The following is a 128,254-nucleotide window of genomic DNA, read 5'->3' as shown; positions in this document are numbered from 1 at the left end:
TATTCTATAGATTGGGGATGTAGCTCAGCAGTAGCTTGGCAAGCATGTTTGTGGGCCTCAGATCAATCCCCAGTACTAAAAAATTTTTTGTTAACCATATATAGATATTTTTTCTTTTGGCAGTACTGAATTTGGTAATTGTTGTGTTGCATTTGTTAAGCAACATTTGCCCCCTACTCCCACCCTTTTTTACTTTAGTGTTTTATAGGAATGATCTCAAATTTTGCATGCAGCCAAACGCAGACCACAATCCTCTTGCCTCTGCTTCCCAAATAGCTGGGGTTACAGGTGTGTTCCACCGTATTTAGCTGGTTCTAGTGAGAGGGTCTCACTTTTTTTTTTTTTCCCAGCCTCACTTAATTTTTACCTGGCTTCAAGCTGTGATTCTCCTGTGTCCACTTCCCAAACAGGATGGAGGAAGGGAGAACAAATATATATATACATCTAAAAATATCACCCTTGGCTTATGTTTTACATGAATTAAGTCCTTATGGGGATTATTTTTAAGTATGTTCTGTCAGAGGAGATTAGTAATTATTTTAATATGTGTCTATATTATGCTGTTATTTATTTATTCTTTGTTTGGTTTTGGGTTTTTTTGCCAGGGGCTTGAACTCAGGGCCTGAGCACTGTCCCTGGCTTCTTTTTGCTCAAGGCTAGCACTCTACCACTTGAGCCACAGCGCCACTTCCGCCTTTTTCTATGTATGTGGTGCTGAGGAATCAAACCCAGGGCTTCATGTACACAAGACAAGCACTTTACCACTAGGCCATATTCCCAGCCCCTCATTTTTTTTAAATTAAATTTTATTGACAAGGGGATGTACAGAGGGGGTATAGTTACATAACAAGGTAGTGAGTACATTTCTTGTCTTATTTGTTACACCCTCCCTCATTTTTCTTTCCCTTCTGTATTTATATTATGCTTTTAAAAGTGAGTTTTAAGACATGGTTATGCTATACCAAAATCATGAGTTTAAGCTTTTTATTTACTAGCTCTGTAACATCTTACATAGCTTTTATTTACTTAACATTGAGTATACCTCATTTTTTAAGAAGAAAATGTAAGCCAGGGGCTCATGTGTACAATCCTCATGTGTACAATTTAGGAGGCAATGGCACCCAGGCCCTAAGTTCAAGTCCTGAGACCAGCAAAAAAAATTAAAAAAAATTTAAGTTAAAAGAGAGGACTGCTGAGTGCCAGCAGCTCATACTGTACTGTAATCCCTGCTACTCTGGAGACTGAGATCTGAGGATCATGGTTCTAAGGCAGCCCAGGCAGCAAAGTCTATGAGACTCTTATCTCCATTTAACCCGCAGAAAGCCAGAAGTGGTATGGATCAAGTGTTAGAGCGATGCTCTTGGGCAAAATAAAAGCTCAGTGACAGTATCTTGACCCTGAGTTCAAGCCCCAGGACTGGCACCAAAAAAATTTTAAAGGAAAAGAATGAAAGAAAGAGAAAGCACTTATTCTGTAGCTAAACTATTGTACTTCAGTATTACAACCTATAAAATTTTTTAAATTAGGGTCTGAGTTTGTGGCTTAAGTAGTAGAGTATCTGCTTAGCAGGTGTAAGGCCCAGAATTCAAACCTCAGGACCACCAAAAATAATAACAACATAAAAGTAGTCATGCAACAGTATTTAACTAAATGATAATCCAATAATTCTTTTTTGCAAACCTTTTAGAAGTTGAATTTCTATTCTGAAACTTACCTTTATATCTCTTTAGCCTTTATCAAGGAGGATATTAGGTTTCTGGCATTTTTGGAAGCTAAACCTTGCCAGTTTCGGTGTTACTGAAAGTTTTCCCAAATTAATTATTTCCACATAATGAAAGAGACAAAAAACTGTTGAGGAGAGCTGGATGCTGGTGGCTCATGCCTGTAATCCTGCCTACTTAGGAGGGTGAGATCTTGGTATCTCAGTTCAAAGCCACATCAAAATCCATAAGACTCTTTATTTCAAATGAACCAGCAAAAAGCTGGAAGTGGAGCTGTGGCTCAAATGGTAAAGTACCAGCCTTCAGTGAAAAAGCTAAGGGACCAGGCCTATGTCCTGAGTTCAAATCCCATTACTAGCACAAAAAAAAATACTGAACAAATTCCATTTTATTTACTTGATGAAGATGATCTAAATAGTAGGGACAGGAAATGGAGCAAGTATAATACATAATGTTCTTTTAAAATAGTATTAGACAAGTTTTCACTGAAAATGGAAGGCAATGCCTATGAATCATGATAAGTGATAATCTAGAAATAGCTGGGTGCTAGTAGCTCATACCTGTAATCCAAGCTACTTAAGAGGCCAAGATCTGAGGATTGTGGTTCAAAGCCAGCCTGGGCAGAAAAGTTCCCGTGAGACTCTTATCTCCAATTAACCTCTCAGAAGCCAGAAGTGGAGCTGTGGCTCAAAGTGGTAGAGTGCTAGCCTTGAGCAGAGCTCAGGGACAGCACTCAGGCCCTGAGTTCAAGCCCCACAACTGCAAAAAATAATAATAACAACAATAATCTACAAATATAAGAAATATATGTATGTTAAGTCCCGTGGCTCACACAAGCCATTAAGGGGACTGAGATGAAGAGGCTCTAAGAGGATCACTGTGAGGACAGAAGAGTTCATGAAACTCTGTCTCCAAATCTGGCTCAAGTGATAAGAGTGCCATCCAAGAAAGCAAACCAAGCAAAATTGACGCCTTGAGTTCAAACTTCATACCACGAAAATAAGTAAAAATATAAAGCTCCATTAAAATTTGTTTATACAGACAAATTCATTTTTATTGTTATTTTTGGTGATACTAAGATTTGAACTCAAGGCCTCATGCTTAGTAGGTTGGAGTTGTATGACTTGAGCTATGCCCCCAGCTTGTATAGAAAAATCCTTGATGTTGAAACTTAGATCCTTGGTGATAAGTATCATTTTTTATAGTAATTAAGATAAAAATGGACCATTTAAAGTTTTCATTATGTAATTGGTGTCCTTGTGTGTTTTACACTAAATGTGTCTATGACCTTTTATCATAATTTGTTTTTAAAATCTTAAGAGTGATATTACTATAAATGACTATTCTCTGCTAAACTGTGTTTGTATAGTGGTCTTTTGAAAACTACTAAGGCTACACAATCCCAAGCCTGTATTTAGTAATCCCATATTGTGACTGTTACTTTCTGGACTTGGAAGAATCACTGTACTTCCATATGTGTTTGTGCCACATTTAATTGCTCAGTGGATATTGTCCCAGTGCAAGTGACATCCAATGTCACCAATTCTTCTGTGCCAAATAAAGTTATTTAATGTCAGAATAGATCAAAGCATAAACTGATAAATACTTTAAAAGAAACTTGTATAATATAAAGAACTCAACGGAGCAATCTTTAATTTTAAATTTCAAAATAATGCATAGCAAATAGAGGAGACTGAAATCAATAATACTCTGTATAGTTGATCTTTTCCACCAAATGTATGATGAACTGCTTTATGAATTTAGAAAGTTTGTATCCTCTAATTGAAATGGAAACAGTGGTGTTCATGTATTTTATCAAGACAAATAAAATGTGACTTAAAACAAAATTTTTATTAGTTCCATTTATAGATTGTTATTTTACGGCAATGTCTGCTAAATGTTGTCTTCCTAGTGTTACAGTAGGAGTCTGTTGGATAATAGTTTGGAAGTGTGATGCAAGAAAGCATCAGTGATGAGCCAGGTACTGGTGGCTCACATCTGTAACCCTAGCTACTCAGGAGGCTGAGATCTGCGGGTTACAATTCAGAGCCAGTCCAGGCAGGAATGTCTGTGAGATTATCTCCAATTAACCACCAGAAACCCTGAAGTGGCTATGTGGCTAAAAGTAGTAGACCACTAGCACTGAGCAAAAAAAAGCTCAGGGATAGCACCCAGGCCCCAAGTTGAAGCCCCACAACTAACCAAAAAAAAAAGCATCAGTTGACAATTCTTAGCAACAGAAGAGTGATGTCCTAGTAAATGTTTTCTAACTAACTTCTCTGGAAAGAAAAGGGATGCTATTTCCCAGAAGTTTTTTGCTTTGTTCTTTTTTTTTAACCTGTTTATATTCTACTGCATCTCCTGCCTCTAGCAATGTAATCTATTACAATGATCCTTAACCAGGGTGTATCAGCCAGAAGTCTCCAGGAAAAAAAAGAATCAGCATTAGGAGGCTGAGATCAGAGGATTGCAGTTTGAAGCCAGCTTGAGCAGTAAAGTCAATGAGACTCTTAACTCCAGTTAACCACCCCAAAACCAGACGTGGCTGGGTCCTAGTGCCTCACTCCTTGAGTCCTAACTCAGAGGAGACAGATTTGAGGACTGAAGTTGAAAGCCAGCCCCGGCAGGAAAGTTTGTGAAAATCTTCTCACCAACAAACTATAAAAAAGCCAGAAGTGGAACTGTGTAGCTAAAGTGGTAGAGTGCTAGCCTGGAGCACAAAAGCTCAGCGACAGTGCTCAGGCCCTGAGTTCAAGCCCCAGGACCAGTACACACAAACAAAAACAGAAAAGGAAGTGTGACTCAATGGTATAGTGACAGCATTTTTCTATTAAGTCAAGTATAAGAGCTTGAGGCCCTGAGTTCAAGCTGCAGTACCACACAAATAAAGGAAAAGAGCCGGGCTAGGAATGTGGCCTAGTGGCAAGAGAGCTATCCTCGTATACATGAAGCCCTGGGTTCAATTCCCCAGTACCACATATATGCAAAACGGCCAGAAGTGGTGCTATGGCTCAAGTGGCAGAGTGCTAGCCTTGAGCAAAAAGAAGCCAGGGACAGTGCTCAGGCCCTGAGTCCAAGGCCCAGGACTGGCAAAAAAAAAAAAAGAAAGAAAGAAAGAAAAAAAAAGAGCCAGGCACCAGCAGCTCACCCAAGATCTGAGGATCATGGTTCAGCCGGGGCAGGAATGTCTATGAGACTCTTACCTCAAGTTAATCACCAAAAAGCCAGAAGTGGGGCTGTGGCTCAAGCAGTAGAGTGTTAACCATAAGCAAAAAATCTCAGGACAGTGTCCAGCGCCCTGAGTTCAAATGACCAGGGTGTACACACACACACACACACACACACACACACACACACACACACACACCATTATTTAAGGCTATCTGCTCACTTCAATGAGATTGGAGTGAGCTGGTTGTGGTTGTTATACTTGGATGAAGCACAGGGAGGTTGCTACTGGTACCTAGTGGGTAGAGGTCAAAGGTACTGTTTAAATATCTCACAATGCAGAGCACAGTCCAACAATGAAGAATTGTCCAACCCCAAGTACCAGTCATGGCAAGTGTCCAACTCTATCTGAAAGCATAAATACATTCTGGGGTAGTTACCAGTAATTAAAGAACAAATAATTTGGGGATTTTTAATGCTAGGATGGAATATGTGATACTTTCTTTCCAAATTAAATGCTATTTTATCCTGAAGTTTTAGCACAGATTAGAGTAAGAGAATGAGTAGGGGGCTGGGAATGTGACTTAGTGGTAGAGTGCTTGCCTAGCATGCGCATAAATCCCTGGGTTCAATTCCGCAGTACCACAAAAACAGAAAAAGTCGGAAGAGCACTGTGGCTTAAGTGGTAGAGTGCAAAAAGAAGCCAGGGACAGTGCTCAGACCCTGGGTTCAAGCCCCAGGACTGGCAACAACAACAACAACAAAAATCCAGTGAATGAGAAGGGAGAGATGAGGGAAGGGGATGTGTTTCCTGCTCCACTTTTGGCTTCCCCCCACACACTTAATTGGAGATAAGACTCCTCTATACTTTTCTTCTTGAACTGGTTTCTGTTGTAGAGAGTACAGCTAACTCCATCTTGATTAGGGAAACATGGTAGGAAATGTTGGGGGGAGTAGATTAGGTCAACCTGACCCCAAAATTCTGCTTCTGTAAATGGCTTGCTTAACTTGTTTGTTGCTTGCTCTACCCCCTGCATCAACCACGTACGTCTGTGCTACGCTTTTACCTTTATAAACCCCAATTTGAGGACTGCTCCAGATCACGGTGGCAGCTTGGCAGCTCCCGAGTCTGTGCTGCGTCCCTGGCCAGTCAGTTCACTTTTTGCTTCCCCAATAAATCCATCTTTTTGCTTGAGACTGTCTCTGAGTGGTGGACTCTTAGAGGGACAGGGACTCCCCTCCCTCAAACCCCATAACATTGGTTCCCTGACCAGGAAGAGTCCTTAACCACCTTCTTTTTTGGGGGGGGAAGACGCTGGGGTGAAGAAAAGAAACCTAAGCTTGGTCGACCAATTTGTTTTTGTCTCTGTTTCTGTATCGGAAAAGTGCACTGTTTGTAGGCCTGAGACAGAAGCTGGACGCAGGAGCGATCTAAGGCTGGGGTGGTCAAGGGACGTCTTAACCCCCTTCTGAAGGTCCTCATAGTGGAGGATGTGTGTTGATCTTGTTCCGTGTTCTGTGTATGGTTGTGTCTGTTCTCCATTCTGTTTTTGCTTGCTACTCTTTTTCTGACTCATTGACCCCCCTGGGCCCATATCCAGCAATTCCTAGGTGTTCTCTTCACTACTGAAGAGAAAGGCCGGATTCTCCGGGCAGTCAAAAAGCTGCTCCCGGGACACAACGACAGGCCACCAGAAGACGCCCTTGAGCCAGACTCTTCTGTGGGGGTCTCGGAGCCACTGGGTAAGAAGAACAGGAGTTTGAGCCCCGTGAGAGGCCAGAAAAGGAAAGAGGAAGTAGCAGAAAAGGTACGTGGAAGTAACCAAAGTGCCAGGAGAATATCCACAAGCCTTTTCACTTGTTTGTGGACAAAAAGGCTGGAGTAGGAAAAAGCACACCCCCTGGAAATTTTCAGGGCCCTGTGGTCTTTCCAGCGCTCTGACAGCCGGTTTGTCAATGCCGGACGTGCCATCCAAAAAAAAAAAATCTTTTTTGGAGTCACTTAGAAATCTGCAAGTAAGTCTGTCTCTGTCCTGTTTTGTATTATGTTTTTCTGAATTCTGTGTTTGCCTTAGTCTTGGGTCTCTTGTGTTCAGTCTTGTCTCTATAGGGGAAATCAGAGCCAGCTTTGTGCTGTGTTCTCTTCTGCAAGGAAGCAGTTGGGAGTGTGCAGGCAGCTGAGGACATTATACTAACTAGCTAAAGTTAACAAATTGAAATTGTGAAGTGCTCCTGGCTAAAATTGGCCTAAGATAGTCAGGCCATTTGGTGGGCTAAGAGATCAGCATCAGGTAACCACCCTTCTTCCAACTGAAGGTACTTAAAGGGTCAATTGATATGTAAAATGCTCTGGTAAATTGGGCTAAAGACTAGAGTCAAGAGCTCAGGAAAGATGGCACCGATAGAATAGGGAGGCACCCCGACTCGCTCCAACGGCATAGTGAGCTGGGAACTCCAACACCCAACACCCCATCAAGAACCCAGCAAAACCAGCAGCCAGAAGCAGTGGAGAAACACAGGAAAACAAAAAGGAGCAAAAAAGAAGAACCGAAAACCTACACGGAGCCGGAGATTCACCGGGGCACCCTCCCGCCACCAGCCGACCCTGGCCCAAACAGGGTCAGGCTGGGAAAGGGGAACCCGGAGATCGGCAGACAGGTTGCCAGGAGCGCAGAATTCATATAGCGGGAGACCCCACGGACACAAGGCAGGGTGCGGACCAAGACACACCGGCAGTGACGAGAAGTCCGGGTCCACACCGGGTTCGGACAAGGGAACTCAGCACGGCAGAAACCGGGAACCAGGGAAGCCACCACGACACTTAGCCAACCCCTGGAGGGCCAACGGCTGCGCGGGACACACACACAAAGCAGCAAAAGTGAGTGCCCTCCCTCCCCCTCCCCCACCCCTGAGGGAACAAAGAACCCCCAAATCAGGCGGGGAAGCTCCCATCAGGCGCTGGGAAGTCAGTTTAGCAGGGGAAGGGCCCAGTAGCACCAACACCCCACAGGTTCCTGAACTGGCAGAACTGGCCCCGCCCCCTTCCCAACAGGGGCCGGGAGACAGCCAGTTGTGCAAACCCCACCCGAGGCGCCTGGACCTCGCAGGCTCTTACAACTAAAATCACAGGCGCTGGTGGGCAATACCAGCCCAGCAGGCTCACCTGAGCCTGATCACATCCCCTAACTCACAGCAGAGGTGAGGTCTGAAGGTGCCAAGCCACACCCGGACAGTCGATCCCACTGGACCCCACACATACCGCCCCCCCCCCAACGGACTCGTGGGAGGGTGCAAGCACAACCCAACAACCCAGGACTTGCTCTGGGAGGCATATCCCGCCGAAGTGCCTGTTGCAGTGGACGCACAGCGCACAGGAGGGTGGGGCCCCCCGGCGACAGCGCCCGCTCTGGTAGGCGTACCCTGCACTGGTGGGCGGGGCCACAGTGGCAGCACCTGCTGCCGTAGACAAGTCTACACAGGAGGGAGGGAGGAGCTACAAACCAAACCTGAGAAGCCATCCAGATCTCCAGATGCGCAAATCACAAAGAAACATAACTCAGTTCATCAAAGGGCAAGCCAACTCACCAGCTCCAAAAAGCAGCACGACTGAAGAGGAGATGGAGACTAAAAAAGCAAATGAGGCCATGTTAACAGGAATGATCGAAAGCGTCAGAAATGAAATCAGAAAACAATTCCAGGAATTTAGAGCGGAAATCTGGAAGGACACCCAGGAAGCCAAGAAAGAAATGGAAGCAAAACTGGATACAATGCAAGCCTGCTTTAAAGAAATGGAAGCAAAAATGGATACAATGCAAGCTGCCTTTAAAGAAAATCTCCACATCCTGAGAATTGAAATGCATGAAAAAATAGATTTAAAATACAACTCTTTAAAGGAAGAAATCTCCACGATCAGAGCTGATATGACAACCATAAATAGCTCTCTGACATCCATAAACTCCGCAATTGAAACCATAACACAAAGAGTAGACCATATAGAATCCAGAATCTCTCGCCTGGACGATGAAGCAGCTGACAACAACCAGAAAATGACCACACTCCAAGAAAAGGTGAAGCTTCAGGGAAGACTAATCCAGGAACTAATGGACAAAGACAAGAGATATAATCTGCGCATAATTGGAATAGAAGAAGGAGCCGAATACCAGAGCAGAGGGCTTAATCATGTTCTCAATAAAGTTATTGCAGAAAACTTCCCCAATCTCACAGGGGACCCCATCCAGGTAACCGAAGCCTATAGGACACCTGGCAGGCCAGACCCCAGGAAAACCACCCCAAGGCACATAATATTCAAGACTACAGACCTCAAGATTAAAGAGCAAATTCTGAATTCAGCCAAAGCGAAGAAGGAAACTTTTTTCAATGGGAAGAGGATTCGAATAACATCCGACTTATCCACACAAACTTACCAAGCTCAAAGCGAGTGGAAGAACACCATCCAAGTACTCCAGAATAACAATTTACAACCTCGGATCAAATATCCAGCGAAATTGGAGTTCACATTCGAAGGGAGAACCAGATCTTTCCACACCAAAGAGGAGCTAAAGGAGTATGTGAATAAAAAACCAGCCCTACAGCGAATATTAAGAGGGGAACCCCAGCCAACAGAGATCGTAAAAGACACACAGACAGAATCAGAAAGAAACTTCAATAGCCAAAGTCCAGCAGAAATACAAGCTCACTAAAGACAAGAAGAAAAAAAAGAAGAAAAAACAGCCCACCAAGAAAATGGAAGGAGAAAAAACACCCTTATCCTTGATCTCTTTAAATATAAATGGTTTAAACTCCCCGATAAAGAGGAGCAGACTGGCAGAATGGATTCGCAAACAAAAAGTTGACATCTGCTGTCTACAAGAGACCCACCTTACAGCAAGGGACAAAAACAGGCTTCGAGTGAAAGGATGGAGCAAGATCTACCAAGCAAATGCATCCACCAAAACGGCAGGTGTAGCCATTCTGATCTCAGACAAGCTGGACTTCTCTTTAAAGTCCACTCAAAAAGACAAAGAAGGACACTACATATTAATACAAGGAAAAATCCAGAATCAAGAAATCACGGTGATAAATGTATACTCACCAAACAAAAGAGGCCCGACATATGTCAAGCAAATTCTCAAAGAATTACAGAGCAAGATAGACACAAACACAATCATAGTGGGTGACTTTAATACTCCTCTCTCTCCAAGAGACAGATCCAACACCCAGAAGATTAGTAAGGGAGCTGAGGACCTAAATAACACCATTTCCCAAATGGATCTAACAGACCTATATAGAACCTTTCACCCTACAGAGACCCAATACACCTTCCTTTCAGCAGCCCATGGATCATATTCCAAAATAGACCACGTCATAGCCCACACAAAGAACCTCAGAAAATACAAAAGTATTGACATCATCCCATGTATTATATCTGATCACAGTGGATTAAAGGTAACCCTCAACAACAAAGGATACCACAGAGCCTATACACACTCTTGGAGGCTAAACCCCACGCTGCTATCCAACACTTGGGCCACAGATCAAATTAAAGATGAAATCAACGAATTCATAAGCCACAATGACAAAGAAAACACATCACAAAGAAACCTATGGGACACAGCTAAGGCAGTGCTGAGGGGCAAGATCATTGCACTCAGCACCCACATTAAAAGAATGGAAGCAGAGCAGGTGAATACCCTCACGATGAAACTAAAACAACTGGAGAAACAAGAAATGACAGAATCTAAAACGACTAGGAGGGGAGAGATCACAAAGATTAAAGAAGAGATAAATCTGATTGAAAATAGAAAGACCATTCAACAAATAAATAAGACTAAAAGCTGGTTCTTTGAGAAAATAAACAAAATTGACAGACCCCTTGCAAGACTTACAAAAAAAAGAAGAGAAGAGACTCATATTCGTAAAATCAGGGACTCCACAGGAAAAATTACAACAAGTACACACGATATTCAAACAATCATAAGGAGCTATTTCCAAAACCTCTACTCAGCAAAAAACAATAATTTTACAGAAATGGATCAATTCTTAGAGAAGTACAAACTGCCCAAACTGAACCAAGAAGAAATAAATCAACTAAATAAACCAATAACTTACGGTGAGATACAGGGGCTAATCAAGAACCTCCCTACTAAGAAAAGCCCAGGCCCAGATGGATTCACCAACGAATTCTACAAAACCTTTAGTGAGGAGCTAATTCCAATACTCCTCAAACTCTTCCGCGAAATAGAAACGGAGGGAGAAATCCCAAACTCATTCTACGAAGCTAATATCATACTCATTCCCAAACCAGGCAAAGATCCAACAAAAAAAGAGAACTACAGACCAATATCACTAATGAACACAGATGCAAAGCTCCTCAATAAAATATTAGCTAATAGGATCCAGAAACTGATCAAGAATATCATACATCATGACCAAGTAGGCTTCATCCCTCAGTCACAAGGATGGTTCAACATCCGTAAATCAATCAACGTAATTCACCACATAAACAGAACTAAAATCAAGAATCACATTGTTATCTCAGTCGATGCCCAAAAAGCCTTTGACAAAATACAACATCCATACATATTAAAAGCTTTGGAGAGAACAGGAATAGATGGAACATTCCTCAAAACAATAAAAGCCATATACAACAGACCAACTGCTAATATCATATTAAATGGAGAGAAACTTAAATCATTCCCTCTAAACTCAGGAACAAGACAAGGATGCCCACTCTCCCCACTTCTGTTCAACATAGTGCTGGAATCCCTAGCCATAGCAATAAGGCAAGAGGAGGACATCAAAGGGATCCACATCGGCAAGGAAGAAATCAAGTTATCCCTATTTGCAGACGACATGATCTTATATCTGAAGGACCCAAAAAACTCAGTACCCAAACTCCTACACCTAATAAACCAATTTGGCAAAGTAGCAGGATACAAAATCAACCCACAAAAGTCAGCAGCTTTTCTGTACACCAGCAATAGACAAACCGAAAAGGAAATTATGGAAACAATTCCATTTACAGTAGCCAAAAAAAGAATAAAGTACCTAGGGATCAACTTAACCAAGGACGTGACGGAACTATTCAATGACAACTACAAAAATTTAATAAGGGAAATCAAAGAAGACACAAGGAGATGGAAAGACCTCCCATGCTCATGGGTAGGCAGAATCAATATAGTGAAAATGGCCATATTGCCCAAACTGTTATACAAATTCAATGCAATGCCTATCAAAATCCCAGCCACATTCTTCACTGAAATAGAGAAACCAATCCATAAATTCATATGGAACAGCAAAAAACCTAGAATAGCCAAAGCAATTCTAGGCAAAAAAAGCAGTGCAGGAGGTATCACAATACCTGACTTCAAGCTCTACTACAAGGCCATAATAACAAAAACAGCATGGTATTGGTATAAAAACAGATCGGAAGACCAATGGATTAGAACTGAAGACCCAGAAATAAAACCGCACTCTTACAGCCAACTGATATTCGACAAAGGAGCTAAAGACATACAATGGAATAAACATAGCCTCTTCAACTACTGGTGCTGGGAGAACTGGGCAGCCATATGCAGAAAACTCAAAGTAGACCCAAGCCTATCACCATGCACCAAGATCAACTCAAAATGGATCAAGGACCTCAACATCAGACCTGTATCCTTGAAACTACTGAAGGACAGAGTAGGAAAGACACTAGAACTTATAGGCACAGGAAGGAACTTCCTGAATAGAGTCCCAGGGGCACAACAAATAGGGGAAAGACTCGACAAATGGGACTACTACAAATTAAAAAGTTTCTGCACAGCTAAGGACATAGCCACCAAACTAGAAAGACAGCCAACGATATGGGAAAGGATATTTACCAGCACAGCAACAGACAAAGGCCTGATATCTGTCATCTACAGAGAACTCAAAAAACTAAGCCCCTCCAAGCCCAATAAACCTATTAGGAAATGGGCAAAAGAGCTAAAGAGAGACTTCACAAGAGAAGATATAAAAATGGCAAAGAAACATATGAGGAAATGCTCAACATCCCTGCTAGTAAAGGAAATGCAAATAAAAACAACCCTGAGATACCACCTCACCCCAGTTAGAATGGCCTATACTCTGAACTCAGGAAACAACAAATGCTGGAGGGGCTGTGGGGAAAGAGGAACCCTCCTCCATTGTTGGTGGGAGTGCAAACTAGTACAACCACTTTGGAGAACAGTATGGAGGTTCCTCAAAAAGCTCAGCATAGACCTACCCTATGACCCAGCCATACCACTCCTAGGCATCTATCCTGAACAATAGGTCCCAGGATACCATAAAGACATCTGCACATCTATGTTTGTTGATGCACAATTCACAATAGCCAAAATATGGAAACAACCCAGATGCCCCTCCACAGACGAATGGATCCAAAAAATATGGTACTTATACACAATGGAATACTACATAGCGATTAGGAATGGTGAAATACTGTTATTCGCAGGGAAATGGTCAAAACTCGAACAAATAATGTTGAGTGAGACAAGCCTAGAACACAGAAAACAAAGGGGCATGATCTCCCTGATATATGACTGTTAACAAAGGGAGACGGAGAGACAGTAGAGACCAAGTCTGTGAATACTGTATATGTTCTTGATACATTGTATATTGCATATATGTCAACCTGACCTAGACAAGGGATAGAAAAACAGGTCGTAAGATATCATAAGAAATGTACACACTGCCCTACTATGTAACTGCACCCTCTGCACAACACCTTGTAAAAAATTTTATGTCCAATTAATAAAAAAAAAGAAAAAAAAAAGAAAAAACTTTGACATAATTCAACATAAAAAAAAAAATACTAGAGTCAAGTACTGTGGGTGGGCAGAGTTAGCTCCAGGGAACCCCCATCCAGCTATCTTCAGCAGAAAAGTATTTGGTGTGCTAAAACAAGCAAGCCCTGGAAAATGAGGCTGGAGAATGCTAATGTTATTTATTAAAAAGCTTTATCTTAAATCTTGATTGCCTGCAAGTGTAAGATGGCAAATACATCTCTTGCCACTGAAAATGTATGGCCCAATGTTCATTTTTGTGCTCTTTAAGATCGTATTGAATGAGTGTGAACAAGTTCAAGATTAAAACTGTTAGCATGAAGTAAAAATGGGTGTTTTAAGTTTACACTCCAGAAAGGTCATCAAGTTTGGGCGTTACCAAAGTCTAAAAGGATATTGCATTGTTTTAAAGAGAAACAACAGTTAAAAAGATTTCTCTAATTTGTGGTTGAAAAATGTGGTATCTCAGTGCATTAGGATGTTTGCACTGTCATCGAGCTATCTGGTTTAGCAAAAGGCATTGGGAACTTCCACTGTTAAAATTTGGGACTAAAGGTTAGAAATTGGATATTACTGTTTATCACTGTTAAAGAACCGCTTGGGTTTCTCATTCAGAGATCAATAGGAAAACAGGAAAAAGCTGGGGCAGGCCTGTGAGCCTATCCTCAGGAGTGAGGGGTCATCTGGCAAAGGTGCAGTTTGGCCAATCCATGTGGTGGGATAGGCCCTAGTGGGGAGTCCACGCATGCTATGACAGGCCAAAGGGGGAGTCCATTCATGGTGGAAGAGGGTAAGCTGGCACCAAGGCAATTCATTAAGCTCTAAGGAGTATATACCCATTCTGTAGGACAGGCCAATGGAGGCCTTTCTTCATCCTGCCTCTTTTGTTCTCAGATGAACATTGGAACCCTGATGGTAAAAATGGAATGATTTGATTGGTATTTCTAAAACTGCCCCTTAGGATAGATTAAAATTGGAAAAATCTTAAGAAGGTTAAAAAGGTTTATTTGTATGATGTAACTTCTGTGCTATTTTGCAATTTGGATGTATTGAAAAAACAAAGATGCTAAGTCTGGATTCTTGTGTTTGTAATTCTGGTGCTTGTAATTCTTGCATTAAGGAAAAAAGTTCAAAGGTCTTCTAAGCAGAAACTCTGAAGAAGGAAAAAAATGGCTCTTCTAAAACAAGCAGCCTGAATGAAGCAAAGCCCACAGAGGACAGACGATTCCTACAAGTTTGTCAGACATAACTTTGACCCTTAATAAGTTCCAGGTAAGAGTGTGCTTAAAAACTACTGTGTGGACCACCTTGTTGCTTTTAATTGTAAGACTCATTGATCTGAAATCTGCAGTTCGAAGCAACCCCGGGCAGAGAAAGGTCCCTGTGAGAGTCTTCATCTCTAATCAGTCAGCAGAGTGCTGGGAACAGAGTTGACTTGTGTGGAGCTCATAGTGGCAGAGTGCTAGCCTTGAGCTGGAGAGCTGAGAGGACAGCACTCAGGCCCTGAGTTCAAGTCCAGCGACCATAAAAATGGAAAAGTCACTCCTGGGACAAAAGTGGTGGAGCATCCAGAGTCAGTAAGCCACTGCTGGGATGGCAGACATGGTGTCAGATCTTAGTCATGTGTGTTTGGCCCTTCAAAAGTTAATCAGAGTGAGGAGGTCCTTAGAAGAATAGTTTGTAAGCATGCCTTTCTAATGCCCATGTCTGTCTACTTTGTAACTGGGCAGGAACTTGTCATCTGTGATAGAGGGTATTAAAGCTAAGTTTGTAAAATGTGAGTATAGTTTAAAATACCAATCCCTGCATTTGCTCAAAGCCCTAACAGAGTAAATTTTGAGCTGACACGTCTGTTCAGGAAAGGAAGCTTGATCATGTCTTTATTGAGATCTAAGGCTTGCAAAAGTAATTTAGGCATGGTTAGGCCATTGGAGATCTGTTTCCCCAGCTAGTCAGGAAAATGCTTCTGCAAACCAGAGTGCTAAAAGACTATAAAAGACTACAATGTTGTAGCCCAAGAAGAGGTCTGTGCAGTTGTTAAAAGTTAACTGTTTTATATAATTTCCAGTCTGGAGTAAAGCTCCTAATGGACATCTGATACTGGCAGCCCCTTGGTAAAGTAGGCTAAGTAAAGTTATAGGTTCCTGGGAAGGTAGGGTCCACGTCCTTGAGGCAGCCTGAAGAAATTACAGAAGATGGATGATCTTCGCCCATCAGCTCCCCTTTAAGATCAAGGTGCCAGAGTCATTTTTGGAAGATGAGGCAGGATAAATTAGAAGCATGGAAAACAGTGGTAACAAATGTACAAGAGTGGAGACTTGCACTTGTGAGAGATGGTTCTTTAACCAGTCTATGCAGAAAGTTGTAGGCAACCCAGCAGAAGGTATGACATTCTATGGGAGCCACTGGGAGCCACTGCCCCTGCCCACCCTGGTTGGATTGAGATCCAGGACAGCCTGACAGTCATCTGGAAGAATCTACATCTTCATCCTTAGCACCTCTACTGTGGTAAAAGCAGATGGGACTCCATCACACACAGCTGATTCCTGCTGGAAGGCTGCTTTGGGTCAGCTAAAACTAAGATTTGGAGGGGACATTCTTTCTGTGATAACCTTCCCAGGCCTCTGACTTGCTCTATTTTTTTTTTTTTTTTTTTTTTGCCAGTTTTGGGGCTTGGACTCAGGGCCTGAGCACTGTCCCTGGCTTCTTCCCGCTCAAGGCTAGCACTCTGCCACCTGAGCCACAGCGCCACCTCTGGCTGCTTTCTATATATGTGGTGCTGAGGAATCGAACCCAGGGCTTCATGTATATGAGGCAAGCACTCTTGCCACTAGGCCATATGGGAGGGCTGGGAATATGGCCTAGTGGCAAGAGTGCTTGCCTCGTATACATGAAGCCCTGGGTTCAATTCCCGAGCACCACATATATAGAAAATGGCCAGAAGTGGCGCTGTGGCTCAAGTGGCAGAGTGCTAGCCTTGAGCAAAAAGAAGCCAGGGACAGTGCTCTGGCTCTGAGTTCAAGCCCCAGGACTGGCAAAAAACAAAAACAAAAAAACCTGATGGTGGCTGGGGATATGGCCTAGTGACAAGAGTGCTCATCTCATATACATAAGGTCCTGGGTTCAATTCCCCAGCACCACATATACAGAAAATGGCCAGAAGTGGCGCTGTGGCTCAAGTGGCAGAGTGCTAGCCTTGAGCAAAGAGAAGCCAGGGACAGTGCTCAGGCCCTGAGTCCAAAGCCCAGGACTGGCCAAAAAAAAAAAACAAAAAAAAAATCTGATGGTGCTACACATCCAGTACACACCCATCAATGTTAATGAAATGAATCAAGGGATTGACTAGGCTGAAAGAAAAGGGGGGGGATGTGGGGCTGGGAATATGGCCTAGTGGCAAGAGCGCTTGCCTCCTACACATGAAGCTCTCGGTTCGATTTCCCAGCACCACATATATGGAAAACGGCCAGAAGGGGCGCTGTGGCTCAGGTGGCAGAGTGCTAGCCTTGAGCGGGAAGAAGCCAGGGAAGGTGCTCAGGCCCTGAGTCCAAGGCCCAGGACTGGCCAAAAAAAAAAGGGGGGGGGGATGTGACTCCATCATGACTAGGAAAACATGGTAGGAAATGTTGGAGAGTAGGTCAACCTGACCCCAAAATTCTGCTTCTGTAAATGGCTTGTTTGTTGCTTGCTCTACCCGCTACATCAACCTCCTACATCTGTGCTAGGCTTTTACCTTTATAAGCCCCAATTTGAGGACTGCTTGGGGTCACAGTGGCAGCTCCCAAGTCTGTGCTGCGGTCCTGGCCAGTCAGTTCACTTTTTGCTTCCCCAATAAACCCATCTTTTTACTTGAGACTGTCTGAGTGGTGGACTCTTGGAGGGATGGGGACTCCCCTCCCTCAAACCCCGTAACAGTTTCAAACCTTGAAACTCGGATTTCAGCAGCTTTTTTTTTTCTTTTTCCAGTTTACCTTCTATTTCTAATTCCTGAGTCTGGTGCCTCTAATATTTGTTAAAAAATATAATTTATCATTTCCCTGCTAAACAACTTTAGTCCCCTTTAATCTTGAAGGGGTTCAGAGGGTTGATGGTTCATTTTCTGTAGCTGTTTCTGAGCTGAAACTGAGTGCTGGGCCTAACTAGCACAATTTTCAGGGAAATTTGGTTGACAGGAAATTCAGTTCACAGGCTGCTATGATTAGCCTCAGAAAACACCAAGTTATTCTTTTATTTGTGACACTGGCTCTGGCCCTGGTTTATCAATCTTCTGTTACCACATGAGGGAAAAGGGGCTTCCTCGGCTTCCCCATTTCCATCCCCAATCATAAGAACGTGAATCTACATGTGAAAAGCATTTCAAGATATTTCACAAAGGATCTCAAAGCTGAGTGTTAGTGATTGTGCCTATAATCCTAGCTACTCTGAGATCTGAGGATCACAGTTCAAAGCCAGCCCAGACAGGAAAGTCCATGAGACTTTTTTTTGCCAGTCCTGAGGCTTGAACTCAGGGCCTGAACACTGTCCCTGAGCTTTTTGCTCAAGGCTAGCACTCTACCACTTGAGCCACAGCGCCACTTCAGGCTTTTTCTATATGTGGTGTTAAGGAATCAAACCCAGGGCTTCCTATATAGGAGGCAAGCACTCTACCACTAAGCCATATTCCCAGACTCTCCATGAGACTTTTATTGGTTGGTTGTGGGGCTTGAACTCAAGCCTTGGGTGCTGTCCCTGAGCTCTTTTGCTTAAGGCTAGTGTTCTATCACTTTGAGCTGCAGCTCCACATCTGGCTTTCTGGTGGTTAATTGGAGGTAAGAGTCTCACAGAGGGAGGGGAGAATGTGGCTTGGTAGAAGAGTGCTTGCTTAGCCTGCATGAAGCCCTGGGTTCGATTCCTCAGTACCACATACACAGAAAAAGCCAGAAGTGGCACTGTGGCTCAAGAGGTAGAGTGCCAGCCTTGAGCAAAAAGATGCCAGGGACAGTGCTCAGGCCCTGAGTTCAAGTCCCAGGACTGGCAAAAAAACAAGAGTTTCAGACTTTCCTGCCCAGACTGGCTTTGAACTGAGTTCCTCAGATCTCAGCTTCCTGAGTAGCTAGGATTACAGACAAGAGCAACCAGCGCCCGGCTCTCCATGAGACTATCTCCAATTATTTATCTCCAAAAAGCCAGAAGTGGAGCTATGGCTCATGTGGTAGAGTGCTAGCATTGACAAAAGAAAAACCAAGTTCAGGATCAGTGCCTAAGCCCTGAGTTCAAGCCCTAGAACCAGCACACATGCACACGCACACACACACACACACACACACACACACAATTTTAAAATGTGATGGCTTAAAATCCTTTTTTAAGGGCTGAGAATATGGCCCAGTGGTAGAGTGCTTGCCTCATATACATGAAGCCCTGGGTTCAATTCGTCAGCACCACATATAGAAAAAGCAAGAAGTGGTACTGTGGTTCAAGTGGTAGAGTGCTAGCCTTGAGCAAAAAAAAAAAGCCCAGGGACAGTGCTCAGGCCCTGAGTTCAAGGCCCAGGACTGGCAAAAAAAAAAAAATCTTTTAAAGAGTACTAGAGTTTGAATTCAGGGCCTTGTGCTTGCTAAGATGACACTTTACCACTTGATCTATACCGCCAGCTCTGCTTTTTGCTGGTTATTTTGGAAATGGAGCCTAGCTAACTTTTCTGTTCAGGCTAGCCTGGAACCTCCATTCTCCAAATCTTCGCCTTCTTAGGATCTAGGATTCCATGTGTATGCCCCACTGGTGCCTAGCTAATATAAGATCATGGAGTTATAATTTGTGGATATTTTAATCTGGCCAAAAGGTGGCACCAACGTACCTTTTAAGGATGTACATTATACTTAAATTTAGTGTTACTCTAACAATTTTCAGATCTTGCCTCTGATTTACATGTAAACATTGAATAACTTTTGAAAATATCATATTTGTTATATTTTTAGTATTGAGGAACATTTCTGGGTTTTTTGTTTTTTGTTTTTTTTTTTTTTTTTTGCCAGTTCTGGGCCTTGGACTCAAGGCCTGAGCACTGTCCCTGGCTTCTTTTTGTTCAAGGCTAGCACTCTGCCACTTGAACCACAGCGCCACTTCTGGCCATTTTCTGCATATGTGGTGCTGGGGAATTGAACCCAGGGCCTCATGTATGCCAGTAGGCCAGTAGGCCATATTCCCAGCCCAAGGATTCTTTTTCATTGTACTGCCCTGGGCTCTTCAGGGAATAGAAGGGCTCAGCCAAGTGCTAGTAGCTCATGCCTGTAATCCTAGCTACTCAGATCTGTCTGTGAGACATTTGCTTATTTATATACTTACCAGTCCTGAAGCTTGAATTTAGGACCTGGGCACGGGCCCTGAGATTTGTTGGCTAGTGCTTCTACCACTTGAGCCACAGCACCACCGCTGACATTTTCTGAGTAGTAGGAGATAAGTAGTAGGAGATAAGAGTCTCATGGACTTTCCTGCCAGGGCTGGCTTCGAACCACTACCCTCAGATTTCAGCCTGAGTAGCTAGGATTACAGGCGTGAACTACTGTCGCCCGGCTATTTTGTTTATTTTGTTTTAAAAAGGTAATGTACAGAGGGGTTGCAGCTACTTAAGTCAGGTAATGTATACATTTCCTTTTGGCTAGTGTCACCGCATGGTGGTTGATCTCCAATTAACCACCTAAAAACTATAAGTGGAGCTGTGGCTCAAAGTGGTAGAGTGCTAGTCTTGAGCAAAAAAGCTCAGGGACAGCACCTAGGTCCTGAGTTCAAGCCCCACAACTGACAAAAGAGAGGGAGGGGAGAGGCTTACAGGAAGGCTTGCAAGGTGGCCCTCCCCTGCTGTAGACACTGGTATGATTACTTGGTTTGGAGAAGGTCTAAGTCATATCTATGTTGAATAGGTTTGAAGAGTGAGGAAATTTAGCCCTGCGACATATTCTGCAGTAGAAGTCAAATATTCTGGCCTAGCGTTATATGGGGAGGGGTGGGAGGGGCTGAAACTGCTTTGTAGGAAGGGAGGGGAAATCTAAAGGATTGGTGGGGGTTCTTAACACAGTAAGGACTCACCTCTTAACTTTTTGAAGGAGGAAACAGAACTTGCCAAGGCAAGGGGAAACATTTTAAAATGTAGATGAAAGATTTCGGGGGGCTGGGAATATGGCCTAGTGGCAGAGTGCTTGCTTCGTGTGCATGAAGCTCTGGGTTGGATTCCTCAGCACTACATATATAGAAAAAGCCAGAAGTGGCACTATGGCTCAAGTGGTAGAGTGCTAGTCTTGAGCAAAAATAAGCCAGGAAGCCAGGGACAGTGCTCAGGCCCTGAGTTCAGGACCCAGGCCACACACACACAAAAAAAAAGGTTCCAGGTGTGTGAGCCTCAAAATATTTGTACAGTTCTCACTTCCCAACACTGCTCTTGTCTCACGAATGTGTAGAACCTAAGGCTCTGAGCTCCTGGGTTCCACTTCCCTCTTCTCATGACTCATTTGGAAAGTGCAGGAGGAAAGACATACAGAGGGGAGACTATATTCTGCATCTCTGCAAGTCTCTTAAGCTCTGATAGTGACATTCAGCAGCCATGCAGGTGATACCAGGCCAGGGGCCACAACTCTTGGATGAATGATGCTGGAGTCGCTCCTTGCAGTTTGCACAATTGTGTATGGCAGCCCTGCCCTTGCTTAAACACAAAGGTTAACTCTTTACTTTTACCATTTTGTGTGTGTGTGCACCCACACGCAGGTGTGCAGGTCAGCCCTGGGGCTTGAACTCAGGGGCATGTGCACTGACTGTCCCTGAAATTCTTTTGCTCAAGGATTACTTCTGGCTTTTTTTTTGGGGGGGGGGGAGGCTTTTGATTGGAGATTATGTTACTCAGGAGGCTGAGCTTTGAGGATTTCAAAGCTAGCCCATTTCAAAGCCAACCTGGGCAGGAAAGTCCATCAGACTCTTATCTCCAATTAACCACCAGAAAACTAGAAGTGGTGCTGTGGCCTGAGCAAAAGGAGCTCAAGGGGCTGGGAATGTGGCTTAGTGGTAGAGTGTTTGCCTAGCATGCATGAGGCCCTGGGTTCGATTCCTCAGCACCACATACATACACAGAAAAAGTCCAAAGTGGGCACTGTGGCTCAAGTGGTAGAGTGGTAGCCTTGAGCAAAATGAAGCCAGGGACAGTGCTCAGACCCTGAGTCCAAGCCCCAGGACTAGAAAAAAAAAAGGAGCTCAATGGGGCTGGGGATATGGCCTAGTGGCAAGAGTGCTTGCCTCGTATACATGAGGCCCTGGGTTTGATTCCTCAGTACCACATATACAGAAAATGGCCAGAAGTGGCGCTGTGACTCAAGTGGTAGAGTGCTAGCCTTGAGCAAAAAAGAAGCCAGGGACAGTGCTCAGGCCCTGAGTTCACGGCCTAGGACTGGCCAAAAAAAAAAAAAAAAGAGCTCAAGGACAGTGCGCAGGATCTGAGTTCAAGCCCTCAAACAGAAAAAAAAGAAAAAAGAAAAAAAAAAACCTCACACTTTCCTGCCCCGCGGGATTCAAACCTCAAGCCTCAGATCTCAGCCTCCTGAGTAGCTGATAGTAAGAAAACATACACAGATGACATATAACTCAGTAATATATAAATCACTAATTTTAAGTCTTAAACTTAACATTTAAATTTTAAATTATTGAATTTTGAACTATATGCTTAAAATTTAAAGTTCAGGGTGTCAAAATCTGTGAAATTATGCCCTAAAAAATGGTGGATTTTAGGGCATAATTTAGAATACCAATGCAACATGGTAGATTATAAACGGGAATTATGCTTCAATGAATACCACCCTGAAAAGTGCAAAACAGTCTTAGAGTTAAATTTATTAAAACAGTTCATCCCTCAAGAAAATTACATCAGCCAGATGCCGAGGGTACCCAAACCCAGAAAATTAACCAGTGAATTCTAAGTGCATTCACCCTGCATTCCAGGGAGATCATTGCTATGTGCAACACATTTGGATAACAAAGTGAAATGGACTTTTTCCCCCTGGTTTATGTAGAAGCCAGCTGTTTTGGCCTTCTGCACAGGCCAGCCTTCCAGCATTGCATCAGGAGGATGGGGATAGTCTAGTTCGGAATGACCTGTGTTAAGAGATGTGTCCTTTGAATTGAAAACCTCGAGACAGACAGCAGTTCCACCTGGAAACACTGTCCTGAAATTTCGATATGCCTGCAGCTGTGTTGGGACAAACATGACCAATGTGGCCCAGAGATCCAACAGTGGCCATATTGACTAGACCAGTGGCTGTACTGACCAGACCTTCATGACATATGAAAGTACATTTGAAGTTAAGCACTGGTGGCTCACACTTGTAATCCTAACTACTCAGGAGGCTAAGCTCTGAAGATCATGGTTCAAAGCCAGCTAGGGCAGAAAAGTCTAGGTGAGACTCTTACCTCCAATTTACCACCAGAAAACCAGAAGTGGTGCTATTTTTTTTTGGTTGTGGGGCTTGAACTCGGGGCCTGAGTGCTTGTCCCTGAGCTTTGTTGCTCCAGGCTAGAGCTCTACTACTTTGAGCCATAGCACCACTTCCAGTTTTTCTGATGGTTCATTGGAGATAAGTGTCTCATGGGCTTTCCTTCCCAGGCTGGCTTCAAACCATGATCCTTGAAGCTCAGCTTCCTGAGTAGCTAGGATTACAGGCATGAGCCACCAGTGCCTGGCTACAGTGAAACTTTTGGTAAAGGTAAGTTGTATTACCAGTGTGATCTTATTTGAAAATTAACATAATTTACCACACTCCTTCCAAAAGACACAGATAAATAAACATGAGCTAATATAGCATTTATTCTGTATTAAGAATCAGTACATAAGTTAATTTAGCTTGAAAATGTTTCCTCTACAGAGCATTGTTTAATATTAGCATCTAATCCACAGTAATATAATACTGGTTTTAATGCTAAATACAAAATGGGATGCTTACCTTCATAATCACGCATCCACTTAACATTTTGACAAAGAACTACTATGAATATGTAACATTTGCAGGCCCTTTTCTGCCTCTAGTCACAAATCAGAATGCATACACTATGTAGAAGCCGAATGCTTTCAAAATGGTGTGGTGTTCAGATTCTCACCCGCCCAAACCTAGAAAAAAACTAATTGCTCTCTTATTACCCTCCACTGAGGCTTGTGGTTCTGCACCTGTCCCAGCTTCTGTGGTCAACAACCACCCCCTGGAAGGAGAATGCAGAGGGTGGGACCCATTAGCATGTTTGGCAGGTTGAAACAAACTGAATTAAATCAGGGAACCCAAATGTCATGTAAATTCATTCTAACAAAGTAATTTTTTGTAACTAAATAAAGATCATTACACCCCCCCCCCAAAAAAAAGAAAAGACTTTCCAGCCAGACAATGGTGGCTCACACCTGTAATCCTAGCTACTCAGGAGGCTGAGATCTGAGGACTTAGGTTTGTAGCCAGCCTGGGTAGGAAAGTCCATGAGATTCTTATCTCCAATAAACTACTCAGAAAAAGCCAGAAATGGCACTGTGGCTCAACTGCTAGAGCTCTAGCCTTGAGCACAAAGAGGCTCAGTGCCCAGACCCTGAGTTCAAGCCCTAGGACCAGGAAAAAAAAGACCATAAAATTTACTATGGATTGAAATTTGAACAATAAGAAACTTTATGTCATATAATAAAAACATCCTAAGAATTTGAACCTAAAGAACTCTAAAACTAGCTGGGCACCAGTGGCTCACACCTGCAATCCTAACTAGACAGGAGACTTAGATTTAAGGATCACAGTTTAAAGCCAGCCCAAGCATACAAATCAGAGAGACTCTTATCTACAATTAACCAGCACAATGCCAGAAGTGGGGCTGTGGCTCAAGTAGTAGAGCACCAGCCTTGAGCTAAAAAGTTAAGCAAGAGCCTGAAGCCCTGAAGCCCTATTGGCACACGCGCGCGCGCACACACACACACACACACACACACACACACACAGCCCTCTAAAACTTAAAATGACAATATTTTTTAAAATACAGAAATGTCAGGCAGAGTAGTCAGACCCTGGCATATTTAATATGAGATGAAATTAGAAAGGAGATTTTTAATTATTTCAATAAAGCTGATATTAAAAGCATGTTTTCAAACAACATGATTCTAAAGTCTAACAATTATTTTTAAAATTCTGCTTGTTAACCCCTAAAAAAATCTTAACTATTAAAAAATAAGGCAACTTGAAGTTAGAAATTTATGGATGCATTACTTCTGGACTACATGCAGAAGCGGGATTTGATTGGCATCCTGCCCCAATCCCTATCTCTAACATTCTATAGCAAGAAGCCTACTCAATATATTGGTGAAGTAATCTCTCAGAAGTAAATGGAGAGGTTCTAAGGTCCCACTAAATAGTAGACCAATTAAGATCATCACAGTCTTCATGCTGTCAAACACATTACCTTCAAAGAAAATTATTCAGACAGCTTTTCTGAAGAATTCATTTGTGCCACATGCTTATTATTCTTTGAGGTGGAGGAGTTGGTAGGGCACATAATTTGTTTCAAAGTTCTATTGTTTTTCTGCTACCTTTACTTAAATGTTACCAGGAGGTACTATTTTTATATCCTATAAAGTGCTTTGAAAAAATGTTAAGTGAATAGTGCTACATAAAACCAAAGAGAATGTGCATTTTTCTCTGTGTTGTAAAGAAGCAAAGGAAATGTTTTTGACTCTTAAAAGGGGAAAGATAATATGCTGAGAAAAATCAACTAAGGTTTTAAGTCTACCAGCTTGTAAAACAGCTCAAAGAGAAAACAAATAGTAGCTAATAAATATTCATTAAAAGCAGTGTTTATATCATAACAGTTAAACTTAATATCGAATTTAAGCCTTTTAAGTCATCATTTTGATGTCAACTGTATGGAAGCTGAATCAGAAACTATTCACATAATGTTTTGTATATAATGTCAAATTGCTTAAAATAAATAAATGCTACTGTGATAAAAATACTTTATGAAGGATTTCTAAAACATCATATATTCTGGTTTATTTCTATAACAAGGAAACGATTTTTTTTGGCCAGTCCTAGGCGGTGAACTCAGGGCCTGAGCACTGTCCCTGGCTTCTTTTTGCTCAAGGCTAGCACTCTGCCACTACAGCCACAGCGCCACTTCTGGCCATTTTCTGTATATGTGGTGCTAAGGAATCGAACCCAGGGCCTCATGTATACGAGGCAAGCACTCTTGCCACTAGGCCATATTCCCAGCAAACAATTTTAATTATCTTAAAATCCACTATAACAGGATTTGGCCATGTAGCAGATATATAAGATTAAGACTAATTAATCTTTGTATTCTGTTTTCAAACTAAAATCCTACTTATTTAATTCACCAGAGAAGACTGAGGAGCAATCACTTAACAATGAATGCTAGCTGAATACACATCTTATTACTATGAAAACAATCATTATGCATTCTAACCAAAAATGTATTTATAAACCACAGTGGATGGGGAAAACCAACCTAGTACTACTTACATAAAATGTTACTTTAACCAGAAAATTCACTGCACATATTTACCTTGTATCTGGTTTTTAAAATCCCAAATAAATATTCCCAAACCTTCCAAAATACTTTCAGAACTGTTAAGTACTGTTCTTTTTGCTCATTCATAAGAGATTACTAAAAATTTACAAAGATATATATGTATATATATACATATATATACATATATATATATATATCCTTGGAGCCATTCTTGTAATAAATGGGTACAGAATTATTCAAAATACTTAAAATGCACCAACCTTTATCAGTTTTTTTTTTTTCTGATCCTGGGGCTTGAACTCAGAGCCAGTGAAACACAGCTCCAATTCTGGATTCTTAGTGGTTAATTGGAGATAAAAGTCTCAAGGACTTTACTGCTGGACTGGCTTCCAATTGCAACCTTAAGATCTCAGCTTCTTGAGTAGCTAGGATTATAGGCATGAGCCACCCACACCTGGTTTAATCAAGTCTTTTTAGACTGTTCATTTTAAAATATAATGTTTGCGATAGCTTTCCTTGTTTATAAGCACCATGTAAAGTGAATCAAAAGAGGGTTTCGTTCTTTGTTCATTTTGGTCAGATCTTGGGGCTTGAACTCAGGGTCTGGTGCTATCCCTGAGCACTCTACCACTTTGGGCCACAGTTCCACTTCCTGTGATTAATTGGAGATGAGAGTCTCATGGACTTTCCTGCCTGTGCTGGCTTTAAGACTTTTTTTCAAGGATGATCAAACAGTGTTTTGGTTTCTTTTTTAATGTCTCAAAGTTATACAATTAAAAGCAATTTGGGGCTCGGAATATGGCCTAGTGGCAAGAGTGCTTGCCTCAAATACATGAAGCCCTAGGTTTGATTCCTCAGCACCACATATATAGAAAAAGCCAGAAGTGGTGCTGTGGCTCAAGTGGTAGAGTGCTAGTTTTGAGCAAAAAGAAGCCAGGGACAGTGCTCAGGCCCTGAGTCCAGGCCCTAGGACTGGCAAAAAAAAAAAGTAAAATAAAAGCAATAGATTTTGGGGGTCATGTGTGTCAAAAGACTCTTTTTAAAAAAATCTTACAAAATTAAAGGGACCCCATTGTAAGCATGGGGATAGGAAAGCCTGGAAAAATACTTTTGCACTTCAGCAGAGAATCTTGCTTATAACATCCATTATTTGGTTCAATGCCTAAGTCAGATTCATTTCTTTTGTCAGAAATCATAATATACATATTTACAGAAAAAAGAAACCATAGGAAAAATTAGCACATATTTCCTATATGCAACCCATAAATAATGCAAGAACTCAGCCAGATCATTTTAAACCATCCAGTGTACATTTTTTCCTCAGAAATGAAGCTCTTACTGTACCATTCATACTTCTTCTATTTTCATGATTCCATTTGTTTCAAGTAATAACACTGTCACTCACTAGGGGACTATGCAACATGAACCCCAAACTGTGAAGTAGGGAGGTGTGCTGTAATAGCATGACCACTGAAGTAGTGAAATACAGCAATCATTGATGTCATTAGCTGCTTCCCTTTAAATAGCTGAATAAAAATGCAAATGAGCCCTTCTCATTTTGGGGTATTAGGCAGATTAAAAACTGTGATGAGAGGGGCTGGGAATGTGGCTTAGTGGTAGAGTGCTCTTGCTTGTCATGCATGAAGCCCTGGGTTCGATTCCTCAGTACTACATAAACTGAAAATGCTGGAAATGGTACTGTGGCTTCATTGCCAAGGCCCTGAGTTCAAGCCCCAGGACAAGAAAGAAGAGAGGAGAGAGGGAGAGAGAGAACAAAATTATGATGAGAAAATTAATTTTCAATAGCCATGTAATTTTTTTGTTTCTCACACACAATAAGTAAAGGCTGTCATTTAAAATAATATAATGGGGCTGGGGATATGGCCTAGTGGCAAGAGTGCTTGCCTTGTATACATGAGGCCCTGGGTTCGATTCCCCAGCACCACATATACAGAAAACGGCCAGAAGTGGCGCTGTGTCTCAAGAGGTAGAGTGCTAGCCTTGAGCAAGAAGAAGCCAGGGAACAGTGCTCAGGCCCTGAGTCCAAGGCCCAGGACTGGCCAAAAAAAAATAAAAATAAAAATAAATAAATAAATAATATAATGCATTAAGTTTTCTCTTTTTCTTTTGTTGCCAGTTCTGGGAATCAAGCTCAGAGCCTGGGTGCTGTACCTGAGCTTTTGTGCTCATGCTGGTGCTCTACCACTTGAGCCACAGATCTATTTCTGGTTTTCTGGTGGTTAACTAGAGCTAAGCATCTCAGAGACTTTCTTCCCTGGGCTGGCTTTGAACCGTGATTCTTAGATCTCAGCCTCCTGAGTATCTAGGATTACAGGCATGAGCCATCAACACCCGGCAATTTGTTTTTAACTTGAGCAGGTAAGCTCACACAAAAGCAGGTCTACACAAGTCTACTGGGCAAAGGGAGGCTGAGGAAGGAAAATACACCTTATTTCCACACTTTTGTACTTGGCAACTATTTGCCTGTTTGAAGGAACTTAGGAACGGCTTTTGTAAGTGACTTGAGCAAGAAAAGAAAACCACTCTTGTATGTCCACTATGCCTCTTCTGCATTCTGTTAAAATGAGAGAAATAGAATATCTTTTTTTTTTTTGAGCTTAGGAGTTTAGCAACTATAAATCATTCACAAAAAGAGCTCACCTTATTCACCACTTTACACGACATAAAAATGCACTGTTAAAAAGAAAAGCTTTTGAAAACTGGGTGCAATGTTAACCTATCCAGAGTTGAGTTATCCAAAGGAAACCAGACTGGTGAAATCAGGGAACAGTAAAGAGCATACAGCATATGAAAGTGCTCAATAAATACATCCTTCCTCAAAACACTCCAATCTCCATATGCTATTTTAGCAACTCCCTATGTGTCACTTTGCACGGCAATCTGTACTGACTTCCTCCAATCCAGAAGTGAATGTATTTCAGGGTCAAGAGTGGTTTATAAACTTTATTCTTCAGCACTTCTGGAGTTGCACTTTTAAGTTCCATGGGTGATAAGCCTTTCATTCCTTACTGAATAAGAAGTGGCACAAATGTGTAAAATGATTTGCTTTTTAAGCTTTTTTTCCTTTTTCTTTTTTACCACTCAGGACATGGAAAATTAAGTCACTGAAGAAGAGTGTTTATTTTATTATCTTCAGAGATCATTTCATTAACCAGCTGTTCAATAGACAACTGGATAGCATTCTTGACGAGCGAAGAGGCCGTTTCTATTAAGAGTATTTCATACTGTTCTGAAGTTCTAACCTCAAAATCACTATCATTATCAAAAACACCTACTTGCTCATTTTCCACTGAAATTAAGAATTGCTTAGGGACATTTTTAGATTTTTTAACGTCAAATTCACTGATTTCAGTGTCAGTGATGATAATAGCAATTGGCTCCATTCTTTTGCTTTCTTCTGATTTGGGTTTTTCAGCACCGATATCATTTTCTTTCAAATCCAATTTCTGGCTCATTTCAGTATCTTTTGGCTTATTCTCCTCCACTATAATCTCTCTACTTTCACTGTCTTTCCAGTTTGTTCCACTTTCTTGGATAGTGTCACTGGATTCTTCCACAATTTGTTGATCTGGAATTACAGGTGGGGGAGGAGCAACAGAAACCACTGGGTGCTGACCATCTGCTCCTGAACTTTCCAGTGGGCTTTCTTTCTGGGATTCAATGCTTTGTTTTTCCTCAGTCACTTCAACTTCCTTTTCAAGGATTACAGTCTCAGCTTGAACAGCTGAATGCCTATTATCTAATCCAAGTTCCACAGAAATCACATTCTCTTCAGGCATTACACTGCTGTTCTCATTGACTTCACAGACTGCCTCATGTGTCTGCAAGACTCCTTCATTCAGTTCTTGAGTTGACTTAGCTTTGATGCCCTGATCCTCTGATTGGGTCTGAGTTTGTATCTCTAAACCTTCAGCCTCTCCCTGGATTTTGATGTTGCAGTCTGAATCTTCTATAATTTTGGAATGATTATTCCTTTGTGCACCTCTGGAGAATCGTAGGCAGGGTATCCGAAGCCTGGATTTTGCCTTTTTCTTTGAAAGAGCAGCATCCTCAGGCTTTATTTCAGGTTGTACTTCAGCCTCAAATGACTTTTGCTGCTTTGAAGAATCTGACCTTTTCCTGCCTGTTACAAGACGCTTGATTGAGGCCCAGGCCCCGACTCTGGGGCGCTGTGGCTCAGAGGAACTTCCTGTTTCTGGGGGATGCTTCCTTGCTGCAGGGGCAGACTCAGAGCTGGCTTTGGCCTTCTGTGCCTTGGTTGTTTTGCCTGTTTTCTTTCTTCTCTTGAAGCAAAGCATGGAGGCTTTTTCCTCCTGTCTCTCATCTTGAGGACAAACTTGTGCTGATATCTTCTCATCCTTATTTTCTACTTGGATTTCAGAGACGGCAGTCTCCATTTTGGTACTACACTCTTTCATTTTCTAGCAAACTCTACTCTTCCTTCAGCAGCCTTTTATGACACAAAGGTGGGCCCTAGGTACAGTTTCTTCCAGGCAAATTCATTCCTTTCATCTACTCCACACGGTTGTTCTAAGTGGTTTCTCCAGTATACAAATGCCTGTGTTTCTATTGCTTATAATTTCTCTTTAACTTCTTCATAAAAGCTCATTACCAGATATATTCTTCCTTTATTTAAAGATCAACCTGATGAGAGAGAAGAAAATGAGATTTCACTTCACCATGAGCCAATTATTGTTAACACAGACTATTTCAATTAAACGTATAAGATTCTACCAAACATGCTTTTCGTGTGAAAATACCTGAAATGACTGAGAATCCAAATTAGGGTTAACTTTTCTTCTAGAAAAAAAAAAGATTTAATCTACTTCATTCTATCATGTTTGTCAAATCGTCATTTTGTACTTCTTGGCAAATCTGACATCAGTTCATGTGTGTGCGTGTACGCACACATACTGCGCTTGCTGGTCCTGGGGCTTGACCTCAGGGCCTGGTACTGTCCTTGAGCTTTTGTGCTCAAGACTAGTGTTTTACTACTTGAACCACAGCTCCACTTCTGGCTTTTTGCTAGTTATTTGGAGATAAGAGTCCTACAGACTTTCTTGCTCTTGCTGGGCTTTGAACCACAATCCTCAGATCAGCCTCCTGAGTAGAATTATAAGCATGAACCTCTGGTGCCCAGGTTGTGCTCTTTATGGATTTCTTATGACTGAAAGTTGCAACTGTAACAAGCAACAACAACACAAAAAAGGACATGCTGTGACTGGGAATATGGCCTAGTGGTAAAGTGCTCGACTCGCACATATGAAGCCCTGGGTTTGATTCCTCAGTACCACATGTAAAAAAGCCGGAAGTGGCGCTGGGGCTCAAGTGGTAGAGTGCTAGCCTTGAGCAAAAAGAAGCCAGGGACAGTGCTCAGGCCCTGAGTGCAAGCCCAAGACTTGCAACAAACAAACAAAAAAGACATGCTGGTAGGTGACTTCATGTAATTTTTTATTACCCGTAGTAAATGATTTTATTAAAGCAAGCTCCTAAGTACTTCAGAGTTTATTCAAGTCCAGCCAAATGATAAAATTGAGCCCCCCTCTCCCACCAAGGGGCAGCTAGCTTGGGGAAAGTGGTATGGCCAGATAAGGTCATAGCCAGAGTTAGAAGTAGAGATTTTGACACTCTAGTGTTCATTTCATTGGACCATAAGGTTCCTGTTCTAAAAATGTATGTTCCATCAAAGAAGTGCTACTTTTTGTACATACTCTTAGGAAAATTTAATGTTACTGCCATTTTCCACTCTTAAATTGCTTGCATAGCTTTGACATTTTCACTTAAGTATCTGCTATTCATCCTTTTCCATCATAAACTAGACACAGTTGGAGGTAAGAGTTAATGATGATGGTAATAGCTGACATTTATTGAGCAATTCTTGTGTATTAGGCAGTGCGGAGTACTTTTTCCATAGGTCTCTAACCTGCACCACAGTGCTGCAGAGTGAGTAGGTGGGGTATTGCCATCTGCAGATGGAGCAGCTTGCCTGCAGTTTCAAAGATAGTAGGTAACAGGGCTCATATTAAACACAAGACTGCTTGCTTCTGAATTCTTTGAAAATGTGAAACTGCAAGAGATCTGTTCATCAAAACAAGGTTTAAAGTTGATAAATGGTCATTTAATTAGCCATAATGTAAAAGCCGTCGACTTATCATTGAATCAAATTAGACTGAGCTCGAGGTATTATAAAACTAGTGTTTGCATTTCACCACTTAGGAGGTTGAACAAGGAGAATAGGAAGCTCAAGGCCAGCCTGTAGGAAATAGTGAAATCATCTCAAAACAAACAAAAGCACCCCTCCCCTCGGCGTGCCCCGGCACGCGCACGTACACACACACACACACACGAGACACCAAAGAAGAGAAGTATGGGTGATCGTCTAACAAAAATTCTATGAATTTAGCTAATATGAATCTTAACTTAGGCAAAGGACCTTCTTTTTACATAAACCTTTGAAGCTTCATTTGGGTAGCCCTTAATTCCATGTGCTGTAGAAGAAACCAGAACCCTGAAAAACCATTTTTACGGGCTTAGGATGGGCATTGCATACTCCATGCCTCTAACAGAAAGATAAGTCATTCCAGCACAACAATAGAAAATATGAACAGTTGCACGAGGCTCTGAGTTCAAGCCCCAATACTGGCACGCGCGCGTGCACACACACACGTCTCTCTACACACATACTTCAGTTAAACACTAGAATCTCAGTTGATTAGAACTTTTTTCCTCTGAATTCCTGCAATTCTCCAGGGCTGAGCATTTTTGTTTTTGTTTTTAAATTAAGCAGAGGGTGTATTGCTAGTACAAATATTAAAATTAGACTACATTTCGAAATGGATAATTTGAAAATAGCTTGAATTACCCTGCTACTTGATTGCGAAGCTCAAGTGAAGGTAATATCGCTCTGTAGAAATTAATAACCGCACCGCAGCCTCGCTGGCCTGGGGGTGGCGGGGACGGCGCCTGTGGACGACGGCAAACTTTGCAGAACGATCGATGGGCCGCGAAGGATGCGCCTTCCACCGAGGGCTGCCGGTGGAGCAGCCCCGCCAGCCGCCCGTCTCCCGCCCACAACACAGCGGCCGCCCCGGACCCTGCGAGCCGCCCCGGAGGAAGCCGGGGCTCTGCTGCCCCAGGAGGAAGGAGCCGCTCCCGGCTCGGCGCCCCTACGGCAGGCTGATGTCGGGGGCGGGGAACCGATCCCCACTTCTCAGCTATCAGCTTTAAAATGATCAGAGCCACAAAGAGTCCCCCAAATCACCGTTCCCCGCCAAGGCTGCGGGCAAGCCGGGCTTGCGGAGGAGCTGAGACGCCCGGCCGACTCCGCGGCTCGAGGTGCGGGGGGGACACATGAGCGGCCACCGGGGGCCCCGGACCGCCAGCCCAGCCTCCCACGCCGACGCCCCGGCGGTCAGCGGACCCGCACACTGCCCGCGAGCCTCTTCGCTTACCGAGAGCGCGGGGTCCCGGGTCAGCCCCGCTGCCAAGGTCGGGGTGCACCCCGGCGTCGGTGGGGAGCCGCAGTGGTGCGGGAGCGAGCGGCGCTGCGCGGCGGCACCGGCACCGCGGCCGGCGGCGCCCCCTCCCCAGCAGCGCGGAGACGACGCGCGGCGGCGCCCGCGCGCGGAGCAGGGGGCAGGGCCGGGGCGGGGGCGGCGCGGGGCGGGGCGGGGATCTTGGGACCCACGCGCTAGCGCTTTGCCCCGCCGCGTGGGCGCAATCTCCACGCTCCGGGTGCGGGGCGCGAACCCCCGGTACGGGCCCACATCAGGGCAAAGACGCAGGAACCACGGAGTCACCCCGCCGGGCGATGGGGAGGAAACGAGCCGCGAAGTGGCAAAAAGCCGGTGTTACAGTGCAGGTGCTCTCTTTATAACCTCCGCCCCCAAGAGTTAATGGCAGGGCAGATATCACATCATTAAGAGCAGAATTCAGAGCAGCAGCGGAGGCTGAGATCTAGCTTAGAGGACTGGGGCTCAGAGCTAGCCCGGCAGAAACGCCTAGGATATTCCATCATCTCCAGTTAACCAGCAAAATGCTGGACTTGGAGGGATGGCTTTACTACTTGAGCCACACCCCCAGTTCAGGTGCGCAAGAAAGCAGACTAGAGCTGGCAGTCTTGAGTTCAACCACCAGTACAGTAAAAACCCTTACAAACAGGTGTGCTCTGTATGGTACCTTTGTAATAGCAATTGAAAATAATTTTTTAAAAGTAATATCTTAGGGGCTGGGAGTGTGGCCTAGTGGTAGAATGTTTGCCTCTCATACGCGAAGCCCTAGGTTCGAGTCCTCAGCACCAAATATATAGAAAAAAAGCTAGAAGTGGTGCTGTGGCTCAAGTGGTAGAGTGCTAGCCTTGAGCAAAAAGAAGCCAGGCACAGTACTCAGGCCCTGAGTTCAAGCCCCAGGACTGGCAAAAAAATAAATAAATAAAAGTGTATCCTAGTCAGGCACCAGCTCATGCCTGTAATCCTAGCTACTCAGGAGGCTGAGGCCTAAGGGCTGCAGTTCAAAGCCAGCCTGAGCAAGAAAGTCCATGAAACTCAAATCTCCAATTAAGCTCCAGAAAACCAGAAGTGGAGCTGTGGCTCAAGTGGTAAAAGTACTAGCCTTGAGCAAAAGAAGTTCAGGGCCCTGTGTTCAACTGGCACTCACACAAAAAAGAACTTCAGGACAACCAAGATGCCCGGAGTCATACTCAAACTCCAAGGTTCTTCCAGTCTAGCAAATCTGGGAACTTGTAGTTTTAGGAGAAGAAAAAAAAAAAAAAAAAGATGAGGTATTTAGACAGAGAGGGCAGAATAGCTGTATTTTTTGGAAAACACTGGAAAGCTGTCTATAGCTCCATCTGTAATCCTAGCTACTCAGGAGGCTGAGATCTGAGGATGGTGGCTCAAAGACAAGCCTGGGCAGGAAACCCCATGAAACTGTCATCTCAAACACTCAGAAGGGGCTGGGAATAGGCCTAGTGGTAATATGCTCGCCTCATATACTTCATATGAAGCCCTGGGTTCGAATCCTTAGCACCACATATATAGAAAAAGCCAGAAGTGGCACTGTGGCTCAAGTGGTAGAGTGCTAGCCTTGAACAAAAAGAAACCAGGGACAGTGCTCAGGCCCTGAGTTCAAGCCCCAGGACTGGCAAAAAACCCAAAAGAAAAGGCCAGAAGTGGAGCTGTGGCTCAAGTGGTAGAGCACAGGCTTTGAGCAGAAGCAATCCAGACCCTGAGTTCAAGCCCTAGGACTGGCAAAAAAAAAAAAAAAAAAAAAAGGCTGAGAACTGGGTATGATGGCTATAACCCTAGGCAGGAGGATTTCTAATTGGAGAACAACCTGGGCTACATAGCGAAGTACAAAAAAAAAAAAAAAAAAAATCTGGATGGTACTTTGAGGTCAGAGGCAGATATATCTTGTATCTGAAGAGTAAATTAAGAGAACTTCTTTGAGTTCTATTACAAGTAATTAGTCCCTGACCTTTATCACAGTCAAGCACACAGTCACTGCAGTATACTATAAATAAATGCTGCATGGTGGTTTCATGATGGCAGACTGATGCAGATGTTCATAAAATATATCTAGCATCTCATGAATGAAAGAAACCTGTCACCTTTGGTGCACAGTGACAGTTAAGCCTGGAAACAATTCCCCATTTCCTCGCTTACTAGTCCCTTAGCAACTTTGTGTTGCCTGTCAGCAAAAAGTGGCCTATAAATGTCTCGCCAACCTGATGGGAAGTGATTCTACTTGCAGCTTAGCTTGTTAACATCACCAGATACCGCATCCAATAAAGTAGCTTACATATTTATCTGAACAGCACTCAATTGATCATACCATTTCTCCCAGTCTGGTCCCTATCCACCTATAATTCAAGCCTGTAGCTACTCAAAATGTTACAAATTCTCGCCTTGCAAAGACCCCTTTCCCTGGTCCTCCATGGATGGGCCTGGCTCCAGTTCCTTGGTGGCTTGGTCTGTGGGTACCATGAGGGTCACAAGAAGCTGACCCAGATCCAAGTCATTCTGCTGCAATCTGCTGTAGCATTGGGTGCTGCCATCTTTGCTGAAGTAAGGGTGTATAGACATCAGTGCACAGCGACAGCCTCTGAGGTGCAGATAAGCATTGGAACAATGTTTACCAGTATCATTACTAACATGGGGAAGGAAGGCCTTAACAGACCAAAGAAGGCTAAGAATGGGGACGGGGGCTGGGGATATAGCCTAGTGGCAAGAGTGCCTGCCTCGGATACACGAGGCCCTAGGTTCGATTCCCCAGCACCACATAGACAGAAAACGGCCAGAAGCGGCGCTGTGGCTCAAGTGGCAGAGTGCTAGCCTTGAGCGGGAAGAAGCCAGGGACAGTGCTCAGGCCCTGAGTCCAAGGCCCAGGACTGGCCAAAAAAAAAAAAAAAAAGAATGGGGACGGGGAGCCACAGCACACTGGCTGAACCAGGGTCTTCCAGCCCCAAGGTAAAGGTACCGGACCATCTCTGGACACCCACTAACCTGCACCCCAAGTACTAATGCTTCCGTAGGTCCTGAAGATGTTTCCACTTGACCTGTGACACCTCTTCATTAGCAAGATCAAAGATCAAGGATCAGTTGCACAAAATCCCTGTCAAGTGGGCAAGTCAGGAGTATCCCTGTCCTCTTTATCTCTTCCCTCTGCCTCTAGCACCTTTGTTACCCAATACTTGTGGAGGGATGCAAAATGGACACAGCTTTCCTTCCGCCTCTTGCAGCCTGGCAGGAGGAAGTGCTATGAGGGGCAGCAAGAAGCAGAGGCGTTAGAATGAAATGACCATATAAGATTATCTGGCAGTGCAACCGTATGTCTGCCTTTTGGTAAAATGAGGATATAAACCTAATAGAAAGATTTGTTCTGATATAATTCACCACGCACATTGCTATCCCAAGACTTGTTCCTGTTTTGAAGCTGGAGGTCACCTTCATAGCAACCCATTGCCCACTGCTCAGACTTTTTATCTAATAGATGCTTTTGCACAAGTTGCAAAGGTACATGTGAATTTTATTTTCTACTAGCGGCTATTCATTGCCACATTATTTATTTTTTTTGTGTGCTGGGGAATCAAACCCAGAGCCTTACATTCTAGCCAAACATTCTACCACTAGACTGCAGCTTCAGCCCCACTGCTACTGTGTGTGTGAATGTGCCAACCACCAGGGCCTGGCTCTGCAGTATTATTTATTTATTTGCTAGTCCTGGGGCTTGGGACTCAGGGCCTGAGCACTGTCCCTGGCTTCTTTCTGCTCAAGGCTAGCTCTCTACCATTTAGGCCACAGTCCTATTTCTGGCTTTTTCTGTTTATGTGGTACTGAGGAACCGAACCCAGGGCTTCATGCGTGCTAGGTAAGCACTCTACCACTAAGCCACATTCCCAGTCCCTGCAACATTTTTATTTTTATTATTTTTTGTTTGTTTGTTTTTTGGCCAGTCCTGGGCCTTGGACTCAGGGCCTGAGCACTGTCCCTGGCTTCTTCCCGCTCAAGGCTAGCACTCTGCCACTTGAGCCACAGCGCCGCTTCTGGCCGTTTTCTGTATATGTGGTGCTGGGGAATCGAACCTAAGGCCTCGTGTATCTGAGGCAGGCACTCTTGCCACTAGGCTATATCCCCAGCCCTTATTTTTATTTTTAATAGCAAAATTTACTAAACAATCCAACTCACAGTACCAAAAATTAAAATAATTAAAATATGAATTATAAGAATCCATAGTAGAGAACAGAGGACAGTTGACATACTATATGGCCATAAGAAACAAGATGGAGGGCTGGGGATATAGCCTAGTGGCAAGAATGCCTGCCTCGGATACACGAGGCCCTAGGTTCGATTCCCCAGCACCACATATACAGAAAACGGCCAGAAGCGGCGCTGTGGCTCAAGTGGCAGAGTGCTAGCCTTGAGCGGGAAGAAGCCAGGGACAGTGCTCAGGCCCAGAGTCCAAGCCCCAGGACTGGCCAAAAAAAAAAAAAAAAAAAAAAAAAAAAAAAAAAGAAACAAGATGGACTCAAACAGCTAATGGAGTAAGAGGTACTGCTCAGTGGAAAAGCAAGTTTCACTTTTACTTACAGAAAACTACAGCTGGGCCCTGGTGACTCAAGCCTGTAATCCTAGTTACTCAGGAGGCTGAGATCTGAGGATCACAATTTGAAGTTGGCCCAGGAAAAGTCCACGTATGAGATTCTTATCTCCAATTAACCAGCAAAAAGCCAGAAGTAAAGCTGTGGCCAAGTGGCAGAGCGCCAGTCTTAAGTGAGAAATATCTGGGAGTATATGAGGTCCTGAGCTCAAACCCCAGTATCAACACATGAACAGTATTTTGAGGAAGAAAGCAGGGATTGACAATATAGAAATATATAAAGCAAGGGGCATACCTTCCCTTCCCCTGCCCTCTTCTGAATTATGTGTCCCCACAGAGCTGCCCAAGCATGCCCTCAGTTTCTCTTTGGAACACACAGAGGTAATGTACATTCTGTAAACTGTTAGCACTGTCCAACAAATGGGTTCATACAAGATGGCAGCATACTGCAGCAGTCTATGGATACTGTGATTTATATTTCAACACTAGGATAGCAAAATTATTCCTTTTATTTGGTAGACTACAATCAAGACATGTGCATTATTTCTGTTAATTTATACATGATGATGAAAATTAAGGCAGTAATACAAAGGCTTCTGAGGACACCGCCCCCCAGCCCCCCGAAGATTTATTTTAGAAGATTTCCAGGGCAGGGGCTGACTTTTCTCAACGTCTCCAAACTTCCTTCCTCACAGCAGGCCTGAACAGACACTGGCCAAACTTGCAAAATAGCTTCTTAAAGAAAGGATGACCTGGAAAGAAAGGCAAAGAAGTAAATGTGGATACTATTTAAGACCACAGCAAGCCACAAGGCAGGATGTATATCCATATCACCTATGTCCTTTCAGAGTTAGTATCCCCAGCACCAAGCTCAGAGTCTCTCCCTACCCTACATACTCACCATAGCCAAAATGACTATTTTGATTTCATCTGGGCTTTACTTTTTCAGCCAGTGCAACAGCTTTCACTTTGTTATATATTGCCTTTTTTTTCTTCTTTTTTGGTGTTGGTACCGAGTTTTTTGTTTTTGTCAGTCATGGGGCTTGAACTCAGGGCCTGGTTTCTGTCCCTGATCTGTTTTTGCTCAAGGCTAGCACTCAACCACTTTTAGCCACAGCTCCACTTCAAGTTTTCAGGTAGTTAATTGGAGATAAAAGTCTCATGGACTTTTCTGCCCAGGCTGGCTTCGAACCGTGATCCTCAGATCTCAGCCTCATGAACAGCTAGGACTACAGGTGTGAGCCACAAGTGCCCAGCTTTGGTACTGGATTTTAAACTCAGGGCCTTTCCCTCTCACTCAGCCTTTTCACTAAAAGCTGCTGCTCCACCTACCCCTGGAGCACAGGTCCACTTCCAGCTTTTTGCTGGTTCACTAGAGATAAGAGTCTAGTGAACTTTCTTGTCTAAGCTGGCTTCAAACTACAATCCTGAGATCCCAGCCTCCTGAGTAGCTAGGATTACAGTCAAGAGCCACCAGTGCCTGGCCTGTACTGTCCTTTGATACTCCTGTCTCTTTTCACTCATTCTAATTTTTCTCAGTCCTCCTTTCTCTTCTTCGCTGGACTTTGATAACAAATGTGCATGGTCGTCAGTGGTCTTCTTTATTGTTTGAATCAGGATTCAGTTTCTCAAAATTGATGTTTTCATCTTTTCTTGGCTTAATTCCATATTTTGCTAGCTAACTTCCTAGAAGTAGGGGCAGCAAACCTTTACACATTTGGTAACACCTAAACTGATCTGCCCCGTGTCCGGCTCGAGTGTTACCACTCCTCTTACAAATATGGAGGACACTCCAACACCGTCCAAAGGCTTCTCATTACTGATAAGACAGGTATTCAATTCACTTCTCATTTTTTCATAGGCCAAACATTTTTTCTCTGGGCAGTGGTAGCTCATGCCTGTAATCCTAGCTACATAGGAAACTGAGATCTGAGGATCCTGGTTCAAAGCTAGTCCAGGCAGAGACTCTTAGCTCTAAACAGCAAACAGCCAAACGACAAGGAGAGTGCAAGACCTGAGTTCAAGCCCCAGTACCAGTGCCAAAAAAGATATTTTTTTCCCTTTAGAAAAGATGTAAAGGATTTTCATTTCTGATGTTACCAAATTTCAATGGCAAGTATCTAGAGATGGTTCATTCATTGTGATGATTACATTGCCTTTTCACCTGGAACTCCTGCTTCACTTCTGTTTTCAGCTTTCTGAGTCATTTACACAACTCTTACCTTCTGTGTGCATGTATGTTGCTGGGGGTTAAACCCATAGCTTCACGTATACTAAACCCTTGCTGTACCATTGAGCTTTAGCACCAGCCCAGCTCCTGATTTCTGTTCAGATTATACAGACGTTAGATTGTTCTTGCCTGTCATGTGCCATCAATTGAGGCCCTGAGGCTCCTGGGGTTCCAGTAGAGGGAGCCTCACCTCCCGCAGGCCCTTCACCAGAGCTCTGCAGTGCTCTCCGAGTACTGTCCCAGGAGCACTACCCACTTGGGACGAGCCCTGCTCTTCTTCCCAAGACTCATCTACATGGAAGTATTTAAGCCAATGGTTATTGCCAATTTCCAGGACTAGCCCAAAACTCAGAAGGAAATGCTTTGAAGGTGTTAGAATTTCAATTTTTGTAGACTTACTTTAAGCCATGTATGTATAAATAAGCAATGTAAGGGGAAAAAAAATCTTAGCAATTAATAACTTACCTGTTTAGAACAGCCCATTCACCTGTTGAGTCTCAGGGTCCAAGTCAATATCATAAAAACAGGGCCGAGTAGGAAGACCAGGCATTGTGCTCATCTAGGATATAAAAGTCTTCCTTAAAATTGAACTTAAAAAGTGATTTTTTTCTTCTTTGTGTCTTGTGCCTAAGGCACAATGATAGAATATCATATTATAGTTATCCACAAAGTGGGTGGGTTTTTTTTCCCTACATATTCAAAACCCAGCCACTGATCCTGTTACCAACTCAACAGAAACCCTTTCATCCTTCTGCAAACCAAAGGCGAAGCCTCATCATTATCTTCTGTGTAGACAGCTCTAAGCAGACATTTCCATGTCCAGTCGTGCAGTGGCAGGTGCCAAGGAGGCTGAGGAGCCGGCCACCCACTTCCTCAGCGTGTGTCTCACAAGACAAGAGGAACAGCGCTGGTGTCTCTTTTCAAATTTTCTTTCAATGAGACTGTTGATACGCTTATGGGATTTTTGCCTCAGAATCATGGTATTACAAATTTGTATCCTTTAATTGGGGCCAACAAGATATCCCTGTATGTAATCTGATGGGTTTTATAATCACTAGTCTTAATTGGTCTGCTAGGGCCTTCTAAAACTAAACTTAATGCTTACGGCCTATACTTGTATTCTTTGTTTTGTTTTCCCTGTCCTGGTTTCTTTTTTAGGATGTGGTTGTCAAATGTCTGCTTAGATGCAAATTCATATGGCTGGTAAGAGTGAGAACTTGGTGCATATTTTTTTGTCTGTTACAGTGTCATACACATACATTCCAGATTAGACCCGGACAGGAAGCTCAACTTCTAAAACTGAACTATAAAAATATTTTTTTAAAAAATGAGTCATCTTCTGTAATACAGAACATTTTTTCCCCCCAGTCTTGGGGCTTGAATTCAGGGCCTGGGCACTGTCCCTGAGCTTCTTTTTGCTCATGGCTAGCACTCTACCACTTGAGCCACAGTGCTACTTCCACGTTTTTCTGTTTATGTGGAATCTGAAGAATTGAACACAGGGCTTCGTGCATGCTAGGCAAGCACTCTACCGCTAAGCCACATTCTCATCCTCCCCACCTTGCCTTTTTTTAGGTAGGTCATGGGGCTTGAAATCAGGTGGTGGGCACTGTCCTTGAGTTCTTTTGCTCAAGGCGAGCGCTCTACCACTTTAAGCCACTACTAGTTTACTGATGGTTAATTGGAGAAATGAGTCTCATGGCCTTTTTTTGCCTGTTCTGGCTTTGAACCATGATTCTCAGACCTCTTGAGTAGCTAAGATTACAGGTGTGAGCCACTAGTGCCCGGCTTACAGAACATTGATACTTGAGAAAAACCTAATTTTGACATCTGAGAACCATTCAATATTCTCTAAAACATGCAGCAGGGATCTATCTCTTCACTCTAGAAGAAATAGATGTGAGGTGTGGAGACAAGCAGGGACAAGAATTGGTGTTCAGATCTAGGAGAAAAACCTAACAGATGACATAAAGACAAAGTCATGTGCCCACCAGTGCAGACAAAGTATATGCATAATGGCAAAGACTTTTTAAATATCCCCAAACTAGGGCTGGGAATATGACCTAGTGGTAGAGTGCTTGCCTCACATACATGAAGCCCTGGTTTCGATTCCTCAGCACCACATACAGAAAAAGCCAGAAGTGGCGCTGTGGCTCAAGTGGTAGAGTGCTAGCCTTGAGCAAAAAGAAGCCAGGGACAGTGCTCAGGCCCTGAGTTCAAGCCCCAGGACTGGCAAAAAAAAAAAATCACCAAACTAGGATTCTCAGTATCTTTGCTCTTTCCCTAAGAAGATCCCACTCTTACAACCAATCTGAGTCATTTCCCCTTAATATTTTCTTTTCTTTTTCCTTTTTTGCCAGTCCTGGGACTTGAACTCAGGGCCTGGGCACTGTCCCTGAGCTTCTTTTGCTCAAGGCTAGCACTCTACCACTTGATCCCAGGGCAATTTCAGGTTTTTTCTGTCCATGTGGTGCTGAGGAATCAAACCCAGGGCTTCAGGCATGTTGGGCAAGCACTCTACCACTAAGCCACCTTCCCAGCCCATTCCCTAATATTTTCAATCCATAGACAGCTGAAGCAGTGAATACAATCCCCTGGGATTTGAAGGACTGACTACTGGCACCAACCCAGCCTATCAATAGGTCTATCTTTCTATCCTGATTGAATCAGGCCCAACGTCCCTGAGAAATGCAATCTTTTATTCAGTGGAAGTAGTCACAGCATCACATTTGAATTGATATTAGTATAGTCCATGGTAAGAGGATTAATCAATCATAATAGGTCTGACAGCAACTTTCTCCTCAGCAATGAACTCTGCTAACTTGGCATTTGCTTAACAGCTTTAGCAATTCATTTCCGATGAGAAGTGCCGATGAGCAAGCTCTGCTCCTGCCGCCCTCACTTACCGTTCCTACTAAAGGGTACAGGAAACCCGCCCCGACACTGGCACGGATGTCCCGAATGGGCAGGATGAAGCCGGTAGGCACACCTTTTTGCTCTGGGTCGTGGGACAAGGACAAGTGTGTTTTGGCCATGCAGATGGGTAGATTCCCAAAGCCCTGGGGAGAAAAGGGAACAGGGGCAGGACACATGAAAACCCGATGATACAATAAAGAACATCTGTACATGGTGATTATGAAATTCCTTCATTTATCTGGAACAGCTGACTCTTTATAGTCTACCTCCACCTCAATATCCTCTAGCTTAGTTATTACAGAATAAAAGCAAAAATCTCTGTTTTGTGAGGCACTAAGTGCTCCCAAATATATTCCACAAGTGAGTATTTAATTTCCAGCTACATCATCAACAAAAACAAGAAGTTATGGGATGCATAATAATAAAACCAGAGAGGTCTCAATATTTAGTAGGATGCTTCCTATTTCCTTATGGATTTTCTGCATAATTCATTTACTACACACTTACTCCCAGCCCAGTATTTTGAAAGAAAGAAGGTTGCCACCCAGAGAAATAAAATGGGAGCTGGGCACTTGTGGGAAACCGTAAATATAGAGCCATAAGGTCTGCCTTAGAAAATTGGACGGCCATTCACTGTCCCTCGGAATGTTGAGGGAGGCCCTGTCAAGACCTACTGTGCTTAGTATTATAATGGCCAGTATCCACCTTTCTCCCCAACATCACAGGACCTTGGGGTGGTGGGTGGCCTATGCAAATGAGTTGTTTTCTTGTTTACATCCTAGAATTGTTCCCCCCCAACTGACACCCTTACCTCTTTGAAGTAGTCTCTTTGATGTAGCACCTTCCTGCATGTGCTTTCTTATTTGATAATAAATAAAAGCCCTGTCCATGGGACCCTCAGGCTTCTGTTGCTGAAGAGAGGCAGCAGGTCCCCTGGTGCCGGAAAACCAATTCCACAGTCCGGTCTCCATCACTGCTTTGCTCCCGGCCCCAGTGGGACAAGGTGCTTGTGATGGTTTGCAACAGGCGCTGGTGGCTCATGCCTGTAATCTTAGCTACTCAGGAGGATGAGTTCTGAGGAGCAAGGTTCACAGCCAGCCAGGGCAGAAAAGTCCCCATAAGATTCTTATCTCCAATTAACCACTCAAAAACCAGAAGTGGCATGGTGGCTCCAAGTGGTAGAGCCATTAGCCTTGGGCAAAAGAGCTCAGGGATAGTGCCCAGGCCCTGAGTTCAAGCCCCACAACCACAAAAAGATAAAGAAAGGGAATGGTGGGGCTCACAGGGCTGGGAGGACCCAGAGATTCTGACAGAATGACCTGCTTTGTGAAGGGATGAAAGAATAAGCACATCCAACATTTACCTGCTTTGTGTAGACGTCAGCCTTGTGCTGAGCTTCAGGGAGCAACTCAATGTCATCTGCCCCATAGATCTTCTGTGCAATGATCCTGATTTTATCCTCAACTGGGAGCTAGTGCAGCAGGAAAGAGAGGAAGACTGTGACTGGACATGTGGGAGGGGCTTAACTCAGACATGGCCACTTTCTAGGTCAGTGTCTCCAAAAGATGCTTTTCATAAGATATAGACATGTAAATAATATGAAGTTTATTGGGTTTCAAATACTTTAATGGCAAGAAATATTTTTAAATCTCAAATTTGGTAAGTAGAAAATGTAGAGAGGTAACATTATTATTTATATATTGAGATACACCTAGGTATCTATTTATATATAAAGTTAACATGCACAGATACATATATTATCTATCTATTGAGAGATGGACACACACAACACATATTTAAACACTGTACTAAAATTAGTCAATACAGCTGGCTGTATTCCCTAGCAACTAAAGCTAAAAGAGGTTGTGCTTTGGAAAGGAACAATAATCTGTGTATAAATAAAGTTCTTAAATAGTGATAATTTATGAGGGGCTTGGTATAATGGACATGTTTAAAGAGAGCACTTGATGGTTTAAAAAAGATGTAACAGATTACTTTCACATGCATCTTATAATTGGAGTTTATTAAATACCAAGTAACACAAGCACTTTGGGTGACAGTGATTTAAAACCAGCAGAAATTGACTCAAACAAAGAGTAGTGGTTTCTCTCTCAGGACAGAGAAAAGCTTCAAACAGACATGGGCTAGTGTCCTTGTTTCCCTACTTCTGCTGGCCTCAAGGTCTGGGGTTCCTGACTTAGACACTGTGGACAGGTTTTGGCTAAGGTGCCTACAAATGGTTTGCTCAAGGCATTTTCCAGAAAGATGATTGTTTGAACAGATTTTCAAGCCCATGTATAGAACCAAAGTCAAGCAGTAGAATGTCAATGTCAACAGCAGGTGTTAACTCTCGGCAAGGGACAAAAGTAAAAGTGTTAAAACTTGAGCAATAGGGGGCTGGGGATATAGCCTAGTGGCAAGAGTGCCTGCCTCGGATACACGAGGCCCTAGGTTCGATTCCCCAGCACCACATATACAGAAAACGGCCAGAAGCGGCGCTGTGGCTCAAGTGGCAGAGTGCTAGCCTTGAGCGGGAAGAAGCCAGGGACAGTGCTCAGGCCCTGAGTCCAAGGCCCAGGACTGGCAAAAAAAAAAAAAAAAAAAAACTTGAGCAATAAAAGCCAAGTAAAAACTAGCCTAGAACATACAAGCAGAATTAACTGTAATTTATACCCCATGTTTCTAACAAAGGTTCTAGGAAATTGTTACAGACTATTTAATGCCTAATCATGTCCTAGAATACATAGGACAGAACTGAAAATGAAATACAACCCTACAATAACCAACTTTCTCTGGGCTAACTTATTGTACTGGGGCCAGATGAAATCTACTTGGTAATGGAAACAAGATGAAGCCTGCCAAGGTGCTTTCGGCTTACATGTGAAAGTTGCTGAGCCCCAGGCATCACTGTACCCAGAAGTGAATTGGAGAACACATTTCTTTCCCCTAACAATGAGAAATGACATAGCCCTTTGCCAATTTTCTACAGTACAGTAGTGTCGCAGGTGAAAGTGTACACTGAATTAATGGTTCTGCATGGAACTCTTTCTTCTTCTAGCAAAAAGACTTGGGTGAGCCAAGTTCCCCAAATGCTCTTGTGTGGCATCCATTCTCTGAGAAGGCAGCAACCTGCAGCTTCTAGGCCAGGTATCTGAAGCTGAGGTCCAGCCTGTGATCGTGCAATCTACCTAAGTGGGATAAGGCCACAAGACAGAAGCTGTTGAACACAGGGTCTACACAGAGGGAGGAGCACAGAAAGCTCATTGTGCATTTTTTGTTTTGCTTTGTTTGCCTATGGAAAGTAACCCACCTGAAGGTCATAGAGGAGTTGGAAGTTGCTGGGCGCCTGTGCCGCTCTCTGGACAGCCTGAGCCAGGGCGACGGCCCCCTTACCCCCCTCAGCCCAGTGAGTGCACGTGACTGCATCAAATGCCCCATGCTCTCTGGCGAGGCGGCCGATGAGGCCCAGCTCTGCCTCAGTATCAGTCCTGTGAAAGTAGTATTTCAAGTTAGTGAATGGAGGATGGCTGGAGAGGACACAGGTCTTCTTTTTTTTTTTAATATATTTTTTTTATTATTAATTGAACATAAATTTTTTTTACAAGGTGTTGTGCAAAGAGGGTGAAGTTACATAGGACACAGGTCTTCTTGATGTCACTAAAACACATATGGATTGCCTAGTGATAAATGCGCACTAATCCATACTGTCTGGTTTGAATCTCACCTCCACAATGAACTAGCTTGGGTGTCTTTTGACTGCACATGGATATTTCACTGGGATATTATGAAGTTTAAATGGCAAATACATGTAAAGTACTTGAACATTCCCAGCATACCACTGGAAACCAATAAATACTAACTTTGAAAAATTCTGCTTCCAGTCCCATTATAGTACAACCCCTAACAGAAGAAAGCCAAACAACCCACGCTAGTTCTTGCATGAACAACTTGCTCAACACATTCAACTATGTCAAGACAACATCCCACCAGGAACTCGGCAGGCTATGATGTCCTGTTAGCAGAAAAGGCCTCCACATGACCACGAAGAGCACTGAACTTGAAGCCTAGGTATTATCCACTTCACCCAGTGGAGAAGAGGCCCACAGGTACAGAATCAGACTTCTGGACCTTTGGTGGGTAAAGTGGCGAGCTTGTTGTGATAAACCTGTCAAAGGCTAGACCACAAGCTATAAAAGAGCTCTGTAGAACACAGCAAAGGCTGCACAATTATCTACAGAGATGTCTTATGTCCATTTTTCACAGCCTCCCTTTTCTGTTACTGGGTACTTACTTGAATGCATTTGTGGCCACTACTACAGGAACTCCAAACATTCTGGCATTTTCGATTTGTTTCCTCAAATTACTGAAGCCTTTTTCAACCAGCTCCAGATTCTGTAAAACAACCATGAAAGCTCTGTAGGGTTAGGGAACACAGACTTGAAAACAACCATAGTTTCTCTTAAAAGGCAACCTCTGTCCGTGAGCCAGTAGACATTTGCTGTCTACTTAAGGAGGCAGGCAAGCCAAGAAAGTAAGAAAAGGAACACAATGCATTTCTCACGTGGAGGGAGGGGACCCTGCGGAGGGCCAGGTCCCCCAGCCTGAGTGGACACCTGCTGCATCCCCACCAGCTTAAAGCACCATGGCTGGTGTGTTTGACATCATTATACCACACCTTTGCTTCTTTCCTGTGTGGAAGAGATTAGATTCCCTACCTAAATTATACTCACACCTGTGTGTTTATAGATTTTGATGTACTCATCACGTACAATGACACAAGTGGACTCTTCAGTACAGCATAAACCATTCCTTCAGTAGAAAGCAGAGTCTAGACCACAGGGTCTGACCATAAAGAGGTATTTTTACCCAGCTGTCCATAAGCACTGCTGAGAACATAAAGAAATCCAGCGGTGCTTTCAAAGGCTTTGATGAACTCAACCAGGAGCCTATTCTAGGGCTAACAGCAGACAAAAGATACCTTAAAAACCAAATAATCAGCCAGTGGCTCATGCCTATACTCCTACCTACTCAGGAGACTAAGATCTGAGGATCTAAGTTTGAAGCCAACCTGGGCAGATAAATCCCAGAGACTCTTGTTTCTGACTAACCAGCAAAAAGCTGGAAAGTATGGCTAAAGTGGTAAAAAGGCCAACAAAGTTCCTACTCCAATACTGGCTGGCATACATACACACTCACAGACACAGACACACCAAATCACATATTGCTCTGTAAGGCAATTGGGATCTCAGAAAAATTAAAAACAGAAAAGGAAAAAAAAAAAAGACTAAATTATCAAACTGGAGATAATGGAGCACATTTTTAGGAGACTAAGATTGAGACAGGAGGATCAAGACTTTGAGGCTCTTCTGGGCTCAAGAGCTGCTTGAACTACACAGTAAGACTGTATCTCAAAAATAAACAAAAACAATGGAAAAACAAAGAACCAATATCAGTGTTGCCTAGAATCCCAACTTCTTGGGAGGCTGAGGCAGGACAATCACTTCCTATCTCTCTTCCCCACCCTCACCCCCCAACCAAATGGCATAAAAGCTACAGGAAGTTGCTAAGAAACCATACCTTTGAATATGCTAACTACAGCACTGCTTGAAGCACCCAGAAACTGCAAACACTAAACTCCTTGAATAGGAGACTAGGCCAAGGAAGAATGATGTACACACTCAATAAATGTTCACTATGCAGATGTAATGAGAAGGGACATCTATCTGTGTTAACATGGAGCCTGTCCAAGATGAATGAAAGCAGCAAACTGGAGAGCTTAATTCTACTTTTAGACAAACAAACAAAATGTGTATAGTTGAAAAAAAATTTAAGTTGGAAAATATACAGCAAACTGTTAGAGGAATTCCAAGCACATGTGCTATACTCTTGTAGTGTTTTTTTTTTTTTTAAACAAAGGGTATGTCATTACTATAATTAAAAATACATCAAGAAGGTTGGGGAGGGGTACTCAGAGGAAGAGCATTTGCCTAGCATGCTGGAGACCCTGGGTTTGATTCTCAGCACTGAAAAAAACAAAATCCCCTAAATCAAGTACTGAAAAAATGCAGGCCGGGCATTGGATACATTTCTTGTACTGTTTGTTGCCTTGTATCCAATGCCCAACGTATGATACTGTAACCTCTCTGTACGTCAGTTTGATAATAAAAATTTGAGAAAAAAAAAATGCAGGCCGGGAACTGGTGGCTCATGCCTGTAATCTCAGCTACTCAAGAGGCTGAGATCTGAGGATTGTACTCCAAAACCTGGGTGGGAATGTATGTATGTAAGACTCTTACCTCTAAATAATCACCGAAAGAAAGAAAAGGGGGGGGGGGGTGGTGGCAATGGGAATGTGGCTTAGTGGTAGAGTGCTTGCCTAGCATGCACAAAGCCCTTTGTTCAATTCCTCAGTACCACATAAACAGAAAAAGCCAGAAGTGGTGCTGTGGCTCAAGAGGCAAAAAGAAGCCAAGGACAATGTTCACGCCCTGAGTTCAAGATCCAGGACTGGCAAAAAAAAAAAAAAAGAAAGAAAGAAAGAAGCCAGAAGGGGAGCTATGGCTCAAGTGGTAGACTGCTAGACTTGACCACAAAAGCTCAGGAACAGTGCCCAGTTCAGAGTTCAAGCTTCAGGACCAGCAATGATCTATAAAAATACACATACTATATATCCTGAGTAAAGCAGTATTTAGTGCTTGGATCCCCCAAATAGCAGCAGAAATTAAGATAAAGGCTGAAACTACTAGGATCTTGTGAATGTGGCTTTTGCTTTTCCTCCGAGATTATAAACCGAGATTAGGATTAGCCTGACACTCTAAGGAGCACCTTAATTCTTTACCATTGGTCAGATGAATACCACCAAATACCTAAGACTGAGAACAGTTTAAGAAAGGAGAATTTCTTCAAAGAAGACACCAGCTGGGCCACTTCAGGGCAGTCGCTGTAATTAGATACAGGAAAGGCTGTGGGGTAGCAGGGGGGCCAGAACTGTGAATTCCCCTCCCACGCATGAATCAGACAGATGACCATAAAAGGCAAATCATAACTTGGAAGACAGGCAGACTCAAGGCACCAACAAATTCTTTTCTAGCCGATTTTGAAATATTTCATTTGGGGCCTCTGCAGCAACCTTGTATTGTTTGATAATGTAAAAGCCTCCAAAAAGACAGAGAAATTGAATTAACAGTGACAGCGACTGACTCAAGGGCTTGTCTCTTATGTAATCACTCAGATGGGCGGCTCCAGTGATGTTTGATGGTAAATGATATTAGTATGGTTTGAGCTCACAACTGATTCTACGGCAGACCTTTAATTCAGGCTTAGTGCTACTCGTTTAATCCTCTCTTTAGCATACTGCAGGTTTTCAGCATCCTGCACTCAAGGAACAGCCCTGGGTCACACTGACACCTTTATTTCCTCCAGGGGCCAGGTCTGAAATACTGACTTGGGGAGAGGGTATTTTTCTAGGACAAATAATTAGATTACATTTTTTTTTTTTTTTTGCCAGTCCTGGGGCTTGGACTCAGGGCCTGAGCACTGTCCCTGGAATCTTTTTGCTCAAAGCTAGCACTCTGCCACTTGAGCCACAGTGCCACTTCTGGCCGTTTTCTATATATGTGGTGCTGGGGAATCGAACCTAGGGCTTCATGTATATGAGGCAAGCACTCTTGCCACTAGGCCATATTCCCAGCCCTAGAACAAATAATTAGAAAGAATGGCAGTTACCTCCTCTGTGTAAGCCTTGGGAAGAGGTAGTCCCGCAGTGACCTGGAAGGAAAGGAAACAAAGTCAGAGGCATTTCTTCCTCCCAATTCGACTTCAGCTTCAGTGTTGGTCATGGGGTACAGGTAAGCGGGCTGCATGCTTGGGGAGACACAGCAGTGTGATGCTGGTCCCCCCCATAAGGCCTTTGTGCGCAGAACAAGAAGGCTACTTTGAGTAGAGTGGATGGCCCTGTGACCTGAATTAAGGAAGCCAGAAGGAGGAAAGGAGTGTGTTTCAGGTAGGACAGAGACACAGTAAGTGAAGAACATGGCCGTGGGGGAAAGGGCAGCTGTCACCCTGCAAAGGTCACTCTGCAATGTCTGCTTTCATGAGCTGGTGATCCATGCCTTGCAGGAGCTCAACTGTAGCACAGGAACAACACAAACATGAGGGAAAAACAACAAGACTTTCTTCTTCCATGGTAGAGTACATTTACAGTTGACCACACAGTAGAGGGCTCACTGTGTGCAGGTGCCTGGTCCTGATCTAGTGACTCAGCTCTTCGGCATCCACAGGGGTAAGGGGGTAAGGCGCTGACCCATGGCACTGTAGCATCCAGTTCAGACCCCCTAGACCCCTCTCTCACTCCTCAGGGATACTGTGGTATGAAATCCCAGAAGGGCCATGTGGAGGCTGGGTAGGAAGCAGGGCCCTTACATGTAGCTTCCTTTCTGCAAGGTAACACCAGCAGCAGGTCTGGCTCCTTGGTAGAACTCTATGTGCAAAGCCCCCTTGGTGTGCTGGACGGGGGAAGTGCCCATCATTATTACTGTTTAGACCATGAGGTAAGAGGAGGGAAGGAAATACAAGGATATGAGGGTGAGAGGAGGTGGGAGACAGGATTGTTGGCTGGGAGGGAGAAAAGGGAGTCTACCTTACAGTACCAGAAACAAGGGGAATCCTAGGTTGGGAGTGCTTTTGGATGCCTCAGGGGAAAGCAAGACATAGAGCTTGGAGAGGTGTGCTGAATGGAGTGTTAGGACAGTGCACTCAGAGGCGAGCTAGGGACCTAGGACTTCCAGAGGCCCATGAGGCCCAAACTGTTTTCTAAATAACGCTAAGATCCTAAGGCCATTTTTATCCTGATTCCTTCATTTATACAACATGTGATATCACATTGTGATATCACAGAAGATGAGAACCCAGCGGTCTTCAGTTAACCAGATAGAGAAGATCTGAGAAATGGACAATGCCAAAACATTCCAGAAAACAGAGTAACTTAGTTTTCATTTCAACAATGTCTAAATCCTGTTTCAGAAAATATAACTTAGCCATGAGTTGATGACTTGTGTCTGTAATCCTCGCTACTTAAGAGGCTAAGATCTGAGGACTGAGGTTCAAAGCCAGCCTAAGTAGGAAAGTCCATGCAACTTACCTCCTATTAACCACCAAAAAGCCAGAAGTGGAGTTGTGTGGCTCAAGTGACAGAATGCAGATTTGAAAAAAAAAGCTATGGGACAGCACCCAGACCCAGCGCACGCACATATGCGCACACGCACGCAGGCACACACAGCTCTACTCTGGCCTCCTGTGTAGCTAGGATTAGGTGTGAGCCACCAGCGCCCAGCTTAAAGATGTTTTGTGTATTAATATATACCTCAGTTTTCATTTCCAATTAAATGTTAATAGCTATAAACAAAAGCTCCAATAAACAAAAGCTCCTGAAAGCCTTTTGTAGTTAAAATTATAAAGCGATTTCGGAGGAGCTGAGGCTACTACTCAGCAGTAGAACACTTGCCAAGCATGTGTTAGGCCCCAGGCTTGATCCCCAACACTGGAAAAACAAATAAAAAGGTTTGAGGGTGAAACATTTGAGAGCTGTCAGATGAGGATAAATTTCATATTTCAATCATTCCCCCAAACTACTACCATGTCTTTATATATTAATCTGATGAAAGAATGTTAAAAACTAGAATATACAAAAGTACAACTTCTCTTTTTTTGTGGCAGTGCTAGGATTTGAATTTGGGGTCTCATACTCTAGCTCAGCTTCTTACTCACAGTTGGTACTCCACTAAACCTCATCTACAAACAGTATTTTAATCTAAATTGGAGTTTTGTGGACTTTTCTAGCTGGGCTGGCTTCGAATGGAGGTCCTCAGTCTCCTGAGAGTGCAGGTAGGAGCCACTGGTACATGGCAAAAAGTACAACAGTTTCTAAGCAGAAGGAATTCAGAAAACTAGACATCAGGCTGAAGAAGATGATAAGCTAGCCTACCCTCGGCTTTTCTCTGCCATGCAGCATTCTGAATGGAGCTGCCATTCTCCTTGGCCTGCCCTCATGGTCCTCTCTCTCCCTCCTTCCCACGTCTGACTGGCTGGCTGTCAGTGGCTTAGTCCAGCATAAAATACTCAGGAGCTTAAAAGTCTGGTTGACTGGCTGGTAGCCACTATTTCGGAAGAAAATGAGACTCAGATTTTTAGGGAACAGGCTGCTGAAGGAGTTTTCTGTGAGCACAGTCTTGCACCAGTGCTTGGAGAGGTATAAATGTCAGATGCTTCCCTGAGAAAGGCAGCACTCTGACCACCCGTTGCTTTTAGTACCCAATTCAGCACTGAGCTTAATGCAGATGTGGGCATGCCTTTCGACTTCCTTCAGGCCTTCAGAACACTGCAGACATCAGACTTGACCCTCACCGTGGGGCCGCCCCCATGCATCTTAAGAGCCCTGACAGTGGCAACAAGCACCACAACGTGAGGGCGGAGTCCGGAGTAGCGGCATTTGATGTTAAAGAATTTTTCCATTCCAATGTCTGCTCCGAATCCTGCTTCAGTCACTGTAAGAAAGAAACAACAACTGTAAAAGTACCATTCCACTCTCTATAGAACATATTAACAGTAACAACAAGATTATTATTATTTCTTAAATACCATTCCAACTCCCTATCTCCAAGATCTACTCACTGATGTCAGAAAATCCTCACCTACAAAGCCTTCTGGGCCAACAAGTTTGAGTGCAATCCGGTCTGCAATGATGGAGGAATTGCCATGTGCGATGTTGGCAAAGGGTCCAGCATGAACAAACACTGGAGTGCCCTGTAGAAACAAGGCCATGGTAAGTGAAACTGTCACTTACAGTGACAGTGGGGAGGAGGGCACATAACCAAGGGTAGACAATGCAGTGAGAATTTCAAAGACTATTTCTCTCAGGGAAAACACAAAACCACTTCTTTTGGCAATGCTGTGATCAAACCCAGCACCTTGTGCCTGTTAGGCAAATTCTCTATCATGGAGCTATATCCCCAGTCCCAAAGCCACCTCTTTTATAGCTCAGTACTGTCTCAATTGTAACTATAAGAAAGAATTAAAAGAGCTGAGTAAATGCTGAAAAAGACTTGACTATTTTATAATCTCTCTTTTGCATGTAGAATGCGTCTGGAACACAGGAGTTAGTCTTCTCACCTCTAACGTCTGCATGAGATTGGGCTTGATTGCGTCCTTCATCAGCACCGTCAGCGCACCGCTCACCCCCTACAAAACACACACATGAAATGAAGCATCTGCTCATACTAGCAGGAACTGATACTCCATATTCTAGGTCTTCTCTCCATTCTGGGCAGTTAGTATTTTTGTCAGAACTTAGACCATTAAGGTTTTTTCCCCTTGGATACACTGAGAAGCTGCTGGCTATTTTAAGGAAGGAAAACAAGTAGAATAAAAATGGCATTCATATGCAATTTCTGAAAAGGCAATATAACTGAGAACAAATGTCTCAATCAAGCTCTATTGATGACTGATATGGGAAATCCATTTGAAACAAGTATAGAGCACAGATGTGCTGCTTCCCAGAGTGCTGAGTTATTTGTAACTTTGGTATCTGGGCCGAGATGGGTATAAATCATATTGAATACATGTTTCCCATAGCTGAAATTAAAATACCATTCAGGAGTTCAATCTCAACTCTTAAGTAGCAGGTATCTTTTTTTTTTTTTTTTTTTTTGGCCAGTCCTGGGCCTTGGACTCAGGGCCTGAGCACTGTCCCTGGCTTCTTCCCGCTCAAGGCTAGCACTCTGCCACTTGAGCCACAGCGCCACTTCTGGCCGTTTTCTGTATATGTGGTGCTGGGGAATCGAACCTAGGGCCTCGTGTATCCGAGGCAGGCACTCTTGCCACTAGGCTATATCCCCAGCCCCCAGGTATCTTTTAATCTATCCAAACAAGTTACTGACAAAGTAAAACAATAGTTCTCCATTGGATAATAGACAATTGGGTGTAAAGCAATTTACATTCAATATTAATGAGTTTCTATGTTGAAGGCTTGGGTATTAAAATTTAAAACACATAAACTCCTATACCACAATCACTATTTAGGTATGTGTTGACATAAATAGGTATTTTTAAAAATTAAGGCCAGGAATCATAGATTACGCCTGAAATCCCAGCTAGGTAGAGATTGGAAGGTTCATGGTTTGAGATCAGCCTAGGTAAAAAGTTATCAAAACTCACTCAACCAGTAAGCAAAAGCACAGTGGTGGTTTCCTGTCATCCCTAGCTGCAAGCAAAAGCAAGAGCCTATCAGAAAAATAGCTAAAAGCAAAAAATTGGCTGCGGATATGATTCAACACTTGCCAAGCAAGCGTGAGAATGTAAGTTTAAACCCTAATACCATCACCAAAGAAGAAAAGGCAATCTCTAAGAATTTTCATCTCAAAGCTCAAAGGAGGGGCTGGGGATATGGCCTAGTGGCAAGAGTGCCTGCCTCATATATATGAGGCCTTGGGTTCAATTCCCCAACACCACATATACAGAAAATGGCCAGAAGTGGCGCTGTGGCTCAAGTGGCAGAGTGCTAGCCTTGAGCGGGAAGAAGCCAGGGACAGTGCTCAGGCCCTGAGTCCAAGCCCCAGGACTGGCCAAAAAAAAAAAGCTCAAAGGGACATACAGATAGTTTGGAAATAATACACAGGTCAAGAAGCAGCCTAGAAGGACCATCAGCAAACTGGCCATTGAGCTGTTCCAAATGTAGTTATTAGCAAGGAGGCACAGTCAATAAGCCTCATGACAAAGGCCTCTGAGCAGGGAGCTAGGGGTGGTGGGTAAGGGCCAGCAAAGTCAGCAACAGAAGGCTTTACTTTAATAGGCTGGGGATGTTCTCTGCAAACTGCAGTCATATTGCTTGCTGGGGGAGATACTTCCAGGATGAAGGCATCATTCAAATTTCCTGGAACATATTACTGACCAATTACTCACCATGAAGAATGTTTTACAAAGTTCATAATCATCTTGTAATAAACAAAATTGGAATGAATTGATGAGTTCTAGCAATAGACCTTTTGTGTATGTGTGCCATAACTGGGTTTGAACTCAGGACCTCAAGCTTTTGCTTGGCTCCTGTCTCCCACCTCAAGGCTGGCACTCTACCATTTGAGTCACACCTCCACTTCTGGCTTTTTTTTTTTTTTGGGGGGGGGCCAGTCCTGGGCCTTGGACTCAGGGCCTGAGCACGGTCCCTGGCTTCTTCCCACTCAAGGCTAGCACTCTGCCACCTGAGCCACAGCGCCCCTTCTGGCCGTTTTCCATATATGTGGCGCTGGGGAATCGAACCGAGAGCTTCATGTGTAGGAGGCAAGCACTCTTGCCACTAGGCCATATTCCCAGCCCACTTCTGGCTTTTTGCTTATTAACTGGTGATATGTATCTCTTGATTTATCTGCTGCAGCTGACTTAGAACCTTGATCCTCAGCTCTCAGCCTCCTGAGTAGCTAGGATTCCAGGCAACCAGCTCCTGGCTTCTAGCAACTTCTTAAATATAGCAGAATCCTTGTTCTCAGTAACCACTAAGAAACCCTAAAGCCATGGACCATGAAGCGCCACCAAGCTGGCATGCCCAGGAACTTACCAGATCTTCAGCAGTGATGGGCTCCCCTTTCTTACTGGATGCCACGACCATTTTGCCTAGTCTCTCTCTCATGTCTTCCAGAGAGCTAGTGAGAGCCAGGACAGCCATGATTTCACTGGCCACAGAGATATCAAACTGGGCCTAGAGGTAGACAAAGAGATGAGAGAAGATCTTTGTGATAGCCACAAGTAGGAATTGCAATAAACAGCCCCTTTGGCTTTAAAAAGTAAACAAAGAGCTGAAAGGATGGAGTAGCAAACTACTATATAAGCACCTTAGTGAAAATAATCCTTCAGTAATTAAAATTGGCAATTAATAAGTCCAAGACCTTGAGCAGTCAATTTTCAACACAATGATTCAGTATGACTAATGGTGATTATTTTCTCCCTATGAAGGCAGCTTTGAATGGTGATTATGGTTTCCTAATACTGTCAAATGGCCACAAAGAGAAGCAAGTTCCATCAATTTGTATGTAAGGATATTCACTTGGGGCTCTCCACCTCCAGGAAAAAATGCGGGGGGAAAACCACACAGGTGACACATGGTATTTACTGCAAAAGCTGTCAGGAGTGCTTAGTACCACACCTACTCACTTCCATTTTAAAAGAGAGAAGGCAGAACAACACCTGGCAGTATCAATCGTATGGGAGAGGATGGAGGAGAGTAGAAGCAGCAAGCTCTAGTTTCCATTTAGGAATTACCGTCCGCGTGTATCCTTTCTCTGTCGGAGCCTGTCCAATGGTGATCTTCCTCAGGAATCTATCATTGGTATCCAACACTACCGAAAGGGAAGATGCAGAACAATTTTAAAGAAAAGGACCTCTAAGCTGACCATGGTGGTATATACCTATAATATCAGCATTCTGAAAGCTAAGGCAAGAGGATTACAGGACAGACTACACAGCAAAACCTTGTTGCAAACAACAACAAAAAACTGGACACTGGTGGCTCAAGACTATAATCCTAGCTACTCAGAGACCTGAGGAGCAAAGTTTGAAGCCAGCCCTGGCAGAAATGTCCATGAGACTTTTAACTCCAATTAACCAGCAAAAAGCCAGAAGAGGGCTGGGAATATGGCAAAAAAGCAAAAGAGCTGAGGGACAGCACCCAGGCCTTGAGTTCAAGCCCTACCACTGACAAGTAGATAAAAAGAGGGCTGGGAATATGGCTTAGTGGTAGAGTGCTTGCCTAGCATGCATGAAGCCCTGGGTTTGATTCCTCAGTGCCATATACACAGAAAAAGCCAGAAGCGGTGCTGTGGCTCAAGTGGTAAAGTACTAGCCTTGAGCAAAAAGAAGACAGGGACAGTGCTCAGGCCCTGAGTTCAAGCCCCAGGACTGGCAAAAAAAAAAAAAGAGAGAGAGAGAGAGAGAGAGAGAAAACTAAAAGATGAGAAGGAAAGAACCAAAAAGCTAAAGGAGCTATAGAGTTTTGCGGCAACAAGACATTTAATGATGTTCTGTTAAATTTAAAACTGATGACCAAAGTTGAATATGAGTTAAGAAATAATATTTGACTATTATTTATAAAATTAAATATTCCATATATATTTATAAGCATATTCTATATATTATCCATATATTATTCATTTCCATAAATACATAGAAATATCTATTATATAGAAACATCTATATATATCAATATATATTTATATCTATATATTATAGATATATCTATACATTATGATATTTCTATATAGAAATACATAGAAACAGCTTTTATATATATATTTTTTTGTCAGTGCTTGAATTCAGGGCCTGGGAATGGTCCCTGAGCTCTTTTTGCTCAAGGCTAGCACTCTACCAGCCAAGCCACAGCTCCACTTCTGGTTTTCTGATGATTAATTGGAGATAAGAGTCCTACAGACTTTCCTGCCTGGGATGGCTTTGAACCATGATCCTCAGAACCCAGCCTCCTGAGTAGATAAGATTATAGGTGTGAGCCTAGAAATGGCTTTTAAAGCAAAGGAGTATGAGTGGCTCAGTTTTATTCCTTCTAGTCAATTCAAACAATTAAGTCAGTAAGATATTTAAAAGCACGTGCTATAGTAACAGAAAAGTAGAGCAGTTTATGCCTTTAAAAGGCTGAGGTGTGACTTGTTCTATGGGTGACTTGTGACCTTATAGCCTTATACCCTGAGAAACACCAGAGCCATCAACTCAGAGTGTGCAAATGCCCTCAGCAACAAACAAGGTAACAGGTTTGGTCTTTCCTTCAGCACATTCTATTCTGATGACAGAGTACCTATCCAGGATAACCCTGGAAAACAAGCAAATAAGTATCAGCCAACTAACAACTAACTAATCCTAATCCCACCTCAAAGAACTAACCACAACAGTTTAGAACATTCTTCCTTTTCACTTTTTTAGGCGTACAGTAGAATAGAAAATAGATTTGATCTTGGTCCAGGATTCTTGGCAAAGGTTCCCAGAATTCTTGGAATTTCAAGAGTGAAAGAAGTGCCAGGTTACTCAAAACAAACCCTTTTAAACCACACCTAGAATTATGTGTTAATGAGTGATTTAGATCCTTGAAAGCCTCCAGAGGGCTTCTACTTCACTAGTCACCAGACAGACAGAGGATCTGGAACATTCGGCCCTATCTAAAACCCTGTGCTACAGGAGCAAGACTCAGATCTATAATGATCCTATGCACATCTTCCACTGGCTATTCCTATAATGAAGCAGAAAACATCTGAAAAGCCATTCTCTGAGTCCTGTATTGGAGCTAGCAAATAAATGGACCTGATAAGGTTGTGAACTTCCCATTTATTTATTTATTTTTTCCAGTCCTGGGCTTTGGACTCAGGGCCTGAGCATTGTCCCTGGCTTCTTTTTGCTCAAGGCTAGAACTCTGCCACTTGAGCCATAGCACCACTTCTGGCCTATATATGTCGTGCTGGGGAATTGAACCCAGGACTTCATGTATACAAGGCAAGCACTCTTGCCACTAGGCCATATCCCCAGCCCACTATTTTTTTTTTATTATAAAAAAATGGCTTTGGACTCTCAATTCTCTTGCCTCAGCCTCCTAGGTGCTGAAGTGACCACATCTGCTAAGAAGCATTTTTAAGGCACTAGATAATTTGCCAGGTTTCTTTCAATAAATTCTTAATAACATAAGTTCCATGAGGGGGCTGGGAATATGGCCTAGTGGTAAAGTGCTTCTAGTATACATGAAGCCCTGGGTTTGTTTCCTCAGCACCACATAAACAGAAAAGGCCAGAAGTGGCACTATGGCTCAAGTCGCCGAGTGCTAGCCTTGAGCAAAAAGAAGCCAGGGACAGTGCTCAGGCCCTGAGTCCAAGGCCCAGGACTGGCAAAAAAAAAAAAAAAAAGAGTGTCATTTTCTTTTTGCGGGGGGCATGGATCAAGTGCAAGGCCCTGAGTGCAAACCTCAGGACAGAAAAAAAAAGTGTCAGTTTTAAAATGCTATTAACAGTTACCATGCCAATAAAAACTAGAAAAACATTCAAGAAACTGGCCTTTAGTTTCTTCTCTGCAGTGACATAAAATAGATGGATGTACTGTTGGTACAAAATAAATCTCAAAGCTATGCTAATTGCACAGATAGAAAAAGCAACATATGGTGATGAAGCCAGCAGCTCACTCACTAATTGCTAAGTACTTAAACTTTGCAGGCTACCTAATTTGTTACAAGAGAATTTTCTTAAATGAGGTAAAAAATGTGTAGGCAAGCTATTGAGCCATAAGAAAAATGAAGTCATGGATGGCAGGCAATGGTTCTGAGAAGCAAGGGCACACCATTCAAAGTGAATAATAGCTCCACCTCATGACAACTTGAACATTTTTTTTGATTTATGCATGAGCTTCCTTAAAACCACCTTCACTTTAATCAACACTGAACAGCCAGCAAAGTATTCAACCAAGAAAGACTGATAGGAACTGATAAGGAGAGGCACTGACAAGCATGAGGAAAATGTGCCTTCAACATCATTTCTTAGCCATGAAAACACCGACCCACATTCAATAACCTGTCCAGAGGGTATGGGGGTGTAATACAGCCAAGACACAGGGGGCCCTGTATGCTGGTACCTCTTTGCCAAGTTATGGTTTCTGGGTCAATATCCAGTCTTGCAAATTTGTTTATCTCTTCATCTGTCAATGTGGTAGGGTCTGTTTTTTCAATGCCTAGTCTCTAAAAAAAGGAATTAAAACACAGTAAGACAAACAAGTAGAAACATTTTAAAAAATGGAGTCTCTAGATTGATAGGGTCTTCTCTGGGGAATACATAGATCTTTTATTGAGAAGGGGCATTGGCGGTCCCTTGGCTAAGCCTAGGGCATTTCCTAGCCTCATATGTACCAAGGCATTAGTTATATTTGTCTTTGAAACTGTGCACCAGAGACATTTCCCTAACTCAGTCCTAAAAGACCGCGGAGACCAAGAAGTACTATTTTTTTTAAAACCTATCTTTTAATTAAATTAAATTAATTAATTAATTTATTTTTCGCTAGTCCTGGGTCTTGGACTCAGGGTCTGAGCACTGTCCCTGGCTTCTTTTTGCTCAAGACTAGCACTCTGCCACTTGAGCCACAGCGCCACTTCTGGCCGTTTTCTATATATGTGGTGCTGGGGAATTGAACCCAGGGCTTCATGTCTAGAAGGCAAGCACTCTTGCCACTAGGCCATATTCCCAGCCCCAAGAAATACTATTATAATGAACTTACAAATAGGTCGAAAGGTGATGACGTAAAGCTTTTTAAATTGAGACGCCCAATTTAAATGAAATTTTATGAAGAGAAGATATGACTCCTGATCAATACAAATCAATACAATCACTTTTATATGCTTTCTATGTGCCATTGTACTCTTGCTGACTCCTTATCGTTCTAAAAGATGTAAGAAGGGTTTCTATTATCCTCATGGAATTTGGAAATCTTATTTACAGTGTCTGAAGGTCATGTCCCCAAATGGAAATGCCTGTAAAACATGTTCCTCTATTCTTTTTTTTTTTTTTTGGGGGGGGGGGGGCCAGTCCTGGGGCTTGGACTCAGGGCCTGAGCACTGTTCCTGGCTTCTTTTTGCTCAAGGCTAGCACTCTGCCACTTGAGCCACAGCGCCACTTCTGGCCATTTTCTGTATATGTGGTGCTGGGGAATCGAACCCAGGGCCTCATGTATATGAGGCAGGCACTCTTGCCACTAGGCCATATCCCCAGCCCCTGTTCCTCTATTCTTGGAGCTCTTGGCAGTTTGAGTAGGCCCAACCAGATCTTCTTTGCCCACAGTTCTCATCCTATGCTAGTCAGATCTGTCCTGTTCCAGAGCTGGCTGCTCACAGCCTGTCAGACAGCCCCACAAACCTAAAGCGTGACATTGCTCACAGAAACCATCAAACCCTTAGTCACCTTGCCAAGAATCTGCCGTTGGCAACCACTTTCCACTGAGCAACCTGTACATGTCATGTAAAATTATAAGGTGGGAATGCCTGGGAAAGAGAGGAAGGGAGGCCTGATTGAGTTCTAGATATAGATAGAACTAGACACTATCTCTAGAGGGCATTCTAGGGGTACTGGAAGTTGGGCAAGGTTTTTGGTTTAAAATTTTAGAGATTCTCCCCTTTCCACAAAGACTGTTGTAATGAAGAGTAACTAGTGGTTCGCCTAATGTATAGAATTTGTGAATAAGAGTACAAACCCATCATTAGCCAAGGAATATTAAGTGGCTTCAAGATCAACTGTGCTCAATAGTTTACACATAAATATACTGACAGACTGTAGCACAACTGCAGCAGCGTGTGCTCATCTGGGTAAAGGGGAGCTCCTGACACTTTTTTTTTTTTGGCCAGTTCTGGGGCTTGGGACTCAGGGCCTGAGCACTGTCCCTGAGCTTCTTTTTGTTAAAGGCTAGCACGCTACCTCTTGAGCCACAGCACCACTTCTGGCCTTTCCTGTTTATGTGGTGCTGAGGAATCTAACCTAGAATTTCATGAATGCTAGGCAAGCACTCTACTGCTGAGCCACATTCCCAGCTCCTGACACTATTCTCGTTTTTTAATTGTCAGGATGATAAACAGAGGGGTTACAGTTACATGCCTAAGATAGTGAATACATATACATTTTTTGTCATGCCTGTTTTCCCATTCCTCGTTTTTCTCCTTCCTTCTCCCCCCCCCCCCAGGCCCTCATCTCACCCCTCCTTGCTTTTTCTATGTATGTGGCACTGAGGAATTGAACCTAGGGCTTCATGTATATGAGGTGAGCACTCTACTACTAGGCCACATTCCCAGCCCGCTGACATTGTTCTTATAGCATCAAAATGTAAAGATGAAGGAGTAGAGGGCAATTCAGTGGTAGAACAGTGTACTCACTGTACATAAGACCCTGGGTTCAGGGCTGGGAATGTGGCTTAGCGGTAGTGTGTTTGCCTAGCATGCATGAAGCCCTGGATTCGGTTCCTCAGTACCACATAAACAGAAAAAGCTGGAAGTGGTGCTGTGGCTCAAGTGGTAGAATGCTAGCTAGCTTTGAGCAAAAGAAGCTCAGGGAGAGTGCTCAGGCCTTGAGTTCAAACCCTAGGACTGGCACACACACACAAAAAAAAGTTAAAAGAATTAAACTATTATTGGCCACAAGCAGTACATAGTATTTATTGACTGCTTGCATGTGTGATGCTGACCAAAAAAGACACATATATAATATCTTTCCTTCCTTCTTCAATATACATAAATGCATCTTTGAATTTCAGTGACACCCTTCACCACCTCCCCTTGCTGTCCATTATGTGTCCTCCAGCATTGCAGTCCTGTGCTCCCCAGAATGTCTTACAAATGGAAGTGCACACTATACAACTTCCCAAGACGGCATTGTCCACTCAGGGTTGCCTTTCAAGTTCATCTAAGTTGCTTTGTCTATCAATAACTCATTACTTTATTGGACTGATGTAGCCTATTTCTCTAGTGAAGGGCATTTAGATTACTCTCAGATCTTGGAAATTAGTCAGAGACACTAAAAACATTCCTGTAGAGGTTTTTTTATGTGAGCACAAATTTTCATTTCTCTTAGATAAAAGCCGAGGAGCGGGATTGCTGGGTCATGTGGTAAAGTGTATGCGGGATGGCTTTGCATTTACTGTAGAAAGTCAGGGTACAGAGGCAATCACTTTAACTCTTCACCAAAGTCCTTTGTCTATGGAGGAAAAGGTTGAGTATTACTAACTTCATCTTATACATGAGTCAACTGAGAGACAAGTCACATAACAAATTTGCTCAAGATCCTAATGTTGGGGAGTACAGAGATTCAAACTAAAAGCTCTGTATTGTCACAGTGCCGTCCTGACTTATGCACATTATAAAGCATCAGGAAGAATGCAGTGGCTCACACCTCTAATCCTAGCTATGCTGGAAGATCATGGTTCAAGGACACCACAGGATTGGGAGGGAGGGCAGGGTGAATCCCATCTCAACAGATAAGTAGAGCATGGTGGTACACTCCTATAATCGTATAGGAGTCATAGCTAGAATAAAGCAAAAAAAGAAAAAAGGCTGCAAGTATAGATCAAATGGTAGAGCATCTGCCTTGCAAATGTCTCGCAAATGACCTGAGTTCAAGCTATAGTATCATCACCTGAATTACAGGTGGTTACTTTATTTATAAATGAGGAAAAAAAACAAAAAACAAATACCACCACTGATCTTTGCCACCTATACCAGGCCTTTCAGACTATGATTATTGGTTTTGTTTTTGTGCCAGTCATGGGGCACAAAACAAGGTACATCAGGGAATAAAATGAGGGGAGAGACACCAAGGAGCAGTCACTAAGTTTGCAATGTTTGTTTTCTGCTCCAAGTAGTGGGTAGATAGGAATTTTCATTGTTCTCTGTGCCTACTTACCTTATCTGAAATATTTCATAATTTTTGTGTGTGTGCTCTGGTACTGGAGTGTGATCTCAGAGTCTAGACATTGTCCTTATTTTTTCTTCCCAAGGCTGGTATTCTACAGCCTGAGCCACAGCTCTACTTCCAGTGTTTTGGTGTTAACTGGTAGAGTCTCATAGACTTTTCTGCCTGGGCTGGCTTTGAACTGCGATCCTCAGATCTTAGGCTTCTGAGAAGACTATGATTATTGTTACAACTGGATTCACCAAATTCACAGACTAGCAAAAATTAAAGGAAAAAAGCTTACCCATAACCTTCGAATTTGGATCTCAGAGAACTTTCTCACTCCATTTACTGATGGCACCAGACGATTAAAGAGAGCCTTCAAGAAAAGGAGAAAAATAGGCTTTGGGATGAGAGGAATCCCACTGTTTTGCTACCTGCATCAGCACCCTATGGACTAAGGCTTAATTTGGGGGCTTCTGCCTTTTTGAAATTCCTCTTACAGGCCAGATGTGATGGTACACACTTGTAGTCTCAGCTACTAGGGGGGTTGAGCCAGGCCGACTGCAAGTTTGAGGACAGCTTAAATAACTTAGTGAGATCCTGTCTCAAAATAGAATTAACAAAAGGGGTTGGAGATACAGCATATCATGTGCAGTACTGGGTTTCATCCCCAGTACTGAAGAACAAACAAACAAACCAACAAAAACCAAACCACCAGTCCTCTGCACTCTACCTTGTCTGTCTGAGTCAGTTCATGGAACATTCGAGCATCAATGGCTGCAGCCACGAGGTTGTTAGCTGCAGTGATGGCGTGGATGTCACCAGTGAGGTGGAGATTAAACTACGAAAGAACAGAAGCCACATGAGTCTCTCACTGCTCTGAGTCTTTTCAGCTCAATTCTGCAGAGACCAAATCAAAGACAGCTGGCATCTGTCCTCAGAAGCAGTACCTCTCAAACACACAATTTGCAGTTTCCCCTAAATGACATGTCCAGAAACCACAATTGCTACACCATGGGGATTAAGAGCCTCATGGGTGACTAAGGACGGACACACACACACACACACACACACTCCCATTCTTTAGCCAAGGAGTAAGAGGAGGTGTGCTGCAGCAGCTCCAACTTCATGTCCATCCATTGCTCGCATTTCTGTCATTAGGACTTTGAACTCACTGTGGGCCAGTGCTTCTCAGTATCACGCTTCATTCATTCACTGGCTTAAATGATTATTCCCACTGAAAGCCAGAATTTGAAACCAAGTTGTGTCAAAATACTATAAATTACCATGTTTCCTCTTATGTCACTTCTATTAAGAAGTTCTTCAAAACAAAAGCTTAATCTTGTTAGGCATGGTAGAATGCCTGTAATCCCATTACTTGGAAGGTTGAGGCAGGAAGACCATGAGTTTGAGTCAGCCTGGCCTAAATACTGACTTTAAGGCCAGCCTAGACTACACAGTGAGACCCAATGTCAATAAAACAAAACTGATATTTGTGAGGCGACTATAGGTTCACCTTTGGGGGTGAAGTTAGTTCTTCCCTGACTCTTAGGAAATTCTAGTGCCTCTGAGGGTGTAGCAAAGTGCCTGCCAAGGTCATAGTTACAAAGACAGGCAGTAGCAAGAAGTACCAGAAAACTTATTCCTTATTAGATATCCACCTCCAATACAGAAGTTCGAAAAATATTTTTATTGATTGGTATTTCTATGCTTGACTTACTTGAGGAATGAATATTCTAACTTTTCTATTTCCTTATCCTGTACAAACCCTACCTGGTATGATTTTCTACTCCTTATGAGTGTGTATAGAATGGATTATGCAGTGTGTCAACGACCCTCACTCTTGTGCAATAGAAATTTCTTTTCTGTCTGGGAATAAGGAGGAATGAACTGGATTCCTCCCTCCTTCTGTTACCAGGCCTCTCTGCATTAGCACTTTATCTGCTAAGTGTTTCTGCTGTGTTGAGTTTATTTGTGAGACTGACGTAACAATAAAGTGAAATATTACCCTCAAAAACAAACAAACAAAACTAAGCCAGGCGCTGGTGGCTCAAGCCTATAATCCTAGTGACTCAGGAGGCTGGGATCTGAGGGTGGAAATTCAGAGCCAGCCTGAGTCTGTAAGACTTTATCTCCAATTAACCACCAGAAAACCAGAAATGGAGTCTTAAGCAAAAGAGCTCAGAGAGGATCTGGGAATATGGTCTAGTGGCAAGAGTGCTTGCTTCGTATACAAGAAGCCCTGGGTTCAATTTCTCAGCACCACATATACAGAAAAGGGCCAGAAGTGGCGCTGTGGCTCAAGTGGCAGAGTACTAGGCCTTGAGCAAAAAGAAGCCAGGCACAGTGCTCAGGCCCTGAGTTCATGGCCCAAGACTGGCAAAAAAAAAAAAAAAAAAGAGCTCAGAGACAGAGTCCAAGCCCTGTGTTCAAGCCCCACGGCCAATAACAATAACAACAAAACTAAACTAAAATCAACTAGCCAAAACAAAAAAAACACTGCCCCCCACAACAAAACTTAATCTGGAGGCTGGGAATGTGGCTTAATGGTAGAGGGCTTGCCTAGCATGCATAAAGCCCTGGGTTTGACTCCTCAGTACCATATAAACAGAAAAGGCCAGAAGTGGTGCTGTGGCTCAAGTGGTAGAGTGCTAGCCTTGAGCACAGAGAGGCTCAGAGACAAGAGCCCAGGCCTTGAGTTCAAGCCCCAGGACTGGCAAAACAAAACTAAACTAAACTTAAGTCTGATTCAGCCAAATCTAGACTACCTTACCTCTTCCATAGGAATGACCTGGGAATAGCCACCTCCTGCAGCGCCACCTAGGGGAAAGAACAACCATAGGGGAATATGTTAAGCACGCTCTTCCATGATTTGGAATCCAAATAAAAACCAATTGATTTTTGTAACTACTAAGCATGTCATTTGTTTACTTTTTACAACCATTTGGGTAGATTTGATTAAGAGCTTTCTAATTTCTTTTACCATGCTAAAACACTTGATCTTGTTCATGCTGAACAGTTTCTCAAGTGAGATTCCAGTCTAAATGACAAAACCATGAACACATGCATACATACCTATTCATTATCTTTAGAAATAGGTTCCCTGTGATTCCTAACATGTTAAAAGCTCCAGCTGACAGTTACATAAAGGCAAGGCTGTTCAATTTCCTACTCATACAAAGCTACTCTGGCTTTTAAAAAAAGCAGTATTTAAAGTACCCACGCCTTACAGATTCCATTTCTCAACTAAGAGACACAGATTAGAAAACTAACTGCTATAGCATTTCATTTGGCTTACCAACCAAAGGCCAGTGAAGAATGTTCAATTCATCATATCATGAGTTCGACACATGTGAGTTTGGAGCACAGATTTTACCTTTGTGAGGCAGAGACCAGGCAGTGAGGCAATGTGCAAGAGGAAAAGGAGACTAATGGGGCAGCGCAAAGGGCAGGGCTCCTTCAAGTTCCAAACCAGAATGAAGTCTGTACCTTCACAGCATTGGCAGGAGAGCAGGGGTACCAAGTGTCAACATTTGCAGTAATTATCGGAATAAGCACAACGTGATAGCCAGTCACCCAGCAAATAAGAAAGCTAACTCCTGGGGCTGGGAATGTGGCTTAGTGGTAGAGTGCTTGCCTAGCATGCATGAAGCCTTGGGTTCGATTCCTCAGTGCCACATATATAGGAATAGCTGGAAGTGGTGTGGCTCAAGTGGTAGAGTGCTAGCCTTGGGCAAAAAGACACTCAGAGAGTGTCCAGGCCTGGAGTTCAAGCCCCAAGACTGGCAAAAAAAAAGAAAAGAAAAGAAAAGAAAAGAAAGAAAGCTAGCTCCAAGAACCTTTGCTAATTAATAAACATAGCTTGTTTACAAGAGCATATATGGAGCTGGGTGCATAGCTCAGTGGTAGAGTAACTGTCTAGTATGAATAAGACCTGGGCTCAATACCAAATACCACAAAAATAAATAAGTGTTCTAAAAATTTTTTTTTAAGAAAGAAAAAAAGACAGAACATTGAAGTGACAGTGGTCATGTCTGTCAATCTAGCTACTCAGGAGGCTGAGATCTAAGGATTGTGATTCAAAGCCAGCATCAACAGGTAAGTCCTGTGAGACTCTTATCTACAATATATTCCCCCAAAGCAGGAAGTGGAGCGCTGGCTCAAGCTAGAGCTCTAGCCTTGAGTCAAAAAAGCTCAGGGACAGCACCTAGGCCCTGAGTTCAAGCCCCAGGACCAGCACACATGTGCATATGTGTGCACATGCACACGCACTTGCACACCTATTTACTTTCTAGATTAACAGCTACTGGCTCATGCCTGTAATCCTAGTTACTCAAGAGACTGAGATCTCAGGATCTCAGTTGGAAGTCAGTCCAGACAGGAAATTCCATGAGACTCTTATCTCCAATTAACCAGCAAAAAGCCAAAGCGGAGTTGTGGCTCACGTGTTAGAACACTAAAAAGAAATAAAAAGAAAAAGCTAAAGGAAAGCTCCCAGTTTAAGCCCTAGTATCAGCACATAGACACACAAAATGATATTAACACTGTGTAATAGGGTAGAACAAAATGAAATACATATAAACTGGTTGGTTACAATACCTTGCACAAAGCATACACTCAGTAAGGACAGGTTTTTCTCATTCCCATCAAAGAGGAGAGCCCTGCCTGTGAAGCTTGTCTGTGTCTCAGTGTCAGCATGAACCAGGACTATAACTATTTTCATTGTTAATGTGACAGTAAACTACCAGGGTCAAATAGAGGCACCTCAAGTTGAGTATTCCACACCCAGGAGAATCCCTGTGCAATAGCAAAGTGACAGGAATAGGGATGAGGACATGAAACTCTTTGCCAACTACATCACTATTGTGTGGTATAAGAGGACCTTCCAGGCCTTGGAAGGAGATGAGGCCCCCATAAGCTGCCATGGATGGGTCTGGAAAGACTAAGGGGAGGCAGGCACCCTATGGTTGCCCAGTCTAGCCCCACACATACCTTTTATTCCAAAGGTGGGGCCTTGAGAAGGCTGCCGAACACAGGCAAAGACATTCTGATGGAGGTGGGCCCCGAGGGCTTGTACCAGCCCGATGGTGGTTGTGCTTTTTCCTTCTCCCAGGGGTGTTGGGGTTATTCTTCAATAGAAAAACAAAAGAAGAAAAGGTTTACTTGTAGAATTGAGTTTTCCGAATCCCGAAAGTCAGCTGCAGCACACCCCAGAGAACGATCTGACTCCCCACGACGTGGCTCTCAGTTGGCATTTGTTCTCCATTAGCTTTTTCACTCATGGCTGGCCCTCCACTATTCGAATGGCACTTCCAGTCCTGCTTTTTGCTATTTAATTGGAAATGGAGTCTCCTAGACTTTCTCCCCAGCTAGCTTCAAACTATACCTTGGCTTTGAACCACAACTTCAGACATCAGTCTCTATTATAGTTTATTACAGGTGTGAGCACTTGGCAGAAAATAACTCTTAATCTAAACAATAAGAAAGAGGATCAGGGGAAAAGATCTTTACCGGCCATACAATGAACAAAGGCCTCATATCTCAAATATATGCAGAACTAAAAAAATTACATTCCTCCAAAACAAATCCTCAAAGAACCAATAGCCCCCTCATCAAGTGGGCTAAAGACTTAAAAAGAGACTTCTCTGAGGAGGAAATTAGAATGGCCAAGAGACATATGAAAAAGTGCTCTACATCACTGGCCATAAAAGAAATGCAAATCAAAACAACATTGAGAGTCCATCTCACCCCAGTAAGAATGTCCTATATCAAGAAAACCAACAATAACAATTGTTGGAGGGGATGTGGCCAAAAGGGAACCCTACTTCATTGTTGGTGGGAATGTAAACTGGTTCAGCCACTCTGGCAAGCGGTATGGAGATTCCTCAGAAGGCTAAACATAGAGCTCCCCTATGACCCTATGACCCAGCAGCCCCACTTTTGGGTATCTATCCAAAAGACCATAAACAAAAAAATCACACTAAAGCCACCAGCACAACAATGTTCATCGCAGCACAATTTGTCTGGAACCAACCCAGATGCCCCTCAGTAGACGAATGGATCAGGAAAATGTGGTACATATACACAATGGAATTTTATGCCTCTATCAGAAAGAATGACACTGCCCCATTTGTAAGGAAATGGAAGGACTTGGAAAAAATTATACTAAGTAAAGTGAGCCAGACCCAAAGAAACATGGACTCTATGGTCTCCCTTATAGGGAATAATTAGCACAGGTTTAGGCTAGTCACAGCAGAGGATCACAAGAGCCCAATAGCTATACCCTTATGAACACATAAGATGATGCTGAGTGAAATGAACTCCATGTTATGGAAACGATTGTTATATCACTGTTGTAACTACTGTCAACGTGCTATGTGTAACTATTGCTTCTATTATTGATGATCCTCTTGTATCCCCTTCCTGTGGTTGTACCTACACTATCTCTGTATCTTATCTGAGTATATGGGAAACCATGTATACTGGTAAACAGTGGTATATAGGGTAAAAAAATACAAACAACTACAAAAGCAATACTTGCAAAACTGTTTGGTGTAAATGAACCGAACAACTCATGGGGGGAAAGGGAAAGGGGGAGGGGCAAGGGGGGAATGAGGGACGAGGTAACAAACAGTAAAAGAAATGTATCCAATGCCTAACATATGAAACTGTAAACTCTCTGTACATCAGTTTGATAATAAAAATTTGAAAAAAAAAAAAGAAAAGAAAAGAAAGAGCATCAGGGAAAGCATTGCTCAAGAAATAACTTCCTGATCTGCTCTCCTCCCTTTTTCTTTTATGTGTGTGCCAGTCCTTGGGCTTGAATTCAGAGCCTGAGCACTGTCCTGGGCTTCTTTTTGTTCAAGGCTAGTGCTCTTCCACTTGAGCCATAGCACCCACTTCTCGCTTTTTCTATATATGTAGTGCTGAGGAATCGAACCCAGGGTTTCAGGTATGCGAGGCAAGCACTCTACCACTAGGCCATATTCCCAGTCCTCCCTTTTTCTTTTATGTATGTGCCCGTACTGGGGCTTAAACTCAGGGACTAGGCGCATCCTTAAGCCTCTTTGTGCTCAAGGCTAGTGCTCTACCATTTGAGCCACCACACCACTTCCAGTTTTCTGTAGGTTAATTGGAGTTAAGAGTCTCACAGGAACTTTTCTGTCCGGGCCAGCTTTGAACCATGATCATCAGATCTCAGCCTCCCGAGTATCCAGGGCGTGAACCACCGGCATCTCGCTTTCTCCTTTTTTCTGTTTTATCCTACTTTAACTCTGTTGCACTAAAATAAAATCCTTGCTAAAACTTTCAAAAAACAAACAAACAAAAATTACTATACTTTAGTTCTTCTCACTGTATAGAGCAAATATATTAACTTGACACTTCCTTGTTGATAATACTATAATTTGTTTTTCAAAAACTATCTTTTAGCTAGACATAGTGATGCTCATCTGTAATTCAATCATTCAGAGGCTGAAAAGGATCATGAGTTTGATGAGAGCCTGGGCATACAAAGCAAGACCTTGTCTCAAAAACAAGGCAACAACAAGATAATCTTTGGGGTTGGGTATAGCAAAGTAGTAGATCAATTGCTTAGCAAAGAAACAAAAGTAAAACAAAACAAAAACCTAACTTTTATTGATAAAAGCCACTTAGAACAGCAATAAAAATGACTGTTCGAAAGATCCACTGAATTAATGAATTTTGAATTTAAAAATAAAAGATTCTACCTGAAAGCCAAACTCTTCTACTCAACTTTGACCAATTTTCTCATCTCTGAAGGATTTCTACTCTTACCTGCCTCACAAGGTTTCTGTAAGAATCAATAAACTGCTAAAGCCAAATTAAGGGTACCTCTACCTATGCAGGCTAAATGCAAATGCAGCCACCAATGATAGCACTGGGATAAGTTAAGCAAGAGCAGAAGCATACCCTGTCACCACCACATATTTCCCATCAGGCTGGTGCTTCAGGCGTTCCAGTGCTGACAGCAGAACTTTGGCCTTCGTTTCACCATATAATTCCACCTCTTCCGAGAGCAGACCAATTTCTCGAGCCAAATTACCAATGGGCTTTGGTTTGCAAGATCGTGATATATCAATGTCACTATTAAAAACAGGAGACAGATTATCAATCTTTATTTACTGACTTAAACCCAAATCCCAGCCATGGATGCACTTTCAGTGGAAGCATACATATACACATGCTATATGTCAGTTAAAAACCAGTAAGCCACAAGGCTAAAGGTTTACTGGGATTTGAACTCAGGGACCTGCACCTGCTAGCAGGTGCTCTACCACTTGGGCTACATCCAGCACAGCTATGAAGTTTTAAATCAGGAAAATCTCATTTTTACCTTGGAACAGGTGTCTCCAGGTTAAGGCTGTTATACTGGATTGTCCATTTTCCAGGTTTCAATTTCCCCAGGAATCGCTGTGCACTCTCTACTGTGCTCTAAGCAAAGTGACACGACATAAAACTGATAACAGGTGACTTCAGCTTCAAACCCCAGCTCACGCCAGTCCAATCCCCAAATACACTGCTTCCTCGTCACTCCCACTCAGTTCTAGGTTGAGTACACAGGCACTGGCTGGTGTGTCACAGACCACACACACTGAAACACACCTAGCCAAGGAGCATGCTTCTGCTTTTCAAGTTACAACATTCTGAAGGAAATAAGCATTGTGCCATTTCCTCAATGAATGTGATGGATAGTATTTTTTTCTTCTTCCATTCCCTTTTTCCTTGAACAAATTCACGCCCCCCACCCACCCAACTTGTTAATCATGTGTCTCCTGGCAGCAGGTGGAATTCTCTTAGTCTCCAGGATGACCACAACCTTTGCTTACAGTACCTGCATCAGCATCGCCACGGTCATGGGCCCCACGCCGCCAGGGACGGGAGTGATGAAGCCCGCCCTGGTTCTGGCCTCCTCATACGCCACGTCGCCTACAACTTTCTTCCCACTTTTTTTGGTATGGTCTGTACAAGGACAAAAATCAAAGTAGCCCCTCAGAATCCATTGCAATCCTGGTGTTCATCTCCAAGTTAAGCAATCAGTTATTGCAGTTTGTCCCCAAAGCTAAAGAGAATTTTAGGGTACGCTAGTTGCACCAGGCTCAAGTGCCTTTTTTAGTTAAAAACTACAACTTGTAGCTCAGGGACAGAGCATCAGTCTAGTGTGTGCAAGGGTTTGGGCTCAATCTCTAACACTGATACTTGATGACAGGTGTGTTCTATTTCCAACAGAGAAAATTACATTACCCGCAAAAATCCACAAAATGTGTAAGTGGTTTTTCGGAATCTGGAGAATCCTTTTGTAGGCCCTCAGGTGGCAAATAAATACTGTTTTTTATTCTTAAAACCAACTACCCAGTATATAATAAGTACCTTTTATAATGTTAATTTGCCAAGGCCTACAAAGGAATTTTTTTTTAGCGCACAAAGCTCCAACTATGTCACAGCTGCCAGATACCGTTTCTACAGCAACTGTCAGCATCCTGTGAGCTCCATGCATGAGCTGGGGAACAATTCAACATCCAACTCCAAAGACAAGCAACTACTTAAATGTATGCTAAAGGCAAGGAATATAATTACACTTCCCTTAAAAGGATACAAGAACAACTACAAATCTTAGCAGCAAAGAATAGCTATTCAAGAGAACAAAACCCAGTGATGCACCATGGCTCTCTCACACAAAGAACATCCTACACTTGGTTCTGGCGAACTTCCGGGAGAGGCCTCGGAGCAGCAAGGCTCTGAGTCAGGATCTGCTAGAACCTTAGCCACAGACTTCTGTTTGAGAAGACCTCCACACCAAGAGCAAGATTCCAGGTGTAGCAAAAGCCCAGCTACAAGAAACCAAGGCTCTGAAGTGAGCTCTTTCACTGTCCTTTTCCTCAGGGACTCCATATTTGTCGACTAAAGATGCAAAGGATTAACATTATGTAGCTCACCAGCTTGCAGTCAACCCAACAAGAAAGCAGGCACTTTGTTGAAAGTGAAAGAAACTTTTACAAAACTTAAGGATTCTTCTTCCCACACTAGGTACCTAAGGGATTTTTTTTTGGGGGGGGAGGGGGGGAGTCCATCACAGGGCTTGAACTTAGGGCCTAGGTGCTGTCGCTGAGCTCCCTACCTCCCCTGCCAAGGCCAGTTCTGTATCACTCTGCGCCACTGTGTCACTTCTGTTTTCTTTCTGGTGGTTAACTGGAGATAAGCGTCTCAGGGACTTTTCTGCCTGGCTTAGAGCCAGGCACCAGTAGCTATTTTTTTACATGTATAGAAGGAGTTGGTGACTGGGTCAGTGGCTATAAACCTAGCTACTCCGGAGGCTGAGATCTGAGGATCAGAGTTTGCAGCCAGCCAGGGCAGAAAAGTCCCTGTGAGACTCTTATCTCCAATTAACCACTCAAAAACCAGAAATGGCGCTGTAGCTCAAGTGGTAGAGAACTAGCCTTGAGCACAAAGGGGCTCAGGGACAGCACCTAGGGCCTGAGTTCAAGCCCCCCTGCCCCTCAATAATAAAAATGGAAAAGCTGGTAAATAACCACCTTGGGGTGGTTTCAGTTTTCTAAAAGATTCTAAAACAGGAAACTATGGTAGAACACTTCCCCTCATAATCTCAAGTCATTTAAAAATGTAGAGAAAATGCAGGTTTTGCTTTATTTTATTCTTCTTTACCATCTACATGAAGGGTCAGTGTCAACAGCGTAGTAACTTCTACATTTACATCAATGTATGAGACCTATCTGTAAGACTCCAGGTCCCTATCAAAGTTTTTCTTCTGGTTTGAGAACAGGATTTGAACTCAGTACCTGATGCTTTTACTTACTGGCAGTCATTCTACCAACTGAGCCATGCCTCCAACCATAGGGTTTTTCTTCTCTATTTCTTATATCTAATGCAAACCATGGAAGGATATGCAAGGATTTCAACAGAATGAGTTTGAATGTCATATTCCAAGTATTCAAAGTGAGGAGTTGTAGGAGAGCAATTTCTTTAACACCCATTAGATAATTACACTACCAGAAAAATGAGTGATCAATTATGAGCTACTGTCTTAAAAGCTCGGCAGGGAGAGTGGGAGGGAGGTTAAAAACAGTGAGGGCTTGACAGTGACTAATGCTCCTGGCAGCTCCGTGTCTACATTTCAAACTTGAGATAGGAAAGGAGCAAAAAGATTATTTTTGCTATAACTCCCTCAACAATTCAACAGATCTGAGGGCCAGCTGTCAGCGCGGGAAGCTGGACAGGGCAGCAGAGTCCATGCCCAGATGAGCTGTCTGGCATGAAAAGCACAGGACATGAAACCTGAGATATACGCAATAAAAGAAATACCAGCCGGAAGCTAGTAGCTCATGCCAGCAATCCCAGTTACTTAGGAGTCTGAAATCTGAGGATCTTAGTTCAAAGCCAGCCTAGGCAGGAAAGTCAGTGAGACTCTTTTTTTTTTTTTTTTGGCCAGTCCCGGGCCTTGGACTCAGGGCTTGAGCACTGTCCCTGGCTTCTCTTTGCTCAAGGCTAGCACTCTGCCACTTGAGCCACAGTGCCACTTCTGGCCGTTTTCTAAATATGTGGTGCTGAGGAATCAAACCCAGGGCTTCATGTATACAAGGCAAGCACTCTTGCCACTAGGCCATATTCCCAGCCCCATATAATTCTTTTTTTTGTTGTTGGTCATGGGGCTTGAATTCTGAGCCTAGGCACTGTACTTGGGCTCTTCAGCTCAAGGCTAGCGCTCAACCACTTGAGCCACAGCACACTTCCTCAGTGAGACTTTTCTTATCTCTAATTAACCACTAGAAAACCAGAAGTGGTGCTGCGGCTCAAATAGTAGAGTGCTAGCCTTGATCTGAAAGGCTCAGGGACAGTGCCCCAAGCCCAGAGTTCAAGCATGACAAGGAAAAAAAAAAAAAAAAAAGCAAGAAAGCAAGCAAGCAAGCAAGAAAGACAGACCTTCTTGGGGAAAGAGAAAGGGAGAAGAAAGATCACCACTGGTTGAAAAGAAATCAGACAAGGTTTGGAAGGAGGAATAAATATTATACATACAGAGAAGTTGGAGTAGAGGGAACAGAGGGGTAACTTGGTGTAGGAGCACCTGCTTAGTATGCACAAGGCCCAGGGTTTGATCTCCAGCATGAGGAAGACAGAGAAGAGGAAGGGAAGAAGAGAGGGAGAGAGAGAAAGGAGGGGGAAGGAGGGAGGCTCACAGATGAATTTTTATTTATTTTTGCCAGTCCTGGGGCTTGAACTAAGGGCCCAAGCACTGTCCCTGGCTTCTTTTCGCTCAAGGCTAACACTCTACCACTTGAGCCACAGCGCCCACTTCTGGCTTTTTCTGAATATGTGGTGCTGAGGAATTGAACCCAGGGCTTCATGCATGCTAAGCAAGCACTCTATCACTAAGCCATATTCCCAGCCTCTCACAGTTGAATTTTACAGATGTGAAGCCCAAGGCATAGGGTGGTGCTTGATGCTCACAAGTATTTGCTAAATTGAAGAATGTTCCTTTCTTGAATCTACCAGGTATGAACACACTCATCACTGTATTGTTCTTTGGAATTTTATGTTTCAAAGAATGGTCAGCTCCCTAATGAGTCAGGTGTGAGAGCTGCAAAGGCTAAGCAGATAAGTGCAGGAGAGGAAAGTGATCTCGCTTACAATAGCTTAAACTAGGTGTTCATGAAGGGTAAGGAAAATAAAAGGCCATCAAAGTTGCTGAAGTGAATAGGAGGCAAAGCGACTAGCAAGAGTCATGGGAGGAGGCCCACGAGGTAAGCCCAGCAAGGCAGAAGCAAGCAGGAAGGTAGACCAGGAAGAAACAGATGGTAGTCCATGCAGAGAAAAGGGTAACAACACTCAGGAGTGACACCGAGAACACAGAAGAGAGAAAAAGAGTTTCTAAGTATTCCAAAATGAATGCAATATAGAGAATGGTTGGGAAGGAAATGAAAAGGCTTCAGAAAATGAGGAGTAATTTGGGATTGAGGATGCCACATACAGTTTTAGCCATGAGTGAAAGGCTCAATTTATCTCTTCTGCCTAGAAAAAAAGTCCTGGTCAAGTCTATTTTCTTCTTTGGAAATGGTGGGGATGCAACTCAGTGCATCATACGTGCAAGGCAGGTGCCCTACCACTGAGCTGCGCTTGCAGCCCTTCTAGAGATCTCTTGGCAGGATGAGTCTCTCCTCTAGACTCTCGTAACACTTGGCCATGGAGCCTCTTACCTCTTACCTGCAGGGTGTGGGGCTGTGCTCTAAATCCCTCCCTCCCCCTGTTGACACCTGAAATGCACATGGTACTAAACTATACAGAAACTGTTGTCTTGCATACACATATACATCTAAGACAAAGTTTAATTTATGAAGCACAGTAAGATTAACATGAAATAGAATCAAAACAGCACTATGCAGTAATAAAAGTAATGTGGATATGGTTTCTCTCAAAATAACTTAAACTTTCACCTTTTTGCTTAAAGGAACATGTGACTGCTTCCCTCTGGCATAGCCACACTAATAGCACTGTCATCCTTGCACTTTGGGGACGTGTTAAGTACAAGAACACATGTACTGCAATGATCCATCTGGTAACAGAGAGGGCTACTAAGTGACTAAGGGCAGGTAACTATTGTGTGTGGATTCAGTGGATGAAGGGATGACTCAGACCCAGGTAGGAACAAATATTTCATGAGCTTTATTTAAATCACATGCCATTTCATTTAAAATTTGTGAATTGCTTATTTCTGGAATTTTCTATTTCAAATTAGACCATAATTGGGCTGGGAATATGGCCTAGTGGTAAAGTGCTCACCTCGTATATATGAAGCCTGGGTTCAATTCCTCAGCACCACATCTATAGAAAAAGCCAGAAGTGGCACTGTGGCTCAAGTGGCAGAGTGCTAGCCTTGAGCAAAGAGAAGCCAGGGACAGTGCTCAGGCCCTGAGTTCAAGCCCCAGGACTGGCAACAAAAAAAAACCAAAACACAAAAAAAAAACAAATTAGACCATAATTGGCGTTGGGTAACTAAAACCATGGAAAACCAAGTCCCTTCACTGCACAAGGGAGAACTCTACCACATTGCGTAAATCCATCCATCCATTATCATTAAGGTGAAGGAAGAGCCACACTGACATCAGGCCAACCAGCCCAAAAGTGACAACTACTCTGATTACTAAGTGTACATGCTCTTCAGGAAGTCAGTCTCTCAAAATCTCAGTACTTCAAGCATAAAATGGGGAAAAAAAACGTTCTCTTTCGGTCTTCCTGTCCTTCCTGATCCTCCCTCCAGCACTTACCTGGGATGTAATTGATCCCACAGTCGATGACAACTGCCCCAGGCTTGATCCACTCCCCCTTCACCATTTCAGGCTGGCCGGTTGCCACCACCAGGATATCACCTTTGTTTACCTAGGGGAAGAGATTCAGACTTCAGAAATTAAGTAATAAAAGACATGCCACGATAATCTAGATGTGGAAAGGATACTCCGGAGCTGCTTAATGACCACCAGCTCTTAAGGCCTCAAATGCCAGCCACAAGCCCTTCCTCATAGCCCTCCACAATGCTAGGCTCACTTCTGCACATTTGATGTAGTGAGGAGAGCGAGGAGACCCGCAGGGCAGAGGGGGCACTGGCTTAGAGCCACAGGCTGATGTAAGAAAGATTGAAAGAGAAGGAGCTCGGCTTCTCTCCTGCTTTCTCCCACAGCCAATACTGTATTATCAACAAGGGTGTGGACATGGGAGCATTCCTGGGCTCAGGAACCTGACACAGGGTCAAGAACAGGTTTCCCATAAATGTCCACTGTTCACAGTCTCCTCTGGAGTACTGCTATCTCCAAGGCCACTATGTCATGCATATGGGACATGTGGCAGGGAGGTGGAACACCTAGCTATGGAGCCCTGTCTGCAATGAGACTGACTGGTATAGAAAGTACAAGTGACAATGCATGCCTGTAATCTAAGCACTCAGGAGGTCAAGGCAAGATTCCTTGCTCAAGGCTTGGCTGGACTATAGAGTGAGACTATCTAAAAAAATAGCATACTGGAGCTGGGCACTGGTGGCTCAGGCCTATCAGCCTATCTACACAGGACACTAGGATCTGAGGATCATGGTTTGAAGCCAGCCTGGGCAGGAAACTCCATTAGATCCTTATCTCCAATAAACTATCAAAAAAGCTGGAGGTGGCACTGTGGCTCAAATGGTAGAGCACTCACCTGAAGCAACTGCTCAGGGACAGCATTCAGGCCCAGAGTTTAAGCCCCAGGACAGGCAAAAAAAGAAAAAAAAAAAATAGTATACTGGCAGAATGAAGACTGTATAAACTTGGACAAGTTTGTAACTTGAATGCTTCTTGCAAAAGGAGACAAGCAACACAGAACTATTATAGGAGTTAAATGAGATAATGAGAGTAAGATATTTACTCCCTCCCCTTACCTCTTCATTCAGATTGGCAGTCTTTGAATGGCAGGTGGTCACTGTAGCATTATTCCACAGGAGCAAGTCATGCATGGGGGCACCGACTATTTTACTGCGCCCAACCACCACAGCATGCCTTCCAGCAATCTGCACCCCTGCAAGAAAGGCCAACAGGTATCAGATTGGAAAACATAGATACCTCTCCTTCATATGTCACCTAAACAAAAAGTCAAGAACAAGTGCATGAAAGCAGGTTCTTAGCATCAAACAGAAACTGTCCTCAAAACACTGCTTGGGGCTGGGATTGTGGCTCAGTGGTAGAGTGCTTGCCTAGATAGCATGGATGAAGCCCTGGGTTTGATTCCTCAGTACCACATACACACAAAAAGCCAGAAGTTGCACTGTGGCTCAGGTGGTATAGCACTAGCCTTGAGCCAAAGAAGTTCAGGGACAGTGCCCAGGCCCTGAGTTCAAGCCCCAGAACTGTCAAAAAAAGAAAAAAAAAGGCTGGGCTTAGTGGTAGAGTGCTTGCTAGAATGCATGAAGCCCTGGGTTCAATTCCTCAGCACCACATAAACAGACAAAGCTGGAAGTGGTACTGTGGCTCAAGTGGTAGAGTGCTAGCCTTGAGCAAAAAAGAAGCCAGGGACAGTGCTTAGGCTCTGAGTCCAAGCCCCCAGGAGTGGCAAATAAATAAATAAAATAAAGAAAGAAACAAAAATAAAATAAAACAAAGGGAAAAAAACCATAAAACACTTTGCTAACAATATTTTCAGTTCTACCAGGCTTCTGCTAGATTGGGACTTGCATACTGTCCTTCTTTATGTGGGTTTTGGAGAGCAGCTTAGGCTAAGATCTACTCATTGACTCATAGGAGAGTGGGAAGAAATCCTACACTCAAAAAAAGAAACCCTGGCACACAGTTAAACAGCCATATGGAAGAAGTTATCAGATTAAATTACATGGGCAAAACAGTTATACCAACTAGGGTGTATGCAACAATAGAGAAGTCAAGGCAATTAGATTGGTATCAGGCATCTCTTCCAATGTTGGCAAGTTTCTGTATGCAGTTCCTCATCCAAATTTCTCTTCTGACTTAGGACCTGAGCCACAGGATTACTTCCAGGGAAATATAACTGTAGTGGAAGGCCCCCTTTTTGCTGATGTGGCATCCATTCTTCAGTTCTGACTCCAACTCTACATACACCCCAGGGGTGATGAGGGTAAGCACCCATGTGGACAAGTGGCTCTGTTCCATCTCTGGTCAACAAGAGCTAGTTCTAAGACTATTAAGTAGAGCATGGAGCTGCTTAGGGCCACCACAAGGACCCTGAGAATGAGCAGCACACATAGAAGAAAGCTAAGAAAAGGTCTTTAAGACACTACCTGGCTCCTCTATTGAGGGCGGTGGACCCTTGCTTGAGGCAGTTTAAGTTTCAATTAGGCAGGGCTGGGAATATGGCCTAGTGGTAAAGTGCTTGCCTCCTATACATGAAGCCCTGGGTTCGATTCCTCAGCACCACATATATAGAAAAAAGCCAGAAGTGGCTCTATGGCTCAAGAGGTAGAGTACTAGCTAGCCTTGGGCAAAAAGAAGCCAAGGACAGTGCTCAGGCCATGAGTCCATGCCCCAGGACTGGCAACAAAAACAAAACAAACAAAAAGTTTCAATTAGGCATCTTGTATAAGATCAATTTTATCAGAAAAAGATCAGCTTTTAAATAATGTCTATATCAGGATCATCTAGTAGTAATGACCTCAAAGTCAGAAGTATTTAAAAGGCACATTGGTCTGGGCTGGGGATATGAGAACCTGGGCTCTATGACCAGCACTGGGAAGGAAGGAAGGAGAAGGAAAGAGGAGAAGAGAGGGAAAGAGAAGGAGGAAGGCAAGGCAGGAGGGAGGGAGGGAAGGAGGAACATTCTGTTCTTTTCACAATTCATTAAACTTAAAATTGCCCTAAGGCAAAGGGTAGAAGACAAAATGGGAAGCCCACAGTGTTGTAGTTTATGGGATTTGTTTTTATGAAGTTGTAATGTTTGCTAAATACACTGAAGAATGAAAATGGCTGAACTGTCATGATTGTCCCAAGGTTTCTGGTTTGACCTTTTCTTGCCAACCACAGAAAAATTTCATTTAGGCTGTCAAAAATTTCCACTTGAGGGCTGGGAATATGGCCTAGTGGTAGAGTGCTTGCCTCCTATACATGCAGCCCTGGGTTTGAGTCCTCAGCACCACATATATAGAAAAAGCTAGAAGTGGTGCTGTGGCTCAAGTGGTAGAGTGCTAGCCTTGAGCAAACAGAAGCCAGGGACAGTGCTCAAGCCCCAAGTTCAAGCCCCAGGACTGGGGAAAAAAAAAAAAATTCCACTTGAAACTTCTGACCTAGTTGTTCTTTAAAAAAAAACAAAAAACGGGCTGGGGATATAGCCTAGCGGCAAGAGTGCCTGCCTCGGATACACGAGGCCCTAGGTTCGATTCCCCAGCACCACATATACAGAAAATGGCCAGAAGCGGCGCTGTGGCTCAAGTGGCAGAGTGCTAGCCTTGAGCGGGAAGAAGCCAGGAACAGTGCTCAGGCCCTGAGTCCAAGGCCCAGGACTGGCCAAAAAAAAATAATAATAATAAAAAAACAAAAAACCCTCTGTTAAAAGTATTTATAATGAGATGAAAATACCAAGGTACTAGCTATATACATGGTAATATCGCCAATTGTGAAGGATATACATGCCCTGCCATCTGTTTATTTTTGGAGCCACTGGAAATGCTGGATTCCCAGATACGACTTTTCATTGTGTATACTTTTTTTCTTTCTTTTTTTTGTCAGTCATGGGGCTTGAACTCAGGGCTTGGGCACTGTCCCTGAGCTTTTTCACTGAAGGCTAGCATCCTACCACTTTAAGCCACAGTGCCACTTCTAGTTTTCTGGTGGTTCATTGGAGACAAGAATCTCACGGACTTTCTTGCCTGGACTGGCTTCCAACCATGATCCTCAGATCTCAGCCTCCTGAGTAGCTAGGATTACAGGAGAAAGCAGTGCCCAGCACTGTATACACTTACATACACTCTGAATTAATATTACCATGCAGGACCTATTTTCACAAAAATAACTGAACTCAAATAACTGAGTTCAAATCTTGACTCTATTAGTCTCTCACCATTTCTCTGAGGCTAATTCCTTTCTCTCCCCTTCCTCTTCTTTCCTTTTCGATGGTGCTAGGGACCATACCCAGGGGGATACACGTGCTGGCAGGCACTCTGCTACTAAGCCACACCCCAGCCCTTGGTTTTTTAAAAGATCTTACCAGGCTGGCCTCAAATTTTCAACTTCCTGCCTATTCTTCTAGTGCTAGGACTACAGGTTTGTGCCACTTAACAAGATGCAAGCTTGTTTTCTTATCTGTTAAATAACAATAGTACATACTTCATAGGTCTGTTGGCAAAACTGAGAATTTGGGCAAAGCTCCTAATAGGGTATTCTTCTAATCAAGCCCATTTACTTGTAGCTCAGAGTGTACTTCCTCTATACCTCTACATGTCAAGGTACACTCCAAGAAGTAACTCTCCTGTTGTTTGAATGGTTAATTTTACCTGTCTTCTTGATTAGTTCCAAACATCCTTTAGGAGTACAAGGAATGAAACAGTCATTTAGATCACCTCTAGCAAGTTTGCCAGCACTGATACTTGTTAACCTGAAAACACAAGAGATTTAAAAAGTGGAGGTGGGGGGAGGAAATAAAGATAATCAGGTTTCTTTCTTCTTTAGGAACAAATATGATACATTCCCAAACTAGACATGTAGTCTAAATAAAACCACACAGGACAATGTAGAAAGCCCAGCCTCGCTTACCCATCCACATCCTTTTCAGGTGCAACAGCATTGATGATCACTTCAGTGTTAATGGGATTCTCTGAATCTAAAGGCAGCTGCACTATGAATCCATGCACTGTGGAGTCCTCATTCAAGGATGTGACCTGCTTTAACACCTAAGAGTAATAATACCACATGAAATTTGTTACTACATGCAAGTCAAAAGAGGACAAAATAACTTTCCAAGGGACAGTCAAGTTGCCTTATTTTCCTTCAAGAGTTCAATTATAGTCTTGTCAGAATCTACCTTCCTCTTGAATCCTGAGAGAAATTGTCTTAACTAGAATATCTGTTTGGATCCAAATGCCCCTAATGACCCATGTGTTTAATTATGGACCCCAGCCTGTGGCAATACTGACAAATGGGGGAGACCACAGGAAGGAAACTGAGTTCCTGAGAGAATGACTGAATAAGATATTGAGACAATCTCTTTCTGTGTGTGTGTGTGTGTGTGTGTGTGTGTGTGTGTGTGTCTCTCTCTCTCTCTCTCTCTCTCTGCTTCCTGGCTACCATAAAGTTGGGCAGGCTTCCTCTACCATGTGCTCTGGCCACCATGGATTGTGCTGCCACAGACCCAAAGTGACAGGGCAAACAACCATGGATTGGTAAGCCAAGCTCACAGAGACAAATAGTGCATTTTTCTCTCATACACAGAAGCTAGATATGCTGGAATGTGATAAATTATACAGGACTCAAGGCATTCACACACAGTGAGTCCAAAAGAGGATACTCTTAGGGGAGGAACCCAAAGACACAATGCTTCTGTACTTCTGATCATATACAATAATATTTATTGAAAAGAATTCCAGGAAATGGGAAAACAAAAACCATGGATTGAAACCTCTAAAATCCTGAGTCCTAACAAATCTGAATTCCTCATAAGGTAATTGTCTTGGAAACAACAAAAATGAATGTCAAAAATGAAAAGCTGACTAGCATAATCCCTCAGGTGTTTGGAAAAAAATCTGCCAAGAAAAAGTCAACAACCTTAACAATTTCTTACTGCAACAGCCCATGACAAAACCATCTAAATCAGGATAACAAGCAGTCCTTTCTGCCTCTACTGCCACATGGTGCCCCTGAAAAAGCTTGTGGTGAAAAAAAGAAGCAGGTTCTGAAGTTCAGACTCTGTAGAATATGGAATTATGGATGCTGCTGTCATGCAGTTTTTCCCAGACTGGATCAAAGTGGATGGAAAACCTGGGAATCGTGGTGGCGAGGTTTCAACTATCAAAAGGACCAAGAGCAAGATTACCATAAATAGCCAGGTGTGGTGGTATGCATCTGTACTATCAGCACTCAGGAGGCAAAGGCAGGAGAAGTTCAAGTTCAAAGCCAGCCTGAGGTACATAGTTATCCCCAGCCTCAAGTAATATAGATAAATAGATAACATAAATCAACATGACTTATGAACTCTTTCCAAGTGGTATTTGAGATTTGTCACCAAAACCAGAATCATCTGAGTCATTAGTTGTACATGGTTGCTAACTAGCAAGAGTGTTAGTTACAAATTATGTCACTTTCAAACTAATCCAGATGATGAAGATGAGGATTAAAACTCACTTCTCTAGAATATTTTATGAGTTCTTGAACAAAACTTGGGAAGAATACAAGAAAAGTATCCATCAGCAATGTTAAGTAATCCTTTATGTAAAATGTTGTCTAGTTTGCATCTTACAATATGAAATGATAACTTGCTAGTACCAGCAAGTATTTCCTTTTAGTTAAATTCAAGTCTCATGGGTCCAAAGGTCCCAGATTGAATAGCACAGGGTATAAACATTTCCATGACTTCAGACAGTTATTTTTCTTCCGGCCCTTCTTCAGTTAACCTCCCACCTACAGTTAATCATTGTTCTGACTAATCACCACTGATTTGTTGTGCTTATTCTTTTTTGCAGTTTTCTTGAATATCATATAAGGAGGGTATATACTGTTTTTTAAATTGAAGCCAAGGACAGACCAGTGGTCACTTTGGAGGAGCACCACAGGGAGGTGATCTGGAAGCAAATGGTGCTGCATTCTGACTCTGAGTACCAAATGTTCACAACCAAAGACTACATCATGCACAAGAACCTTCCAAAGGTAGAGCTGGTAAGGAAAAATTACCTGCAAAATGTATCTCAGTGCCTAAAGTTCCATTAAACCCACAAGCACACAGGACAGCACTTCTGCTGCCCTCTTCTGCCCCAGTTCATAATGGCTCACCTCAGATTCTGTGGCTGTTCTTGGCAACTTAACGTGAAAGGCTTTGATCCCAATCTGTAAAAAATGAACATTTAAGCAGCTAAGGAGAGAAAAACTTGAGATGTGGGCCCATTCCTTTTAAAGATGTGACTAAAACAACTGGGAGGGCTAGATATCACTTCATCCTAAGTGTTCAGAGGAATTAGCTCCTCATTCAGCTCATTTGTCATTCACTGTCACTGATCACCTATGCACTTAGTAGGCTTTCATGTCTACTATGACAGCTATGGAAGTAAGGAAATCAACAAGAAAGCATCCAGGGCAAACTAAGCACCACAAAATGGGCAAACTAATGTCTACTAGAGGAAGAAAAAGTGTTATGGGGAGGAGCCCAAAGGGTGAGGGGTAAATGTCAAAAACTGGGGTGCTGAGGAGAGTGACAGCAACCTTGTGCTAGGTTTTACCTCTTCAGCAGCCTTCAGCTTCGCACTTATATAAAGATTGGAATCATCTCTGTTGCCAACCTAGAATAACAAATACATGCAAATCAGACAATTGGGGAAAGGCAAAGTATATAGAAAAGCTTCTACATTTTTAGTTTTGATAAAAGAAGCATCTGAGCTGGGCATCTAGGTACAGAGAATTCGTACAGGAGAAGGAGGCTGTTGGGGCAGGCTTGGAGCATGAGTACAAGGGGCATTATATCTGCACTGCTCAGAGTCCCACGGAAGTCTGGTAGCACAGCATGTGTCTGTAGGCCTTGCTATTAGGGGAAGGACCACTGGAGTCCAGGAGCTAAGGGTCAGCCTGGCTCCATGGTGAGACCTCATCTCAAAACTTAAAAAAATAAAGGAAGGGAGAGGGCTGGGCCCTGTAGCACATGCCTGTGATCTCAGCTACCAAGGGAGGCTGAGAAGGCAAGGATTGCAATTCAGAAAAGGCTGTATGTGGTGTCACATGCCTGTCATCTCAGGTGTGGCAGGAAACATGAGTAGGAAGATTACAGTTCAGGTCTACCCAGAGAAAAATCGACACCGTCTCAAAACAATCAAAGAGCAGAGCTCTTGCCTAGCAAGCTTGAAGCTTAAAGTTCATTTTCCAGTACCACCAAAAAGCAAAAAAGAAAAGGATAGGGGTGTCTGTATCTGTACTCGAAACTAAGCAAGGCCTATAAGAAACGTGGAATCAACTGAGGACTGCTGGCTCACACCTGTAATCCTAGCTAATTGGAAGTCTGAAATTAGAGGCTAGCCTGGGCAGATAAATCCTCCAGACTCTTACTTCTAATTAACTAGCAAAAGCCAGAAGTAGAGGTATAGTTTTAGTGGTAGAGAGCCAGACTTGAGTGAAGAAGCTAAGTGAGCCAGGAGCTGGTGGCTCAGGCCTGTAATCATAGCTACTTAGGAGGCTGAGATCTGAGGATCACAGTTCAATTATTATTATTTATTTATCCGTTGCCAGTCCTGAGGCTTGGACTCAAGGCCTATGCACTGTCCCTGGCTTCCTTTTTGCTCAAAGCTAGCACTCTGCCATTTGAGCCACAAGGCCACTTCTGGCTTTTCCTGTTTATGTGGTGCTGAGAAATCAAACCCAGGCCTTCAAGCATGCAAGGCGAGCACTCTACCGCTAACCCATATTCCCAGCCCCAAGATCAGAGTTCAAAACCAGCCCAGGCAGGGAAGTCTGTGAGACTCTCATCCCCAATAAATTGCTAAAAAAAAAAAAAAAAAGCCAGAAGTGGCATTGTAGCTCAAGTGATAGAGTGCTAGTCTTGAGCACAAAGAGGCTCAGGGACAGCGCCCAGTGCCAGAGTTCAAGCCGAGGCCTGGCAAAAAATAAAAATAAAAAATGAACAGGCTAGGAATATGCCCTATTGGCAGTGTGCTTGCCTCACATACATGAAGCCCTGGGTTCGATTCCTCAGCACCACATATATAGAAAAAGCCAGTAGTGGTGCTGTGGCTCAAATGGTAGAGTACTAGCCTTGAGCAAAAAGAAGGCAGAGACAGTGCTCAGGCCCTGAGTTCAAGGCCCAGGACTGGCACACACACAAAAAAATTAAAGCTAAGTGAGGCTGAAAGTACTGAGTTTAAGCCCAAGTACTGGTATAATGAATGAATGAATGAATGAATGAATGAATGAATGAATGAATGAATGAATGGAGAGTGCAAGCAAGCAAAAAAGAGTGGAATTCTGCTGGCATACCAAGACAATAGGTCATGGAGGGCTAAGAAATCATCAGGCAAGCAAGACACCAAAGAGGCAGGAGCACTGAGAGGTATGTTCATACCCTCCTTTGCCAAGAAGACCAGAAGCTGTGTACCCAGCTACACAAAGAAACCAGTCAGTGAGGACTTTGTTCCAGTTTACACAGATGAGACACCCAAGAAAGCCAGAAGGCAAATGGTCACCTCCATCCACACAAGAGTCAGAGTAGTAACCAAATCCTTTGAACCTGTAATGCCTATACTGTCTTGCTTCCTTAATTATGAATATATTTGTGATTTATTTATTTATTTACTTTTTGCCAGTCCTGGGCCTTGGACTCAGGGCCTGAGCACTGTCCCTGGCTTCTTTTTGCTCAAGGCTAGCACTCTACCACTTGAGCCTCAGCGCCACTTCTGGCCATTTTCTATATATGTGGTGCTGGGGAATCAAACCCAGGGCTTCATGTATATGAGGCAAGCACTCTTGCCACTAGGCCATATTCCCAACCCTGTGATTTCTTTTATTTCAACCACTCATCTGTAAAATTTTTTTTTTTTTTGGCCAGTCCTGGGCCTTTGGACTCAGGGCCTGAGTACTGTCCCTGGCTTCTTCCCGCTCAAGGCTAGCACTCTGCCACTTGAGCCACAGCGCCACTTCTGGCCGTTTTCTGTATATGTGGTGCTGGGGAATCGAACCTAGGGCCTCGTGTATCCGAGGCAGGCACTCTTGCCACTAGGCTATATCCCCAGCCCTCATCTGTAAAATTTTATTGTACAAATATTTGCCCATGTTCCAAGGTCGAAAACCAACACAGTAAGTTAGGTTTTTCCTAAAATGTAGAGAGAAAACTGACAGGTGGTTTTGTAAGAAGTGCATAAAAGAGGCTTTGTGGAGCTCGGGGCCTCAGTAATAAGGAGAAAAGCTTGACATCCCTGTCTCCATTTTCTTTTTCTGCCAGTCCTGGGGCTTAAACTCAGGGCCTGGTCTCTGTCAATGAAGCTCTCTGTGCTCAAGACTAATGCTCTACCACTTGAGCCACAGCACCACTTCTGGCTTTTTCTGTTTATGTAGTACTGAGGAATCGAACCCAGGGCTTCATGCATGCTAGGCTACCACTAAGCCACATTCCCAGCCCCATGCCAACATTTTCTAAGTGTCTTTGTATAGTCTTTCATTTCTCTGCCCCTCACCATGCCTCTATTTGGCAGAGAGGGGCAAGTGGCTGGATCTGACCAGTGGAACTCTTGGAGTTTGGGCCTGGGGTCCAGAGATAACTGAGACCCACCTGGCTCCTCTGCACACCACAGAACAGAAGGAAGCCAGCCTCCCTAACAGTATTTCTAGACCTTGCCAGGGGTCATTGTTACCAGATACTGCCCTCAGATTTCAGGGTCAGGGCCTGCACCCCAGCTTCAGCTGTCTTACTTTTGTGAACTAATATGAATTGTAAAGGAAACTTCTAGAATTTCAACAGTTCTCTGAGAAGAACAGAGTCTTTTTCCTGGACTGAACCCAAGGCCTCAGGCATGCTACTCAAGTGCTAGATCACTGAGCTACATTTCCAGCATTTTATAAGGAAAAGGGGTTATATAATAATTGACAGACTAGATGAATGTTTAAAGAACATTAGATTTTTGACTGGCAGTCAAGTGGTGGGTGGAAGATGTGTCTCAGAACAAACCTTAATCCCACTTCAGTTTATCAAGAACATCACTTAAGCATTTGATCAGGAATGCTAATCTCTTTCTTCAAAGTGGTTGTGCATTACATCATTTTTAAAAAGGTCCTATTCTAGCCAAAGCAATTCTAGGCAAAAAAAGCAGTGCAGGAGGTATCACAATACCAGACTTCAAGCTCTACTACAAGGCCATCATAACAAAAACAGCCTGGTATTGGTATAAAAACAGATCGGAAGACCAATGGATTAGAATTGAAGACCCAGAAATAAAACTGCACTCTTACAGTCAGCTGATATTCGACAAAGGAGCTAAAGACATACAATGGAATAAACATAGTCTCTTCAACTACTGGTGCTGGGAGAACTGGGCAGCCATATGCAGAAAACTCAAAGTAGACCCAAGCCTATCACCATGCACCAAGATCAACTCAAAATGGATCAAGGACCTCAATATCAGACCTGAATCCTTGAAACTACTGAAGGTCAGAGTAGGAAAGACACTAGAACTTATAGGCACAGGAAGGAACTTCCTGAATAGAGTCCCAGGGGCACAACAAATAGGGGAGAGACTCAACAAATGGGACTACTAAAAATTAAAAAGTTTCTGCACAGCTAAGGACATAGCCACCAAAACAGAAAGACAGCCAACCATATGGGAAAGGATCTTTACCAGCACAGCAACAGACAAAGGCCTAATATCTGTCATCTACAGAGAACTCAAAAAACTAAGCCCCTCCAAGCCCAATAAACCAATTAGGAAATGGGCAAAGGAGCTAAAGAGAGACTTCACAAGAGAAGAAATAAAAATGGCAAAGAAACATATGAGGAAATGTTCAACATCCCTGGTAGTAAAGGAAATGCAAATAAAAACAACCCTGAGATACCACCTCACCCCAGTTAGAATGGCCTATACTCTGAACTCAGGCAACAACAAATGCTGGAGGGGGGGCGGGGAAAGAGGAACCCTTCTCCATTGTTGGTGGGAGTGCAAATTAGTACAACCACTTTGGAGAACAGTATGGAGGTTTCTCAAAAAGCTCAATATAGACCTACCCTATGACCCAGCCATACCACTCCTAGGCATCTATCCTAAACAGCAAGTCCCAAGATATCAAAAAGACATTTGTACTTCCATGTTTATCGTGGCACAATTCACAATAGCCAAAATATGGAAACAACCCAGATACCCCTCCACAGATGAATGGATCCAAAAAATATGGTACCTATACACAATGGAATACTACATAGCGATTAGGAATGGTGAAATATTGCTATTCGCAGGGAAATGGTCAGAACTCGAACAAATAATGTTGAGCGAGACAAGCCTAGAACACAGAAAACAAAGGGGCATGATCTCCCTGATATATGACTGTTAAGAAAGGGAGACGGAGAAACAGTAGAGACCAGGTCTGTGAAACCAAAAACTGCTTGTCAAATAGTATTTCCCACAGGATTGGGGGAGCGACCCAACAGTATGTAACTAAAACAAAACAACTACTCAACATATAAAGGTCAAAAATTGACCTCTCAGTGAAATACAATAGCTCAAAAGCTATGTATGTACGTCCATATAAGACTATTGTCGACATATTGTCTAATATCGACATTACATTTAAAGCCCTAGGCGAATTTTCTTGGGCCTGGCCGCGTGGCTACTGTATATGTTCTTGATACATTGTATATTGTATATATGTCTACCTGACCTAGAGAAGGGAAAGAAAAACAGGGCGTAAGATATCACAAGAAATGGACACACTGCCCTACTATGTAACTGTACCCTTTTTGCACAACACCTTGTCAAAAAAATTTGTGTTCAATTAATAAATAAATTAAATAAAAAATAAAAAAAGGTCCTATTCTAGAATGGGTCAGCAGCTCTTTGTTAAATATAATCTGCTAGCTGTTTGAAGAAAGGACTAAATGGGTCAGTCTATATTTTAGGCTCTGTGGGCCACAGGCCTGTCAGCCACTTCCTTTTTAACCCTTTATAACCTGGCAGTGCTTGCACACAGGCCACAGTTTGCCAGTGTTCTATAACACAAAATATCTTGGATATTCGTCTATCATTAATTTTTCTTTCCATTCTAGGAACACTTATAGCTATTCGGGTCAATCTAGTTATTATTTGTATTACTTTTGTCCATTTGTTTTGTGAGAACCAAGTAAGTCACTATACAGAGCACTCTCAATGGGTCCTGGTTGAAAGAAAACATTAGCTATTTTAATATTAATAATCAAAACATTTTAGAAACTAAGTGATAGAAGTGCAACCTAATTTATATATCCTATGAAAAAGATAAAAATATTTCTTATAAATATTCAGATACTTGGGAAGCTATTGGTCAATTTTTTAATGTTATTTTAATTTGGTAGTACTGGGGTTTGAACTCCAGTCTTCACACACAACAGTTGGGTAGGTACTCTAACTGCTGAACTATACCTTCAGCCCTACCAGTCCATTCTTTTTTTTTTTTTTTTTTTTGGCCAGTCCTGGGCCTTGAACTCAGGGCCTGAGCACTGTCCCTGGCTTCCTTTTGCTCAAGGCTAGCACTCTGCCACTTGAGCCACAGCGCCACTTCTGGCCGTTTTCTGTATATGTGGTGCTGGGGAATTGAACCCAGGGCCTCATGTATACGAGGCAAGCTCTCTTGCCACTAGGCCATATCCCCAGCCCCATACCAGTCCATTCTTAAAAAGAAAAAAAGACAAACATTCCAACTTTAGAATCCCTTTTTGTTGTTGTTGTTTGTTCATTTTTTGAGACAGGGTCTCACTGGCTTAGAACTTATGATCCTTTATTTTGGCCACCATCCCAGCTGCATGAATGTCTTTTGCTACAATGCTAAGGAATGTGGGGACTGACATTCTCTGAAGAAGCAGCATCTTTATAAAATATCGTACAAACTGCTGACTGTAATAGGGTCCCCCCATCCTTCCAAGAGTTCACCACTCAAAGACAGTCTCATGTAAAAAGATGAATTTATTGGGGAAGTAAAAACTATACTGACCGGTCAGGTCACGGCCCAGACTCGGGAGCTGGGACCGTGTGCCTAAAAAGCAGGCTGGCTGGCCAGAGCTGCAGCCCAGACCTGGGAGCTGGGAGCTGGGACTGTGCAGCCCAGGCCATGCTTGGGGTCAGGTTATAAAGGCAAACACCACATGGTCAATCCTGCCACATGCAGGTAGCCAATGAGGCTACAACACTTAGCCAATGAGGCTAAAACACTTACAGAGCATGCCAGGTCACATGCAGGTGGACAATGGGGTTACAATCTGTCTCATAGTAACTGTTTGAACCAACCTATCATTTTAGTTAGAATTGGCTCACGGATTTGACGGGGGCTCACATGATGCAGGCAGATAAGCCTACTCATGGGAGGGCACTGGTTTAACCTTGAATGTTCCACTACTCAGGTGGTCAAGCAGTTTACACAATCTTATCACAGCCAAGGGGAACTTCCCTGAATAGGGTGCGGGAGATCTTAGTGAAGATGGAGTCGGCTTCTGTTCTCTTTAACTAATGTGAGATAGAGTCAATCTGACAGCCCTCAACAGCCAATGATGGCACTGGCCAGATCTGACCTCCATATTACACTGACTATGGCTAAATACAATAGCTTCATTATGGAAATGAAATATTTTAAGTCAAGAGCTAAAGTTATCAAAGGTCATTTTTACACCCTTTAATAGCCATTTACCAAACACTCACTATCCTATCTAGCATCTTTTAGATGTTTAGATAAATAAATTTGACACACCTAGGCAAGAATGCATTAATCATAAAGGATATAGGCATAGCCTACAGATTTCCCTAGCCCATCTACCTGTGAACCTGACCTATGCAAAAAAAGTATGGAAAATTTTCAAGGTGAAGTATACCATTGAAAATAACTGAAACCTGCATTTCTGGGCCACAATCACTCATATTGACTCAGAATAAACTATTTTCTTGATTTCTTAATGCAGTGGTATTTGCATGTTAACAGATGGAAAAAATAAAGAGGAAAACAAATGAGTTTTGGAGCCAGGATTGGATTCATGTCTCAGACTCAGTTCCTCCCTGACAGACTTTGGGTAAGCTATCCAAGCTTCTCCCCCACCCGCCCCCCACTCCCACAATTCCTTTGGGGCTAGAAATCTGGGCCTAGGCTCTGACCCTGAGCTCTTTTGCTTAAGACTAGTATTCTATCACTTGAGCCACAGTGCCACTTCTGGTTTTCTGGTGGTTAATTGGTTTGTTTGGTTTTGTTTTTATTGCCAGTCCTGGGGCTTGAACTCAGGGCCTGAGCACTGTCCCTGGCTTCTTTTTGCTCAAGGCTAGCACTCTGCCACTTGAGCCACAGTGCCACTTCCGGCTTTTTCTATATATATGTGGTGCTGAGGAATCGAACCTAGGGCTTCATGTATACAAGACGAGCATTTTACCACTAGGCCATATTCCCAGACCTCTGGTGGTTAATTGGAGATAAGAGTCTCATGGACTTTTTTGCTTGGGTTGGCTTTGAACCGCAATCCTCAGATCTCAGCCTCCTGAGTAGACAGGATTACAGGCAAGACCCATTAGTGCTCAGCTTCCAAGAACTTTTGCGCATCAATTACTGCAATATGAGAGGTCAGCTCTCACCTTGGGAGTGGTAGTGAACTCTGCATAGTGTAAGTACTACCACCACTTCCTCCACAAGAGTACATGAAGTAGGTGTAATAGGATGAACTGTGATCACATTTGCATGTTAACAGGTACTTCCTCTCAGGTCTAAAGAACAGGGAGCAGGAATCCATATCAGAGTCCTAAAACCAGTGAGTAGAGGACTATAGTGGCCCCAGGGGTGGGAGCAGCAGGAATCAGGAAAGTAAAGACATTCCAAGAAGCAGACGGTAACTGTAAAACAGTCAGGTCAGACTTGGGTGTGCAGGAAGAAGGCAGTACCCTCTCCAGGTTACAAAAGACTAGAGACAACACATTATTAGGTGGTGTGTCTGGGACTAAAGTACAATACCAAGGCTAAAGTACTAGACTGGAATATTCTGCCACTGCTTTATAGGCCAGGACATAGGAAACAGGCAGTGTTTATGTACTGAAAGTGCTTCTAATCAATACATGTAAAGTCAATTCTGGAAGTCAATTTAAAAAAACAAACAAAACACTTCCCAACATTACAAATCAAAGGGGCTGTCATATGACAAAAGTACGTAAAACAGAACTAGTGTGACGCATAAGTTCTTGATTAACATCAATTTACTTTAGGTCACCTGTTTTTGGAGAAAAGATTGAAACTAGCCACTTTGGGAAATTTAGGAATAATTCCTAATCCTGATTTTCAGAAGGTTAAACGAAGCTTGGCAATTTGAAACTTTAGCATGAGTGACTCCATTTGATTTTTTTTTAACTCAGGGCCTCATGTTCTCTCTTGGATTTCTTTCACTCAGGACTGCCACTTACACCATGCTTCCAGTCTGGCATTGTAGAGTTGAAGTAAACCCCATTTTTGAGGCAGTAGCCATTTTGTTGACTGTTTAAACTATGAGTAACCCAGGCCACCAATTATCCCGGCAAGCAGAACAAGCTTATTGGGGCCCAGCCGGTCAGGAAACTCCCTGCTTAACTCTAACCGCCTGGGAATGCTTAACTCTAACCACCCCGGAATGTGTCTAGCCCTGAGCCAATCAGATTTGTACCCGTATCCTAATCTTGCTTGAACACCTGATTGCTGTAACTTTGTGGTTTTTTGCCTTTATAAGCCCTGTGAAATTTCAGCTTGGGGCCTTCCTCCTAACCTCCACTGTGTCGGAGTGTAGGGCGAGGCCCAAGCTGCAGCCCGCCTGAATAAAGCCTTGCTTTTGCATTTCAGAACGTCTGGCTCTTGGTGGTCTTCTGAGTGGTTGTCTCGCGACTTGGGCATAACACCCTTTCTCAACCCATAACTGGGCTCAGTGGTATGCCTGTCATGCTAGGGCTGTGTGGGAGACTGACATCAGGAGCACAGTAAGAAAGCAAATGCATGAGGGAATTTAGCTCTTCTATGGTACCAGATGGTGTCGAGTTGTACAAGGCATTAAAAAAAATCATAATTCTCTTCACTAAATTTTATCAACAAAAATGTCCAGGCATGGGGGTACATGCCCATAATCCCAGCACTTGAAAAGCTGAGGCTAAAAGACAATGAGTTCAAGGCCACCCTAGACCACATATCAAGACCCTGTCTCAAAAAAGCAAAGTTGAGCTGGGAATGTGGCTTAGTGATAGAGTGCTTGCCTAGCATGCATGAAGCCCTGGGTTCCATTCCCCAGAGCCACATAAATAAAAAGGCCAGAAGTGGTGCTCAAGTGATAGAGTGCTAGCCTTGATCTAAAGAAACTCAGGGACAGTGTTCAGGCCCTGAGTTCAAGCCCTAGGATGGGCAAAAAGCAAAAAAGAAAAAAGAAGAGGAGAGGCCTGAAGTCTATTGTCTCTAATGCTAGGGACAGATTGATTTAAGGGTCTCATTAATGGAAATAAACTATCATAGTACCTGCAAAATTGCCAGGCAGGGTATAAAGCCAGGTACTTGCTCCTTCATCTGAGTGACTTGGTTCTTCAGACTTGCCCTTATTTGCCTGAAAGAAAAGGGAAAGTTGGAGTTAACACTTCATGTCTCAAACAATAAGTGAGGACTATTAAGAGTATTTCTCTTTGAAACAAAACATTTTCGCTCAATAGCTCTTATCTGGTCTTAAAAGTACCTACACATAAAATTTTCAACTTGACATGAACTTTTTTTGTCAGCGATGATGAGGCTGAACACAGGGCCTAAGCACTGTCCCTGAGTCTTCTGCTCAAGGCTAGCACTATACCACTTAAGCTACAACTCCATTTCTGGCTTTTTGATGGTTAATTGGAGATAAGATTTGTCTCAAGGACTTTCCTGCCCAGGCTGGCTTTGAATCACAACCCACAGATCTCAAGCCTCCTGAGCAGCTAAGATTACAAGGGGTAGGCCACCAGTACACGACTAAGTTTACATCTTTGCCTCAGTCTAACCTAGTAATATGATCATAGCTGATGACATAAGGCTGAGTGCTAAATCAGTGCACCCCATTTCAAATTCAATGTGAGCTTACAAATTATATTCCAATCCATGAAAGAATGTTTCTTTCTCTCTCTCTTTTTTTTTTTTGTCAGTTGTGGGGCTTGAACTCTAGCCTGGGAGCTATCTCTGAGATCTTCAGCTCAAGGCTAGCACTCTACCACTTGAACCATAGCACCACTTTGGTTTTCTGGTGGTTAATTGGAGATAAGAGTCTCTCAGACTTTTCTGCCCTGGCTGGCTTTGAACCGCTATTCTCAGATCTCAGCCTCCTGAATACCGAGGATTACAGGTATGAGCCAGCAGCACTGGGCTGAAAGAATGTTTCTTTCTTTCTTTTTACAGTCCTGGGGCTTGGACTTGGCCTGAGCACTATCCCTGGCTTCTTTTTTGCTCAAGGCTAGCACTCTGCCACTTGAGCCACAGCGCCACTTCTGGCCATTTTCTGTTTATGTGGTGCTGGGGAATTGAACCCAGGGCTTCATGTATACGAGGCAAACACTCTTGCCACTAGGCCGTATCCCCAGCCCTGAAAGAATGTTTCTTGCAAAAGAAAGATTAACAGAAGATTGAAGTTATAATCTCTTATGAAACCAAGGTAAGTTACCAACATATATACCTCTCTAACAATATGGTAAGACATCAAGTAAATTACATCTATGAGCAAATATTCAAAATATCCCAATACTGTCCAATGGTAACATGTCTGTGTCTCTTGGAGAGCCAATTTTATCATTTGCCTTTCTATTATTATTATATATAAACCATATTTGACAAATACTTAGACATTCTCCTCTTATTGTAACTGAATTACTCCCAGCTCCATTTCTCCACACTGAGCTGATATAAACAGGCATAGAACTTCAAAGAAATATCTTATCTTGATGTTCACTAGGCCAGTAAAGTTAAGCTAAGCCACACCTAAGATTTCCAAACTTTGTCTTGGTAGTGACCTTGTCTGTTCAAATCAGTATTCTACACAATATAGTTTAAAAAAATGCCAGTGGATTTGTGTGTGTGTGTGTGTGTGTGTGTGTGTGTGTGTGTGTGTTTGCTAGTACTGGAGCTTGAACTCAGGGCCAGGACACTCTCCCTTAGCTTTTCTACTCAAGACTGGTGCTATACCATTTGTGCCTGGATTTTTTTTTTTTTTAACTGAACAGACATGGTTCTCTGGTTCAGAAAATACTAAAGCTGCTGAATTTTCACTCTGTGGCAATTCCAGCCTTTCCTTCCCCCGCTGAACAACAATAAGATGTGGTGACTGGAAGCAGCAGAGTCTCTGGGAAAGCTACGTTCCCAGGCTTCCCTCTCCTTATTCTGTCCCCTTCCCTCCAACTGTTACATTAACTCCCAGCACTAGAGAACAGAAGACACAAACAGCAGGACAAGAAGTATAACGTGAAGTGCTCTACAAAACCCAAAAAACATTCTGCTCTACTCGGCAAAGATATCTACTGGTTCCTCTTGCCCTTACCCAACCCAGAAAAACTCATGACAAAATTCACATAACATAAAACAGCTCAAAGAGGGCAAAGAAAAAACAGATGACTATCTTTGAGCTAGTCACCTTGTGAGGGAGGAAAGGAAGGTAGGAGAGTATTTCTACGCCATTCATAAATGTAGAAACTGGCTCACAGCAGGACTGTGACTTTCCTAAGGCCAAGACAACGGAAACCAAAGCTATGAATGGACAGAGGAAGTCTATCTGAAAATTAGAAGCAGTAACCGAATCAGGTAGGCTGGTTTTTATTCTAAATATGACAGGAAGCCATTAGGGAATTTTAAACAGGGCTGAGAGAGTGTAACTGACATTTTTAAAGGTTTGTTCTGGTTGCTGAATTGGCAATGGATTGCAGGGAGAAAAGTGAAAATCATGCACATCAATAAGACATTACTACAACTTAAGTCCATGAGAGAGAAAATTGTGTTTAAGATTTTGGTGTTGGTAGAAAGCATTGGATTCTAAGCCAGGTGTCAGTGGCTCACTCCAGTACCCCTAGCTACTCAGGAGGCTGAGACCTGATGATTAAAGTTTGAAGCCAGCCTAGGCATGAAAGTCTATGGGATTCTTATCTCCAATTAACCAGCAAAAAGCCAGAAGTGGAGCTGTGGCTCAAGTAGTTTTTGTTAAGCAAAAAAGGTAAGTGACAGTGCTCAAGGAAGGCCTTGAGTTCCATTCCTATATCAGCACCAAAAAAAAAAAAAAAAAAAAAGTGTTCTAAATACATTGACATGAAGCACAGAAAAAATTGCATGGGTATATACAGATGACTCAGCTTTTGGGGGATGTAAAATGGGAGGTGGAAAGACTGTCAACTACAAATATCCTACAGCACAGAGATTTCATACTGAGATAGCAAATTTATTTACCAAAGCTTATAAAGATTCCCCAATAAATGGCCATTTGGGAACTAAAATAAGGAGCTGAGGGACAATAAAAATAATACTTAGACCCAGCAGGTGGCAGGCTATGGAAGTCTAGTACCACAGGTGGTGCAGCTAGAAAGTGTTTTAGCTCAGTAGGTTAAGAACAATGAACAAAATGTTCCATATTTCTATGCTACAAGTTAAATGAGCCTAAGCGTGCCATTCCCTTTTTTTTTTTCTGTATATATTTTTAAAAGATCATAGCTGGAGATCAGTTAGAATTATTTTTGAAGTTGCCCTGGGAGGGATGTCCTTTCAGTTAGATTTGTTTAAACCTAACATTTGAGCCACTTTTACACAACATAGCCAGAATAGCAATAAGAGATGATTTTTGTGTTGTTATTTTGAGATACGAGTGTCACTATAAGTCTCAGGCTTGCCTGAGTCTCAGGCTGCATAGCAAGACTTCCTCTCAAAAAAAAAGGGGGGGTGGGGCTAGGGGACGCAAAGCAGGAAATGGGTAGCTCATGCCTGGAATCCTAGCTCTTCAGGGAGCTGAGATATGAGGATCACAGTTCAAAGCTGGAGGGGCAGGAAAGCCTAAGAGACTTTTACCTCCAACTAACCTTAAGGCCAGAAGTTAACGTGTGAAGTACAGGTGTGGCTCAAGTGATAGAGCACCAGCCTTGAGTTAAAAAGCTAAGGGACTGTGCCCAGACCCTGGGTTCCAAAAAGAAAAAAAATAAGAAAGAGAAAAGACAAAAAGCCTATTTGGTAATCCTAGTTACTTAGGAGGTGGAAATCAAGTGTCTTTTTAACTTTTCTGGCCCGGGCTGGCCTTGAATGGCAATCTTAACATTGTCAGTCTCCCCCAAAGCTAGAATTATTCTTATAAAATTTTAACAATGAAATACAACACAAATAATTTTGTTCTTGATTTTCTTCACGTGTGGTTTCCTTTCATTTGATCATTATAACTTTAATATGCTAAAAAGTACTTCAATTTTAGGTGGGCACCACTGGCTCAGCCTAGCTACTCAAGAGGCTGAGAGCAGAGGACTGAGCAAAGCCAATTTGGGCATAAAAGTCTGTAGTATCTCCAATTAACCACCAAACAGCCAGATGAGAAGCTGTGGTTCAAGTGGTAAAGCAACAAACAGACTTCAATAAAAAGCTTAAGGCCCGTTCCCAGTCAAGCACCACTACTGGCACAGAAGAAAAAAACAAGTACTTCAATATTCTTGAGACGATCTTACCATCTAATCAGCTGGCTTCAAACTTTTGATCCTCCTGTCTCAGCCTTCTACATGCTAGGATTACATATTAAGTTAAAAAAAAACTTAATATAGAGCTCTTGGTATAAATGTAATTATGAGGCCAACTACTGTTTTAAGAACTACATATTTCAAGTTCCTACTCATTTAAATCAAATTGAAATTACCTTCTTAAAAGAAACCCAATTGTTTTCATGTACCTCTAATATAGCAAAGAGCTACATCATATTAACACATGTAACAGTCATTCTCATAATAATGAGAATATTTACATAAGAAATGAAAATGTAACCCAAATACCTATTAATTTGATAGGTACTTCAAATATGTGTTTGAAAGCTTAAAGAAATGTTGTGCTGCTGGGCACTGATGGTTCACCCACATAATCCTAGCAGCTGAGATCTGCAGATTCAGGTTTGAAGTCAGGTTTGAAGATCCAGGTTTGAAGTCTTATCTCCAATTAATTAGCAAAAAGCCAAGTGGAAGTGTAGCTCAAGTGGTAGAACACCCGCCATGAGTGGAGAGAGCTGAAAGCTAGAGGTCCTGAGTTCAAGTCCCACTATTGGCTCAAAATATTTTTTCAACCTCTATACCACTTCCTAACCCTCACCAAAGGTAAAAAAGAATGCAGAAGGCTGGGGATCAGTGACTTATATCTGAAACCTGAGGATCAAAGTTCAAAGCCAGCCTAGGCAGTCCCTGAGACTCTTATCTTCAAGTAACCAGCAAACAGCCAGAAGTAGAAGTGAAGATTAAATGGTAGTGTCAGCACAAGCAAAAGAGCTAAGAGACAGTGTGCAGGTCCAGAGTTCCAGCCCTAGTACCTGCACCAAAAATAAACAAACAAATAAGCAAAAAATACAGAATACATTTGGAGCTAGACAAATACATAATGCAAACTTGAATTACCATGAAAAAAAAAAACCCTTGAATATAGAGTACAGTTTTGCTACATCTCCCATCACCTTGAAAGTCAGGTATTCGATTTTTATGTGTAATTACAGACATAAATGTGCTGAAAAGTAATCAAATTTTACAAAATAATTCTCTAAGTCAAACAAAGCAAAACATTTGGCTTCGAGGCCACTTTTTTGTTACGAGTCAAAGTCTTCTACCAGAGGGTAGCTTTATAAGCCAACAAAGGAAAGCTAATGCCAGAGCGTCTGCCGCTGAGCCTCATATCAAGAATTAGTCTCACCATTGGTGGATTATCTAATCACAGTTTAGCCATCAGAACTGATTATGGCTCCAAGAAACAACCACATATGCCTTGCATGCCTTCTGGCTCATCATCCACAGGGAACATGGAACCCTAAGCCATCTTAGCTGGGGAAAAGTGGGCCAAGAGCTTATCTAGTCCAGGCACTGGTGGCTCATGCCTGTAATGCTAATTACTCAGAAGGCTGAGATCTGAGGATTGAAATTCAAAGGCAGCCCTTGGCAGGGAAGTCCATGAGACTCACCTCCAAGTAACAGCCAGAAAACTGGAAATGGTGCTATGGTTCCAAGTGGTAGAGTGTTAGCCTCTCTCTCTCTCTCTCTCTCTCTCTCTCTCTCTCTCTCTCTCTCTCTCTCTCTCTCTCTCTCTCTCTCTCTCACACACACACACACACACACACACACACACACACACACACACACTTCATATAGGAGAAAAGCCTTAAAAGGAAAATTGTAGGTAACAAGACTTTAGGTCATAAGCTAGTTAGGAAATCAGTAGTGATCAGTAAGACACCAACACCCAAAGCAAAGGTCATTATATTAAGTTTGAGGGCAGTACAAACAAGTTCCTGATAGGCTCTGGCATAATACTTTACAGAAATGCTCCTTTAACCCTGACACTCATTGAGCACCAGTACTCAAAGCTGGATCTGACTTGTCTAGGCTGTGGCAAAGAACTTCTCATCCACAGGGGAGCTTATCTAACAATGTAAGGTTTGATCTGTCTCTAGCTCTTAAAAACTCCTCCAAAAGAACAGAAAAAAATCAGTTTGGGTGATTCCCAAATAGATCAACTGGTTATTTCTTTTCGGTGGACATAAAAGATTGCAATTCCATTTAGCAAGCAGGTGACAACAGTTGGTAAGGAAGGACAGTGCACTTATTAGCTTTTGCCACTGGCCCTGGAATGCCTGGGCAAGTTATATTACTTGTGGTTAATATTTCGTGAACTGCAACGTAGAGGAGGAGAGGTGGCTTAGTGGCTAAGTGTGGCATCAAGATCAAGGTTTTACAGAAAAATGAGGGTGTAAGATATCACAAGAAATGTACTCACTGCCTTATTATGTAACTGTACCCTTTTGCACAACACCTTGTTGATAAAATTTAATTAAAAAAAAAAAGATCAAGGCTTTACAATAACCAGCATCAAGAGGAGTAAAGTGAGTAATGAAAGGAGTGATGGTGGCTTTCTACACTCTGTATCAGATGTCAGAAAATATACCTGTAACCACGCTAGCATATGGCAATGCACATTCTCTTAATCCTCCAGGCAACGCCAGGGAATAGACAGTGAGGGGAATGGGCTTTTGCAAAGCCACACAGCAGTCCTTACCCACTACCCACTAACCTCTGCCTGACGGAAGGATGCCCTTTCTCTTGGCTCCAAAGGCTCTTTTCGATGCTAGGCTAGGTCTTTTACACAAATAGTGGGGCGATTAGGCAACTGTATACCCCAGCTGAAACAGCCTGATCGTACCACTCCCAATGAAAAAGAACAAATGACTAGTTAGGATTTTTGTTGGTGCCATGATGACAAAGTACTGCCAGTCTTGGACTCTGTCACGCTCTGGCTGCAACATGCCTGGCTGTGTGCCCTCTTTAAGAAGGCACCGCCTCTCAGAAACTCCCCCTGCTCTTCTGCTCAGGACTTCTGAGTTGCACTAGGACCTTCAATATTCCATGTAAGGTTTTGTTTGTTTTGCTGGTCCTGGGGCTTGAACTCAGGTTCTGGGCGCTATCTCTGAGCTCCTCTTACTCAAGGCTAGTGCTCTACCATTTGAGCCACATCACCACTCCCAGTTTTTTTGAGTAGTTTATTGGAGATAAGGGTCTCATAGACTTTCCTGCACAGGCTGGCTTTGAACCACAATCCTCAGATCTCAGCCTCCTAAGTAGCTAAGACTATAGGTGGGAGCCACCAGTGCCTGGCTCTCCATATAAGTTTTGAGTGATCCAAATGAGGGCCTTGCATTTGTTCAACAGGCGCTCTACCCCTGGCGTCACTCCACTAAGCCCTTTTAGTGTTGATTATTTTTAAGATAGAGTTTCACTTTACACCTAAGCTAGCCTGAACTGCTATCATTCAATTTGTGCTTCTCTATGTCTCTGGGATGACAGGCAGCACCACTGTGACTACTAGTCATTGGTAGAGATGGAATCTCATAAACATTTTACCCTTCAATGTCCATCTCCTAAGTAGCTAATTAACAGATACAATTTTTTTTTGTGGGGGGAGTGGAGCAGTACCAGTACTAGGGCTTGAACTCAGGGTGTGGGCACTACCTCTTCATTCTTTGGCTCAAGGCTGATGATGTTCTACCACTACAGCCATAGATCTACTTCTGGCTTTTTGCTGGTTTATTCAAAATAAGAATCTTGAATTTGTCTACCTGGGCTGGTTTTGAAGCATCTCTTGTACTACTCTGTACATCACCCGGAGTAGCTAGGATTAGAGGTATGAGCCACCACCACCTGGCTTCCCCCCCACCCCCGCCGCCCCCACTTTTTTTTTTAGATAGGGTCTTGCTATGCAGCCGAGGCAAACCTGAAACTCACAGTTCTCCTACCTCTACCTCTCAGATACATCTACAACATAGAAGTATCTATCAAAATGGTCCACTAAAGAACACATGAGGGCTGAGGATATGGCCTAGTGGCAAGAGCACTTGCCTCGTATACTTGAAGCCCTGGGTTCGATTCCCCAGCACCACATATACAGAAAATGGCCAGAAGTGGCACTGTGACTCAAGTGGCAGAGTGCTAGCCTTGAGCAAAAAGAAGCCAGGGACAGTGCTCAGGCCCTGAGTCCAAGGCCCAGGACTGGCCAAAAAAAACCAAAAACTGCCCAAATCTGAAAACCCAAATGTCCACAGATAAGCAAATACATGCACACAATAAAATGTACTACAGCAATGAGAATCAATGAACTGTAACTACAGACAGCCCTGGATAATCTCATAAACACAAAGCTGATTAAAAGAAGCCAGACAAGAACATGTTTTCTCTCATATGCAGAAGCTAGACCTAAAATACACTGGGACGTGATAAATTATATAGGACTCTAGGCATTCACACACAGTGAGACCAAAGGAAGATACTCTTAGGGGAGGAGCACAAAGGCCCAATGCCTCTATGCCTCTAAACATCTAAAATAATATTTATTGAAATGAATTTCAGGAAATGCAAACAAAGTTTTCTATTTTGTTGGTTGGTTGGTTTCCCTGTCTTGTTTATGTCTTTTTTTGGAGGGGGTAAGAGGGAGCACAGAAATGGAAAGACAAAGGGTAAACAAATGCAGCAGTGGTACTCCCTAAACACTATGTTGAAAATGAACATACAGGGGCTAGGGATATGGCCTAGTGGCAAGAGAGCTTGCCTCATCTACATGAGGCCCTGGGTTCGATTCCCCAGCACCACATATACAGAAAACGGCCAGAAGAGGCACTGTGGCTCAAGTGGCAGAGTGCTAGCCTTGAGCAAAAAGAAGCCAGGGACAGTGCTCAGGCCCTGAGTCCAAGGCCCACTGGCCAAAAAAAAAAAAAAAAAGAAAGAAAAGAAAATGAACATACAATGGGGATGGAAGGGGGAAACTGGGAGAGAGTGAAGGAAGGAGTGACATTGCCCAAAAAGACATGTACTCATTACCTGACTTGTGAAAAGGTAACCCCTCTGTAAATTACCTTAGTAATAATTTCTTTTTTTTTTTTTTTTGGCCAGTCCTGGGCCTTGGACTCAGGGCCTGAGCACTGTCCCTGGCTTCTTCCCGCTCAAGGCTAGCACTCTGCCACTTGAGCCACAGCGCCGCTTCTGGCCGTTTTCTGTATATGTGGTGCTGGGGAATCGAACCTAGGGCCTCGTGTATCCGAGGCAGGCACTCTTGCTACTAGGCTATATCCCCAGCCAGTAATAATTTCTTTTAAAAAGCCAGATAAGAAAGACAGTCACACTCTATAATAACATATATATACATATATATTTCAAAATAGGCAAAGTTTAAGGGCTATAATATGCCTCAAGTGACAGAGCACCTGCATAGCAAGTTCAAGGCCCTGAATTCAACCTCAGTGCCACTAAAACAAGCAAACAATCTATTGTTGGAAGTCAGGATAATAGCCTGACACTACTACAGAAGCCAGAGACAGTGCTCAGGCCGAGTTCAAGCCCCAGGACTGGCAAAAAAAAAAAAAATATCAAGACCTCATCTCAGTAAATAGGCTGTGTTATTTATTGGTAGTACACAGTAGGAGGATTGCCATCTGAGTGGTCCAAGTTCAACACAGGCAAAAATAAGAGACCCTACCTAAAAAATAACTAAAGCAGAGGTAAGTGGCAGAGAACCTGCCTAGTAAGAGCAAAAAAGCCCTGTGTTCAAACCCTAGCACAACAAAAAAAAAGGGGCGTGGGGGGAGTGTGTGGTCAGGGTAGTGATCATGTGATCACTTAATGGAAAGTGGTAAATGGTGCTTCTTGGACCAATAATGCCATTTCTTTTTCTTATGTATGTGCTGATTTGACTTGAATTCAGAGCCTCAAGGTATCCCTTTTCCCACTCATACCTGATGTTCTACAACTTGAACCATGCCTCCAGTCTGGCATTTTGCTCATCAGAGATAGTCTCACAGAATTTTCTGCCCCAGCTAATTTCAAATACTAAGGGGAACAACACAATGGTACAAGGCCACTGTGCCTCTCTAAACATGATCCTCAGATACATCCTGAGTAGCCAAGATTATAATGTGACCACCAGTGGCTAGGTGCTTATACAGATATGATATGTACAGTTGAGAACAGTTGCGAACATTTTATTGATATATAGTTAGGATAGAGCATAAAGACTCTCTATGTACTTTTTTTAAGTAAAACAAAATGAAAAAACTAAAGGCTCACAAAGTAAATTTGATACTCAATGTTGAGAATCACTGAAAAATCTTTTTTTGTCTGTGTGCCAGTCCTGGGGCTGAAACTCAGGCTGACTCTGAGCTTCTCTGGTTCAAAGCTAGCATTCTACCACTTGAGCCACAGTACCATTTTCTGCCTTTTCTGAGTAGTATATTAGAGATAAGAATCTCACAGACTTTCCTGTCTGGGCTGGCTTCGAACAGCCATCCTTAGATCTTAGCCTCCTGAGTAGCTAGGATTACAGGCATGAGCTACCAGTGCCCATCTTGAAACAGATCTTAAGGCAGTTAGCACTCACACTCAAAAAGAAATCAAGACAGGCACCAGTGACTTACATCTGTAATCCTCGCTACTCAAGCCTAGATTATCACTTTCCAGTCAGTCTTTCTAAAAAAAAAAAAAAAAAAAAAAAAAAAAAGACTTTAATATTGGTGATTTGTTCCCAAAACCTGGCACGGGTTCAGCTTGCTTGCTCAGTTGGTGTTCTACCATTTGAACCATGCTTCCAGCCTGGTTCTTTTGGAGATGGAGTCTCAACGACTTTTCTGCCCATGCTGGTCTTTAATCTCCATCCTTCAGATCTCAGCCTCTTGGGCAGCTAGGATTACAAGTGTGAACCACCAGTGATGAATCCAAAAGGAAGACTTTAGTCAAGAAAAGGCAAAATGGGGCTGGGGATATGGCCTAGTGGCAAGAGAGCTTGCCTCGTATGCATGAGGCCCTGGGTTCGATTCCCCAGCACCACATATACAGAAAACGGCCAGAAGTGGCGCTGTGGCTCAAGTGGCAGAGTGCTAGCCTTGAGCAAAAGGAAGCCAGGGACAGTGCCAGGCCCTGAGTCCAAGGCCCAGGACTGGCCCAAAAAAAAAAAAAAAAAAAATGCAAAAAGCTAAGCAAGAGCTTAAGGCCCTACATCCAAGGCCCCAAACCAGCACCAATAAAATAAAATAAAAATTTAAAAAGCCAAGTGTGGTGGCTCAAGAATGTAACCCTAGCTACTTGGAAGGCAAAGGCCAGGGGATGATGTTGAAGGCCCAACCAGAGCATGAAAGCTCACAGACTCCCTCTCACCAATGGCTAGGTGCATTAGAGCACATTTTATCCCAACTACCTGGGGAAGCATGATGGTTGGGAAGCTGTGGCACAAGCCAGTCATCCTAGCAACACAGGGAAGCACAAGTAGAAAGATCTAAGCCCAAGCCAGGCCAGGATAGAGCAAGACCTCATCTCAAAAATGACCAAGGTGAAAAAGGGGCTAGAGATGTGGTAGAGTGACTGCCTAGCAAGTGTGAGGCCCTGAGTGTAATTCCCAGTACTGCCAAAAATGAAATAAAGTCACAAACAAAACAGTCTAGTAAACAACATGTTGAAAAAGACACACAAAAGTATAGAAATGGCTAACAGGTATATATAAAAAACTGTTCAACACTGCTAGTCATAAGGAAAAAGCAAACTAAAACCACTATGAGATATCATCCACCTTACATCCCTTAGGATAGCTATTATCAAAAGGACAAGTGATACTGACGTCATGGAAAAAGGAGCACTGGTACACTGTTGACAGAAATGTAAATTAGGACATTAAGGAAAACTACAAAGAAATGAAAAGCAGTTGGACCACATGACCAATAATCCAATAGAGCCAAAGGAGACAAAATCACCACTTTGTGAAGATATACCCTCGCCTCTGTTCACTACAGCATTATTCACAACAGTCAGTAGGGAAACAACCTACCTAAGTGGATAAAGAAAATGTATACATGGGGGCTGGGAATGTGGCTTAGAGGTAGAGTGCTTGCCCAGCATGCACGAAGCCCTGGGTTCGATTTCTTAGCACCACATAAACAGAAAAAGTTGGAAGTGGCGCTGTGGCTCAAGAGATAGAGTGCTAGCCTTGAGCAAAAAGAAGCCAGGGGCAGTGCTCAAGTCCATGCTCCAGGACTGGCAAAACAAAAACAAAACAAACAGAAAATGTACACATGTACACCGTGGATTACTATGCAGCCTTAAAAAGGGAGATCCTGCTGTTTGCCACAATATAGATGGGCATCCTGGAAACATTAGACTTAAGTGAAGTATGACAGACACTGAAAGAAAAATACTGCAGGGCTGGGGATATGGCCTAGTGGCAAGAGTGCTCGCCTCATATACATGAAGCCCTGGGTTCGATTCCCCAGCACCACATATACAGAAAATGGCCAGAAGTGGCGCTGTGGCTCAAGTGGCAGAATGCTAGCCTTAAGCAAAAGGAAGCCAGGGACAGTGCTCAGGCCCTGTGTCCAAGGCCCAGGACTGGCAAAAAAAAAAGAAAGAAAGAAAAATACTGCACAAACCACCCAGACACACACAAACAAAATACACCACTTAGAAAGCAAAACACAGGAGGTTGGAAACCAGATCAAATACAAATTATTCAAAGAATACAAAGCACACATACATAGGATGAACAAGTTTGAGGCTAAGAGACAACATAATGCTACATTAGAAATTTTTGTTAAATAATCACTAATTCTTGCCCCAAAAAAGTATTTGAGATGACACATGCATTAAACCAAACTACTTGATTACAGTAACAATTTTACTACCTATATATTGCAAGCCTCAAATATACACAAGGAAATTTATTTAAAGAAAAGCACTCCAAGCACTCCAGGGCTGAGAATGTGGCTTAGTGGTAGAGTGTTTGCCTAGCATGCATGAAGTCCTGGGTTCCAGTCCTCAGTACCACATAAACAGAAAAAGCTGGAAGTGATTCAAGTGGTAGAGTGCTAGCCTTGAGCACAAAGAAGCTCAGGGACAGTGCCCAGGCCCCTGAGTTCAAGCCCCACCAAGGGGGGAGGGGGAGAAAGAGCACTCCAGTATTATGATTTCAAATCCAAAACTTGGGGTCCCTCTCCATCAATGTGCAAAGATTCACCACCATGTAATGCACCTCTCTCCATCCTTGGTCACCTTCTCTACCTTCCAAAAACAACTTGGCTCCAGGGTAGGCTTCACCATCTAGTGACTTTCTAATTTGCTCAAAAACCACTACATAGGAGTTTTAGGGCTATTACTGCTGCCAGGCACAGCAGTTACTAAATGACTGGTGCTGCCAAAGGTGCGCAGAACAACCTTCAGTAGGGTCACACAGCATGCACCTTTCCCTCATCTTTTCCAAACACCAAAGGAAATGGTTGTTCTTCCAAGAAGAAAAAGGGGATGCAGCCCAGTGGCTGACGATGTTGTCCCTGCTCCTAAAGGGCAAAAGTTATTACTTCCTGGGAGTGAATGTGTCAACCATGTCCATGAGTTAAGGATCAGATTTGCAGGGGGAAAAATAAGTAGAAGTCAAATGGAATATAGAATATCGTCAGTACTCAGGAGCTGAAAATAACTTTAGCGCCAGGGCAGAGATAGCAGCTAGACGCACGATATGGATGAGAAAGGGAAAGTTAAGACTCAGGTGTAATGGGGGCAAAAGGGTAAGGACTGGAAAGAATGCGATGGGTCAACCAGGTCAAGTCTAGTCACAATCTCCAGATTACAAAGGAAGAAGCTGGAATGGAGTTCTGAGTTCTAACGGTGGTGCTCCGAGCAGCTCCAACTACGCCTTGCATGTACTACTAGCTGCATATTGGGGGGGGGGGGGGGGGGGGGAATAGGGCCAGGACCTGTTCCCCCCCTCCCCCAATACAGGAGCCAGTAGGCACAGCGGCCAGGTAGCACACGGACAAACAGGGCCAGGGGCTACTTCTCTGGCTGCAGGAGAAGTGCGGGTGTCAGAGCCCTTTCTACTCAGCACAGCTGGCTTTCTCACAAGCGACCCTCCCGTCAGGACGGGGCTACGGGGCCCACGACTGCGGCCCAACTCCCGCTAGCAACGATGACAAGTGCTTACGCGGAGACCACCTTCCCGTCCAGGATTTCCGCCGGCGCCATGGCCCTTATCAGTTTGTTTCCCACGATGAACACCACCAAACCCGAGGTTGCACTCCCTTCGCAGTGGCGCGGGACAACCAAACCCACGTGCTTAGCGACTGCGCCCGGGAGCCGTGCCACTGCGCCTGCGCCCCAGGGACGCAGAGGCGCGCGATCCGGAAGGCGCCAGTCCCACGGCTAGTTTAGAGAGGCGGGGTGGGGGCTGCGGACGCCAGGGGGCCGAGCGACGAGGAAGAAAACCGGCGGTGATTGGCTAGTTAGAATGATTGGCTGCTGGGAAGAGTCCCTGCAGAGCGCGGTTTTGCACAGAACCCACCAAAGAAGAATTTCGACTGACCCAATTTTAGCCAATCAGAGAGCGGCGATGGGGGGAGGACCTGTTTAGGAGGCGTGGCCTGGAGGGGGCGGGCCCACGGGGGCAGTTTCGCGGGCTTAGAAAGTAGCTTGATGACACGCTGCCACTATCGCCGATTCTCGCTGCTGGGGAGCGCTTCGGTTACCCCACGCGGGAAGGGGCGCCAGGCTGACTACAGATGTGCTTTGAAGCCCATGGGAAGCCTTCCGACCTTCTTTCACTGCTCTTCTGCCCTTGGGGTCGGGACCCACCAGACCTTCAGCACTGTGACTGCGGTGCAGGGGGTGTTTAGCACCCCCGCCGCTCCGCGTCACTTAAAGGCCTGTCCCAGGGCCTGCTGGCCCGGAGCCCAGCGGCCACGTTAGGCCCGCGGGGCTGGGTGGTGTCCGCAGTACGCATGGCTCCCGGGTGGACAGTGGGCCCTGGGAGGTGGGTTTGGGTTGCGGGGCTGGGCAGAAGCGGGCTGTGCCTCCGCGAGATGCCCAGTGGTGCTGCGCCGACACCTGTCTCCCTAAGGCGTGCATGCAGGAGCAGACTTGGGTTGGGAGTTTGCTCGGGGTCACTGGCGGGAGAAAGAGGCCAAAGGCGCTGAGTTTGCTTTTTCTGCCGCTGGAGCGGTGCTGCTTTTTTTTTTTTTTTTTACTGCTCTCAGGATACAGTTCTTCCCGTAGATAGTCCGAAGGGTCAGTCCTTTCAAACCGCTTAGGCCATGGCCAGGTAGCTGGATTCCTTTTTGTCTGCCATTTCGTAAGAGTGTAACTAAAGGCAGAGCTTTTGTGTGCGTTTGTGCTAGAGGTCTGGCATCCTAAGTGCAGATTCTAGTCAGGCTCCCACGTCTCTTGCAATACTACACTTGGAGGCAGACATCTGAATACTGGTGCAAAAATAAAAAGCATGGGGCTGGGAATGTAGCTTAGTGATAGAGTGCTCACCTACCTTGCATGAAGCCCTGAGTTCCATTCCTCAGTACCACATGAACATCCGGAACTGGAGTAGAGTGCTAGTTCTGAGCAAAGGAAGCTCAGGGACAGTGCTCAGGCCTTGAGTTCAAGCCCCAGGGCTGCCAAGAAAAGAAAAACAAACAAACAAACATGGGTTTTTATCACCGAGCTACACATCCACCCCTTACTTTACCATTCCTGAAGTGTGGACAATACAAGGATCTCTGAACATCTTCACTCATACTGTGTTGTACCTGAACAAGTGAAACCAAGAAGAAAAATTGAAGGTTTGGGGGGGGGGCGTAACTGCAAGTAGTAAATCTTGTAGCACATTACCAAGAGATTTTGACTATTTCAGCAATTGTATCTTGAGAAAGATGCCTAAACCCTGTTTTTTGTTTATTTGTTTGTTTTTGCCAGTCCTGGGTTTGGACTCCGGGCCTAAGCACTATCTCTGGCTTTTTGCTCAAGGTTAGCACTCTGCCACTTGAGCCACAGCACCACTTCTGGCCATTTTCTATATATGTGGTGCTGGGGAATTGAACCCAGGGCTTCATGTATACAAGGCAAGCACTCTTGCCACTAGGCCATATTCCCAGCCCCCTAAACCCTGTTTTACAGATGGGGATATGGATTGAAGATAACTTGCCCAAAGCAGTGGCTGGGCTTGTTGGTGGGGAGTGGGGGTGGTCAGACTGGCTCCATCTCAGATTAGAGCAGAAGCTGACCTCATCTTCACTAAGATCTCCCCTGCCCCAGAGCTTCAGAGTTGAGGGCCAAGCCCTGTCCAGGCAAGGTTCCCTTCGATGTGATAAGAGTGTATAAAGAATGTTCACAGTTAAACTGGTGCCCTCCCATCAAGGAGCAGCCATACCCCCCGGCCACCATGAGTAGGTGTATCCACCTGCTTCTTGTGAGGACCCGCCAAATCCGCTGGCCAATTCTAACTAAAATGATAGGTTGGTTCAAACAGGTCTATGTGACAGGTTGTAACCCCATTGGCCACCTGCAAGTGACCTGGCATGCTTTGTAAGTGTTGTAACCTCATTGGCCACCTGCATGTGCCAGGCTTGACCATGTGGTATTTGCCTTTATAACCCCAACCCCGGGGGTGGGGTGGGGTGGAAGCAGTGGGGGGGTTGGTCCCAGCCCCCAGGTCTGGGTCATCTTTTTGCTTGAGACTGTCTCTGAGTGGTAGACTCTTGGAGAGACGGGGAATCCCCTCCCTTGAACCCCATAACAGACTAAGCCCCAAACCTGTATACCACTCATCTCTAAATCCCTTGCCTGTGCCATTTCCACACATTTGCAGTTGGTGCTATGTAAGACTTGTAGGCTCATTCACTGTACCATAGTGAGCTGTTCCTGCCATCAGCTTATTTTTGGTGAGAGTGGGGAAGGAGCAGGGACCAATACTGGGAGAGACAATGATTAATTTAAAGGAATGCAGGATTTTAGAGATGAAGACATGCTTTTTGTGTGCATGTGCATGTATATGCATGTACCAGTTCTAGGGCTTGAACTCAGGGCCTGAGTACCTTCCTTTAGCTTTTTTTGCTCAAGGCTGACACTATACCACTTGAGCCACAGCTCCTGCCTGAACTGGCTTCCCTAGATTTCAGCCTCCTAATTAACTAGGATTACAAGCCTGTGCCATGGGTGCTGAGCTGAAGACATGCTATTTGTTGTTTCTATAATCTTCAGCACTATAAATAGAACCCAGGGCCTCTTAAATTGCTAGGCAAGCTCTGTGTGGCTTAGGTACATCCACAGTCAAAGACGTTATTCTTTTTTTTTTTTGGTCAGTCCTGGGGCTTGGACTCAGGGCCTGAGCACTGTCCCTGGCTTCTTTTTGCTCAAGGCTAGCACTCTGCCACTTGAGCCACAGTGCCACTTCTGGCCGTTTTCTGTATACGTGGTGCTGGGGAGTCGAACCCAGGGTTTCATGTATACGAGGCAAGCACTCTTGCCACTAGGCCATATCCCCAGCCCATCAAAGACGTTATTTTAAAATATATTGAGAGGGCTGTGAAAATGACCTAGTGGTAGAGTGCTTGCCTTGTATATATGAAGCCCTGGGTTCGATTCCTTATCACCACATATATAGAAAAAGCCAAAAGTGATGTTGTAGTGGCTCAAGTGGCAGAGTACTAACCTTTAGCAAAAAGAAGTCAGGGAGAGTGCTCAGGCCCTGAATCCAAGCCCCAGGACTGGGGATATATATATACATACACACCCATATGTATATATACATGTATATATGTATGTATATACATGTATATATACATATATATATAGAGAGAGATATCGTGGAGGAGGTAAGAGAATACTGTTTTATTGTTAGCATCAGGGCTTCAAGCTTGCTCACTTTGCTTGACTAACACTCTACCACTTGGGCCATCCCTCTATCTCTGCTCTTTGCCAGTAATTTTGGAGATGGGATCTTCTCACAGACTTTTTCTATTTAGGCATACTTTGAGCTATAACCCAATGGAACTCAGCCTTCTGACTAGGTAAGGTTACAGCCATGAGCTACCAGTACCGAGCTTTGTTTTCATTGATTTAGTTAATTTTTGCAGTACTGGATGTTGAACCTAGAGCCTCACACAGGGTATCTATCAAGCAATCAAGCATTCTATCACTGAGTGTTGGCTTAAAAGTGGTGAGAGAAGTTTGACTGGGAATCTGACTTGAGAGAAACTTGAAGGAAGAAATAACATTGGGCCAGGCACTGGTGGCTTAGGCCTGTAATCTTATCTACTCAGGAGGCTGAGATCTGAGGATCGAAATTCAAAGCCAGCCCTTGGCTCAGGTGGTAGATATCTAGCTTTGAACAAAAGCAGCTCAGGGATAGTGCTGAGGCCCTAAGTTCAAACCCCAGGACTGGCACACAACAAAGAGAAAGTTGGAGTGTAGAAGAAAGCAAAGATTTGATCTAAGTAGGCAGATGAAATTGCTGTTTTATTTTCCTGTGGAAGGACCAGGTTTGAAGAAAATACTATGAATTGTTTATATGTATTTAGATGTCCCTTAGACATCTCTAGAATATTTTTAATATGTGGAGTTGAAGGAGATAAGGAGCCCAGAGGAAAGACTGAAAAAGGAAAGTCCAGTGTGTTACAGAAGCAAGAACGTTCTGTCCTAGAAGACAAGTGAATGCATTTCAAGGCATGAATTAGGTCTGTCAGATATTACAGGTGGATCCAATAAGGAAAAGACAGACTAGAAAGATAATGCATTTAAATGCTTATAGTGGCCAGGTGCAAGTGCCTCATGCCCATAATCCCAGGTACCCAGCTGAGATCTGAGGATTGTGGTTTGAAGCCAGCCCAGCCAGGAACATCCAGTTAACCACGAGAGAGCCAGAAATGGAGCTGTGGCTCAAAGTGGTAGAGCACTAGCTTTGAGCAAAAAAGCTCAGGGATAGTGCCCAGGCTCTAAGTTTAAGCCCCATGACCTGCCAGAAAAGAAAAATGGCATATAATGGCACTTGCTACCAAAAATGTGTGTGGTTTTTGTTAGGCTTCCATTTTTACAACTTTTTGATAATACTTATCAAAATTTTAGATGTGACTTGGTAGAGTAGTACATGCCTTTAATCTCAGCATTCCAGAAGACGAAGCAGGAGAATCTCCAGTTTGAGGCCTGCCTGAGATACCTAGTTAGACTTTGTTTCAAATATAAATTTAATTGTGTGTTTCCTTTGATTTTTGTAATTCTCATACACAAAGATATATATGTTTATCACATATATATCACACATTAATTTTACGACTTAAAACCTCCATCATAATGGATCGCATTGTTAAAGAAACAGTACAGATAATAACTGTGTACATTGTTTGTTGTGTTAGGGGTTGCACCCAAGGCCTCTGTTCATGTTGTAAAAGCTCTTCCAGGGGGAGGGAAAGTGGGAGAAAAATAAGGGAGGGGGTAACAAGTATGACAACAACTGTACTCACTACCTTACACATGTAACTTTAACCCCTCTGTACATCACTTTGACAATTTTTTTAATGAGCTCTTTCTATAACCCCAAGGGCATGTAATTTAAAAAATCTGGTTGTACAGGAAAAATATTTTTATTTGTATATATGTATGAAGTATACATATATATAGCTTATTCTGGTTTAATTACTTAATCCTTAATCCTTTCATTCCTACGAATCTAACAATTTCTCCCCTCATTTTCATCTTCAATAAATGAAGACAGTGGGGCTGGGGATATAGCCTAGTGGCAAGAGTGCCTGCCTCGGATACACGAGGCCCTAGGTTCGATTCCCCAGCACCACATATACAGAAAACGGCCAGAAGCGGCGCTGTGGCTCAAGTGGCAGAGTGCTAGCCTTGAGCGGGAAGAAGCCAGGGACAGTGCTCAGGCCCTGAGTCCAAGGCCCACGACTGGCCAAAAAAATAAATAAATTAAAAATAAATAAATGAAGACAGGGGGCAGACATCCTTAGCCCTAAATTCATATTTCAATGTCCTTCATAGATTATTTTTCTTTTTGGCCAGTACTGGGGCTTGAACTCTGGGCCTGGGTGTGGTTCCTGAGCTCTTCAGCTCAAGGCTAGTGCTCTACCACTTTGAGCCACAGTGTTTCGGTTTTCTGGTGGTTAATTGGAGGTAAGAGTCTCAGGGACTTTCCTTCCCAGGTTGACTTGGAACCTGTATCCCCAGATCTCAGGTTCCTGAATAGCTAGGATTATAGGTGTGAGCCACCAGCACCCAGCCTCCCTGAGTTTCTTTTACTCAAGGCTAGTGCTCTGCCATTTGAGCCAAAGTACTAGATCCAGCTTTTTCTGAGTAGTTTCATTGGAAATAAGAGTCTCAAGGACTTTCTTGCCCATGCTGCCTTTGAACTGTGATCCTCAGATCTCAGCTAGGATTACAGACATGAGCTACCAGTGTTCAGTTCTGCATTGATATTTTTTCTTTTTTCTTTTTTTTTTATTTTTTTTATTATTAATTGAACATAAATTTTTTTTTACAAGGTGTTGTGCAAAGAGGGTGCAGTTACATAGTAGGGCAGTGTGTACATTTCTTGTGATATCTTACAACCTGTTTTTCTATCCCTTGTCTAGGTCAGGTAGACCCATATGCAATATACAATGTATCAAGCACATATACAGTGTTCACAGACTTGGTCTCTACTGTCTCTCCGTCTCCCTTTGTTAACAGTCATATATCAGGGAGATCATGCCCCTTTGTTTTCTGTGTTCTAGGCTTGTCTCACTCAACATTATTTGTTCGAGTTCTGACCATTTCCCTGCGAATAACAATATTTCACCATTCCTAATCGCTATGTAGTATTCCATTGTGTATAAGTACCATATTTTTTGGATCCATTCATCTGTGGAGGGGCATCTGGGTTGTTTCCAAATTTTGGCTATTGTGAATTGTGCCGCGATAAACATGGAAGTACAAATGTCCTTTTGATATCTTGGGTTTTGCTGTTTAGGATAGATGTCTAGGAGTGGTATGGCTGGGTCATAGGGTAGGACTATATTGAGCTTTTTGAGAAACCTCCATACTGTTCTCCAAAGTGGTTGTACTAATTTGCACTCCCACCAACAATGGAGAAGGGTTCCTCTTTCCCCACAGCCCCTCCAGCATTTGTTGTTTCCTGAGTTCAGAGTATAGGCCATTCTAACTGGGGTGAGGTGGTATCTCAGGGTTGTTTTTATTTGCATTTCCTTTACTAGCAGGGATGTTGAGCATTTCCTCATGTGTTTCTTTGCCATTTTTATATCTTCTCTTGTGAAGTCTCTCTTTAGCTCTTTTGCCCATTTCCTAATAGGTTTATTGGGCTTGGAGGGGCTTAGTTTTTTGAGTTCTCTGTAGATGACAGATATCAGGCCTTTGTCTGTTGCTGTGCTGGTAAATATCCTTTCCCATATCGTTGGCTGTCTTTCTATTTTGGTGGCTATGACTTTAGCTGTGCAGAAACTTTTTAATTTGTAGTAGTCCCATTTGTTGAGTCTTTCCCCTATTTGTTGTGCCCCTGGGACTCTATTCAGGAAGTTCCTTCCTGTGCCTATAAGTTCTAGTGTCTTTCCTACTCTGTCCTTCAGTAGTTTCAAGGATTCAGGTCTGATGTTGAGGTCCTTGATCCATTTTGAGTTGATCTTGGTGCATGGTGATAGGCTTGGGTCTACTTTGAGTTTTCTGCATATGGCTGCCCAGTTCTCCCAGCACCAGTAGTTGAAGAGGCTATGTTTATTCCATTGTATGTCTTTAGCTCCTTTGTCGAATATCAGTTGGCTGTAAGAGTGCGGTTTTATTTCTGGGTCTTCAATTCTAATCCACTGGTCTTCCGATCTGTTTTTATACCAATACCATGCTGTTTTTGTTATGATGGCCTTGTAGTAGAGCTTGAAGTCTGGTATGGTGATACCTCCTGCACTATGTTTTTTGCCTAGAATTGCTTTGGCTATTCTAGGTTTTTTGCTGTTCCATATGAATTTATGGATTGGTTTCTCTATTTCAGTGAAGAATGTGGCTGGGATTTTGATAGGTATTGCATTGAATTTGTATAACAATTTGGGCAATATGGCCATTTTCACTATATTGATTCTGCCTACCCATGAGCATGGGAGGTCTTTCCATCTCCTTGTGTCTTCTTTGATTTCCCTTATTAGATTTTTGTAGTTTTCATTGAATAGGTCCGTCACGCCCTTGGTTAAGTTGATCCCTAGGTACTTTATTCTTTTTTTGGCTACTGTAAATGGAATTGTTTCCATAATTTCCTTTTCTGTTTGTCTATTGCTGGTGTACAGAAAAGCTGCTGACTTTTGTGGATTGATTTTGTATCCTGCTACTTTGCCAAATTGGTTTATTAGATGTAGAAGTTTGGGTACTGAGTTTTTTGGGTCCTTGAGATATAAGATCATGTCGTCTGCGAATAGGGATAACTTGATTTCTTCCTTGCCGACGTGGATCCCTTTGATGTCCTCCTCTTGCCTTATTGCTATGGCTAGGGATTCCAGCACTATGTTGAACAGAAGTGGGGAGAGTGGGCATCCTTGTCTTGTTCCTGTGTTTAGGGGGAATGATTTAAGTTTCTCTCCATTTAATATGATATTAGCAGTTGGTCTGTTGTATATGGCTTTTATTGTTTTGAGGAATGTTCCATCTATTCCTGTTCTCTCCAAAGCTTTTAATAGGTATGGATGTTGTATTTTGTCGAAGGCTTTTTGGGCATCGACTGAGATAACAATGTGATTCTTGATTTTAGTTCTGTTTATGTGGTGAATTACATTGATTGATTTACGGATGTTGAACCATCCTTGTGACTGAGGGATGAAGCCTACTTGGTCATGATGTATGATATTCTTAATCAGTTTCTGGATCCTGTTAGCTAATATTTTATTGAGGAGCTTTGCATCTGTGTTCATTAGTGATATTGGTCTGTAGTTCTCTTTTTTCGTTGGATCTTTGCCTGGTTTGGGGATGAGTATGATATTAGCTTCGTAGAATGAGTTTGGGATTTCTCCCTCCATTTCTATTTCGCGGAAGAGTTTGAGGAGTACTGGAATTAGCTCCTCACTAAAGGTTTTGTAGAATTCGTTGGTGAATCCATCTGGGCCTGGGCTTTTCTTAGTAGGGAGGTTCTTGATTACCTCTTGTATCTCACCGTAAGTTATTGGTTTATTTAGTTGATTTATTTCTTCTTGGTTCAGTTTGGGCAGTTTGTACTTCTCTAAGAATTGATCCATTTCTGTAAAATTATTGTTTTTTGCTGAGTAGAGGTTTTGGAAATAGCTCCTTATGATTGTTTGAATATCGTGTGTACTTGTTGTAATTTTTCCTGTGGAGTCCCTGATTTTATGAATATGAGTCTCTTCTCTTCTTTTTTTTGTGAGTCTTGCAAGGGGTCTGTCAATTTTGTTTATTTTCTCAAAGAACCAGCTTTTAGTCTTATTTATTTGTTGAATGGTCTTTCTATTTTCAATCAGATTTATCTCTTCTTTTTTTTTTTTTTTTTTTTTTTTTTGGCCAGTCCTGGGCCTTGGACTCAGGGCCTGAGAACTGTCCCTGGCTTCTTCCTGCTCAAGGCTAGCACTCTGCCACTTGAGCCACAGCGCCGCTTCTGGCTGTTTTCTGTATATGTGGTGCTGGGGAATCGAACCTAGGGCCTCGTGTATATGAGGCAGGCACTCTTGCCACTAGGCTATATCCCCAGCCCCTCTTCTTTAATCTTTGTAATCTCTCCCCTCCTAGTCGTTTTAGATTCTGTCATTTCTTGTTTCTCCAGTTGTTTTAGTTTCATCGTGAGGGTATTCACCTGCTCTGCTTCCATTCTTTTAATGTGGGTACTGAGTGCAATGATCTTGCCCCTCAGTACTTCCTTAGCTGTGTCCCATAGGTTTCTTTGTGATGTGTTTTCTTTGTCATTGTGGCTTATGAATTCCTTGATTTCATCTTTAATTTGATCTGTGGCCCAAGTGTTGGATAGCAGCGTGGGGTTTAGTCTCCAAGAGTGTGTATAGGCTCTGTGGTATCCTTTGTTGTTGAGGGTTACCTTTAATCCACTGTGATCAGATATAATACATGGGATGATGTTAATACTTTTGTATTTGCTGAGGTTCTTTGTGTGGGCTATGGCGTGGTCTATTTTGGAATATGATCCATGGGCTGCTGAAAAGAAGGTGTATTGGGTCTCTGTAGGGTGGAAGGTTCTATATAGGTCTGTTAGATCCATTTGGGAAATGGTGTTATTTAGGTCCTCAGCTCCCTTACTAATCCTCTGGGTGTTGGATCTGTCTCTTGGAGAGAGAGGAGTATTAAAGTCACCCACTATGATTGTGTTTGCATCTACCTTTCTCTGTAATTCTGTGAGAATTTGCTTGACATATGTCGGGCCTCTTTTGTTTGGTGAGTATACATTTATCACCGTGATGTCTTGATTCTGGATTTTTCCTTGTATTAATATGTAGTGTCCTTCTTTGTCTTTTTGAGTGGACTTTAAAGAGAAGTCCAGCTTCTCTGAGATCAGAATGGCTACACCTGCCGTTTTGGTGGGTGCATTTGCTTGGTAGATCTTGCTCCATCCTTTCATTCGAAGCCTGTTTTTGTCCCTTGCTGTAAGGTGGGTCTCTTGTAGACAGCAGATGTCAACTTTTTGTTTGCGGATCCATTCTGCCAGTCTGCTCCTCTTAATCGGGGAGTTTAAGCCATTTATATTTAAGGAGATCAAGGATAAGGGTGTTTTTTCTCCTTCCATTTTCTTGTTGGGCTGTTTTTTCCTGTTTTTTTTTTTTTTCTTGTCTTTAGTGAGCTGGTCTTTCTGCTGGACTTTGGCTATTGAAGTTTCTTTCTGATTCTGTCTGTGTGTCTTTTACGATCTCTGTTGGGTGGGCTTCCCCTCTTAATATTCGCTGTAGGGCTGGTTTTTTATTCACATACTCCTTTAGCTCCTCTTTGGTGTGGAAAGATCTGGTTCTCCCTTCGAATGTGAACTCAAGTTTCGCTGGATATTTGATCCGAGGTTGTAAATTGTTATTCTGAAGTACTTGGATGGTGTTCTTCCACTCACTTCGAGCTTGGTAAGTTTATGTGGATAAGTCGGATGTTATTCGAATCCTCTTCCCATTGAAAAAAGTTTCCTTCTTCGCTTTGGCTGAATTCAGAATTTGCTCTTTAATCTTGAGGTCTGTAGTCTTGAATATTATGTGCCTTGGGGTGGTTTTCCTGGGGTCTGGCCTGCCAGGTGTCCTATAGGCTTCGGTTACCTGGATGGGGTCCCCTGTGAGATTGGGGAAGTTTTCTGCAATAACTTTATTGAGAACATGATTAAGCCCTCTGCTCTGATATTCGGCTCCTTCTTCTATTCCAATTATGCGCAGATTATATCTCTTGTCTTTGTCCATTAGTTCCTGGATTAATCTTCCCTGAAGCTTCACCTTTTCATGGAGTGTGGTCATTTTCTGGTTGTTGTCAGCTGCTTCATCGTCCAGGCGAGAGATTCTGGATTCCATATGGTCAACTCTTTGTGTTATGGTTTCAATTGCGGAGTTTATGGATGTCAGAGAGCTATTCATGGTTGTCATATCAGCTCTGATCGTGGAAATTTCTTCCTTTAAAGAGTTGTATTTTAAATCTATTTTTTCATGCATTTCAATTCTCAGGGTGTGGAGATTTTCTTTAAAGGCGGCTTGCATTGTATCCATTTTTGCTTCCATTTCTTTAAACGAGGCTTGCATTGTATCCAGTTTTGCTTCCATTTCTTTCTTGGCTTCCTGGGTGTCCTTCCAGATTTCCGCTCTAAACTCCTGGAATTGTTTTCTGATTTCATTTCTGACGCTTTCGATCATTCCTGTTAACATGGCCTCATTTGCTTTTTTATTCTCCATCTCCTCTTCAGTCGTGCTGCTTTTTGGAGCTGGCGAGTTGGCTTGTCCTTTGATGAATTGAGTTATGTTTCTTTGTGATTTGCGCATCTGGAGGTCTGTGTAGATCTTCCCTCCCTTCTGTGTAGGCGTGTCTACGGCAGCAGGTGCTGTCGCTGTGGCCCCGCCCACCAGTGCAGGGCACGCCTACCAGAGCGGGCGCTTTTGCTGGGGCCCCGCCCTCCTGTGCACTGTGAGTCCCCTACAACAGGCACTTTAGCGGGGTCTGCCTCCCAGAGCGAGCCCTGGGTTGTTGGGTTGTGCTTGCGCCCTCCCGCGAGTCCGTTGGGGGGGGAGGCAGTATGTGTGGGGCCCAGTGGGATCGACTGTCCGGGTGTGGCTTGGCACCCTCAGACCTCGCCTCCGCTGTGAGGAGGGGGAACGAGATCAGGCTCAGGTGACCCTGCTGGGCTGGTATTGCCCACCAGCGCCTGTGGTTTTAGTTGTAAGAGTCCGCAAGGTCCAGGCGCCTCGGGTGGGGCTTGCCCTGCCGGCCGTCCCCCGGCCCCTGTTGGGAAGGGGACGGGGCCGGTTCTGCCAGTTCAGGAACCTGTGGGGGCTTGGGGCTGTTCCTCCCTTCCCGTTAGACTGGCTTCCCAGCGCCTGATGGGAGCTTCCCGCCTGATTTGGGGGTTCTTTGTTCCCACGGGAGTGGGGAGGGGAAGGGAGGGAGATATAGCTTCTTTGTCGGGCTTGGGTCTCCCGTTGGGGGAAGGGATTATGGGGGACTCACTTTTGCTGCTTTGTGTGTGTGTCCCGCGCAGCCGTTGGCCCTTCAGGGGTTGGCGAAGTGTTGTGGTGGCTTCCCCCGTTCCCTCTTTCTGCCGCGCTGGGTTCCCTTGTCCGAATCCGGTGTGGACCCGAACTTCTCGTCGCTGCCGGTGTGTCTTGGTCCGCACCCTGCCTTGTGTCCGTGGGGTCTCCCGCTATATGGATTCTGTGCTCCTGGCAGCCTGTCTGCCGATCGCTGGGTTCCCCTTTCCCAGCCTGACCCTGTTTGGGCCAGGGTCGGCTGGTGGGGGGAGGGTGCCCCGGTGAATCTCCGGCTCCGTGTAGGTTTTCGGTTCTTCTTTTTTGCTCCTTTTTGTTTTCCTGCGTTTCTCCACTGCTTCTGGATGCTGGTTTTGCTGGGTTCTTGGTGGGGTGTTGGGTATTGGAGTTCCCAGCTCGCTATTCAGTTGGTGCGAGTCGGGGTGTCTCCCTATTCTTTCGGCGCCATCTTTCTCAACTCTCTGCATTGATATTTTAAAATATTCCTGCTTACCCTTGACTAATTCAGAACATGGAGTGACATCCATATGCCAGTATTCTTTAATAAATTTTTTTTTTTTTTGGCCAGTCCTGGGCCTTGGACTCAGGGCCTGAGCACTGTCCCTGGCTTCTTCCCGCTCAAGGCTAGCACTCTGCCACTTGAGCCACAGCGCCGCTTCTGGCCGTTTTCTGTATATGTGGTGCTGGGGAATCGAACCTAGGGCCTCGTGTATCCGAGGCAGGCACTCTTGCCACTAGGCTATATCCCCAGCCCCAAATTTTAAATCTTTAAAAATTATTTCTTTTATTGTTACAAAAGGTGACATACAGAGTGGTTACAGTTCCACACTCCATCCCTCACTTCCAGTTTATCCTTCCTGTCCTCACCCACAAGTTGTATAGTCCATTTTCCACAAGCCAGTATTCTTTGAAGATTAAATTGTAATCTTTTTTTTTTTTTTTGGCCAGTCCTGGGGCTTGGACTCAGGGCCTGAGCACTGTCCCTGGATTCTTTTTGCTCAAGGCTAGCACTCTGCCACTTGAACCACAGTGCCCCTTCTGGCCGTTTCCTATATATGTGGTGCTGGGGAATCGAACCCAGGGCTTCATGTATATGAGGCAAACACTCTTGCCACTAGGCCATATCCCCAACCCTTAAATTGTAATCTTTAAGATTGAGGTATACAAAATGGATTAAAGACCTTAACATCAGACCCGAAACTCTGAAATTACTGCAGGGCACAGTAGGAGAGACACTAGAACTTATAGACGAAGACAGGAACTTCCTGAACAGAGTCCTGGGGCACAACAGATTGGAGACAGACTGGACAAATGGGACTACGTTAAAATAAAAAAAAAATTTCTGTACAGATAAAAACATAGCTACTAAATGAGAAAGACAGCCAACCATATGGGAAAAGGTCTTCACCAGCAATGCATCAGACAAACGTCTAATATTCATCATTTACAGAGAGCTCAAGAAACAAATCCCTCCCAAATCTAGTAAACCAATCACTAAATGGGCAAGGGAGCTAAAGAGAGACTACACAGAAGTAAAAATGGCAAAGAAGCACATGAGCAAATGTGCATCATCCCTGGCCATAAAAGAAAGGCAAATAAGAACAATCCTGAGATACCACCTTACCTCAATCATAATGGCCTATATTCTGAATTCAAACTACAACAAATGCTGGCAGGGTTGGGGAGAAAGAGGAACCCTACTGCACTGCTGGTGGGAATGTAAACTAGTACAACCACTCTGGAAAGCAGTCTGGAGGTTCCTTAAAAAACTAAATAGTCACACCCTATGACCCAGCCCTACCATGCCTAGGCATCTACCCTGAGCAACAAGAACCAGGATACAATAAGACACTTGCACCTCCATGTTCATTGCTGCACTATTGACAATAGCCAAGATATAGAAACAACCCAGATGCCCACTACAGAGGAATGGATCAAAAAAAGTACCTACATACAATGGAATTTTATACAGCCATTAGAAAGGATAAAATAATGGCATTCACAGGGAAATAGAACTAGAACAAATCAATGTGAGCAAGAAAGCCAAGGTCAGAGAGACAAATGGCCATATGTAAATGTTAGATTTAAAACACAATGAAATATGAAAATAAACAGGAACCAATACCCACTGAGACTGAAAGAGGACAGTCTTAGGAGAAAAGTAAATAGTAAGACCCAAACACCTTCTGTTGAACCTGGGTAACTGCAGTCGAAATCAGGACACGGGGGATGCAAGGCGAGTGAACCAATGCATACTTTATTCCAAGAGGGCCAGGGTTTATATAGGGTTAGAAACCAATTTTACAATTACAGGGTAAAAGATCAATACAGCATGACATTTGTCTCAAATACAAAAGTGGAGGAAATTTCCTACTGTGTGGGCAGGAACTTGATACAAATGCCTTTCTAATTACAGGAGGTAGTGACTACAAAGATTATTGATATCAAAACAAGGAACTGTATACAACCGAGGTAGAGCTATAATTATCTCCTAGCTACTATCTCCTTAAGGCTAGATAACATCAATCTTGACTTCTCCAAATACTTGTGAAGTAACAGTGAGGAGACTTTCCTGTTTACAGTGAGAATCTAGCACTAAAGGCAGCTGGTCTAGCAAGTCTCCTAAGGGAGACTTGCTAAGTAGGGGGAAAAAGGAGATTCTCACAACAACTGGTGGCTTCCTTTGGCCCACAAACACCAGAAACTCCTTTCTGGGAATGTGTTCCCAAGGGCCTATTAGTGTGCTAATAAGGCATCAGAGTAACCGTGCCGGGGCTAAATTTTTCCACTGGTTGGAGACTTTAATTCTCCAACAACCTTCATATGTACATAAAATAATATATAGCCTGAAAAGAACTCCAAAGATAAGGAAACAAAGGACCTCTTCTTAATTTGTCTTATTGTTTTAGATGACTCTGTACTCTACCTCATATATGGTGTAGACACATGCACATCTGAGGGAAGCTGGGAGGAGGGCACAGGATGAGTGGAAAGTGGGTGAAAAAGTAGAGCAGATGGGGCTGGGGAGATAGCCTAGTGGCAAGAGTGCCTGCCTCGGATACACGAGGCCCTAGGTTCGATTCCCCAGCACCACATATACAGAAAATGGCCAGAAGCGGTGCTGTGGCTCAAGTGGCAGAGTGCTAGCCTTGAGCAGGAAGAAGCCAGGGACAGTGCTCAGGCCCTGAGTCCAAGGCCCAGGACTGGCCAAAAAAAAAAAAAAAAAAAAGTAGAGCAGAGGGTCCCAGCAGCTGCACTGGACACTGATGAAAGTGAACTAAGCAACTCAAGGGCGTCTTGTAAGAGAGAAAGGGAACGGATGATACTAAGCAAAAGGAAAGAAATGTACATATCTGATCTGGTAGAAATAGTTTTATTGTTAATGTCTGCAGAGTTCATAACCTTTGTAGATTAAAATCATGAGGTTCATAATTATGAAGGTTAAAATGTGTAGTGTGTAATTTATGTAGTTATTTAATCTCAATAAAGAAAAAAGAAAAAGGGCTAAGGACTATAGTCCGGTGGTAGAGAACATGTCTAGCATGTGCAGGCCCCAAGTTCCATCCAAGCATCATCAAAAATGGATGCAGATTAGTCATTTTGATACCTCTTTAGTAGAAGACTATATATGTGTGCATATATGTGGATATAAACTCATATATCCCACTGCAAGAATGAATAAACTGTGATGACAAATATGGAAGTCCGGACACTATTAATCCTGGACTTACATCCTACCAGCATAACAAAATCAGCAAAACAAATTTCTCTTTTTCAGATTCTTATTGGCCTAAATAGGATTACATATACACTCCTGAGTCAGTTATCCTAAGTAACAAAATAGAACCTTACCTTCCAAAGTCTGAGTCACATCCTGATCTATGATACCAATGACATGGTTGTTAGTTGAGCTGGGAGAACAAACATCACTGTTTCTGGAAAAGATGTAGGAAACTTTTTTTTTTTTTTTGCCAGTCCTGGGGCTTGGGATTCAGGGCCTGAGCACTGTCCATGAGCTTCTTTTGCTCAAGGCTAGCACTCTACTACTTGAGCCACAGCGCCACTTCTGGCTTTTTCTGTTTATGTGGTACTGAGGAATCAAACCAAGGGCTTCATGCATGCTAGGCAAGCACTCTACCACTAAGCCACATTCTCAGCCCATGTAGGATATGTAGGATATGTAGGACTTTTTATATGACAGCGTATGAGGTTCTGTATATTTCCATGCCTTCAATGCCTTCAGTTGGGTACAAATGCTCTGGAGTGTACATATTGCTGAACTAAAAGGAAATGAATACCAGGAAATCATAAAACAACCATTTGCATTACATAGAATGTACCTACAGCAGATCAATTATCAAAGAGCTACTTAATTTCCCACATGTAAAACTAATGTGCCTTAAAAAAAACAACTAAGCATCCTTCTAAAAGCAAGAATTGGGTAAGATCAATTCTACATAGTATTTTATGAAAATATCAAGTAGCATCCCTCATGCATAGCCCAACAAAATTTACCTTGATGTATCAGCCATTATTATCTTTCCTTATGTGTGAAAATTTTTTGGAGTAAACTAGAACAATAAAATAAAAATACTATGTAAAACTAAAAAAATGATTGAGGTATATTCGGGGTTACTTTGTATTAAAAATGCATGCTTATACTTTCCTATCAAAATATTTCCCCAAATACTTTTTGTTTCTAGATAAATCATCTACTTTAGGAATAGTAGATAGCATCCTCATTTCTCATCTTCTCAA

The 128,254-nt window shown here is 43.3% G+C and overlaps 2 protein-coding genes and 2 long non-coding RNA genes across 5 annotated transcripts; 1 reads left to right on the top strand and 3 right to left on the bottom strand.

Annotated features, from left to right (window-relative positions):
• Positions 1 to 28,872: 28,872 nt before the first annotated feature.
• Positions 28,873 to 33,795, bottom strand: Akap5 (A-kinase anchoring protein 5). The gene is made up of 2 exons (XM_048362068.1): positions 33,688 to 33,795; positions 28,873 to 30,880 (listed from the first exon to the last, which is right to left on the bottom strand). The coding sequence occupies exon 2, from the start codon at positions 30,652 to 30,654 to the stop codon at positions 29,338 to 29,340; it is 1,317 nt and encodes a 438-aa protein (XP_048218025.1). The 5' UTR covers positions 30,655 to 30,880; positions 33,688 to 33,795; the 3' UTR covers positions 28,873 to 29,337.
• Positions 33,796 to 38,823: 5,028 nt separating this feature from the next.
• On the bottom strand, positions 38,824 to 111,488 carry Mthfd1 (methylenetetrahydrofolate dehydrogenase, cyclohydrolase and formyltetrahydrofolate synthetase 1). 2 transcript variants are annotated; one of them, XM_048362061.1, is made up of 28 exons: positions 111,376 to 111,488; positions 96,799 to 96,883; positions 86,868 to 86,927; positions 86,425 to 86,478; positions 84,196 to 84,332; positions 83,937 to 84,037; positions 80,364 to 80,500; positions 79,225 to 79,336; positions 73,782 to 73,909; positions 73,284 to 73,381; positions 72,860 to 73,033; positions 69,920 to 70,056; positions 67,701 to 67,747; positions 65,661 to 65,768; positions 65,229 to 65,303; positions 61,137 to 61,239; positions 57,783 to 57,859; positions 57,082 to 57,222; positions 54,645 to 54,713; positions 54,167 to 54,278; positions 53,880 to 54,019; positions 51,204 to 51,245; positions 47,770 to 47,870; positions 46,789 to 46,966; positions 44,842 to 44,949; positions 43,469 to 43,621; positions 41,028 to 41,121; positions 38,824 to 39,084 (listed from the first exon to the last, which is right to left on the bottom strand). In XM_048362061.1, the coding sequence occupies exons 2-27, from the start codon at positions 96,844 to 96,846 to the stop codon at positions 41,032 to 41,034; spliced, it is 2,730 nt and encodes a 909-aa protein (XP_048218018.1). In that variant the 5' UTR covers positions 96,847 to 96,883; positions 111,376 to 111,488; the 3' UTR covers positions 38,824 to 39,084; positions 41,028 to 41,031. The 2 variants fall into 2 exon arrangements, with proteins under 2 accessions (XP_048218018.1, XP_048218017.1); XM_048362060.1 differs by lacking the exon at positions 111,376 to 111,488 and adding an exon at positions 110,998 to 111,206.
• Positions 99,176 to 111,566, top strand: LOC125363085. Its single transcript, XR_007213169.1, has 3 exons — positions 99,176 to 99,186; positions 111,427 to 111,428; positions 111,482 to 111,566. It is a non-coding gene; the product is annotated as an uncharacterized LOC125363085 (long non-coding RNA).
• LOC125363084 lies at positions 102,596 to 105,414 on the bottom strand. Its single transcript, XR_007213168.1, has 3 exons — positions 105,294 to 105,414; positions 103,304 to 103,308; positions 102,596 to 102,637 (listed from the first exon to the last, which is right to left on the bottom strand). It is a non-coding gene; the product is annotated as an uncharacterized LOC125363084 (long non-coding RNA).
• Positions 111,567 to 128,254: the final 16,688 nt, after the last annotated feature.

This window comes from Perognathus longimembris, chromosome 14 (assembly GCF_023159225.1).
Source record: "Perognathus longimembris pacificus isolate PPM17 chromosome 14, ASM2315922v1, whole genome shotgun sequence".
Lineage (NCBI taxonomy): Eukaryota > Metazoa > Chordata > Mammalia > Rodentia > Heteromyidae > Perognathus > Perognathus longimembris.
Note: the sequence above shows the minus strand (reverse complement) of the source record. Positions and strands in the feature narration are given on the sequence as shown.

Excerpts from the sequence above, each read along its gene's own strand:
- Akap5 (XM_048362068.1), bottom strand. The coding sequence starts at position 30,654 with ATGAAAGAGTGTAGTACCAAAATGGAGACTGCCGTCTCTGAAATCCAA.
- Mthfd1 (XM_048362060.1), bottom strand. The coding sequence starts at position 111,038 with ATGGCGCCGGCGGAAATCCTGGACGGGAAGGTGGTCTCCGC. Across the intron at positions 80,501-83,936 it reads GGAACTAATCAAGAAGACAG|GGGTGCAGATTGCTGGAAGG; the intron begins GTAAAATTAACC and ends CCTTTCTTGCAG. Across the intron at positions 65,769-67,700 it reads AGGTCATTCCTATGGAAGAG|TTTAATCTCCACCTCACTGG; the intron begins GTAAGGTAGTCT and ends GTTCTTTCGTAG.